General features: G+C 39.6%; 2 protein-coding genes across 6 annotated transcripts in view; both read left to right on the top strand.

Moving 5' to 3' along the window:
• The window catches only part of rasgrp4 (RAS guanyl releasing protein 4), a 176,637-nt gene extending 169,388 nt beyond the window's left edge, over nucleotides 1-7,249 (top strand). For 2 of the 3 annotated variants that reach the window (XM_039770781.1, XM_039770782.1), the window contains exons 15-17: nucleotides 4,798-4,944; nucleotides 5,346-5,578; nucleotides 6,803-7,249. In XM_039770781.1, coding sequence (XP_039626715.1) covers nucleotides 4,798-4,944; nucleotides 5,346-5,578; nucleotides 6,803-6,973 — 551 coding nt within the window. In that variant the 3' untranslated portion in view covers nucleotides 6,974-7,249. The remainder of the gene's footprint in view (nucleotides 1-4,797; nucleotides 4,945-5,345; nucleotides 5,579-6,802) is intronic. The other variant, XM_039770783.1, reaches the window with a different exon arrangement.
• Nucleotides 7,250-24,778: 17,529 nt separating this feature from the next.
• On the top strand, nucleotides 24,779-114,584 carry LOC120541369. Of its 3 annotated transcripts, none has more exons than XM_039772922.1 (13): nucleotides 24,779-25,008; nucleotides 25,532-25,614; nucleotides 25,690-25,786; nucleotides 46,815-47,080; nucleotides 50,131-50,294; nucleotides 50,452-50,577; nucleotides 51,061-51,141; nucleotides 67,164-67,278; nucleotides 67,364-67,422; nucleotides 69,071-69,185; nucleotides 88,695-88,803; nucleotides 96,794-96,908; nucleotides 113,505-114,584. In XM_039772922.1, exons 1-13 carry the CDS (start codon nucleotides 24,877-24,879, stop codon nucleotides 114,551-114,553), a joined length of 2,511 nt encoding a protein of 836 aa, XP_039628856.1. In that variant the 5' UTR covers nucleotides 24,779-24,876; the 3' UTR covers nucleotides 114,554-114,584. The 3 variants fall into 3 exon arrangements, with proteins under 3 accessions (XP_039628856.1, XP_039628857.1, XP_039628858.1); XM_039772923.1 differs by having other exon boundaries at nucleotides 46,941-47,080; XM_039772924.1 differs by lacking the exon at nucleotides 24,779-25,008 and adding an exon at nucleotides 25,372-25,399.
• Nucleotides 114,585-144,179: the final 29,595 nt, after the last annotated feature.

Below are 144,179 nucleotides of genomic sequence, written 5' to 3' on the forward strand. Positions count from 1 at the left end.
ACACGCCCCGTCCATTTTGCATGCACGATGGGATTTGTAGTTTCGTTTTTCCAGGTAAAAGATGATTTTGTACTCCAGACTGCGATATCTTCTTCTTCTTTCTTACTATATAAAAGCGGTCGGGATTGTCCTTCCGTCCCGTGAGTGGAAAGGGTAGCGGTATTCCGCTTATCACAGACTTACTACTTGCAGCTTGCGGTACGAAGCGACATGATGTGAGCAGAGTTCTGGTGCTCCCATCGGTCCCTTGCTTTTGTGCGCGATGCACTGGAAAAATAGACAAAATTATGTCTCTGGAAATAATTAATGTTGATGGAGTACAAAGGCCTCACCTCGTAGTAAATATCAGGGGGGTTCAAAAGGGCGACCTCAATATAGAAAAAAAGTTTACATTTCATCACAAAAAGTAACAGAAACTACGAGTGTTAAAGTAATACCGCTCAAATGCAATATAACCAAATTAATGAGTTTGTATAAAATATCAAATTGATCTACATATTGAATTGCCTTAAGAAGTGGTCAACGTAAAAGTCAGTCGCCTTAAAAGGTGGGTGAGCCTAGTTGTGTCTTATGTATTGAATGACTGGGACAGGTTCAAGGTGTGGACTGATGACGGTACAGGAGATAATTATACTACACAGGAGCACTATAAGAGTGAAATGCTTAAGCCCTTCACCTATGCATCTGCATGTGAGTTGATGGCTGCCTCTGAATTGTTCGGTTGTCGCTTTCAAGTGTACCGAAATGGCCAAATATTTTACACCTTTCGACAACCGCCAATGCCTCTTAAACATCTTAGATTGACAGGTGACGATTTCAGTAGTGGACACTTTGATGTTTATGAATCTTTAAACTCTCAAAAGCTGGATGTGAAGTTATCAATGAAACCGGTTGTATACTTACAATGCTTGACAGATGCCGAATGTCTCTTCAACACAAGTTCTACAAATACTGTCGTAATTGAAACAAACCATGAAACTCAAACCAATTATGACAGCAGCAATCCAACCTGTGAGATTTGAAACAAGATTACTGTTCACATGGCCAACACAGCTTGGTCATATTACAACTGGAGGGCCGAACTCACAATGTGGTATACAAAGAGATCCTTAACAAATAATTATTGGTATATTTTCCCTCAGTTTAAAAAGGTTTAATTTTCTTCTTAATAAAAATTTTAAGGCAGTACTTCGGCGCTGCGAAGCGCGGGTATTTTGCTAGCTTTAAAATAAAAACATAATCATTATAATTCAACATTTTTATGTTAATGCCAAGGATTTTACTCTGGCTCAATTTTTTTTCTTTTTATCCAATCATGTTTTATTTTTCTTATTATTCAGTAAATAATAGTTTTTTTTTCTTTTTATGCTTTCATTTCTGTTATTTTGTTAACTGATTTTATTATATTTCTGAGTTATGTTTATCCTGTTGTCTTATGTGTGGAACCTCAGATGCCACAGCTTAGGGACCACACTCACCTGTATATTCAGGGATAAGGGCTTAGGGTCTCTTGTAAAATCATTGATGAGTTGTGAAATCTCCTACTTTTGTTTAATTTAGACATGGTGTGTTTTTGTAATTGCTGTCTTTTCAGGCTTGTTTGTGAGGATTGAAATTTCTGGATTATGGACTGGTATAGTTTTCTTGGTTTGCCTTTTAGCAATATCTTTTTGCTTTTGATTATTGTTATTGAAGATTTGTTTAATAAACTTTCAAAATATAAAGGAGCTGTATTTCTGTTATTTTTCCCCAAGAGTTTGATAGTTATCCACCTGCCTTTGATTATTTTTGATATTTTGAATATTCATTAGGCTTTTCTAGTTTGTGCATGGTGAAGCCTGCTTTTGTATAGAGAGATGTTTATTTTTAGACCTCTAAGGAGCCTGAAGCTTTTTGTGTAAAGTCTTGGAGCCTACAGAAATCACAAATAACATTAATTAGGCTGATATATATTAAATCCTCATTCTTCAGTCAGTCAGTCTATTATTCATTTATTTTCCGTACCCACTTAATGCCAGCAGCATTGGATACAAGGCTGGACCTCTCCCTGGATGGGATAAAAGTCTATCTCAGATCACCATTAGTTATGTACTCATGTTCACACAGGGCACAAATATGTCAGTGTCCAACACAATATGAAGAAGATTGTTAGACTAATGTTATAGCATACTTCAGTGTCATAAATAGAGTACCTGAATACTAGAGAAACATTTGGTCCAAGTGTCACTACTAAGTAGTAATCAAAAGTTGAAATCAAAATAGTTAAGGCAAACCAAGCAATAATCATTGTAGCCAAAAGGGAAAATTAAGTTATAAAACTACATCTTTAGAGGTTTTAAAAATTTTCTGCCAGATAATTGATAGAACTTTACCTTCCTAAGCTAGTGTGTACAATTTGCATATAGTTTTACACACGTATAATTGGTATTCAAGTGAGAATGCCCATTATTATATTAATAATGTATTATTGGTTTGTGTATGGAAATAATTCCCATAAAATTGTACATTAATTAATATTTTTTTTCATCAGCTGCCTTGAAATCTTTGTTCAGATTGACAATTACAGCATCTTCTGTAAGAAAAACCTTTCCATTTTGAAAATAGAAATATGATCTCATCAGTCTCAAAGTTCTGTCCTTTGGAAAATGATTGGCCAAATGGACACCCACCATGTTTATAATAGTTTATTGTTTTGTAGTTTTAACTAGTGTCAATGGTATTATTTTTAATAGTTATAATCCAGAAGAAAAGGTATATTTTGACTCCATAAAACATATTGTCCTAGGTACTACTGCATGATATTCTGCGCTTTCTCTTATACAAGATGAATTGCTTCAAGAACAGTTCAATCCTGTTTCTGAAACAATGTGAATAATGAAGACAGCTCTGATAACAAAACTTCTGTCATTGCTTGATATTCAAAGTTGGCAGTTGTTCAAAAATGGCAGACATTACATTCGAAGATTGACAAACAAATACAGACCACTCAGTATATCAATGTTGTTTGTCTTAAAAAATATTCTATACAGATTCATTTTAAATATTGTTAATGTTTCTGCTTCAACTATGTGACTCAGTAGCTTATTCCAGATTCAGATACAACTCTTCATTTGAAGAAGTACTTCCTGGCTTTAGTCTTAAATGCAGTCCCCCTTATTTTTGACTGGTGTACTCAATTATGTGATGACCCATTTAAATGAAATTATTCTGCTGCATCAACTTTACATATGCTTTTGATAATTTTGAAGACATAGTTTAGGTCGCCATGCTATCTTCTCAGATCAAGACTAAACAGATGTAATACCCTGAACCTGACAGAGGAGGACATCTCCATTAACCTTGGGATGGACTTGGCTGCTCTGTTCTGCACAGCTTCAAGTGATGCTATGTCTTTTTTGTAGCAGCACACAGTACTCTAGATGCAGTCTCTTTGGTGCTGTCCTATTACTATATTGTGAGTGACAGTGTAATTGACAGGTATATGAGAAGCAAATGTAGTTAAATAACAGACTGTGATCCCACCCAAACTTAAAGCTGAAGAAACACATACAAATCCTGACTCTTTGAATTTATTTCTCATTGGCAACAGCTCTGACATTTTGTTTTAAATATCCAGAAACTAGGACGTCACAGATAGCACACCACCAACTTATATAGCAGTGCATCATGTATCGCCACAGCTGGCTGCCACATGGAAGCACTAGTGAATGATTGCTAACAAAAAACTTCACAAAATGGCAGTGACTGTGAATTTAAACTAAAACACAAAATGGCAGCACAAAAAAAATGAAGAAAAAATTATTAGAAAGTTGAAAAATACACAAAATAAAAAAGTAAACATGCAGTAAGCATGCAATAAAACATACAACATAACACCCTCCTTAGAATTTTGGAACAATTAAGGAGAATGAATTTCATATTTAAGTAGACTCTGTTTTCAGTTCAGGGTACCATTACTGAATCTTTTAAACCCTACTCCTCAGTCCTCTCTACTCTCCTAGCCTTAGGATTCTCATTGTTATTTTATTTTATCATTTTAAATTTTCACTACACCTTTGCTTATTCCGTTACCATGTCATATGTCCTACAGTAGATTTTTCTATATTAGTAAAACCATTTTTATGTAATGATGTTGCAGCATATTTTTTTCTTGTTTTTAAAATTCATCATGCCATCCAGTTGGTTGTAGAACATGTATATTCAATAGAAGATGAAGATCTAATATGGAATGGGCCAGATTTACTGGACATGTTTACTGTAAGGCAGAAAATATTGCTATTATACCACATCAACAGCTTTGTGTATAAGATATTAAATTATTTTGTTGCTGTATTAAAACAAAAGTTGAACAGTGCACTATAGATTAACATTTTAAATTATAAATATTTTAATAAAACATATCAAAAGAGCAATTTATCAAAGAGATTTTATGAATAAAATGCTTTTGTTAGAATATTGTATGTTCCACTGTGTTGGTTTTTCTATTAATTCAGTATTAATTGCACAGTATGTGAGGGTCAATCATAAATATATAATAATTTAATTAAAATTTTTTAATCACATATTCCAAAATTATTGTGAACAATGCAGGTTGCAGCTAATAGTTCTAGATAGTGCTTTTTCCTTTTGGGTTGATTTTGATGGCTGCTGATGGAAGAGATGACATCTGGTGTCATCAACATTAAGCTTTAGTTGTTCCTTTTATATTGCCTACCCTGCTTTTCATGGCCTCATTTATTTCCTGCTGATTGTGACTGGGTCATGCTGCTACTCATGACAGATATTCTTTGTTAACAGAGTGTGGTGTGAACTGTCACAGGCAGTGCAAGGATCAGGTTTCCCTTGAATGTAAGAAGAAATTCAAAGTGTCCACCAGTGACAGCTCCTTCCATTCCTGTCCATCCACTCCTGCACCCGAATCTAGCCACAAGAGTCATGGCTGGAGTAAGTCTGGTATTTTACCTGCTACTAGCTATGTTCACTTTAGGTTTATTATGCATATTGTGTTATTATAAATATTTTGGATAGTGAAACAAAAAAATTGGCTAGATTGAAAGCAAGTATTTTTTTTATTGAATACCAGTGGTTCAGGACAACAACGCCTTTGTAGGAAAGGGAAACAGCAAAGATGTAGGCTTCTTATTTGACCCCTATGAAAGCAAATAGCATTTGTCCAAAATAGCCAAACAGCAGATGGAGTGTTTAAAGTACTTGTAGTACGTGGTTTCCTGTCTAATTAACTTTTTAAAAAGTTTAAAATCAAAGTCACAGCACTTACTCAAAGTAGACACCTTCTGACAAGCACCACCTTTCTTTTCTTCTTCTGTAATGTTTTCCAAATGTAGGTTCCGAAGAAGAAAATATCTTTTTCCCTCATGGGGATGGAGTGGAACAGACAGAGGAGCCTCGATGCCACCAACCTATTTTACTAGCAAGCTCCACACACAAAATCTCAATCCCCGTGCTTGTCCAGACTTTGGAACACAGCACCCAAACAGAACCTGGCAGATGGACCCCAACAGACCAGCAATCCCTGGACCAGGACAAAATTTTGAAGGAGCTACAAGTAGCACAACAGGTGAGGTTCTGTTGGCATGACAACCGAAGTGAAGTTTTCTAGTCTGTAAAACTAAAAAATAGTTACCGTTCTCAGTTTAGTCTAGTACTTTTTAGATTGATAGATAGATAGATAGATAGATAGATAGATAGATAGATAGATAGATAGATAGATAGATAGATAGATAGATAGATAGATACTTTATTAATCCCAAGGAGAAATTCACATAATCCAGCTGCAGTATACTGATACAAAGAAACAATATTAAATTAAATAGTAATAAAAATGAAAAAAAATTAAAATTAAATTAATGTTAGCATTTACTCCCCCGGGTGGAATTGAAGAGTCGCATAGTGTGGGGGAGGAACGATCTCTTTAGTCTGTCAGTGGAGCAGGACAGTGACAAAAGTCTGTCACTGAAGCTACTCCTCTGTCTGGAGATGACACTGTTAAGTGGATGCAGTGGATTATTCATGATTGACAGGAGTTTGCTTAATGCCCGTTGCTCTGCCACAGATGCTAAACTGTCCAACTTTACTCCTACAATAGAGCCTGCCTTCTTAACAAGTTTGTCCAGGTGTGAGGCGTCTTTCATCTTTATGCTGCCACCCCAGCACACCACTGCGTAGAAGAGGGCACTCGCCACAACCGTCTGGTAGAACATCTGCAGCATCTTACTGCAGATGTTGAAGGATGCCAACCTTCTCAGAAAGTATAGTCTGCTCTGACCTTTCTTACATAGAGCATCAGTATTGGCAGTCCAGTCCAATTTGTCATCCAGCTGCACTCCCAGATATTTAAAGGTCTGCACCCTCTGCACACAGTCACGTCTGATGATCACAGGGTCCATGAGGGGCCTAGGCCTCCTAAAATCCACCACCAGCTCCTTGGTCTTGTTGGTGTTAAGGTGTAAGTGGTTTGAGTCGCACCATTTAACAAAGTCTTTGATTAACTTTCTGTACTCCTCCTCCTGCCCACACCTGATGCAGCCCACAATAGCAGTGTCATCAGCGAACTTTTGCACGTGGCAGGAATCCGAGTTATATTGGAAGTAAATAGATTGCTATATTTTATCATGCTAAACGGCACTTTGGTTATTTAAGGTGTTATAGAAATAAATTTACATTGACACTGATGGAAATTATGACTAGGGTAAGCCTGGTCTACAGGTCTACTTTTATGCTAGCTGCTTAGACTAAAACAATTGTGTGTGAAACTAAAAAGTATCTGTTGTACTGCTTGCAGGTCATAAACCAACTCACCCAGGAGAGGGACACATTACACAGAACCCTTTCCTGTCTACAGAAGGAAGTGGAGGAGCTGAGGTCAAGCAGGCCACCGTTAATCCCTGAGACACCTGTTTCACTTGTACTGAAGATGGATGCATTGCATTTGCGCAGAAGTTCTCAAAGCTGAGAAGAAAAAGATTTTCCCCAAAAGTAACAGTACAGAGCCTTTTGAGCAAAGTGAAACATTCAGTTATCCTAAATCCAAGCCTCATTCCTCTATAGACAAGGACCACAATTTTCTGTTTTGTCATAACTCCATTTGATTGTCACATTTTCAGATCTTCGCATATGCAGATGTCAGTTTGGCTGGTGACTTTCTGAACTATCTTTTGCTATGCAGTGGTACTCCTGTTCAACTACAATGAAGGTGATGATTCTGCAAAATAAAACATCTGGAATAAGACTAAGCACCTTTGTCATATTTATTGCTCTTTTCATAATACCCAGCAATATTTCATTTGAAGCATGCTAGAGTGGACCTCTCCAGTTAAGGAGTCAACACCAAACAGCATTACCACATCTCCCTATTCAGTGAAGAAGTTTGAAAAATGTCACACTTTCAGACCTTTTCTATGACTTCAAAGGGTTTGGCATTGAAGGGGTGGGGTATGGGAGGGAAGGGCCAGCAGTTGCTTGTAAATAATAATTGTGTGGTGTTTGTGGAAACAATAAAGTCTCATTCTGAGCTACATGTCCCTGTTTCAATACAACACTTTCATGCAAAAATTGGATACAGTGTTTAAGAATCAACACAGCCTCCTGGAATTTGTCTAGTTTGATACTATCAATCAGATTAGCAAGATGCTACACAGAGCCATTTGCTACATGTCAGTCTCCCACTTCTTCCACCTGCAGAAAAATGTGCAGCCATTATTTTTTTCTATGAAATCTGTCTGTCTGAACCGAGGATACTTTTATGTTACAGCCTGTGTTTAATACCTGGATCAATGCTCTTTTCTTTTTATTTATTATTTTTATTGCTTTTTGGTTATTTTGTTATATTTAATGTTACTGAATAGCAGATACAAGTCATATTTTGCAGGATATTTTGCACTTTCATCACAAACGAGAAGATTGTTCACTTTGGTGAATTTGCTTTGCAAAACATATAACAAACAATACTGAAATAAACTTCAGTGTTCAGCTAGCTAGTTGGGCAAATAGGAAAACTTTTCCAATGATACGTACTCACTTAAGGTTTTTCCTTTATGACTTGTCTTTGTTTGATGACAGGATAATGAAAAGTTATATTCAAATCCTGTCCCTTCATGTGAAAACATGATAAAGCACCTTCACCTTGCCTGAAGAAGAAATACAAGTTATTTAACTGAAATAGTTTCAAATAATACTTAGCTGTACAAAAGCAAACAAACAAAAAAAATCCACAATTTATTGAGCAACCGTCAAATCGATATATCATAGCCATCTTTAATCTTGGAAAATAATAGAAGATTGAAAGTGACAAAAAATATTATGAAAAGAACAATGAAAACAGCAGTGGAACCTGATACATTTATTTTCTAATCACACATTGTTTTTGGATTTGTTATTAAATGTAATAAAGGATTGATTTTAAATGTTTATACAACTGTTGCCTAATTTCGTGGGTAAGCATTTCACATTGTTACATTTAATGGCATTTATGCCAAACATGACAGAAGGCTACTCTATTTTAAACAACAAAGATGACAGTTCAGTCCCTGTCTTCAATTTACTATGTGTTGGTAAGGTAATACACTACACCAGAGCAAAGTTAATCTCATATTTACAAAGGCTATGAATACTTTTCAACTCTGATAATTTAGATTTTTCCTTTTTAGTAAATTTTTGAAAGGTGTTTGGTTTTGTTAATTTGACATGATGTACACAGTTTGTAGATCAACTGGAAAAATTTCTACTTTAATATATTATTAGTTTATAATCTGAAACAATACAATGTGAAAATAGATCTATGTTTTGAATACATTTTCAAGAAGCTGTAATTTCATTAGAATTAAAGAGGGATAAGTGGAAAATGGCTTTCAACACTGGCCTAGGGCAGTGTTTCCCAAACTCGGTCCTGGATTCCCCCTGTGGCTGCAGGTTTTTGTTCCAACCAGCTTATGTTTTTAATTGAACTCCTGGGCTAATTAAGTGAAATAATATTTCCCAAGTTCTGTGTTTAGGGAACAATATAGAAATTAGAAAACTAAGTCTGCTAAAAAAAAAATATTAAAATGTACCAAGCAGTTATATAGGAATAATGTATTTTTTCTTTTTAACAGTATTTTCATCTTGATTTTCATTGTACTTTTCTAGGTGTTCTAATTGTTTAATTAAACCATTATTTACTAATTAGTGGGTCTGACTCTAAAGTAGCTGCAGCCTTTGATTGTTCAGTGTTGTTTGCCTGGGTGTCTGATCTGCTTTTTTTAAATTGTCATTATTAAGATACAATGAAGGGGGAAACTGTAGTGAAAGGGCAAAGTATAAAAAGTATGAAAGCAAAAAAAGAGAGTTAAGCATTTAAATCTATAGCAACAGCAGAAATATTTATAAATGTCTTATAAATGTAAAAATCATGCTGCTGTGCTTTTCTGAATGTCGAATAAAAGAAAAAAATAGCTCAATGTTATCAGGTGTTGTCACTGATTAGGAATCTGGTTGGAACAAAAACCTGCAGCCACAGGGGGTCCCCAGGACCGAGTTTGGGAAACACTGGCCTAGGGGATTATAAGGAAATGGTAATGGCCTATTGTTTGGTAGATAACCCCGAGTATTTCATTCTTTTGTAAAATGACATTTTTTAAGATGTTTTAGGAATTTGTGTACTCTTTAACATCGATCATATATTAATTTATTTGCCCAATTATGAATAGCATGTATCCCATGTTAGGCAAGCTTTTGTTCTCCTCTGAAAGAATAAACTTTATTTTAAATTTGAGAAGTGTGTATTTCATCAAACCTTATTATTTATAGCCTACAAAATCTCTCATGATACCATTCATTCAAAGCAGGTGCAATGTTTATTTGGACTTACTCATTTTTATTGATGGTTTATTAAAAGGTTTAGGTCTATAATACCCTTGTAGTGACCAAAACCTTTAAGAAATCATTTTCATACGTCACAATTTTAATGTATCCAGGTAGCTGAAACTAACTGAACTAGAAGTCAATGTGAAGAATATTGGGGTAGGGCCAGTCCTGTCACACAGTTGTGGCAACACTGGCAAGTTGGGATAAAAAGTTAACAATAGTCAATTTGGAGAGTTCCCCCTCCCTGAGAGAATCCCAGAGTAGGTGCCCTGAGGGAATCCCCAGGGAGTTCAGTGATTGTCCAGAGAATATTCCAGAGAGAGAGAGAAAGAAAGAGAGAGAGATTCTTTAGGATGGTGCAGAGTTTTAAAGGATGGCTGAACCTTCTCCTGATTAAAGTCATTTCCAGTTACAAAATCAGTTTCATTAAATATGCAAGTTCTTCTGTTCATCATAGTTGTAATCCCTTGAATTATATAGGTCTTTGTCGTTGCTTAAGTCCATTTTGTGCTTTCTGACTCAAGAGGTCTGCAAAGGGGCCTCTGGAAAGAGGTTGGTCACTTTTGAAATATATCTTTGTTATCAGATGAAGTCCAGGTAGATCCTGGTACAAGCTGGAGTTTCGTCACCTAGTTTGGAATGCAAGTGGGGGTTTTGTACAGCAAGATGCCAGCATCTGTGTTAAATTTGCTTTCAGAAGCTAGAGACAATAAAATTCTACCTCAAACTTTTCGCCAAGCATTAATCACCATCTTTCACTTCTGAATGATGATGTTAAGATACTCTCCAAAGACCTAGCTAGAAGGATTGAAAAAGTGCTGCCTTCGGTAATATCACAAGATCAAACTGGATTTATTAAAGGCCAACACTTAGCTGCCAATCGTTGACGCCTGTTTAATATAATATATTCACTTACAAAGTCAAATACCCCAGAGATATTATTATTATTGGATGCTGAAAAAGCATCTGATATGATTTAATGGACAACACTGGAGAAATTTGGGTTTGGCCTGAACATTTGTGCATGGATCAAACTACTGTATACCAATCCAGAAGCTTCAGTTTGTATTAACAACATTAATTCAGACTACTTTAAACTAGAACGTGGTACCAGACAAGGATGCCCCTTGTCACCACTGCTTTTTGCAATTGCCATTAAGCTACTGGCAGTTCACTGTCAAAATGCTTATGAGATAAAGGGGATTATCAGAGAAGGACTGGAACAGAAAATTTCTCTATATGCAGGTGATATGATACTGTATATATCAGATCCACAAAATTCTGTGCCTGCAGTCCTAATAGCACTTACAGAATTTCAAAAGATTTCTGGTCTCAGAATTAATTTGACTAAAAGTGAATTCTCAAGCACACAATATTAGATTGGACACCTTCCCTTTTATCATCGCAGATCAGTTTAAATACCTAGGGGTAAATATTGCATGTTGATATAAAGATCTATATCAACAAAATTTCGCTGTCTGTATGGAAAAAATTAAGCAAGACTTACATAGATGGTCAACACTTCATTTTAATTTAGCTGGAAGAATTAACATTGTTAAGATGAATATCTTAACTCTCTTTCTATTTCTAAACATTTCAATATACATCAATAAATTGTTTTTTTAAGAAATTAGATTTAACCATAACCTCATTTATTTGGAATTCAAAACATCCCTGTATCGAAAGAGCGACCATACAAAGACCTAAAGTAGAAGGCGGCATGGCCCTACCCAATTTTCAATTTTATTATTGAGCAGCTAATACACAAGCTATAACAACCTGGACATGGACACAAATAGATGAACATACACAGGCTTGGTCCGCAATAGAAATAAAATCCTGCAGAACTTCTTTATATTCCATGCTTTGTGCTCCAATAAATACAAGTTATTGCCAATAAACTAACAACCCAATTGCGCTTCATTCATTAAGAATGTGGAAACAATGAAGGAAGCATTTTAAGATAAAGAAGCTTTTATCTGTGGCACCACTGCACGAGAACCACCATTTTCCACCCTCTCAAACATATGCAGTTTTTAATGTCTGGAAATCATTTGGGATTAAATCACTTGGAGATCTATATGTAGACAATGTCTTTGCATCCGACGAACGATTACTTCCAAATTTAACTTTCCAGCACCACATTTCTTTCACTATCTTCAAATCAGAAACTTTGTTAAACAGAACTTGCCTAATTTTCCTCACCTCCCACCTACCTCTATGCCAGAAAAAATATTGATCAGTATTGAGGACTCAGACAGCATTTCTGCAATATATAAAACCATTCTAGAGTCCCTCCCTTTCAGAGATCCAAGAGGACATTGGGAAAAGGATCTCTCACTCAACATTTCAGAAAAGGAATGGAAGGTAGCAATGCGGGGAATTTACTCGAGCTCCATACGTGCAAAGCATACAATTATTCAATTCAAAATTATATAATGAGTACATCTGATTCGCTTAAAATTGTCCAAAATGTTTCCAGGGCAAGATCCAACTAGCAAATGTTACAATCAAGTTCCAGCCTCCCTAGGCCACATGTTCTGGACCTGCACCAAATTAACATAATTCTGGACCAAAATCTTTAAATGCCTATCAGACAGCCTTGGTGTCACAATCCCTCCTAACCCATTAATAGTTGTGTTTGGTATACTCCCAGATGGGCTTAAAGTGGAGAAGGACAAACAAATTGTAATTGCTTTTACTACACTATTGGCACTTAGACTTGTCTCACATAACTGGAAGAATCCCAACTGTCCTATGCTAAGTCAGTGGGTAACTGATGTTGTATACTATTTGAAACTGGGAAAAATCTAATTCATACTTAGAGGATCTGTGCAGAAATTTTTCAAAACTTGGCAAGATCTTATCAGTAACATTTTAGAATAAGCTTTTAAAGCACAGATAAAGCAGATTCTCTCTACTGTTTCTTTTTTTAAATTTCTTCTCCATTTATTTTTATTAACTTAATAATTAATCTATTTACTTACTTTTACTAGCTTTAAGTTTTACTCTGCTGGCATAGCTCTCTTTCTCAGGGGTGGGGGTTGATTTGTTTTTGATCTTATTTTTGCAAAAATTCATTTATTTGTATGGAATGTTGTGTGATTTTAATAAAATCAATAAAACAAAATAAAAAAAATTGCTTTCTCAACAAGCCTGGCGTGCCACTAAAACATAGTAGAATGGACAATAACCACTTTGTCCTGAACCATGCTATACACAACTGTCCATGAGGAAAAAAATCCTGCATTATATCAGTTCCTGCTTTTAGTGTCCTTTCAAGTGGCTTGACTTTTGTTGATTTTTATTGCAAAACACAACTTTACATGAGTGTATTCCTTCCAATAGAAATGAGTAATTAACAACAATTTATTTCTTGTATTGCCCAAAATCACACAAGAAGACCCTAAGAAGACAAACAAATACTCCCAAAATAAATACCCTTGTAGGAAAAAAAAAATCTGAGAAATCTTGAAAAAGGCAATTCAGAGAAAGACCCCTTTCCAGGTTGGTTGTGTGTTGAATGTGTGTCAATAATGGGTTAAATACAATGCATAAAACAGAACGCAAGTAATCCTCTTCACAGAGCTACATGGCCAATCTATCATTGCCACATCAGGAAATCAGTAGAAATAATATGAAATTTGAGCATATATCATCATTATTAGATGATTACTATTTTGATTTGTTTACCTTATTCACTCTTGTTTTTATGTTTTTCAACAATTGCATACAGCCCCCCTTAAAGCATGCAGATAACAAGGCATATGGAAAGCAGTCATAGTGGATATATATACAGTCCCTGACAAAAGTCTTGTCGCTTGTGTACAAATTGACCTGAAATGCCGCTAAAATATATTTCTAATTAAGATTTTGTTACAAGAAATGGGTCATTTTAATCCCATCAGCTTTTGTAATAAGGTTTCAGTGCAAAACGAAACTGACAAAAAGTATTCTAATATTCACAGCTTGGTAAAGCCCATTGAGTCAATTTTTGGCAAGACATAAGTGTCGTTGCCTTGTGATATAAGCTTCACCTGTGACTAATAATGGTTCAATTAGGTCTCAGGTGTGTATAAAAAGAACCCCAGTACACTAGACCTTCACATCAACTGCAACTAGACCTCTGCAAACATGCCTAAGATTCACTATGAGACTAAAGTGTTGATTATCAAGAGGCTGAAGACCAAATCCACTGCTGATGTGGCAAACACCTTCAATGTGTCTCAGCGTCAAGTTCAGAGGATAAAAAAAAGACTAGAAGAGACTGGAGACGTTTTTGACAAGCCCAGGTCAGGAAGACCCCGCAAGACAACTGCTCGAGAGGACCGTTTGTTGGCTCGAAAATCCAAGGCCAGCCACTGCAGCAGAGCTCCACGAGACCTGGTCACCTGAAGTCCCTGTGTCAACCAGAACAGTTTGTCGGATTCTGTCTCGAAATGGCCTCCATGGTCGAATCAGTGCCCATAAACCAGCACTAAACAAAAGACAATTGAAAAACCGTGTGGCATTTGCCAAGGCCCACAGCCTGCTAAAAGGATGGACGCTGGAAAAGTGGCAGAAGGTGGATTTTTCAGATGAATCTTCTGTTGAATTACACCACAGTCACCGCAAATATTGCAGGAGACCTACTGGAACCTGAATGGAGCTGAGATTTACCCAGAAAACAGTGAAGTTTGGTGGAGGCAAAATCATGGTCTGGGGTTACATCCAGTATGGGGGTATGCGAGGGATCTGCAGGGTGGAAGGCAACATCAATAGTCTAAAATACTTTTTAGCTACCTCTTATATTCCCAACCATAAAAAAGGCCAAATTCTGCAGCAGGATGGTGCTCCATCGCATACTTCCATCTCCACATCAAAGTTCCTTAAAGCGAAGAAGATCAAGATGTTCCAGGATTGGCCAGCCCAGTCACCAGACATGAACATCATTGAGCATATGTGGGGTAGGATGAAAGAGGAAGCATGGAAGTCGAAACCAAAGAATATTGATGAACTCTGGGAGGCATGCAAGACTGTTTTCTTTGCTATTCCTGATGACTTCATCAATAAATTGTATGAGTCCTTGCCAAACCGCATGGATGCTGTCCTTCAAGCTCATGGAAGTCATACAAAATATTAAATTTGGATCTCACAGCACCAATACTTAATTTGCTGACATATTTTTTGATTTGCAGTAAAGTTGTTCATTTTCTGTATAGGCGACAAAACTTTTGTCTTGCCCAAATTTGACCTTATGTCTTGATTAAATGATAAATCTTTTTTCAGTGAAACTAATTTATTTCAATGCATTAAACATCATTTGGGAGGGCTTTAGCTTTTCATATGAGCTATTTCTAACACCAGTTGATTAATTAAAAGTCAGGTTAATAGCAGGAGTTTATACAAAATAGAGAAGCGACAAGACTTTTGTCAGGGACTGTACATGAGTGCCAGTACACTACGTGTTACATTGATGTATTAACATGAAGAGTGAAGAACGCAGAACAGTAGCTTGAAGAATCTCAACACAATTTATGTGGCTTCCTCATCAGAAATTCACAAACCACAATCTAAAACCGACGCTAGTGTGTTGTGGGATTTAAGCACTGCAATCAAAATCGACAAGTGGGGTAAATTTGATGGCTGCCGAGCACAGACAGCCTGCTTCAAACCATCTCATAGATTTTTGATGATATTCCAGTCAGGGGACTGTGATGGCAATTCTAGAACATTGCACTTCCCCCTCTGCATGAATGCCTTTGTAGATTTCGAACTGTGTTTTGGGTCATTGTCTTGCTGGAATATCCAACCCCTGCGTAACTTCAACTTTGTGACTGATGCTTGAACATTATCCTGAAGAATCTGTTGATATTGGGTTGAAATCATCTGACCCTCGACTTTAAAAAGGGTCCCAGTCCCTGAACTAGCCACACAGCCCCACAGCATGATGGAACCTCCACCAAATTTGAGAGTAGGAAGCAGGTGTTTTTCTTGGAATGCAGTGTTCTTCTTCCGCCATGCAAAGCGCTTTTTGTTATGACCAAATAACTCAATTTTTGTCTCATCAGTCCAAAGCACTTTGTTCTAAAATGAATATGGCTTGTCTAAATGAGCATTTGCATACAACAAGCGACTCTGTTTGTGGCGCGAGTGCAGAAAAGTCTTCTTTCTCATCACCCTTCTATACAGATGTTCTTTGTGCAAATTGCGCTGAATTGTAGAATGATGTACCGTTACACCATCTGCAGCAAGATCTTCGTGCAGGTCTCTCGAGGTGATCTGTGGGTTGTCTGTAACCATTCTCACATTCCTGCACATATGCCGCTCCTATATTTTCTTGGCCTGCAAGACCTAGGTTTAACAGCAACTGTGCCTGTGGTCTTCCATTTCCGGATTACATTCCTTACAGTTGAAACTGACAGTTTAAACATCTGAGATAGCTTTTTGTAGCCTTCCTCTAAACCATGATACTGAACAATCTTTGTTTTCAGATCTTTTGAGAGTTGCTTTGAGGATCCCATGCTGTCACTCTTCAGATGAGAGTCAAAGGGAAGTACAACTTGCAATTGACCATCTTAAATACCTTTCCTCATGACTGGACACACCTGTCTATGAAGTTTAAGGCTTAATGAGCTAATTTCTTGACATATACATTTTTTATTTATCATGTGGCCATTTTATTTTCTGAGATGCCAACCATTTGGACGATTTGTTGTTTGTAATGGTGCTGCGATGACAATGAATTACCTGGTAATTTCCATATGTGTAGTCATTAGGTCTATCACTATTTAACATGCCAATGTGCCATCAATTTAATGTAAGCTTCTAGATATATACAAACAGTTATGCTAATTAATGCTAATAGTTAATGTTTGTTAATTTCTGTTAGATAGGACTTTTTAGCTAGATTAACAACCTTAATTTTTGTTTAAGACATTTTGGTTTAGCTGCTAGATTCTTCTTGATAGGTCTGATTTTGACCTCTTGTAATTTTGACTTCAACTTTTCTTTCATCTCCCTGTCCTTGTACCATTTTCTTTTGCTTGTGTCACCTTTGTAATATGAGAATGTTAAGGGTCTAAATACAGTGAGATCGAAAGTGAGAACTCAGAGAATACTGTTAACATTAGGAAGAATGATACCTTTAAATTGACTGTCTTTTAGTATTAGCATTTAGACAACATAGCAAGAAATGGATTTCTTTGTTTTAAACAAAAGGCCCATTGTAAAATGCAAAATAATGGCAAAACTCAAAACAACTAAATAGTGCAGGATGACATTACCAAAATAACAATACAATATTATATCTAAAAGAAATATGAATAAAAATTTAATAAAATTACTCAAAATATAGACTATATGCTTTAAGACTAAAAATCAACTATGACTTTTTTGTACTTTTTTATTTTTAAAACTAGGTTGTCTTGTGAATATTTTTTGGTTAACTGACTTATGACTTGCTTTAGGTTTACAAATTTGATTTTCTTTAAGCTTTTCTTTTTCTGTTCTTCCAGTAATATAACCAGTACTTGCCTTATGACAACCTGTTACACACAGCGTAATGCCTTCAGAGTACAGGAGGTACTGAAAATGATTTTTAAGTATAATGTAAACCACTTAAAAATAATGCTTTACAGTCCAATTAACATTTCAAAACTTTGTATTAGAATTCTGCAGTCAAAATTGGAATGTAAAAAGTCAGCACTTAAATCTAAAATGAAGTATTTACTACATCATCATGTATTAGAATACCATTTACAGCAGCTGTTTCATTTCTATGACCAGGTTCCAAGACAAAATTACATTTCTAATGTTTTTACACTAATCTGTTATATTACATATATATTATGTAATATAACAGCTTTCTATTTAAGACGAATTTAGGAAGAAATGGTAAACATGTAATTAAGCTACAGGATAGTTTAAAGAACATTAAGATTTAGATGTGATGACTTGAGGGTTACCCATGCACAATTGTAAGTGAATCTGCATATCTCAAAACCCCTCATAGGAAATAAAATAGACCAGAAAGAGTGCACACATAATGCAATGAAAAAATATTCAGAAAAACTGAACACGTACGAGTTCACAAATTATAATTGTCTTTCTCGTCAGTCCTTTATAATGAGTATTGCAATTCATAACGAAATTATACATGGAAATATTTCAAAGTAAACTCTAACATCACTATGGAGAACATCTCTTTCAAACTGCAGTTAGACAGACTATGCAAAAAAAACTAGTTTATTAAATCTTTAAATTTCTTTTATGAATTATTTGAGAAGTGACTTTAGGTAGCTTTAATGCAGGCAACAGAGAAATTGTCCCAGACATAAAGTGCAAAGACAAGTAATGTGGTCTGTTTGCAAGAGTAATGTTGAGTAGAGAAGATCTAGTTAGAGGTTTAAGTTGGGGTGAAGAAACAGGTAGGAGAAAAGTCCTAAACATTGTTGCCTTTCCCAAAATATGAGTGTGACATACACAAGTCATCGCTGTTGCAAAGCTGTGTTTACCCACTGCAAAACCTTTAACAGCACTTTCATTTTGGCTAACAGTGCAAGGCTTCTCTGTGTAAATGGATTGATCATGTAACAAACAAGTTATTGCTGTCCCACATTTTCAAAACAATTAGCGTTTCGCAGGATGTGCTTGCTGATATCTGTCTGAACGTCATCTTCTTGCAGCTCCTAGTGAGTTAGGACAGCTCATGAGCAATCCTAAATTCTACTGAAGTTAGGAGTAGTCTTCTAAATTAGGAAAACTGACAAAATACTTTTACTCCCACTCCTAAGAGGAGGACCAAATATGAGTCACAGAATTCTGAGCCAGTAAGAACTGTTTTCCTACTGAGAGACACTTGATAAATATGGGCAAAGAATAAGGTTACCAACATCCACCCATTTTACTAAATCCTCCTACCCAGAGCAGAATCGCAGGAGAGCTGGAACCTATCCCAGTAAGCATCGGGTACAAGGCAGTAATAATTTTTGGGCAGGGTACCAGTTCATTGCATGGTGAACACACTCACACGGGCCAATTTAGCAATACCAATTCACCTAAGCTATATTTCTTTGGAGTGTGGAAGAAAACCAGAGCATCCTGTGGAAACTCAAGCAGACATGGGGAGAACAGTTCACACAGGGTGCACCCAGTATGAAAACCCCAATCTCCTTGTTGTGAGGCAGCAGCACTACCACTGTGGCACTTTTCTGCCCATATATACCTACAATGTTACCCACAGTTAAACTTCTCTGTGGGAAGGACATGTGGGAAAGTGAGGAGAAAACTATTTGAAGAAATAGAAATATTAGTAGCCAGAAAAGATTAATGTGATTTGTCAATATAGGTCTAGTGTCAAAAAACAGAGGTACAGTCCCAGAACATATGGAGAAAAAACCTTAGGCATTGGAGGAGCAAAGTACTTAGAAAGGGCTTGTAGATACAGATCTAAAATGTCTATGAGTTGAAATGTAAAGTCTGTTCAATTTGGAATTGTGCATGTTGGTGTTTTAAATTTTTTGAACTGGGGGAGAAGTTTCTTAAACTGGCATTACATACAAAAGGGAGGGGAATGTGTGAAATTTACTTTTGCCAAATAGAACATAAAGGAATTGGTTTGTATGAAGATTTAAATAAAGCAGCATATAAAGTGGAAACTGGCCTTCTAAGAAAGGAAAAGGAGAGAGAAGAAGAGGGAAAGAAAAGGAAGTCCTTCGTGCTCTACAACTGAAAGCAAAAAGAAAAAGAAGGACTATATAATTTAGATTTCAGAGACAGCAATATCTGGAGCCCTTAGTAATTTAACAAGTCATCCAGGAAGGCATTACCCAGGTTTGCACAAATTTGGAAAAGAGACGAAATGGCCACCAATAGAAAAAAAAAAAAAAACTTTTCACTGCCTTTAAAGGTATGTAATCATTTATAAAACAGGATCCCAGTTTGTTCTTATATGTTGCCACGAACTTCTAAAACTTGCTTTTAACCTTGACCCATATTACATTCTTCTTCTGATGTAAATGTTATTTTAATTCAGAAGTTATCAAAGTTTTATTGTTTGGCTAAACTTTGATCCTCAGTTTTCAAAATAACATCACAGTATTTTATCTATGTCTGACAGTTATTGCTCTCACTTGTGTATTTTGCCAAACATTACAACGGCATCATAACTCAGACTTCCACTTGCAGTGATCTGATAAAATCATCCTGATTATCTGACTGCTGTTCAGTATCATAGCCACTGTTATACACCTGCTTATTATTTTTTCCTACTGTTTGCAACAATTGTTAGTCATTTTCAGCTGTTTCTTGTTCTTTTTCTTTTGCCATTTATACTTTTGTACCACGTGGTGTTACTTCTCCTTTGGTTAAGATTATTTTACTGAACAAAGAGAAAAAAGTAAACAATACTATGTCTGACTCAAAATCAGATTTTCATTGTATACAATAAAATTCATAAAAGCTCATTATTTTCTTATACAATTACAGTCACAACCATCTCAATAGATAAATATTGTATAAATTTGTATATCTATAAACTGTACATTGTAAACTGGACCTCTGAACAAGTGTGTATGATCAGACAATGCAGACTTTTCCTTAATTCAAATTTTGTTTGTATGCATGAGGTGCTTTAGGTTTAATAGAAATAGTCAGTCATTCTCCAACCCGCTATATTCTAACACAGGGTCACGGGGGTCTGGTAGAGTCAATCCCAGCCAACACAGGGCACAAGGCAGGAACAAACCCCGGGCAGCTTGCCAGCCCACTGCAAGGCACACACACACACCCCAAGCACACACCAGGGACAATTTAGGATCGCCAATGCACCTAACCTGCATGTCTTTGGACTGTGGGAGGAAACCCAAGCAGACAAAGGGAGAACATAATAAAGTTAACAATAATAAGAACAATAATAAAGTTAAAAAAAAATGACACCATGTCAGGTCAGGTTGGGGAGCATGCACTGGTACTACACATTGCTGAACTGACTACACGACAAAATATCTTGGGATCCCAGTTGACAACCACCCAGGCAGACATGCAGCCCAGTCCCACTCCCCAGAAAAGACAATCTGTCTGCTGCAGCCATGTATTAAGTGGGTGTCCCCTTTGTCTGGTCCAGCTGCTTGGGTCCTCAACAATGAGGATCCTGATCACCCTCAGAGAATTGTGCCATATGGCCATAGTGCCATAACGGATGCTCCCTCACAATGCAGGTAATTTGCCTCATTCGGCACTTCATAAGCAACCGCTCACTCAACACAAAGTCAAACCACCAGTACCCAAGGATTCTCCAAAGAGACACAGTACCAAAGGAGTCCTTGTCTCAGGTCACTGGACAGAATCCATGTCTTACAACCATATAGCAAAACAGGAAGCACCAAGACTTTAAAGACTTGGACCTTCGTCATTTTGCAAAAATATCAGGAATGCCACACACCCATTTCCAGCAACCTCATGACTTCCCAACCTCTCCCAATCCATCTACTGATTTCAAAGGAAGAGTCACAAGAGACATGAATGTTGCTGCCGAGTTAAGCAAACCTCTCAACAAGGTCGACATTCTCTCCGCAGACAGGTACACTGATGATGGCTGTGACCAAGAGGTCATTAATGGCCTGGATCTTGGGTTTTATCCAGGACACTCAAAAGCCCAGACACTCAGACTCCACATTAAGTCTCTCAAGAGCCCCGATCATTACCTCCATTGACTCCGCGAAGATGACAGCATCATTGGTAATGTCAAGATCAGTGAATATTTTTTCACCAACAGATGCCCCACAGCTGCTGGATCTCATGACCCTGCCTAACACCCAGTCCATGCAAGCACTGAACAAAGTGGGAGCAACAACATACCCCTGACAAACCCCAGGGAAACTCGGAAAAATGCAAAGGTTTTGTCTCCATTCAGCACAGCACTCACAGTACCAGTGTACAAGCCGGCCATGATATCCAGTAAATTGGGGGTTCCTTCTAAGTCTTAGGATGTCCCATTTACGGAAAATCGACAAAGGCTGCAAAGAAACTCTGCCGATATTCACATTTGCACTCCATGAGATCCCTCAGTGCCAGGATGCAGTCAATGGTACACTTCTTAGGTGTTAAAACCAGACTCCTCCAGTCGCTGTTAGGTGAGCAAGTGATCACGGATCTTACCGAGGATGGTATAGTAAGGACCTTACTGGGCACCAAGAGCACTGTTATCCCCCTGCAGTGGCCGCAATCCATTAAAATATAGGTATAGTATGGTCCATATAGCACTACCATGCAAATTTCGCTTTAGTATTACTTTAGGAAATCGCTCAGTGGAAGATTTGGGGTACTTGTTATGAATTTGTTAAAACACTTCCGTTTTCCTTTGTCATGCAGTCCGTTTAGTACACAAGTACCAAATTTGGTTACAATGAATATCTTTACAACAAAATTTTCATTACAAGGAACTATTGTTATGGTCCAGACAGTTTCCGTCCAGAAGACCTTGAAATGCCTGAATGAATCATCCACAGAGCATTTAGTTCTGCGGTCACAGCTGAGTTATGCACAATGATTCCCAAACAAAAACATAGTTTTTTTTTTCTTTCTTCGAACTTTCCTCATACTTTTTTTTGCTGTGTTTCTTTTCTGTGGTTTTCAGTGATACCTTTTGCTTAATGTTTGTCAACATTTCAAAAACAGCCATTGGAATTTTACTCATTGTCACCCTCTTATAGAAATGGCAGACACAAAAAAAACGACAACAGTTCACATTAGAAAAAAAAAACTGAAATTTTGTATTTCTCAGTTCCAGAAAAAAGAAAAAAAAAAGACGTTGCCAGTGAATTTGGAATTTCGCCATCGACACTGTCAACTTTCTTGAAAGACCGAGCTAAAAAAGAAGAAAAATTTTGGGCCTCAGCACTGCATTTGAAGATGTCGAAAAGGCAGTTTTTATATGGTTCGGTGACGCTCATTCAGGAAACATTCATATTAGTGGACCACTCATTCAAGAAAAAGCAAAGTCACTGTTGTGAGGTTTCTAAACTCTTTTGGATCTCCTCCAATGGGATGACACACCGAAGAGTGTCCCAAAGTGTGATCACTGCATCTGTGGAAGACTATTTGTTGAGAGGGCAACAGCAGGCTTTCAGCGCAGCTATGGCTCACCACCAAAGCAACTCCAAAAATATCTTAATGGGTGATGCAAAGAACATTGTAAATGCAGGGAACAGCATTACTTGGCCACTAACCTAACCACAACCCTGCCTGACTGCTGTGCCTGTGTATAGGAGAGTGGATTTGCTTCCATGGTGCTCCACTGCAGCACTGTGAGCCTGCGGTTGCCCTGTTCCGGCAATGGACAAACAATCTTCCACAGACACAGCAGTTGCACTTCACACTTTGGCCTGTCATCCTGTTTTACGGGGTCCCAAGAGAGTTGAAAACACTATGAGGAAGAAAAAAAAGAAAGATTCTGCCTCTGACTGATAACTGTGCTGCCCACAGCATGCTTCCACATTTAGATAATATTCGCATTGAATTCCTCCCACCCAATTGCACAGCAGTGCTTCAGCCATTGGATTGCAAATGCATTATCGCAAGGAAATACTTAGACAAATTCTTTTCAGCATAACTTGTTGACAAAAGAAGCTACTGAAATGATTGCAAATGTCCGAACGCAAGTTAAAGAAAGCACTGTGGCAACAAATACAGAATCTCATTACTACGAAATATTTTTTAGGTCACTGGCACTTTGTTGTAACAGAATTTTACCTGTAGTTGTACCGTACAATAATATAGAATCAAGTATGTTAACTTATATAATATTTACTATGTACACACATATATTTTGAGTAAAACAAACAGAAAATTAAACTAAGCAAAGTACTTAAATTATTTTTAACTAAAAACGTTGAGTCAAATAAAAAAAACAGTCTATATAGATTGGCTGGTACAGGCATGGTTTAATGCCTCTGTTTCCACATCGACCTTTAAAATCTCTGGTGATGTGTGCGTATTTATGTGTGCTCATTTTTCTTCATCATCATTTAGAATGTGCTCTGGTAGGGTAAACAAGATATCAGCTATCTTCACTTATACCAGTGGTTCTCAACCTGTGGGGCGGGCACCCCAGGGGGGCGCGAAGTAACAAAAAGGGGGGGTGCGAAGATGTGAAAAAAAAAACAAGAATCAAAAATATGAAAAAACATCTGTTGAAACCAAAACAAATGAACTTAAACTACATTCTGATACTGGAACAATAAATATAGAGTTAGATAAATGTCGATAAAAGTTAAGTAGGTATAATAAAATATGCATCTACATTTCAAAAAAATGTTAGGGGGGCGCGATTAAAACTGTTATGAAAACTCGGGTCGCAAATACTTAAAGGTTGAGAAACGCTTATACATTTCTTTCAGTGTGTGAACTTGCGTGTGCATGTGTGTACTTTATTATGGACTATGTGTGTATATGTATCTGAGTGAGCATCTGTGGAAAACAGAAATTTATTTACCCTTCTTAAATTTACCATTTTCATTGGAAATATGTTATTTTTTTGCGGTGTGTAGACCTCTCGTGCAGACATCCAAGCAAAGATGCAAACATTTAGAACTAGCAGATTCCTAGACATCCCTGCTAAAACAGAGCCATATGTACAACGATAACTTCACAAAATATTGTCAAATCCTTCTCAAACAAGTTGCATCATGTGTATCATGTTACAGGCTCTAGTGAGAAAAACAAATAAAGGTATAAGTTTTCAGCTGTTTTGATACCAAACTATTTGTTTAATGCTAACACGAGAAAGTGGATGTATGGATGGTAATACACCTAGCCTTAATAATAAGTATGTAGTATATTAGCTAAGAAAAATTAATGAATAAACAAAGGACAAAATAATGACATATTCATGTTGTCCCTTTGAGGCTTACCTCTTGCTTCCTAAACAGGCTGCCCTTTGACCCGCCAGAAACGTACCAACGGCGCAAGCGCAGTGTGCAGCGCGTGTTCCACCTGGGTGCTTGCTGTGGACGTGACTGCTTCTTGTTGTTTGTCATGGCATCAATCGGAGCGTTTGTAACCTGCAACTTCCAGAGTGTTAAGGTTACCGCAGCCCTTCAACAGTTAAAGGCTGCGGGCATCAAAGTTAAAGGTTTTAAAAAGGTCACGCAAGTAGAACAGGCGCAGGTAATCGTGGTTGGGAGTGAGCGTTTTTTAACTGGACTTTAGATTCTATTTGGTGGTAGGATAAACATAACGCTACAGTGCCATATGGGAACATCGTCTGTTTTAGCTTGGTACAGGATTCATCCACCTACTGTCAATGTGGTAAACGGGTCCAGATCCCAATGTACCAAACAGCAGTAGAGTATAACATTTTGAGCCACTTTACAGTGGTACCGCTAGCAGGAGATGGAGTCGGGTGTGCAACACCGCTGCAGTAAATGATTAACACGGCTTGTATACCTTACGGCTGGATGCCTGTAGGTGAACAACTAATAAACTCAATTGAATTACTAACAAACTGAAGGAGCTGAAACTATGAAATTAGGTTTTGGAGCCAGAAATAACAGCTTTGGTAGGATGTCACTTTGTGAGGTTTTTTTTTGGTATTATTTTGCATTTACCTTTCATCTGCAGGTTTATGTGACTCCTGCTCAAGTGGCAATTGTCGGTGATGTGCTCAGTCCTTGTCTCTTTCCCTTTGCAGACTGGTAGTTCCTTTTCTTTTGGCTGTGAGCTCAACCTTTTGCCGCACTGTGTTGCCCCAGGGTTCCAAGCAACAGTTCCAAAGTGAGTAAAGATATTTTTTTATTATTGACTATTGTTAAATTAATCTGTAGAACTAAAAATATTTTCTGCTGGCAGGTTTCTGGTGGACACGTGTGAATTTCTGTCTATGCATCTGCAAACTGAAGGCTTGTTCAGAAAATCTGGATCCATCTCTAGAATTCGAGAATTGAGGGTAATGGGTGGGGATTTAATGAGAGTTACAAATTAAATGATTCATTTGAAAACCGTCAGGTTGTTTGCTAGAATTAAGTTACATCGTTTAGAACTTTTGTGTGGCACAATTTAGTGAAAGCAAAAAGTTGTAAGTTAAAAAAGAATTGCACTGTATAAATATTGCGTAACTGAACTTTTTTTTTTAATCTGTATGGTTTCAAATTAGTTTTAATATATGAAGTAGCAGCAGCACCATCTATGTGCAGTAAGCATGTTCTTACAAAGTTTACCTTATTTTAATAGGGGGCACAATGACTATACAGTCCAAGTACAGATGAACTGCTTTTACGAAATGGGAATGATTTTATGCAATGCAGTTTTTTTGCTTTTAGTTTTGGTGGTGGCTCCAGGATGTCATTTTGTTTTTGTGCATTGTGCACATTAATATCAAGATAATCTTTGGTTTGTGGTGACCTGTAATTCAACAATTACTTTAGAAAGTCATCTAGGTTACTTAGAATTGTAGTCTTTTTCCAAATTTCAGACTTAACTGTTCTTAGCTAAAAATTATTTTCTGGTATTTCTTCAAAGTATTCATCATAGTTGTAAATTCTGGCATGAAAAGAATAAGGCACAAAATTGTTGCGTGCCAGAGTGTTCATAAGTTATGTATATTATCAGTTTCAATTTAGTATATTGTCACTGTGGCAGAAATAACCGTTTGGTACGGTAGCAGTGAAAAGTAAGTGCCACTTTTTCCTGCTGCAGGCAGAACAGCAATGCAGTGTCAGTGCAGTACACAGCAGATACAAATGTCTTAGTAAATCAGTGGTATCAAACAGACTAAAATAAATAACCCAGTAAAGATGCTTGCTTATATCTGATATTTATTTATCACATAACAACCTGACAATGCAAGTAACTGAGCTAAGGCGTGATCAGCAACACAGTTTAGTACAATTTTCACAAGAGCAGGGTGTTCAGCCCAACAGGATCTCCAATTTGAGTGCTACCGACTAATTGAAATTATCTTGTAGTGCAGTGACTATCTAATTAATGTTTAGTCACAGGTTAAGCAGAAGACTTTATAGGAGGTAACAGTTGGGTAGGTGACCCTGGGTGTGTTATCAGTAATGTGGAGTGAAGTTTAACCTTCTGCTTATTGGCTGTCTGGTATTTTTTTTAAATTAGACCCACATACATTTCATTATAAATAAACCTGACAGTAAAGTTAAATTCATACTTGGCAATAAAGTCATGTTAAAAAAAAAGTAAGATATGTATGCCTTAAGCCAACAATCTAATGTGTAGAAGTCTGGAAGTTCTAGATCCATCTTTGAATTGAGTGATCCTTTTGTGAAGGTGAATTAGCATTGCATGGAGTTTCTGTATCAACTGATCGTTTTACACAAAAGGCAAATTGATTCTAGTTCATTGTATTTGATATGCAGCTTTGCAAATTCAGTCTGACAAATTAATCATTTTTGGCTCTTAAACACATTTTATGATGTCTTTTAGGCAGTTACCTAGAAGAAAGTGATAATTATAAACTCCTCATATAAATATCTATAGTGACTTGTGATGAATGAACTACGCTGCATTTGTTTTCCCCTCAAGTTTGCCCAAATTCTTGAACATTTTTGGCGAACTGGAGGTGAAGCAAATTCAACAGAGATGGATAAACTGAACTGGTTTTGGGGAGAATATAATGGTTCAATGGTTTTTTTTAAGTGACCCTGTGGGAGAGGGAAGTGTTTGTCAATTATGCTGGACCTATTATTGTGTCCAAAAATGTGATTCTGAGGCAGCAGTGGTAACCTCTGTGCCATCGTGCCTCCCTGAGATAAAAATTATTCTGAGTACACAGTACTCTTAGTCCTTCATCTCCCTCTGCATCTCCTGAGCTCCTGTCACTATAACTAACGCTGATAGATCTTGTCATGCAAGAGATTAGCGATAAATACATCGAGAGGCAATCACTACCCGACCTGCTCTACATAGTCAAGAGAATATAATGAAATATTTTCATAATATTCATTTTATGGTCAGCTAATATACCCCCTCAAATTAATACAGTGGTGTTTTTTGTTTTTTTTTCTTTTCTTTCTAACTTATGAGGGGAGCAAAATACAACTGGAGTGCTGAATGGATAAGGACATAAGTGTGTATACACTTTTGATTATTCATGCATGTGTGAAACAGATTGTACAGAACCGTAAAGTTTGAGGTGGAGTATGTTGCAGTACAGATGTGAAAGTTTTGCTCATGCACAATACTCCATCCGACATGCCTTCTAGTGACTGTGACATCAACCTGGCCTTGTCAAAGCTGGCTGCACTCTCACCTGCAACAGTAAATTCACTTCAAAAAATGCTTTAGCAAATAAGATAAATGTTAATCATTCAGCACCATCCAAGATAATGTTGGAGTGGCTCAGACTTAAACCACTTAAAACCTGTGTAGAGAGAACTGAAAATGGCAGTTTACAGATGCTTTCCATCCAGTTTAAAAGAGCTTGAGAAGATCTGCCAGGATGAATGGGATAAACTACCCAAATTTAGGTGTGCAAAGCTCAAGCCCAAGAAGACTTGCAGCTGTAATTGCTGCCAAATTGGCTTCTGCATGGTGCTGAATTAAGGGTCTGAATACTTGTATGAATGGGAGATTTCAGTTTTTGATTTTTTGATAAATTTGCAAACCTTTCTGAAAACAATATTTCACATTGTCATTATGGGTTATTGAGAGTAGAGTGATGGGTGAAAATGGCAAATTTATCCATTTAAAATGAAACCTACAACACAATAATGTGTGCAAAAAGAAAAGGGATCTTAATGTCTGAATCTACTGTTCATACCCATGGTTCAATTTAGTTTAAATTAAAAGACAGTAATGATGCCTCATTGTTATTTTGTTACGTTTGATATATATATACAGTAATCCCTCGCTATATCGAGCTTCGACTTTCGCGGCTTCACTCTATCGCGGATTTTATATGTAAGCATAACTAAATATATAACGGAGATTTTTCTCTGCTTCGTGGGTTCTGCGGACAATGGGTCATTTTACTTGCCGTACATGCTTCCTCAGTTGATTTCATACAAGGGACGCTATTGGCGGATGGCTGAGAAGCTAACCAATCAGAGCACGCAGTTAAGTTCCTGTGTGCGGAATGCGGTGTTAACCAGGAAGTCTAGCCTTGCTTATTCAGCATCAATGTGTTTCGCAGTGTAAAGAGTTAACTTTTGTGCTCTTTTGTGTTTATCTTTGTGCATAGTCAAGCCCTTCATTATGGCTCCAAAACAATCTGCTCCTGCTACTGCTGCAGGGTCTGTGCCCAAACGCCAACGGAAGATGTTAACGATTGCCGAAAAGGTAAACGTTTTGGATTTGTTGAAGGAAGGGAAAAGAAACACCGCTGTAGGATGCCATTACAGCATCAATGAGGCTACGATTCTTTTTATTTAAAAAGTAGGAAAGGAATATAAGATCTACGGCCGCAGTGTCCTTTTAACCAGGGTGCAAAACGAGTTGTAAGTGGATGTAATAAGGCAGTAGTCTGGATGGAATCTGCTTTAGGGATTTGTATTGAAGAAGAATAACGGCGGTTCTACACAGTTGCCTGAAGTGGCTCCTTGAGAAGGGCTGTAATGCTGTCCTTTGTTGTGCAGTAAAATTTTCAGGAGCTCAGTTGCACAAGGTAACTGAAGTTTGTATTGAGCACTGCAAAAGTGGAGATACATATTCAGACCACTGCAGCTACTGGGCTTGCTTGAGAAGTGCCTCTGTTACAATAGTTAAAAAGACAGAAAGGTATCGTATCACTATATGACATAAGGACAGCAAACAGAGTTTAAATGAGCATTGTGTTCTATGAATATACAATGCATTAAACCACAGTGGCTATTATGTCATGGCATGTTTGCAGTTCCAAATAGACAGTAATATTAAATTACTTTAGTTATTTGTTTAGATATGTAGTCAGAAGCTGGATGCTGTGCAGTATTCTCCCTAATTTTACTGGTGGTGTTAGGCAGATTTGTTGATGCAGGTGTTTTAAATACAAAATCTTCATCTTCTGGGGCTGTTCATTATCAGCTCTTCTAACAGCATGCCCTTTGACAGAGTGTTGACACACAGTTTACTTCAAATTCATATTGTGCAGTTCATATTTCCACAAGCATAGCTGCACTTTCTTTCAAGCATACATTGACTCCAACACTATCCTCGTAATCCTGAACAATACAACAAATTTATGATTCATTTGTTGATACCGTTGAGTTGCTGTCTAGATCATGTTTATTTTTAAAAAGGGTCATGTTTGTTTTTAATATGTCTAATATGCTTTCTGCACATGCAACACACATTTATATGTCTAAAAGGGCTTTTTTAGGAGACTTCCATTGTAGACAACTCATCACAAACTGTTTCTGTCTTTCTCACTAGGTTAACAAGCGCACTTGTGATCTTTGCAATTCAGAATCATTGCCAACATACTTTTGAGCACCACTTTCATTGGATTGCTCTAGAAATATGACACTCAGTGAGTTGTCTTAATTGTTTTAAGCAAAATTCACTAATGGTTGTCTCCAGATGTATATATATTTCAGCGAGACTATATGATTCTGTTGATTTTGATAAGGTCTTCTACATTATTTTGCTGAAATGTAGACCCAGATAATCTTCATCAAACCAACTCGTAAACTGACATGTGGCCCTCTTTTATGAACCAAAATTTCAATTTTGGACTCTTTACTCTAATAAACGTTTTGCCACTTGCTTATTGCCTCTCTACAAGAATGTTTTTAGCTGCAGCAAGCCCTATAAGACCATTTATTTTAAGATTTCTTCTCAGGATCAAAGCATGTACTTTGGTGCTAGATGACTGTACTAGATGTTGGGTAAGCATTTCACTGTATTTCATACTTATTCTGTAAAGCAGGGGTCCCCAACCCCCGGTCCGCAGGCCGCAGCCGTCTGACAGCCAGGCCGTGAAAGAACTGCCGGCAACGTCGACTCATTCAGACTTTTCAGAACACTTGGCGGACGGGGCTTTGCTGCGACACAGAGAGAGAAGTGAGAGTGTATTACAGCAAAGTATTTTTATGGTCCTGACAGTTTCCCCATATGACACAAATCTATAGAAATCTCATTACTACGAAGTACATTCAGCAGATACTTTCATTACAACGAAGTGACCTTGAAATGCCTGAGTGAATCATCCGCAGAGCAGTTAGATCTGTGGTTGCAGGTCTGTTGTTCACATTTGCACAACAATCCCCAAACAGAGACATTGTAAATTGCTATTCTTTGAATAGCTATTGCTATTCTTGTTTTCTGTGGTTTTCAGTGATACCTTTTGCTTATTGCTCGTCAACATTTGAAAAACATCCATTGGAATTGAACTCCTTGTCACCCTCCTACAGAAATGGCAGACACAAACAATAACAGTGTTAATGTTTGTGATGTGCAATCTGTTGGAATGACAAATGCAATGCATATGTCTTTTTTATATGCAAAAAAGAAGAAAAATCTCAGGTTGCAAACGTATGCAAACTGCTTAATAATAATAGAAATATAATGAAAATTGGGTATAAAACTGCCCTACGAACCCGCTCCAAATCCTCCTCCCCCAACCCCCAGGTCCCTGGAAAGATTTGCTTCTAGTAAAGTGGTCCTTGCTGTCAAAAAGGTTGGGGACCACTGCTGTAAAAGATAAATTCAGTATTTTTCAAGTCAATTATTTCTTCGCAATCATGGTATATGTTAGTTTGCCCCATAAAATTACATTTAAAAATTAAACATATTTTATAAACCCTAACATACCCAGAAAAACGTTGCTCAGTTGCTTAAATCTTTCACAATATATCTTGCGCAAAGGTCCTTACTATTGCTGCTGGATCGATAATGTGTGCGTTTGCTTTAGTAAAAGAGAATATACATTACATGTAGCATGCAATTAAGTTACAATAACTCAAAAGATGTTGTAGGCATCCATCTATCTTCCTTCACATATCCAGGTCAGTGTTGTGGGGCAGCAGGCGCTACTCCCAACAAGCATTGAATGCAAGGCAGAAACAGTCCATGGACAGGTTGCCAGTTCATCACAAGGCAAATACACTTGCATGCCATTTTAGTGATTCACCTTAATCTGTTGTGTTTTTACTAGGGATGTCACAAGAGCTGATACTTTGGTACCTAGTCAGTACCAAAATTCCTGACATATAATGGTACTTGCCTTTTTTTTTTTTTCTCCACTATATCAGTATTACAGAGTGAAAGTTGGTACTACACTCAGGCATGGCTGAAAGTACCAGTAGATTGTCTTCTAAAACAATGTGTGAGGAAAACTTGAGTATAAACTGCATATGAAAATGGCTAACATTGGTGATGATACATCCATCCACCCATCCATTTTATAAACATGCTTACCCAGGATATTATTGTGGAGCGTATCCTAGCAAGCAACAGGCGCAGGCAAGAACAACCCCTGGACAGGGCACTAGCCTATCACTGGGTGATTGCAAACACACACACACACACACTAGGGTCAATTTAGCATCATCAATTCACCAGCACAATATTAGCACATATCAAAAAGAAAACTGTCAGCAGTCATATCTAGAAATACCTTTTCAAGGCAGGTGAATTTGAGTCTTTAATTGTGGGACTGGTACTTTTTATGCCATGATGGAGTTAGTTCAGAAATAGATTCATACATGTTTTGACAGTTGTAACAAGGCAAGTTTCAAATGGAGTGGCTATTTGGCTTTTCTACACCTACAATGAAATGAGCTGCACCATTTGCTAATACCAAAAATAAAATGTATTTAGTGTTTCAATGATACAAAGCTTGTCTCCTTATTAATATGAAATATACTATGTTAAAAGAAAGGCATGATAACAATACATGTGATATATTTAATGTCACTTGCAATTAATTGAACACATGTAATAGCAGACCATTTTTTTTATTCTGTATTTGTACACAGGATAAGCAGTAAATAGGTCTGATCTCCCAGGTAAGAAACCTTAAACACAGAGCAACAAGGGCCGTGTTTCAGTGAGAGACAGCAGCGCTACCACTGCACCCAGGTGCTTTAAGGAAAAATAATAATAACAGTAATTGCTGCCCTCAAGATTTTCTTTGCATTAATCAGTTCATATATTTTTCTCTACATTAAGCACAATAATTATAATCCTTTTATTTAACCTACTAGCAAAATACCCGCGCTTCGCAGCGGAGAAGTAGTGTGTTAAAGAAGCAATGAAAAAGAAAAGGAAACATTTTGAAAATAACGTAACATGATTGTCAATGTTATTGTTTTGTCACTGTTGTGAGTGATGCTGTCATATATATATATATATAAATATATTTACACACACACATATATATATACATATCTATAAATATACACATACATATACATACACACATACATACACACACATATATACACACAAATACATATATATATATATATATACATACACACATACATACATACACACAAATACATATATATATATATATATATATACATACATATCTACATATATACACACACAGCTATTTCGTATCAGTACAATACGCTGTTTGTTAAAACGGATGACACCCGCTCTTACGTGCAAGTCTGCGTGGATATTATGAACTATCGTATTTGTTCAAGTTCTATTTAAATTTTAAATAGAAGGAATTTTTATTTACTCGACAGAAATATCTTTGGTAGGAATGGTAAAACAGGCAGGAATATTATTCCTGAATAAATCAACTCAAACCTTAAACAACTTATAATATTTTGCTCTCCATAAAAATATATCCTGTCTAAATTATACAAGTTAGAAATAAAGTAAACATTAAAAGAACAAACATTCAAATTTCTTTACTCTTATGTAATTTTATTTTATAAAAATAAACTTAGATTTTAAATATCCCAAAAGATTTTGCTCTCCATAAAAATATATCCTGTCAAAATTATACAAATTCAAATATGAACATGCTGCATAACAAAACCTGGAAATATAAATAAAATGTGTTCCTTTCAGCAATAACAAATCAAATCATTCAGTTGTCTTTGCTCATATGTCATTTTAGAGCTGGACGCCTGGCATCTTTTTTTGGCAACAGGTTCGTTTCTGTTTGGTGTGAGGTTCTGTGTTGTGGAGATTCTCAGGATGGATTGCAGGTGCTCATCAGTGAGGCGACTCCTGTGTGCTGTTTTGTTAGTCTTTATCACTGAGAAGAGCTTCTCACACAGATATGTGCTACCAAACATGCACAAGGTTCGAGCCGCATGTAGACGGACTTTTTGTTCTTCAAAGTCACCAAAGCGCCGTGCAAACTCAGTGCGCTCAGTTTATCAGCAAAGTGCGTGTTGGGAACACCGTAGTGACGACTTGGTTTAACATTACTTGGTAACAGGGAAAGTGGGGCAAGTGGTTGTGTCTCCCATAAAAGCAGCTCAATTGAAATCACTTTGTGATTGTGCACGGGTAAAACGTCCGCTGAAGTGTCAGATTCTTATTTAATTCTTCTGCTTTCTGTATCTTCTGCATTGCATTCAGGTCTTTCAGGTTACCCTGATGTTTTGTTTTATAGTGCCGTCTTAGATTAAATTCTGTAATTACAGCCACATTAGCTCCACAAATGAGACACACGGGTTCAGTAAACATATACTCAGCCTCCCATCGGTTTTAAAGGCTCTATTTTCAGAATCAACTTTTCTCTTCAGCATCGTGTGAGCTAGCTTCGCAATAACTTGCAGCATCTTAAGGTAGACTTGATTAACGCGGTAAGTGTTGGCAAGGCAGCTGAAGCGCTGCATTATGGGATCTGTAGTTTATTGTGTTACCAGCGCTTCATATACCGGGCTTTAATAACAATAATACAGTATATAAAATGATCTCGGGCGGATATAATTACGCGGGCGGATGTGGCCCGCCCCTTGAGTTTGACACATATGGACTAAATAGAACTTGAAAAGATATATTTTTCAAATGTGATCGCAATTCAGATAGAGTTGGCGCAAGACTACAGCCTGCATGCCTCAATAAGTCATCCTCCCTCGCCTTACTTTTTACCGTTCATCTAATGAATCACTGAGTATGGCTTTACCAAAACAATCATTGATGGCGAATAAAGTATCCATTATTCGAGTATGTAGATCGGGTTATATATATATATATATATATATATACCCGCGTATCAGAGAAGTAGTGTGTTAAAAAGCTAGAAAAGAAAAGGGAACATTTTAAAAATAGCGTAACATGACTGTCAATATACAGTATTTGTTTTGTGAGTGTTACTGAGTGTTGCTGTCATCAAGGATTTGATTATCATTATTTCTTTCAATCAGGTTCGTATTTGTAGGATGTGTTGTGTTCAAGTTACATTCCGTGTTTGTCAATCGTTGTAAAGATGACAGGTTTCATTCATCGATTCGTTTCTTACTGCATCAATAAACAGCTCGTCTTCTTCTTTATCTGAGACCTGACACACTGCATGCACGGGTTTTTTTTACACTGTCTTCCTTTAGCGGGACATTGACTTTTTCCAACGTGTGCTTTGTTTCCGCAGTAGTTGGATTTATGAATATGCTTGTATGTATGAGGCGCTTCATATTTTTGCTGCCTTTTCAATTGTGTAATTCGGTTTTGTTCAGCGCTCTTTGGAACTGTTGCCTTTTATCTGTGCACTCGTCAGTTCACGTGAGCCACTCGGTGTACATGCATCGAAGGTTCCCAGCTGTGCTGGTGCCATCTCGTGCTATGTCCATGGCTGTATTTAATGTTACCTTAGTCCTGGCACTTAAAACTTTCTCTCGCAGTTTAGCTGAGTTTGTGTCAAACACCACCCTGACCATCTCATCTTCCTCTCCATAAGCACAGTCCTTCACCCGTGAATATTTACCCGTGGCAGTTTGCTATTGGATTGCGCTGACGGACGGCCTTATATGGGCAGGCACTAAATTACAAGCGCCAGCGCAGCCTGTCTATGAACTTAATTTAAAGTGTAGGTTTACATCGTGCTTTGTTTCAAGTAGCAGAACTCATGAATATGGTTGTATATGTCACTTTCGCTTCTTATTGTTTAGCTGCCTTCTCAATTATATAATGCATGTTTTCTTCAGCGCTTTTGAGGTCTTCCTGGTTTTCTATGTACTGCGTGATTACGTGGGAGGCGTGATGATGTCACACGAAACTCCGCCCCACGGCGTTGAAGCTCATCTCCATTACAGTAAATGGAGAAAACTGCTTCCAGTTATGACCATTCGCGTAGAATTTCGATATAAAACCTGCCCAACTTTTGTAAGGAAGCTGTAAGGAATGAACCTGCCAAATTTCAGCCTTCCACCCACACGGGAAGTTGGAGAATTAGTGATGAGTCAGTGAGTGAGTGAGTGAGTGAGGGCTTTGCCTTTTATTAGTATATATATATATATATATATATATATATATATATATATATATATATATATATATATGTATATATATATATATATATATGTGTATATATATATATATATATATATATATATATATATATATATATATATATATATATATATATATATATATATATATATATATATATATATATATATATATATATATATATATATATATATATATATATATATATGTGTATATATATATATATATATGTGTGTATATACTGCTCAAAAGAATTAAAGGAACACTTTTTAATCGGAGTATAGCATAAAGTCAATGAAACTTATGGGATATTATTTTTGGTCAGTTAAGTAGCAGAGGGGGTTGTTAATCAGTTTCAGCTGCTGTGGTGTTAATGAAATTAACAACAGATGCACTAGAGGGGCAACAATGAGATGACCCCCAAAACAGGAATGGTTTAACAGGTGGAGGCCACTGACATTTTCCCTCCTCATCTTTTCTGACTGTTTCTTCACTAGTTTTGCCTTTGGCTACAGTCACTGTCACTACTGGTAGCATGAGGCTTATACCTGGACCCTACAGAGGTTGCACAGGTAGTCCAACTTCTCCAGGATGGCACATCAATACGTGCCATTGCCAGAAGGTTTGCTGTGTCTCCCTGCACAGTCTCAAGGGCATGGAGGAGATTCTAGGAGACAAGCAGTTACTCTAGGAGAGCTGGAGAGGGCCATAGAAGGTCCATAACCCATCAGCAGGACCAGTATCTGCTCCTTTGGGCAAGGAGGAACAGGATGAGCACTGCCAGAGCCCTACAAAATGACCACCAGCAGGCCACTGGTGTGAATGTCTCTGACCAAACAACCAGAAAGACTTCATGAGGGTGACCCAAGGGCCCCATGTCCTCTAATGGGCCCTGAGCTCACTGCCCAGCAGCATGCAGCTCGATTGGCATTCGCCATAGAATACCAGAATTGGCAGATGCACCACTGGTGCCCTGTGCTTTTTACAGATGAGAGCAGGTTCACCCTGAGCACGTGACAGAAGTGAAAGGGTCTGGAGAAGCCATGAAGAACATTATGCTGCCTGTAACATCATTCAGCATGAGAAGTTTGATGGTGGGTTAATGATTGTCTGGGGAGGCATATCCATGGAGGGTCACACAGACCGCTACAGGCTTGACAAAGGCACCTTGGCTGCCATTAGGTATCAGGATGAAATCCTTGGACCCATTGTCGGACCCTATGCTGGTACAGTGGCTCCTGGTGCACGACAATTCCTGGCCTCATGTGGTGAGAGTATGCAGGCAGTTCCTGGAGGATGAAGGAATTGATACCATTGACTGGCCACCACACTTTCCTGACCTAAATCCAATAGAACACCTCTGGGACATTATGTTTTGGTCCATCCAATGCCACCAGGTTGCACCTCAGACTGTCCAGGAGCTCAGTGATGCCCTGGTCCAGATCTGGGAGGAGATCCCCCACAACACCATCTGTCATCTCATTAGAAGCATGCACCGATGTCAGGCATGTATACAAGAACACAGGGGCCATACAAAGTGCTGCGTACAATTTTGAGTTCCTGCAATTAAATTTTGGCAAAATGGACTAGCCTGCCACATAATTTTTTTCACTCTGATTTTTGGGGCGTCTTTGAATTCAGGGCTCTGTAGGTTGATCATTTTCATTTCCATCAAACGATGTGGCATCCTTTCGTTCCTAACACATTACCCAGTCTATATCAGTATAGATATCCAGGAGGATTTCTTTTTCCCATTGAGATCTGATGTGTTTTCAAAGTGTTCCTTTAATTCTTTTGAGCAGTATATATCTATCTATATATATATATATATATATATATATATATATATATATATATATATATATATATATATATATATATATATATATATATATATATATATATATATATATATATATATATATATATATATATATATATATATATATATATATATACACACACACACACACATTATATATATATATTTATATACACACACATTATATATATATATTTATATGCTAGTTAAAATACCAAGCTTCAAGAGAGAGAAGTAGTGTGTTAAAGAAGTTATGAAAAGAAAAGCAAACATTTTAAAAATAACGTAAGATGATTGTTAATGTAATTGTTTTGTTATTGATATGAGTGTTGTCATATCTATTTATATATATATATATATATATATATATATATATATATATATATATATACAGTTATATATATATATATATATACATATACACACATACATATATATATACATATATACACATACTGTATATACACACACACATATATACATACTGTATATACACATATACATATCTACATATATACTGTATATACACATATATATATACAAATCTACATATATATATATCTCCACATATATATATATTAGGGGTGAGACTCGATTAAAAAAATTAATCCAATTAATTAGAGGCTGTGTAAGAATTAATCTTGATTAATCGTATGTAATCGCACGTAAATTTGCCCCAAATCGCAAATGTTTTTTTTTTAATTTAAAAGTGTTTTAGTTGGACAGAATCAAATAATAGACATGTACATGAATATTGTAAACTGAAGCTGTTTTAATTTCTGAAAAAAAGCCTTTAAACTGCATTTGAATTCAAAACAGAAACAAAAATATCATCCCTGGTTAAAATTGGGCAGACTTAAAAATAAAGTGGTAGTTTAAGTACTTTAAGTAGATTTTCAGAATAGTATTGTCTTTAAATAATAATAACCAAAATTTCAACATAAAGTGCAGTTTTTCTTCTTAAAAAATAAGTCAGAAACATAAAAGGTAATTTGACCAACTTAATCTTTAAACTCTGAGTAACCTTAGCCAAAATTATTTTGTACATTAGGCTAAAACAGTGTGATCATTGAACATTTTGTAATTAGATGTATTTAGAATTACTAACGGTCACGGAAGTCCAATGATCCCCAGTAAGAGCCACAAAGTCCGCTTTCTGTAATGCATCTAATTTTGCTTGCTTTTCAGTGTGCACAAAACCACGCTTTTATCAAGGCTTCGCTCGGGAATTTGAAATGATCAGTCGTAGGAACGCGCTTTATTCCGACTCTAACATTTTTGTAGCTGTGATGTGTGCATCAGTGTAATGGATGTACCAGGAAATCATGCATTGACAAAAGTTCCCGTTTGCTTGGAATTGAAAGTGTGATTAAATGCGCTATTTTTAACGCTTATGGAGTACATGCATCGAAGCTTCTCAGCTGTGCTTGTGCTAATAAAGGGAAAATTTTAAAAATAACGTAACATGATTCTCGTTAACCTAATATTTTTCATACGTCCCAAACCAAGGAGATGCGAAGGTAAAATGAATCGGTAGCGCGTACATACTCAGTGCATCCCTCTCGGGAATCGAACCTCGAATGTCGGCATTAGAGGCTTAAGACTACAATTAGCCACAGCGTGTGGCTTGTTTATGCGAGAGTATGTACTGTAGATCGGGTGATATATATACATTTATATATATACCCGTGTACCGAGTGGAGAAGTTGAAGTTATGAAAAAGGGAACATTTTAAAAATAACGTAACATGATTGTCAATATACAGTAATTGTTTTGTGAGTGTTATTGAATGTTGCTGTCATCAAGGATTTGATTATCATTATTTGTTTCAATCAGGGTCGTATTTGTACGATGTGTTGTGTTCAAGTTACATTCCGTGTTTGTCAATCGTTGTAAAGATAAGAGGTTTCATTCATCGATTAGTTTCTTACTGCATCAATAAACAGCTCGTCTTCCTCTTTATCTGAGATGTGACAAACTGCATGCACGGGTTTTTTTACACTGTCTTCCTTTAGCGGGACATTCACTTTTTCCACCGTGTGCTTTGTTTCGCAGTAGCTGCACTTATGAATATGATTCTATGTATCAGACGCTTCATATTTTTTGCTGCCTTCTCAATTGTGTAATTCGGTTTTGTTCAGCACTCTTTGGAACTGTTGCTTTTGTCTGTGCACTGCGCCAGTTCACGTGAGCCGCTTGGTGTTCTTGCATCGAAGGTTCCCAGCTGTGCTGGTGCCATCTCGTGTAATGTCAGCTAAGACCCGCACTTAAAAGTTTCTCTCGCAGTTTCAATGAGTTTGTGCCAAACACCACCCTGACCATCTCATCTTCCTCTGCATAAGCACAGTCCTTCACACGTGAATATTTACCGGCAGTGTTTGTATTGGATTGCCGCTGATGGACGGCCTTATATGGGCAGGCACTAAATTACAAACGCTAGTGGCAGCCTGTCTATGAACTTAATTTAATATAAACTTACGGTTCACGCCGTGCTTTGTTTCCGCAGTAGCTGTACTTATGAATATGCTTGTATGCATCATTTGCTTCATAATGTTTTTCTGCCTTCTCAATTGTGAAATGGCGTTTTGTGCTCATCGCTGTTTGGAGTTCTTCCTTGTTCTCTACGCACTTACGTAGGAGGCGTGATGATGTCACACGAAACTCCGCCCCCCACGGCCATCTCTAACTCAACTCCATTACATTATATGTAGAAAATAGGTTCCAGTTATGACCCTTACGCGTAGAATTTCGAAATGAAACCTGCCCAACTTTTGTAAGTAAGCTGTAAGGAATAAGCCTGCCAAATTTCAGCCTTCTACCTACACGGGAAGTTGGAGAATTAGTGATGAGTCAGTGAGTCAGTGAGTGAGTGAGTGAGTGAGGGCTTTGCCTTTTATTAGTATAGATATATATACATATATATATATATATATATATATATATATATATATATATATATATATATATATATATATATATATATATATATATATATATATATATATATATATATATATATATATATATATATATATATATGTAATATCCAATCAGAGCACGTATTATGTATTAAATTAAACTCCTCAATGATATATGATATGCTTCCCGTGTGGTGCTTCGCATACTTAAAAGCTCTAACAGCACCTATTGATTTTTGATTGTTTGCTTTTCTCTCTCTCTCTCTCTCTGACATTCTCTGCTTCTGACGGAGGGGGTATGAGCAGAGGGGCTGTTCGCACACTGGCCTAGAGGATACAGATGGTCCTCTAAAAAATGCTGAAAGACTACCTTCACATTGCTCCCTTACTTGCGGCTGCTTTGTCGGGCGGTGCTTCGCATACTTAAAAGCACCTATTGATTTTTGATTGTTTTCTTTTCTCTCTCTGACATTCTCTGCTCCTGACGCGCACTCCTTTGAAGAGGAAGATATGTTTGCATTCTTTTAATTGTGAGACGGAACTGTCATCTGTCTTGTCATGGAGCACAGTTTAAAGAGACAAATGTTTGTTTGCAGTGTTTTAAAGTTCCTGTCTCTACAACCTCCTGTGTTTCTGTGCAAATCTGTGACCCGAGCGTGACAATATAAAAATAACAATATAAACGTATGGTTTTTACTTTGTGGATTTTCACATTTGATGAAGGGTTCTGGAACGCAACCCCCGCGATTGAGGAGGGAGCACTTTGTACTTTATGTGTGTATATACTGACTCGCTCATCACTAATTCTCCAACTTCCCGTGTAGGTAGAAGGCTGAAATTTAGCAGGCTCATTCCTTACAGCTTACTTGCAAAAGTTAATCAGGTGTCATTTCGAAATTCTACGTGTGACGGTCATAACTGAATCCTACTTACATACATATATACGGCCATAGCCTGCAGCTCGGTCGCCGTGTGAGGCGGAGTTGCGTCACTCATCACCACGCCTCCCACGTAGTTGGCTCCCAGCCTATATTGTGTCCCCTATACGCACGCCTCCCACGTAATTGAGTGCCTACCCATATAAGGCTGTCCGTCAGCACTAATCCAATAGACACGCTGCCGCTACGAGGCGTTTGTCATGCCTAAGATGAATACGATATTCACGAGATACAAGTTTAGTGAGAAGATGAAAGGTATAAACAAGACTTTTCATCACTTTGTAACAGAGTTAAAATTGCTGGTGAAGGACTGTGCTTATAGATAGATAGATAGATACTTTATTAATCCCAAGGGGAAATTCACATAATCCAGCAGCAGTATACTGATACAAAGAAACAATATTAAATTAAATAGTAATAAAAATGAAAAGAATTAAAATAAAATTAATGTTCGCATTTACTCCCCCAGGTGGAATTGAAGAGTCGCATAGTGAAACGATATGCAAACGAAGATGAAATGGTCAGGGATAGAATAGTGTTTGGCACAAACTTAGCAAAAGTTTGAGAGAAACTTTGAAGTGCCGGGTCTGAGCCAACATTAAATAAAGCCGTGGACATCGCAAGATCGCACGAGATAGCACAACCACAGCTGAGAACCTTTGATGCATGTACTCCGAGAGGCTCACGTGAACTGACTGTGAACGCAGTACGCACACAAAAAGCAAGAGCTCCAAAGAGCGCTGAACAGAAAACGCATTACACAATTGAGAAAGCAGCCAAAGAATATGAAGCATGTGACGCATACAAGCATATTTATAAGTGCAGGTACTGCAGAAACAAAGCACACGGTGGAAAAAGTCAATGTCTAGCTAAAGACAGTGTAAAAAATGTGGTAAATTGAACCACTTCACTAAAGTTTGCAGGACTGGGAAAGGTAAACCCGTGCATGCAGTGTGTGATGTCTCAGATAAAGAGGAAGATGAGCTGTTTATTGATGCAGTAAGAAAGGAACAACCCTCTAAATCTGAACAAGCCTTTGTAGACATATCGGTAGGAAAGCAAGGTGTAAAGCTTAAGTTTAAATTAAGTTCATAGAAACGCTGCCGCTAAATATTTGCAAGCAAATCCACAACTTAATACCGGGAATGCCTGTTAAACATCTTAGATTCACGAGTACCGATTTGGGTAGTGAACACTTCGATGAATGAAACCTGTTATCTTTACAACAGTTGACATACATGGAATGTAACTTGAACACAACACATCATCCAAATACGAACCTGATTGAAAGAAATAATGATAATCAAATCCTTGATGACAGTAACACTCATAACAGTCACAAAACAATTACATTGACAATCATGTTACATTATTTTTAAAATGTTTCCTTTTCTCTTTCATAACTTCTTTAACACACTACTTCTCCGCTGCGAAGCGCGGGTATTTTGCTAGAATATATATATATAAAAATATTTAGTATGGTCAAGTAAAGTGTATTCACTGCACGTTATTGTGCTGTGTTCCGTTACTGTCTAGTGTATGTATGTGTATATATTTACTAGCAAAATACCCGCGCTTCGCAGCGGAGAAGTAGTGTGTTAAAGAAGTTATGAAAAAGAAAAGGAAACATTTAAAAAAAAAAGTAACATGATTGTCAATGTAATTGTTTTGTCACTGTTATGAGTGTTGCTGTCATATATATATATATATATATATATATATTGCAAAATACCCGCGCTTCGCAGCGATGTCTTGTGTTAAAGAAGTTATGAAAAAGAAAAGGAAACATTTTACAAATAACGTAACATGATTGTCAGAGTAATTGTTTTGTGTATTTGGCGGCAGCGTCACGAAGTTGTTTTCGTCTAGCTGCATCAGAAAATGTACCACGGCGTCTGACACGCCTCCTTTTACTGTTTTCTCACGGCTTGGATTGCTGCTGTCATAATGGGTTTGAGTCTACATATATATTGTGGAAATTGACCCGGACACAGACAGGCGGACATGTTGTTCTCAACCACCACACGTTTATTTACAATATTTACAGTATTTATATTGGTCACACAGACCCAGTAATGGTCACTAAGACCCCAAATTAGTGCACAAAAACCCCAAAGTCACAGTCCTGGCCACAATGCCTTTCTTCGGGCCGCCTCCACAGCTCTCCTGAGCTTCGTCCTTCCTCCTCCCGACTCCAGCCTTGAATGAAGGGAGACGGCCCCTTTTATATATGACCCGGATGAGCCCCAGGTGTTCCCGGGATTCCTCCTCTAGCCACGCCCCAGCATGGCGGAAGTGCCGGCTGTCCTCCCGGCAGCTCTCCGGGCACCGTCCTAATTCTTCCCCCCAGCACTTCCTGGTGTGGCGGAAGTGCTGGGGTAACAGGTCCCCAAGGCATTGGGGCGCCTCCTGGCGGTGACCACGGGCCCCTACAGGGTGGAGCTTCCATTCCCCTTACCCGTGGCCCCCAAAGCAACCAGGAAGGCGACCCCCACGTGATCCAGAGTGGGTCCGGTCCCTCATGGCGTCCCGGCTGGGTCATGGCCCCTGGCATCCCTGACAATAAATATATATATACATACATACATACATACATACATAGGTATATATATATATATATATATATATATATATATATATATATATATATATCTATATATATATATATATCTATATATATATATATCATAGTGTAAATTATATAGTGTAAAAGTGTAAATTATATGTGAAAGGCGCTACATGACAGATGTGGTATAGAAATTACATTTTCTATGTGAACGTCCAAATTTCTGCCTCTGGTAATGTGCCTTACCGGCATTACCAGCAATTAAAGAAAATTAGTTTTGTGTCCTCTGCAGTGTTAAGAGAGAAAGGCTTTGGTTTGGGATAAAAGGAAAAAAGGTGTTAAGAAAGGAAAGTTTCCTTTTTCTTTTATATAGTATAGAGAGAGATGTGTTCGCTGACGATATGAGCTCCTTTTGGGGACATTCGCGGTGGGTCTTGTGTAGACTGGTGAGACGTCCCTGCCATTAATCGGCTGTGATGGCACTGTCGGTCCTCCACTCCTGTGCGTGTCTTCATAATCCGAGCTGACGACCTCATAATCGTATACGTGGAAAAGAAAGTGCGAAGCGCCTTAATATTAGTTTGCCACGGTGTAGTAAAGGGGTCCTGTGTTTGCATTTGTCTGGGCTATAGCTCAGGGGGAGGATGAAAAAAATTAAAAGTGCTCACTTTGACTTAAGGCAGAAGCGCAGTCAGCGTCTCAAAGGCTGGCACAGCTATGCGTGTGCGCAGGCTGCTTGACTTTTGATGGGCAGGAGACCCCACTTTTTGCTGACACGTTCACGTTATCAATAGTTTCCGCGCTCTTTGGTGGTCATTCATATATATATATATAGCAAAATACCCGTGCCTCGCAGCGGAGAAGTAGTGTGTTAAAGAAGTAATGAAAAAGAAAAGGAACATTTTAATAATAACGTAACATGATTGACATTGTCATGAGTGTTGCTGTCATATATATGCCTGCCTGAATAAGTCGCCCTCGCTTCGCTCTTACTTTTTTACGGTTCATTTAATCATGGCTAGTGGCGGAAAAATTATAAAATGGAAGGAGGATTACACTGAGTATGGCTTTACCAAAACAATTATTGATGGCGAATCAATTATTCATAAAGCTTGAATTGGTGATCTGTTTTTCTGTGTTAACCTCATATTTTTTCATACTTCTTCTCAAACCAAGGGGGTGCGAGGGTAAAATGAATTGGGAAGCGCTGATCAATGTAATCGGTGTACCAGGAAATCATGCATTGACAAAAGTTCCCCTTTGCTTGTAATGCAAAGTGTCATTAAATGCATTATTTTTTAACGCGTTATGGAGCACATGCATTAAAGCTTCTCAGCTGTGCTTGTGCTAAGACAAGGAAACATTTTAAAAATAACGTAACACTATTGTCAGTGTAACCTTTTGTAAGTAGTGCCTGGAGGATTCAGTGTGGAGAAATTCTAGAGACAGCGTGTGTATTAACTTGTGGATTTTTCTGTGAGTATTTGGTGGCAGTGTGACGAAGTTGCTTCGGAAGATGGCATTAGCCGCGGAGCTCAGCTCAGAGCGAAATGAGGTGAATGGGAGGGGAGATGATGACGTCACTCCCCCACCTGCCTTAACTGTCAATCCCCCACAAACACAGTCTCGGAATTTGCATAAGCACAGCCTTTGACCAGCAATTTGAACTTAGTTAGAAAGTGATCAAAACTGTCGTTTATACCCTGCGTCCTCTCATTAAACTTGTATCCCTCATTAGCCGTGGGCATGACAAACACCAGCGGCAGCCTGTCTATGAACTTAATTTTAACTTTAGGTTTACACCGTGCTTTGTTTCCGAAAATGCTGCAGGCATGAATATGCTTGTACAGTATGTGTCAGTCGCTCGCTTCTTATTGTCTCGCTGCCTTCTCAATTGTATAGTATAATGCATGTTTTCTTCAGCGCTTTTTGGAGCTCTTCCTGGTTTTCTACGTAATGCGTTGACAGTCAGTTCACGTAATTACATGGAGGCGTGATGATGTCACACGAAACTCCGCCCCCCACGGCCATCAAGCTCAACTCCATTACATTATATGGAGATAAATAGCTTCCAATTATGACCATTACGCGTAGAATTTAGAAATGAAACCTGCCCAACTTTTGTAAGTAAGCTGTAAGGAATGAGCCTGCCAAATTTCAACCTTCTACCCACACGGGAAGTTGGAGAATTAGTGATGAGTCAGTCAGTCAGTGAGGGCTTTGCCTTTTATTAGTATAGATTTCTGAAACCTCACAAAAATTTTTAAAGCTCCTTGTGTCCAAATTGAAGCTGTTGGTTTCAGCTCTGGAATTCTTTGTTGTTCATTGTGGTCTGTTGTGTTTTTTTTTTTTTCTTTTTGCCCCGTTTATAGACACGTCTGGAACAGGGAGAGGCTGCCTTGGATGTTTTTTTGCCCATGCAGGCTTGTGATGTAGCTGTTTTACTGAAACAGTTTATTAGAGAGCTCCCTTCTCCTCTGCTACCATTTTACCTTCAGGGTCCTTTGTGTCAAGCCCAGGATCTACAAGAGCCGAGTCAGCGAGAAAATGCCACTTTGTTATTGACAACCTTGCTTCCACAGTCAAGCACTTGTACTCTGCGTTATCTTTGCAGATTTCTGCAATGTGTTGCTGAGAGGTAAGAACTTTTTCTGTAACACCTGGACTTGAAATGCTTGTTAAGCTAATATATGTATGCTTCGTGTATACCTTGTGAGTGTCTCTGCATATGATACTGTATAAAATTATACGGTGGTTCACTTAAGCTTTGGTGCTTTTGGCACTTTCCGTAAAACTCACTGTAGCAAAAAAGAAAAAGCTCCCCCAAAGTAAGAAAAGAAGTGTTTTGTTTTGAAAGACTACTCCCCACTTTGTACTCTTTATTATATACACCTTAACACTCCCCTGTAAGTCCAGTTTTGCTCTTTTATTGTTAGCATTTTCAAATAATCAAAAAAGAATGCATAATGCAGTTGTAAGCTGTCTTCACAAACCTGCTTCTCTCCTAGAACCATAAATCTACTTGTTGCTTCTTTGGTAATGGCCCAGAGAATGTAGTGTCCCTTCTGCTTCAGACTAACCTTGTTGCAGACCTATTCATGCTTTTCATCTCAGGCTGTCTGAATTCCCTTAGGCTCACTAGCCTGGTAGTAAATTCCTTCTTTTTAATTTCAGCTAGGGCCACCTGCATTTAGAAATCACATTTAATAAATACATTGGATTAAAAATAAAAGTACAAATACATTGTTACAAATAAAGACATTCAAATTTTCAACCTATATGCTAGGTCTTTTTTTTTTTTACACTCCACCACAAAAAGAATGAGAGAGAATAAATTACAGGCAGAGATAAACTACAGCATGATAATACACTGTTGTGAATGAAGTGGGGTCTCTGTTGGTCTAATACTTATTTGGCCTCTACACTGTACCCTTTTTAAACTGCATAGTACGCTTTTTTACTACAGTATATATCTAATAAAACAAGCAAAAGAAAACCTGACTCTATACACACCATTTACAAAAACCCAATATGAAAATGATTGATAGAAAGTAATAATTATGAACCCAGTAGATAAAACGAATGAAACCTCTCTGATAGGTAAATCAGATAATGATGTCATTTTTAAAACAAAATTGTAAAAGATAGTCAGTCAGTGATACTTGTCTTATCATCCCAGGTAAAACTCCTTTCATTGAGAGAAACAATGTTTTCACTCAGCTGTGAAAACTTGTTGTTCGAAAAGGCCATATTGAGCAATAATTTGTTTTGGCTTGATAAAAAGGCACAGATCAAAAAAGGCTTGTGTTTAATGCCACCTGATCTGATTTTTCAAAGTAAAGCACTTCACAGAAAAAATAATCCTTCTGGTCTGTGGTGGAAAGTAACAAATTACATTTACTTTAATATCATTATTTGAGTAGAATATGTGGGGACTGGTACTTTTTAAAGTATTTTTAAATGAAAATGTTTTATGCATTTAAAAGTGTATTTATTAACAATCCTACTTTATTGCGTTTTCAAGATGGGTCTTTTCAAAGTACTATTAATTGCCTTTGTTCAAAATCCAGAATAATCAATGTGACTTGCTGTGTACATGATAGCATCTAGATGAACAGCACAAGTAATCAATCTAAGGAGGAAATAGTGTCTTGCAGTCCTGGAGCAATTAATTCCAGGACCTGATACTGTAATATCCTATGATGCAATCTCCATTGTTATAGTTTTGATGAATGGATCTGGTAGAATGTTGTCTATATTTCCAGCACTCTTAGTACCTTAAAATCCTCCAAATGAATATTAGTCTTTTGCATTGATCTTAGTGCTCTAATACTGTACATGCTAAATAATCTAACTTTTCTGAAGTTTACAAATGGGATGAACAGTAGACCCTCATCATACTCTTGAAGTCTATATAGGTTAGATTACCTTACACCCTGTCACTACCAAAGCACTGTTGATAGCAATTTTGCCTTCATCTTTTGCCATCGGAGAGTAGGCTTTGGTAAAAGTGATAAAATGTACATGAGCATCATTATGCAGTTTTTAAAATAAGAAAAATTTCATCACAAATACTAAGACATGAAGAAATACTTAGGCAGAGCCAACAAAGCAGTGTAGATGACTGTTTAAAAAAAAAAAAAATCTTTGTCCAGGCCTTTATAGAAATAAATCTGGCCATTAGTTAAACATTTTATTAGAAAATTTACTTAGTTGATTTTTTTTTTCTTTCAATAAATTTTTTTAATCTCAACACTCATAATGTTGCTTGCTTAAAGACCAAAATGGCTTTTATTTGAAATGAATTTTTGCATAGTTCAGCGTTTCTCAATCTTTTAGTATTTTTGACCCGAGTTTTCATAACAGTTTTAATCGCGCCCTCCCGACCATTTTTTTGAAATGTAGATGCATATTTTATTATACCTACTTAACTTTTATCGACATTTATCTAACTCTATATTTATTGTTCTAGTATCATAATGTAGTTTAAGTTAATTTGTTTTGGTTTCAACAGATGTTTTTTTCATATTTTTGATTCTTGTTTTCTTTTTTTCACATCTTTGCTCCCCCCTTTTTGTTACTTCGTGCCCCCCTAGGGGGGCCCGCCCCACAGGTTGAGAACCACTGGCCTAGTTTTAAGTTCTACCTGAGAGAATACCTCAGCGTTTGCTGTTCTTGTATATGTTTACTCATTTTTCAAAACGCTTTCAATTTGTGTTATCAGCAGTCCACCCTATTGTATTGGGCAGGAAGGAAAAGTAGGGAAATGCTTGACATAAAATGTGATTTACAGAAAGTCATAATTGCTTACAAAGCAGCACATCTCTCACAAGAGATTTCTACAGCACAAACCCTAATGCAACAGAAAATCAGGATGTCTGTTCTCAAGTCATATAATCTCCTGGAACACAAATGGCCAGTCTACATCTGCTTCAGAGAAACTAATAAAAAACTGAAAAAAACAATAAAGTACCATGGACCAACACAATGCATTTCCATCTGTGATGTCTGAACAGATTTATTTAAATAAATATTTTAAAGAAAACTGAACAGGGATAGTGAAGAAAATAACTGAAAAAATAAAAGCTGTGTTAAAATGAAGTTGTTTTTGAATAATATCTAGTACCGTGTTGTTGTCATTATGAGTAATAGGATAGATCAGTAATCACAATTTTTATTCATTTATAGGTGTGATGATAACAGGATGGGTGTTAGTAGCTTAGCAGTGGTCTTCTCTCCCACCCTTTTCCACTTTCCTAAGCCTGGAGCTCAACTCTCAGCTGAGACTGAACAACTTCTGGAACGACTTGCTAATGTGGTGCAAATACTTATTACAAATGCAGAGTACATTGGTGAGCACTGACGCTATTGAGTTGCACTTAGAATGTTACAAAATCTTCTCAGATATTTCCACCACATCAAGAGAGTGTTTTATCAGGCCAGTTCTGAAATAACTGAAAAAGTCAAATGTGTCAATCGTCATAACATACTTTTGTCTTATTTATTCAGGCAACATTCCTGCTACCATATTATCTACTCCTTTAGATATGGCACAGAGATGTACAGGTGCAGTGATGAATGAGATCTTGCCCGAATACAGTGTAACCAAGAGACGTAGAAGGCGAAGTGTTGGAGGTGAGTGGAATGCAACATTGTCTGCCCATTTTACCAATATACAGAAGGTACTTAACCAAAATAATAGGGTTTAGATAGGTCAAAATATTTAGTTTTAATTAAAAATTTTTTTTTTTACAAACTCAGTTGATAGACATAGGGAAACTTATGATTTTGGGTAGTTTACTCATAGCCTTGTAAGATTACTTGGTAATTTAATTAGACTTAATGCTGTTGCACTTTTGAATGTTAATAAGCTGGAAGTTGCTTAAACAAATGGAAATAAAATAAAGTCATTAAGGTGCCATACCTTTTCTGTACTGCAAGTAAAAATTAACCCTGCATACACTTAGAGGTAAATATCTTATTTAAGGCATGATTTCATTAGACTGTAGGTTCGACACAGGCATGTTTTGTTCATTTTACATATATTGTATATTTCAATGTCTCAGTAAGAGTTTATTTTTCTGTATTGAGATGACCTGCTTTTGACATGTATTCTAGAGATCTTTGTGGATGCTTTCAGCAAGCTGAGAACAAACCGCCCTCCCAATGGCACCCCACTGGAGCAGGATGAAAGGCCAGGTGAGCTTGATTATCATTTCAACTTGGTTTCAGAGTAAACATTATTATTTCTAAGCTTTATTTATTCATGCATTTATAAGTAGAGGCTACTTATAACTGCTATTAGAGTTCTAACTGAGCAAAGCCAGTCAGTGGTGGTGTAAAGAATCTCTTAATACATTTCTAGGCAAGATGTATTGTTGCAATGTTTATTGGACCTCTTTATGATATTTATTTCTCATTACTTCTATATAGTAGTGCTACACAATCTACAGCATAACCAGTGAACTCAATCTGGCATTTTGAAGTCCCACTTCTAGCATATGGTCAGCACAAAAGCCCTGTCACTTATACTGTGTATAATTATTACAAGATCTTGCTCACAACTCCTGTAAATTAATTTGTGTCTGGGATCACAGCAGCCACAGCCTTTCCCCTTTTTTTGAAATAAACAGTAATAAAACTGTTGAAAGTTAAATATTGCATTAATAATAATAAGCAATAAGCAACTGAGCATTATAATTTAAAGACCTGTCACAATTGACAGTGTACACAAATGCATTTATCAATTTGTGTAAGATATGTTATTACACATGTATACATTATATTTAATGTCAGACAAAGCAATGTTTCTAGGAAGACTATATTTTTTAATAGTCCATAATAAATTAGAAGTCTGATGTTAAAATGAAGAAATATTCAGGAAGATTAAACTTCATACAAACCCCTTTAGTTTTCCTAATAGTAGTTTGTTATATTGACAAATGTGTATATTCCACAACCTCAGAGAACTAATACTTTATTTTCAGTTGCACAGGGACTGGTTTTTAATTTGTAGACACAACCAAGTAATTCTCAATGACCATAAACTATCACATGGTATGCTAGCATATTAAGTAGCTTGATGGAGCCAAATCCATGAAGTAGTGCAAGCTGAAGAATTTTAACTACTAATTAGTGTGGTAAAATGAGTGACACTGACATACTGTATTTCCCGGGTTCAGCATGGTTTAAGACTGTTGCTGCTGAGTTTTGAACTTGCTATATCTTATTACTACAGCCGCATTCAAATGTATTCAGTCCCTTTGAAAGTCATCATAATTTTCTGCATGGCAAAAGATTTGTACACATTTATCCATTCAGTATGTTTAATGTGAACTGTTATGCTGTAACAATACATTTCTAAAGTCAAAATAAAACATTTTCTGTAGATATTTAACTGAAGAAGAAAAACTCAAGAGTTAGCGTTCTTATATGATGGGTATATACTTCACGCAACTTGTGCTCCTGCAGGCGCTTCTGCTACACCACCGTTGTACTGTTTATAATTGTGCGCTTACTTTACGTAAATCTGGAAGATTCCACCAGGTGGCAGTGTGAGATATCATCACGGTAAGAAAACGTTTGGCTTCAATGTGTTGTGAATTGCCTGAAACATCCATTAACACTAGAATCCCTGAAGCCTACGAAAAAACTCATAATCCCAGCCCACTTTAAATCTCTTCATACCTCTCCACCAGTTTTTTTTTTTTTTTTTGTTTTTTTTTTTTTGTTTTGTTTGTAAATGTGCCGATCAGCATAGGCAGTAAGCAGCTTGCTGTCTCATCCCCCACCTTGACGGAGCTCAACTCAGACAAAAAGTTCTTCCAGCTCAAGCCAAGGCTCCTTATCTGCGTATGAGTTTCCTGGAGTTGTATAGAGTAAATACTACAGTATATCGTTACTTGGAATACATGGATTTCATGTGTGTTCCGAGTCTACAAAGATCTGGGAAAGCGTCAGATGAAAGGAAATAAATGTGAGGCAAGAAATGCTGAACACATACTTAAAGCAGAAACGTTTTCCATGTTATATTCATAATGACATGAAGTGTATAATGTGTGAAGACTTTAGTCCATCTGTCCATCCATCCATCATCCAAGCCTCTATATCCTAACACAGGGTCACGAGCGTCTGCTGGAGCCAATCCCAGCCAACACAGGGCGCAAGGCAGGAACAAACTCCACACAAGGCACCATCCCACCGTAGGGCACACACCCTCACACACCAAGCACACACTAGGGACAATTTAGGATCACCAGTACATCTAACCTGCATATTTTTGGACTGTGGGAGAAATTACCAAAGCACCCGGAGGAAATACTCACAGACACGGGGAGAACATGCAAACTCCACGCAGAGAGGACCCGGGAAGCAAACCCAGGTCTCCTTAATGTGAGGCAGCAGTGCTACTTTAGTCCAAATATCAAATAAACACATGTACTTTTATTCAAGAATATAACCAAAAAAAAAAAAAAAGCATTTGCTTTACATGTTGCTGTCAATGAGTTAAAAGCCCAAGCTCAAATGTCAGTCGACTGGAAGTTTATATGTGTTCTTGAATGGTGCTGCCTTATAACCCAAAGGTTGGACACTGGGTGCTCCATGTTTTGAGTAGTGAGCTGCTATTATTATTATTATTATTATCACTATAATATAATAAAAACATACATTTGATTTGAGTCTGGGACACTCTGTGTCAATTTTGGCTACTTGTAAAAGTTAGCTTTTGTTTTTTTATTATTCAGTTTTATTCTCTCAGTGACGTTCACGTGGTACAACAAACTTGCTTCTCCCTCTCTGAGGTGATAGTGTTTATATCCATTCTTTTCGCAAGAGGAATGATGACCACAGTGGGTGCTGTGGCTGATACCTGCTCAGAACTATTTCTTGTATCGGCAATCAAAGATACAATGTCCCATGACCGCTAACTGACTGGGCAAAGGCAGGACCGTAACAGACAGCTTTTTTCACAGCGCTTTCGTTATTGCTATGCCATTTGAACATTTTTTTTTTCAATGTTGCCTGTTCGCCATGGCATAGCGTTTTTAAATAGTGACGTTTTCATGTATGAATGTTTGTGTGTGCATGCGCAAGAGAGGCAGAGACAGATTTGATCTCATTCAAGTGGTTACTGGAATCTATAATAATAAAGGGCAAAGCCCTCACTCACTCACTCACTCACTCACTCACTCACTCACTCACTCACTCACTCACTCACTGACTCATCACTAATTCTCCAACTTCCATGTAGGTAGAAAGCTTAAATTTGGCAGGCTTATTCCTTACAGCATACTTACAAAAGTTAAGCAGGGTTCATTTTGAAATTCTACACGTAACGGTCGATAACGGTCGACACTGTCCGCCATGTTGAACTTTCTTATTTATAGCTCCATCTTCACGAAATTTGGTAGGCGGCTTCCCTGCGCTAACCGAAACCGCTGTACGTACGTATTTTGATGGTATGACGCCACTGTCAGCCGCCATATTGAACTTTCCGACGTTCCCAATTTTCAAACTTCCCTTGTAGGTAGAAGGCTGACCCCATCTTCACGAAATTTGGTAGGTGGCTTCCCTGTGCTAACCAAAACTGATGTACGTACGTATTTCGGTGGTTTGACACCACTGTAGGCCGCCATATTGAATTTTCCAAACGTCACTAATTCTCCAACTTCCTGTGTAGGTAGAAGGCTGAAATTTGGCAGGCCCATTCCTTACAGCTTACTTACAAAAGTTAAGCAGAATTCATTTTGAAATTCTAACAGTCATAACGATCAACAGCGTCCGCCATATTGAACTTTTTTTTTCATGGCCCCATCTTCACGAAATTTGGTAGGCGGCTTCCCTGCGCTAACCGAAACCAATGTACATACTTATTTCGGTGCTATGACGCCACTGTCAGCCGCCATATTGAACTTTCCACCGTCACTAATTCTCAAACTTCCCGTGTAGGTAGAAGGCTGAAATTTGGTACTTATTTCGGTGGTATGATGCCACTGTCGGCCACCATATTGAACTTTTAATGGAAACCGATGTCCGTACTTATTTTGTTGGTATGACACCACTATCGCCGCCATATTGAACTTTCTAACGTACTAATTCTCCAACTTCCCGTAAGGCTGAAATTTGGCAGGCTCATTCCTTACAGCTTACTTACAACAGTTAAGCAGGTTTCATTTCGAAATTCTACGCGTAACGGTCAACAACGTCCGCCATGTTGAACTTTCTTATTTACGGCCCCATCTTCACGAAATTTGGTAGGTGGCTTGCCTGAGCTAACCGAAACCAATGTACGTACTTATTTCGTTGGTATGACACCACTGTCAGCCACCATAATGAACTTTCCAACATCACTAATTCTCCAACTTCCCGTGTAGGTAGAAGGCTGAAATTTGGCAGGCTCATTCCTTACAGCTTACTTACAAAAGTTTAGCAGGTTTCATTTCGAAATTCTACGTGTAATGGTCATAACGATCAACAACGTATGCCATGTTGAACTTTCTTATTTATGGCCCCATCTTCTAGAAATTTGGTACACGGATTCCCAATGCTAACTGAATCCTACTTACGTACATATATATGTACATAGCCTGCAGCTCGGTCGCCGTGTGAGGCAGCGTTGTTGGCTGCCTGCCTATATAAGACCTTCCGTCGCTCCGGTCTCTACAATCCCTTCCTTGCTTCGCCACGGGATTCACGTCTCCCTACTGATAACTACAGCCTTTTTGTTTAATCCATGGCTTCTCCGCTGTTTTATTGTTTGTTTATTACAATTATAGTTATTGTGTAGGTATTTTAGACTTACTTTACATTCTTCAGGTACCCATTTCCTTTTTAATTCCAACCCCCATTACCATGTCTATCGAGATGATCATATTGCACGGCCATATCAGGCTCACTCTTGATATCTGGAGGAACATTGTGTCTTATGTATTGAATGACTGGGACAGGTTCAAGGTGTGGACTGATGACAGTACAGGAGATAATTATACTACACAGGAGCACTAGAAGATTGAAATGCTTAAGCCCTTCACCTATGGTTCTGCATGTGAGTTGATGGCTGCCAGTGAATTGTTGGGTTGTTGCTTTCAAGTGTACCAAAATAGCCAAATATTTTACACCTTTCGACAACCGCCAATGCCTCTTAAACATCTTAGATTCACAGGTGACGATTTCAGTAGTGGACACTTTGATGTTTATGAATGTTTAAACTTTCAAAAGCTGGATGTGATTTTATCGATGAAACCGGTTGTGTGCTTACAACGCTTGACAGATGCCAAATGTCACTTCAACACAACAAATCCTGCAAATACTGTCGTAATTGAAACAAACCATGAAACTCAAACCAATTATGACAGCAGCAATCCAAGCTGTGAGATTTGAGACAAGATTACTGTTCACATGGCCAACTGTACGTTGCATCCTTAAGAGTAAGGTCAGCGCACAGCTTGGTCGTATTACAACCGGAGGGCCGAGCTCACAATGTGGTATACAAAGAGATCCTTAACAAATAATTATTGGCATATTTTCCCTTAGTTTAAAAAGGTTTACTTTTCTTCTTAATAAAAATATTAATGCAGTACTTTACCGCTGCGAAGCGCGGGTATTTTGCTAGTATAAAATAAACACATTTGCAAATGTATAACAAAACAAGTGTGCTTTTATTCAAGAATAAAACTGAATAACAAAAAATTCAAGTGACAACAAGATACCCAGAAGACATGATTCGTCAACGTTTGTGTTTGTCTGCTTATATTCCGTTGTCTTTTACAGGTAGCAAAACTTTATACCGGCTGTTACAGACTGAAATTAAAGGCTTCCTTTTGGCCGTATATACCATCAGCATCCCAGATCTAAACACTAGCGTGGCGAATTCCTCATGTACTAAGGTGATTATAGCTGCAGGTGGAAGTCCCATTTTGCTTTATGGTACCAAGCAGAGTTGCGTTGCGATGCAGCAGTCTATTAGCCAGTGAAAGCGCTGTGAAGAAACTGTCTGTTGTTATGGTCCTGACTTTATCCAGTCTGATAGCGGTCACAGGGCATCGTATCTTTGATTTCCGGTAAAACAAATAGTTCTGAGCAGGTATCAGCCACCGCACCCACTGTGGTCATCACTGCTCTTGTGAAAAGAATGGAGATAAATGCCATAAATTCAGAGTGGGAAAGACGATTTCGTTGTACCACGTAAACGTCACTTAGAGAATAAAATTGAATAATATAAACACAAGAGCTAACTTTTACGAGTAGCCAAAATTTACACTGGATGTTACAGACTCAAATCAAATGTATGTTTTTATTATAATAATAATAGCAGCTCACTACTCAAAACGCGGAGCATCCGGTGACCAAATCCGGGACCTTTGGGTTATAAGACAGCTGTTTTTACCTCTGCACCATTCAAGAACACATATAAACTCCCAGTTGATTAACATTTGAGTTTGGGTTTTTAATTTATTGACAGTAACATGTAAATCAGATGGTTTTTTTTCCCCTTTGGTTATATATTCTCGAATAAAAGTGCTTGTTTTTTTGATATTTGGACTAAAATCTTCACACATTATACACTTCATGTCATTATTAGTATAACATGGAAAAAGTTTCTACTTTAGGTATGTGTTTAGCATTTCTTGCATTTCCTTTCATCGTACACATACCCAGATCTTTGTAGACACGAAACACGCATGAAATGTATGTATTCCAAATAACGATATACTGTATTTACTGTACTCCAGGACACCTCATACACAGATAAGGAGCCTTAAGTTGAGCAGGGAGAACTTTTTGCTTGAGTTGAGCTGTCAAGTCGGGGGATGGGACAACAGGTTCCTTGTGCTGATCCACACATTTACAAAACAAATGATGCTGATTAGGAGGTGCGAAGGGATTTAAGGTGGGTTGGAATGAAGTGTTTTTTTTTGTAGGCTTCAGGGATTGTAGTGTTAAATTCCGAGGACACCTTGCCACAATATCTCTGAAAAGGATGGATGTTTAATGATTTCATCCATCAATGCCGCGATGAGCCCATTCCAGCAAGCATTGGGAGAGAGGCAGAAACAATTCCTGGACAGGGCATTAGCTCATCACAAGGTGTATACAAACACACACCTACACTAGCATCATTTTAGCATCACCAGATACCCAAACCTTCATGTCATTGGAAAGAAACCGGAACACAAGGGAAGTGACTCCATGCGAGGCAGTAGTGCTACCACTCTGCCACCTTGCTGACCCCACGTGTAATTATTAACAGTATTCATTATTTAAATGAAGTTGACGATTTCTCTGTAAAATGTAATTTACATACTTTAATTAATTTCATCATGAAAGTGATATCAAGTATAAAGCTTAGGGATTCTAAATGTGCTGACAGCTGGGATACCATAAAGTTAATGTGTTCTGTGTGACAGTTGCTACTTGTCTCTGCTGTCAATTAAGGAGGAAGCACGTAGCAATTAACTACTGGGTCAGATTCAAGATGATGTTTATGATGGACTACTTTAATGATAAAATAAACTATGAGGTTAAAGTAGACATTTCGAGATTAAAGCAGAAATTGTCACTTTAATCACAAAATAGACCTTTTCACCGTGTCCCTGATTTTTTTTTTTTTGTTTTGTCTGTGGCTCAAATACGCTGCCATACATTCTGATGCCATTGTGAATGTGCAAAAAAAAAAAAAGAGCTAAAAGACCTTTAAAATGTATTGTGTCATTATGTTTGGGAATATATGATGCTTGAATATAAAAGCACCATGAATACATTTGTATATTGGCATTTTGCTTCACCACATTGAGTGATTCACATCGAAGCACACACATCGATCCTATAGGATCTGCACAGCAGCTTGCCGTCACATGTAGACAGTAAACAGACTCTGAAGTCACTTTCCGACTTGATCACACTGTCCCCTCCAATTTTTATTTATTTATTTATTTTTTTTTTAAATGCGCTGGTACTGCAACTTGTGCAAGCGTCACATTAATTTTTGAGGATGTGCACAGAGGATGTATCAAATGAACGCTGTGGACGAGTGCCAGCCATGGTGCATGTGTGGACGTGTTCTGAGCATGAAGTATAAACTGGCCCTTGTTGTGTATAAAACCTTTATGCTCTGCAAGCTCCAGGTTTACAAAAATGACAAATTAATCACAAATGTCACAAAAGTGAGTCTTTTGACCATAATCAAGCATAATTAGGTACTTATTCTGGATATATAAAGCACCCTTTGTAAGGGCAATAGTCTTTGTTGGACAATTACTACAAAAATGAAGACAAAGTAACATTCTGCTATTGTGAGAAACAAAGCCATTGAAATGCACAAGGCAAGAAATGAATACAAAAATACTGAAGTGTTTTGAGGGTCCCATTAAGCACTGTTGAATCCATCAGCAGAAAGTGCAAGGTTCACCACAGCACCCAGATTCTTACTAAAAAAAGCCGTCCCTCAAAACTGAATATTATAGTATGTGACAAAGTGAGTTTGTTACATGCTCCCATCTTCTGTCTGGAAGCCGTTGAACCCATCACCATCGGTAGTGTCACTGATGAGCTTAGCAGTGAGGCAACAACATAGCAAGGGGATGGGATGGTGTAAAAAGTGTCAAGTGCTTTTTATTTAAAACAACAACAAAAACAAGGTGTTCAAAATAAGTGCAGTGCATTCAAAAGTCATTAAATAAATAATCCATAAAAATGAGTGCTGAACGTGGAGGTTAAAATCCATTAGAAAAAAACAATCCTTTAAAACAACTTTTAAAAACAAGCTCAGTGACTTCTGTACCTGCAGCTCCCCTGCTCCTTCCGTCTGGGCTTCTCAACAGGGAGTCACCCTCTCAGCAGCTGAACCTTTTCTCAGCCCGACTGGTCTGTTGCCTTACTGATCCCTGGCTCTGGTAGGCTCCATGAACAGCGACTTGGGATTCCCCAACGACCACGACTCTCACGCTGGGGACACCACCTCTCAAGTCCCGACTCCTGCTGCCTTCCACGGCCTTACGCGGACAGTCATCCGCCTTCCGGTCACTCCCATCCTTCATAAAAACACTGCGGGAGCAACCACAACTTCTACTCCCCGGGTGTCGGCCAAACACCCAGGCTTCCTGCACAGCTGCATGCGAGCCTTCACTCGCTCACTCTTCCGCACCGGCTTTCTCTCTCTCCCCACTGCTTCCTGCTTTCCTCCTGCAACATCCCGTTCGTTCTTTCTTTTTTCCATCCCCTCTATCCGACTTGCGCTTCTTTTTATCAAGAGGGCATAGCAGCTGTAACAAATCAGCGGCCCCAGGAACAATCACAGATGTGGACAAGGTGAGAAATGCCCACACAGCGAATTGCCCCAAGAACCGCTTCAGCCACACTACCATGCCCCCTCGCGGTGATTATTTATTTAAAAGTGGCCCTTTGACGGGAGCTGTGGACCCCCTATACCACATAGTAAGACATTGAGTGGTGAATGAGGCCACTAAAAATCCAGCCGTCACTCTTTGAAGCCTGCAGTGCTGTTTGGCTGAAACTGGAGTGAAGGTGAATGGGTCTACAATTTCAAGAGTTCTCAATAAAACAGTCCTCAACGGGAGAGTACCAAGAAAGAAGTCACTCCTTAAATCATAATAAAAGCAATATGAAATTTGTTACAAAAATGAGAGAGATCCGGTTAAGATATAGCAGGTTTTATGGTCAGATGTGACCAGTATAGAACATTTTGGCCAGAATTCAAAGAGATATGAGTGGTGTGAAATTTAATCTGCCCATGCTTCAAGAAACACTGTAAAAGTGGAGCACTTTTACCCACATACTCATTCCACCACATTGTGCCAAGAATCACCTCTGAGGGTGTTTTCTGCCCACTGCTATGTGGCAATTAAATGCTTCCACCTGACATACTCAAGTTTATTTTTTTATTTATGTATTTAATTAGTGTCAATTGATTGATTGCATGCATTATCAGTCGTGCGAGTCTGCATTCTTGTCTTTTATATATCTGCTGCTGTATGCATTTTCCCCATGGGATTAGTAAAGTTTATCTAATTTAATCCAATAAGATCCTGTTTCTTGCTTTCTTATAATCATTAAAAACAATGTTGCATTATTATGTGATTTAAGAAATTCAAGTCAGTTTTCATCTTGAAAAATGTGGAACTTTTGTGGACTAACACCAACTCAGTTTCAAAAGAAATATCTGTAGATAGCTATGTGGAAATTTTTTGATGAATTATGGTTAAGATAAGGCTTATTTTAATCCAAACCGACTTGTAAAGATTTCTTTTCTTTTTTTCTGAGGTATTTGGTCATTTCCTTTAAGAAAGGCCTATAAAATCCAGTCTTGATTTGCATTTCTTCTCTATCAGTACATGGTTTATTTAGTTACCTAAAAACGTGTTTTTTTAAGAATTTTTTTAAAGCGATCCACCGTGTTAGCATGGCATATACTGTATCTATTCATAAATTATTCCAGTTGTTTGGTGCATAACTGCAAAAGGCCTCCTTACCACTTCTTTTATTCTTAGTTCTAGGAATAATAAACAGACTGCTATTAGAAACTCTAAAGAGATAACTTGGAATGTAGTGGGACAGGCACTCTAAAAATATTCAAAAGAGCAAGATTTAGAAATGTATGCACCATTAGTAGTATTTTAAAGTCAGTTCTAAAGGACGTGGGTAACCAATGTAACAATGTTTTTACTGGATAGATGTGTCCAGATTTTCTTTATCTGGTTAAGATTCTTGCGGCTGCATTTTGATTCTGATTGATGACTTTCTCAGGTAATCTAGTTAGGAGTACATTACAGTGATCCTATCGACTGAAATCAAAAGGGAGAATTAAATTCTCAGCATCTTGTAGTGTTATAAGAGGTCTAACATTTACAATGCATCTTAAGTGGAACAAATGCAGTCCTAGTCATATGGTTAATGTGCGATTTTACGTTTATTCCATGAATACATCTAAATTCTTTACCTCTGCCTTGACTAATACAAAGGGATCATTATTTCCATTTTTGATGACCACTAAGATTTCTGGTTTTCCTTATTTAGTTTGAGAAAATTACTACTCATCCATTCAGAAATACAAGTAAGTCATTGGATCAGAGAGGCCAGAGCACCAGTATCATCAGGTCCTATAAATAAGTAAAGCTGTGTGTCATCTGCATAGCTCTGGTAGTTCACCTTGTGTTTCGATATAATGTGGTCTAATGGAAGCATCTGGATTAAAAAAGCTGTGGTCCCAATGTAGATCCTTGGGGTACACCGTTTACAATATTATAAACCTGTGAACTGCAGTAACCAGAACTAACAAAGAATTTTTATCCTGTTATTAAACACTGAAACCAGCTTAAGATACTACCATAGAGCTCCACCCATTGTCTATGGTGATTTATAAGAATCCTGTGGTTTGTGTTGTCAAATGCTATACTTGGGTCTAAGAAAACTGGAGTATTAACCCGCAAGTCATTTAATACTTTATCCAGAGCAGTTTCTGTACTATGATTTGTTCTAAAACCTGACTGAAACTTATCAGGGACGGAGTGTTTGTTGAAATAATTATTTAACTGCTGAAAAACTGCTTTTTCTATAATTGTACTTAAGAAAGACAGGTTAGAAATAGGTTTAAAGTTGTCAAAGACAGAAGAGTCTAGGTTATTTTTGTTTAGCAGGGTTTAACAGCTGCAACCTTTAGACAATCTGGAAAGTTAACTGTGTCAAGTACACTATCAATAAACAAATCATACTTCTTTGAAAAGAAAAGAAAAAACAATTGGGACACACAGAGGATTTAAGTTGAGAAATTGTTCTACGGAGCTCAGGTAGAGCTATTTGAGTGAAGGAATATAATTTCCTAAAAAGAACATGCTGGGGTTAAACAGAATTAACTTTGGCAGAATATATTATACAGTATTACATCAACTATCTTTTGTTTTTTTGTGTTTTTAAAAAATGTTCCAAAAACCCAAAGTTGTGCTAGAAGCTTTCAGGAGACATTCTGTTAATTAAGCTAGATTTAGAAGATAATCAATAGTTGATAATTAAAAACTCTTGAATTTCTATCATTACCATTTATAATTTTAGAGAAATAGGACTGCCTTTCAAGGCGGACTGCTTTGTTATATTCAGTTATATGTACCTTCAATAGTTCATAGTGGATGGTTCGTTTAGTTTTCCTCCATTTATGCTCAGCTCTACAGCATTTTTTCTTTAGTTCTAACACTAAATGAGTCTTCCAAGGTATTTTAGTGCTGGAGGATTTCTTAACAGTTTTTTCAGGGGCCATTATATCAGCTACAGCTCTGACCTTTGCATTCAAATGTTCCACCTTACTTGTTATGTTACTGGCTGTATTGGGCTAAGTACTACATTTGAACTGATTATTCAGAATATTAGTAATATTAGTATGCTGTGTCATTAAAAAGAAAACATTTAACAGCATGCCTCCATTTAGTTCTAGTTACCAGAATTTTTACATTAAACAGAATGTAGAAGTGGTCAGAAATACAGATATCAACAATTTCCCTTTTATTCTTTGGAAATAAGAAGGTCCACTGTGCATCCTCCTTAATGTGTTGTCTGGCTGACGTACTGGCTAAGTTCAAAAGACATAACTCATCACCGAGATTTTGTACAAAATCCTTAGAGGCACATTTAGAAAACAAATATTGTGAAATCCATTTTCCACAGTTTGGATTTGAAGTAAGACAGTTGTTACAGAGCAATTTCTTTAAGAATTTAGGTTGTGAGTATTTTTTAATAAAGCATTCACTTTTTATAAAAGTAAAACATATCAAATATATGCTGCCATTAGTAAATAAAGGCAACTTTAGTCTGTGTTTACCTTATTTTCAGTGTGATCAATGTCATGCTGTGCAGTTTGGGCATGACTACCAACTGTTAACAGTAAACCACAGTGTAATCAAATCAGAATTAAGTATTTGGAGAAATAAATGACTAAATAAAAATGTATCTGATTTTTGCTTTTCTATGTAAATCACTAAAGGCTAATATAGCATTAATATGAGTTGTATGGCATCATGTACATTAGCTTTTGTGGACGTCTTTGAGTATAATGTCTTAAAGGCATATCAGCATTTGTGTTTTGAGAATAATTGTTACAGCTTTTGCTCACTTTAAATTAAAAACAGGTTTGTATTAATGTGATGTTTAGGTTGATTACAATCTTTAGTTTGTGCATTAGCATGTTCTTAATCCATTTGAATTATTATACATGATATCTTAACTCATAAATCCGTTCTCTTTACTACAGAAATAGGAAAAACACAAAAGGTCAAATGTAATATATTCATTACATCAACTTGTTCAATAAATTCATTTACAATAACTCAGTTACAGAAACCTGATTTGTAAAATGCCATGTAAACTCTTATTTTAGTTATCAAAATTGAGTTATTGGCCTCTAAGGAACCTGGTTAACAGGTAGATTTCTTTGCAAATAACCTGATTATGTGGCCATGTAAACCCTTAACAGTGTTACTGTTTTGTAGGATTTTGTAGTCTGCGCATGTCATTGCACTCTGTCAGACTGTGCATGTATTTGCTTCATACATGCTTTTAGCAGCTGTAAACAGAATCGTCATCAAAATAAATTTCCGGATGCAAATGCACAAGCAATCACATTATTTCTTTTCCTGGCTAAAATGATCTGTTTCAGTATTTCAGTAATAGCTAAATTCATGTTGATAAGCTAAACGTACAGCACTAAACTCAGCAACACAATTTGGAGAACAGTAGGGTAACACATTAAAAGTAATGTGCATTACGTAGTCTGATTACTGTTTAAAGTAACTAGTAATCAAACTTTTATTAAAGTAAAAATACTTGAATTGTTGTTATTATAGCAGCACTTGGTGTAAGGCGAGAAGCTTACATTCCAGGCCCTTTGCAGGGCTCATTTGCACAGCCAAGCAGGAAAGAGTAATCTACATGCAGTTCAATAACTGAAAAATATACTTAAAGAGTTAGTTTGCCTAAACATATTTTTAAAACAAAAGAAAATGATCGTATGTATATTTGTATTTACAGTGGCTGATGATGATGTTTAGCTGTATTTTGCACTGTTTAATAATGTTTGAGCATTTTTGACAATTTACAGTGGCTGATGATGATGTTTAGCTGTATTTTGCACTGTTTAATAATGTTTGAGCATTTTTGACAAAGGAGAACATAAAGTAAAGATCTGAACGACTCTGACAAGGGCCAAATTGTGATGGAGATACGACTGGGTCAGAGCATTTCCAAAATGGGCGGATCTTGAGGGGTGTTCCCGTTATGCAGTGGTTTGCAAATTCCTATCTAGTTCAAGGACAGACAGACCGTGAGCTGGTAACACAGTCATAGGCACCCATCTGATTGCTGAAAAATGTAATGCTGGCCATGAGCTTACTGCACATGGGGCTGTGTAGTTGCAGACCAGACAGAATGCCCATGGTGACTCCTGTCTACCACCAAAAGTGCTTACAGTGGGCATGTAAGTGTTAGAATTGAAGCAGTGGGAGAAGGATGGCCTGGTCTGATGAATCACATTTTCTTTTAGATCATGTGGATAGCCAGGCGCATATGTGTCATTTACCTGGGGAAGAGGTAGCAGCAGGAAAAACTATGGAAAGAAGGCAAGCCAGCATAGATAGTGCTTTGCTCTGGGCAATATTTTTCTGGTAGATTTTACTTTGACAGATACCACCAACCTAAAGGTTGTTGCAGACCATGTATACCCCTTCATGGCAATGGTATTTCCTGATGGTAGTGGCCTCTTCACACTGCAACAATGTTAAGGATGGTTTGAGGAGCATGACAAAGAGTTCAAGGTGTTGACTTGGCTTCCAAATTCTCTAGATCTCAATCCAATAGAGCATCTACAGTATGTGATGTGCTCGATAAGCAAGTCTGTTCCATGGATACCCCACTTAACGACTTACAGTGCTTTAAGAGTCTGCTGCTAGTGTCTTGGTGCCAGATACCACAGGACATCTTCAGAGGTTTTGTGGACAACATGCCTTATGGGTCAGAGCTGTTTCAGTAGCATCTTAGGGGATCTACACAATATTAAGCAGGTGGTTTTAATGCTGTGGTTGATAAATGTATACAAGGTGATTTTAGGCCCAAATTCCAACTGACCTAGGTGTAATAATTAAATGGCAACACTTTTTCACCACAATATACAGTAGCCCTTGCTGAGAATACTGTCTACTTAAGACAACAAGCATTAAGTGCCAAAGAAATCTATAGTCATATGCCTGAATGACTGCCAAGTTGTGGCACTTGCCTTTATCAACATTAATTGCTTCAAGTAGTTGGTCAACTCAAATGTCAATAGCATACCAGGTACATTAAACCCATGCCAGCCTAACTGTCTTCCCTTGGTGGGGTGCTAATTTGATTTTTATTTTCCCGGTTTACACATGTGCATGACAGAAAATCCATCCGTGAGTTTTCAGACAACACAATAGTGGAGGGTTTGATAATGAACAATGACAAAACAGTCTCCAAGGAGGGATTTAAACATTTCACCTAAAGATATTTTGCTGTTTTTGACACCCACAGATGCACTAACAGAGAACATAATGAATGACAAGCTGTACCAAAGTCTGGAATGGTAGCTGGTGACAAGAGTGAAATTATCCACCTTTACTGAACATTTATATTAAACGATGACTGAAGAAATCACTTTCATTATCCAGGTGTCCACACTTATCTACAAATTGATCCCATTCAACCCTGCATGCTTTTTTTATTTAGCCTTGATACAGTTTTTGCCTTCTGACCATTAAACTGTTATTTCACATCCAACCATTTTCTTCATCTGTGGCCATATTCATTAAGTATATATATGCAGTACAATTCAGTGTTACTAATCAGAATCTGTTTGAGTTACTTGTGTTATCTGCTTGTTTTATGTGTTCTGTCTGGTACATAATGTATTGTATGTTTATATTTGGTATTTATGTTTGTTTTTCAAGCTGTAGCATATTTATTGGTATTTATAGCAATTATTAATTTTCATTGTTCATTATAGTAGTCTTTTTCTGCTGCACTATGGTTTTTGTACCATGCAGTGTGTTATTTTTGCATTTTTGATGTAGGAGAAGCAACATTTTCAGTGTACTTTCAGTTTTCAATATCAAATATAATGACAATCTTATTTGAATACATAAGAAGATTTCTTGTTTATACTGTTTGTTAGATTTTGGATTTTTTTTTTCTGCTCATTGTAATAGAATTCTTCCTAAGTCAGAAGGAGACATCAGATCTGCAAGCTGATTTGCCTTTAACAAATAAGAGAAAAGCCTCTGAGGAGACACTACCTGGAATTCAGTTCTCAGCCAAGAAGAGGTAAAGTAAATGTTCAGTTACAGAGATGAACTTTTGTCTTGCATTGATTTCAAAGACGTTCTAATGTATGTGGCTCTGGTTGCAGAAGATCAGGCCTCAATACTAATGATGATGTACAGAGTGATGCTGAGTCATCCCCTACAGGTAAATAAATGTCCTTGTATATTTCTAATATAAAATGTAAAATACAGCATTTTTTTTAAATATAGATACTGATTCATTGCAACCAAACAAGCAAGTTCAATAATATCTCTACTGTCTATTTCTATAGTTCTTTAACTTAATTAAAACTTCTTCTTCACTGCTATTATAAACCTGGACAGTCGAGTAAAGAAATATTTGAAAGTTCCAAAACCCACTCAGTCCGATTCAGATTTCATGGCAGAATCTAGTTTCAAGTGTATATTTTTATTTATTTTTTTCCAACTTTACTATTTGTTGTCTTGCATGAACTTTTAAACAACCTTCAAAAAATTTCCATTTACAGCTTAAAAATATATCATTGCCACTCCTTTTCAAATGTACATGGCATTCCCAGTTTAAAAGGCACTCTTGTCATATAAATTTGTATCCTAAAACATCCATCCATTATCCAACCCACTATATCTTAACTACAGGGTCCCGGGGAGGTCTGCTGGAGCCAATCCCAGCCAACACAGGGCACAAGGCAGAAAACAAACCCTGGGCAGGGTGCCAGCCCACCGCAGGGCATCCTAAAACATTAGAAATTTTATTTCTGTATTACTTAATGTTAAATTAATAATGTTTACTTTTCAAAAGCATTCTTGTCAGCTTTCCATTCTCAGTCTCTGCTATGCCATGCAATGTCACACCATTACCATACCATTCTATCTTCTAGGCCTGCTCAGTCTTAAATATCATAAAATATTACTTGTATTTTTGTCAAAATAAAGCACAACTGAAACATTATAGTAATGTTTTTTAATTTTATATTTCATCAATAGTCCTACTTTAACCACCATATATACTTCAATGTATTAGCTTTACTCAGTATTCACTGATAGAATGTAAAATAAGTTTTAAAACACTAACCAAGTCTTTTTCAGTAATATTTATTATGAAATTACTTTGTCTTGAGTTCTTGCTCATTATGTCTTAATAACATTTACATTCTCTTGCAATAGGTCTACAGTATGTGACTTGATTTTTATTACTTGTTAAGCTGCACAGTCAGTTCTTAAAGTCTTACGTTTTCTGTATTCTTTTATTCAATTTCAGTAGATCATTTTTATTATCATATTAGCTAGAATTTACTAATGTTTGTATGTACAAAAGTGATAGATTTTGAAATTAGCCAATCAGCATTTTGTTTTATTCAGACATTTACTTGCAGTCATCCGTTTCTTCAGTTATATGTTGCTGAGGTTACCTGTGGTCTAATTAATGGTAAATTCTTTGCAGGAATTAGGAATATAGTTTTTGCCATTTGTGTATTTATCATTTGTCACTAAGGTTTTATAATCTGTTAAACATTCTACTTTTTCTTTTTGCTAAAGCAACTTTGCATTAATGAAAATTTCAATGTGTTATAAAAACAGATTTTAACAATACAGCATTTATACTGTAGAATGAAGAAAACTCACTTTTGTTGACCTTTATGTTAATATTAGTAAATTTCTTACACACAGTAAGGCAAAAATACCATGCATTCACAGTGAGGTTATGTTTTCTATCTTTCTAAAAGTGAAAATAACAAAAATAAACTTAATTTTGCTGGATATTATAGTAGTTTATATATTAGTACTCATCAGTATAATTCGCCTTTTTCCAGAGTTCCATACACCTAGTCTTTTATCTCCTGAAAGTCCTGAAATACGTTTTGAGACCTCCTTAAACACAGCTGCCTTCTCTGCCACAAAGAAAACAGGAAGCAAGAGAATGCAGAGGTAAAAATGACTTTGGTTTTCATTATTGCCGCTTTCAGATGTTTCAAGTTTGTACATTTCAGAGATGCAGTACCGGGAGCTTGATAACTTCTGGATGAAAATTGTGGCTGTCATGTATGTTATCTTGATAGGTTTATAATGTTATTGTTGTTGTGTTTGCAGGGTATACTGAGAATCATACTTGCATTTACCAGTCAACATGTAAAACATCATTTACCATTGCATCCTGCTTTGTAGCAGTGAAGTTTGTTCATAAATTATAGCAAACAGAACATATGCTTCATTAGTATTATAAAAACAATATTTTGTGTGTATGGAGGTGTGGGGGTGATGTCATTTTAATTTAATCTTTGTGTCTTGGATTAATGTTCACCACTGATCAAGATCAGGAGCAATGTTAATAATGAAAGTGGTAAAATATAGGCATCATGTAAGGTTTAGCCTATTTAAGGATGTGTATGTTGTGCCAGTCTCGCAAGATTAAATCTTTCGCTCTCTCTCTCTTGCGCTGTCTCTCTCTCTTAATCTAATGAATGACAGTGTCCACAGCCATAATTAATCCCTTACTCTAACACTTAAAATAGGGAAATAGTGAGCAAACAGAACTTAGTTTTTTTATTCAGTTTTATTATTTTTGCGATTTTTTTCTTTTTTTTTTTTGTAATTGTATTTGATTTTTGTTTTTATAACACAAGAAATGTTCAATTTTCTTTATGGTTATCAAATTGTATATCATTCATGTTGTACCTATCAATTTAATTCATGCATTGTTACAACCTGTGACAGAACTCCATTTTCTCCTGATAATAACAAGTGTGCTGTGATGCCATTTGTTACTTTAACCTACAACAAGTTTAAGGAAATATGTATATAATTTCAAAAATGCCTTATTTTTTATTTTTGAAATTTTGCAATTCCTTTTGTGAGCAATAATATCACCACACACATTCTTTCATTTTATATTTATTCGTTGATATCTCCTGATGCTGACTACAGTATATGTCATGTTTTCAGAATATTGAAAAATTACTTTTTCAGGGAATTCTTACTTTGCTTATTCTTTTAAAATACTATTGAAGTCATTACTTAAACTATGTTAATAAGAATATTAGCAGACATAGAAATGATTGGTGCATTACTCTTCTTAAAATAAATTCTGAGTGGTATGTTGCACTTCAGAAGTAACCGTACTGATGTGCTCCCAAGCACGCACATCAAGATCTCATTAAAAACATGCTGCGACATTCGGAATATATTAAGATTATTGTAGTCTATCCATTTGCTATCAATGAATTTCAGCAACACCAACAATGTCGAATCACCAGTACTGATAAGATAAATTAAAATAAACATCTATACATTTAAAGTTGATTTGTTTGATATCATTGACTAAATACTACACATCAGCTTAATCTGTCACTGCAAAGGTACCAGAGTAATAATTGTCGAATGTAAAGTTAAGTTGCTGAAATTCCTACTTTCTTTGGTGTATAAAGTTAACATTTTTTTCCAGTCTAAATACTGACTGAATCTTAAACGATCTTGAAAATCCTCCATGTTGTTAATTTTCAAACTATTTAGCTGCATCTTTCAAGGTATATGTGTGGCAGGTTCGAATTTAAGTGCCTTTCTATTGAAGTTTAATGAAATTTGTCTCCCATTCAATAACAAAGTGCTGTCTGTGACTGACAGTCAATTGTGGCCAATGGAATACATAGAATAAGTCATTGACAAGTGATAAGGCTTTGGTATTCACTCTCAGTTCTAGAATGGAATGCTGACTGATGAATGAAGTGACCAATGAAATCTACAGATTCAGATGCCAGCAGCAAGCGATACTTGCACATGTGCACAAAACAATGCTCATTTTGTAACAAATTTAATACTGTGTGGTTTTAACACTAGAATTACCAGTGCCTACGAAAAAACTCGTAGATCCGTCCCACCTTAAATCGCTTCACACCTCTCCATCAGCGTCTTTTGTCCTTTAAATGTGTTGATGAGCAATAAGCAGCCTGCTATCACATTCCCCACAGGCACACAGTTTTCTCAGTTCAAGTCTGTTTACCTGTGTGTCAGTTGCTTGGAGTTGTATAGAGTGAGAAGTCAAGCAAAATCATACCTTTTATAAATACTATATCGTTATTTGGAACACATGCATTTCATGTGTGTTCCCTGTCTAACAACAATCTATGTGCAGTAAACAACACATCGTTAAAACAGAGACGCTTTTCATGTTTTAATAATAATTGACAAAATGTAGACATGAAGTGTATAATGTGTTAAGCCTGATTTCCAAATATCAAATAAACACTTTCACAAAAGGTACAAATATAACAGAAAAAGTGCTCTTCTATTGAAGAATATAACTGCAGAAAAAGAGCCCGCGTTAGGGTGCGACATTGACACGCATTTACTACGAGTTTATTAGGCGGATATAGAGAAATGGGGAGAGAATCTACTTCCTCAGTGCTTTAAGAGCTTATTCTAAAATATTGACTAGCCGACCCGCGGCATAGCTTACGCCGCATAATTATTCATTGATGGGTGAACACTTCCTGAAAGACACAGTTGTCCAAATGGGGTGGTTTGAGGATACAACTGCGAGCGAATGAAAAGCTGGAACTCTGGAGAGAGCAACATACAATTGTCCTTGACTAAAAACTGGTTTTGGCAGATACAGGCATATCTTTCTGAATGTTTGGCCCTGTGCCTTATTAATTGTCATTGCAAAGGCTAATCTAACAGGAAATTGTCTGCATGTAAAAGTAAAAGGCAACTTTGAATCTGATGGGGTCAGTGAAATCCGGGGAATAAGAACAGTTTGTGAGGTAGGAGCTGCAATAGTTTGACACTCCAGTACATTGCGGTGAATGCTGGTAACAGTCAGTCTAGTGCCATTACAGAGACCTCTTGCTGGCATGAGGTTTCTGAGAAACATGACGACTGAACCAATTTTAATTTTGAGTTTATGCGGAGGCATGCCAGTGGACTGTAAGACTGTTAAGAAATTCTTTGGGGAATGAAAGTTGATCTGCGGGATCGTCTGTGACGATGGAGTCAACTCTGGTGAAAGTTATTTCGTCGGTAGGGATAAGTTTCAGTACTTGCTCATTAAAGTGTAGTGAGTCTTCGTTGGTGACGCTTAATATAGCTCGCTTACTGAGTTGTTCAGGAGTGACAGTTGAGAAGCTCCTCCTTGAACCGTCACCTTATCGTGGTGGAGGGGTTTGCGTGTCCCAATGATCCTAGGAGCTATGTTGTCCGGGGCTTTATGCCCCTGGTAGGGCCACCCAAGGCAAACTGGTCCTAGGTGAGGGATGAGACAAAGAGCGGTTCAATAAACCTCTAATGAAGAATAAAAACCTTGGACGACGTTTTCCCTTGCCGGACGCGGGTCACTGGGGCCCCCCTCTGGAGCCAGGCCTGGAGGTGGGGCTCGATGGCGAGCGCCTGGTGGCCGGGCCTGCACCCATGGGGCTCGGCCGGGCACAGCCCGAAGAGGTAACGTGAGTCCTCCTCCCCATGGGCTCACCACCTATGGGAGGGGCCAAGGAGGTTGGGTGCAGTGTGAGTTGGGTGGTGGCCGAAGGCGGGACCTTGGCGGTCTGATCCTCGGCTACAGAAACTGGCTCTTGGGACGTGGAATGTCACCTCTTTGAAGGGGAAGGAGCCTGAGCTAGTGCGCGAGGTCGAGAGGTTCCGGCTAGATATAGTCGGACTCGCCTCGACGCACAGCTTGGACTCTGGAACAAATCTTCTTGAGAGCGGCTGGACTCTCTACCACTCTGGAGTTGCTCCCGGTGAGAGGCGCCGAGCAGGTGTGGGCATACTTATTGCCCCCCGACTCGGAGCCTGTGCATTGGGGTTTACCCGTGGACGAGAGGGTGACCTCCCTCCGCCGGGTGGGGAAGGGTCCTGACTGTTGTTTGTGCGTATGCCAACAGCAGTTTGGAGTATCCACCCTTTTTTGGAGTCTCTGGAGGGGTTGCTAGAGGGCGTACCTTCTGGGGATTCCCTCGTTTTGCTGGGAGACTTCAATGCTCACGTGGGCAATGACAGTGAGACCTGGAAGGGTGTGATTGGGAGGAATGGCCCCCCCGATCTGAACCCGAGCGGTGTTCAAGCATAAGGGTGTTCATATGTGCACTTGGCACCAGGACACCCTAGGCCTCAGGTCGATGATCAACTTTGTGGTCGTGTCGTCGGACTTGCGGCCACATGTCTTGGACACTCGGGTGAAGAGAGGGGCGGAGCTGTCAACTGATCACCACCTGGTGGTGAGTTGGCTTCGATGGTGGGGGAAGATGCCGGTCAGACCTGGTAGGCCCAAACGTGTTGTGAGGGTCTGCTGGGAACGGCTGGCAGAGTCCCCTGTCAGAAGTAGCTTCAACTCCCACCTCCGCAGAACTTCAACCACGCCCCGAGGGAGGTGGGGACATTGAGTCCAATGGGCCATGTTCCGTGCCTCTATTGTTGAGGCGGCTGACCGGAGCTGTGGCCGCAAGGTGGTCGGTGCCTGTCGTGGCGGCAATCCCCAACCCGTTGGTGGACACCGCGTGAGGGATGCCGTCAAGCTGAAGAAGGAGTCCTATAGGACTTTTTGTCCTGTGGGTCTCTGGAGGCAGCTGATAGGTACCGCAGGCCAAGCGAACGCTGCTTCGTTGTTGCTGAGGCAAAACTCGGGCATGGGAGGAGTTTGGAGAGGCCATGGAGAACACTTTGGACGGCTTGAGGAGATTCTGGTCCACCGTCCGGCGTCTCAGGAGGGGGAAGCAGTGCAGTGTCAACACCGTATATGGTGGGGATGGTGCGCTGCTGACCTCACTGGGCGTAGGGTCGGTGGGAGGAGTACTTCAAGACCTCCTCAATCCCACTAACATGCCTTCCAATGAGGAAGCAGAGCCTGGGGACTCTGAGGTGGGCTCTCCCATCTCTGGGACTGAAGTCACCGAGGTGGTCAAAAAACTCCTTGGTGGCAGGGCCCCGGGGTGGATGAGATACCCCGAGTTCCTTAAGGCTCTGGATGTTGTAGGACTGTCTTGGTTGACACGCCTCTGCAACATCGCATGGACATCGGGACAGTGCCTCTGGATTGGCAGACCGGGGTGGTGGTCCCCTCTTTAAAAGGGGACCGGAGGGTGTGTTCCAACTATAGAGGGATCACACTCCTCAGCCTCCCTGGAAAAGTCTATTGGGGTTCTGGAGAGGAGGGTCCGCCGGATAGTCAACCTCGGATTCAGGAGGAACAGTGTGGTTTTCGTCCTGGTCGCGAACAGTGGACCAGCTCTTCACCCTTAGCAGAGTCCTGGAGGGTGCATGGGAGTTTGCCCGACCGGTCTACATGTGTTTTGTGGACTTGGAAAAGGCATTCGACCGTGTCCCTCGGGAATCCTGTGGGGGTGCTCGGGAGTATGGGGTACCGGACCCCTGATAAGAGCTGTTCGGTCTCTGTACAACCGTGTCAGAGCTTGGTCCGCATTGCCGCAGTAAGTCGAGCCCGCTTCCAGTGAGAGTTGGACTCCGCCAGGGCTGCCCTTTGTCACCATTCTGTTCATAACTTTATGGACAGAATTTCTAAGCGCAGCCAGGGTGTTGAAGGGGTCCGGTTTGGTGGACTCAGGATTGGGTCACTGCTTTTGCAGATGATGTTGTCCTGTTTGCTTCATCAGGCCGTGATCTTCAGCTCTCTGGATCGGTTCGCAGCTGAGTGTGAAGCGGCTGGGATGAGAATCAGCACCTCCAAATCCGAGAGCATGGTCCTCAGCCGGAAAAGGGTGGAGTGCCCTCTCAGGGTTGGGGGAGAGATCCTGCCCCAAGTGGAGGAGTTCAAGTATCTCGGGGTCTTGTTCACGAGTGAGGGAAGAATGGAGCGTGAGATCGACAGGCGGATCGGTGCGGCATCCGCAGTGATGCGGGCTCTGCATCGGTCTGTTGTGGTGAAAAAGGAGCTGAGCCGTAAGGCAAAGCTCTCAATTTACCAGTCGATCTACGCTCCTACCCTCACCTATGGTCATGAGCTATGGGTAGTGACCGAAAGACCGAGATCGCGAATACAAGCGGCTGAAATGAGTTTCCTCCGCAGGGTGTCTGGGCTTTCCCTTAAAGATAGGGTGAGAAGCTCAGTCATCCGGGAGGGGCTCAGAGTAGAGCCGCTGCTCCTCCGCATCGAGAGGAGTCAGATGAGGTGGCTCGGGCATCTGATCAGGATGCCTCCCTGGTGAGGTGTTCGGGCACGTCCAACTGGGAGGAGAACCCGGGGAAGACCCAGGAGACGCTGGAGGGACTATGTCTCCCGGCTGGCCTGGGAACGCCTTTGGGATTCTCCCAGAAGAGCTGGAAGAAGTGGCCGGGGAAAGGGAAGTCTGGGCCTCTCTGCTTAAGCTGCTGCCCCCACGACCCGACCTCGGATAAGCAGAAGAAGATGGATGGATGGATGGATGGACAGTTGAGAAGTCGATGTCGTCATATAGTTGTTGAACGGAACCAGAATTAAAAGGAAAACAACGTGAAGGTAATGTTACAGCTGTTCCGTTTTTCCCGTGTCCAACATCGAGGAGCCATTTTGCGAAATGTTGTTCATGAGGAAAAGCTCTCATATTTGTCGTCAGTGTAAGTACATGCATGTGACCCCACGAAGGTTGCTTGTTAATGCAACTGGCGACAGTAAGTGCTCTGGAGCCACGTATAATGACGGGGAGTATTTGTCGGAAATCTCCACCCAATAGTATTGTTTTCCCTCCAAATGGCTGCGTGTCACCCGTGATGTCAACTGCCTGGAATGTGTATGCATGCGTCATTGGCGCCTTGTTCCATATTATCAATTTGGATTGCAGAAGATGTTGAGCATGTGGCGAGGTGGGTTTGATGTTGCATGTGGAAGTAGTAGTCAGCTTCAACGGTATTTTAAAAACAGAATGTGCAGTATGTCCACCCGGTAACAATGTTGCAGCTATTCCTGTAGATGCTGCAGTTTTAGGAATGTCTCCCCTAACTCTGATGGTATGAATCAGGGTTTTGTAGACAAAGGTTTTCTCTGTTCCTGCAGGACCATCTAAGAAGAAGCAGGTTTGTCGCGGATGGGAGTTGCTATATGCAGCGTGTAAACATGTGTTTGGTGAGGTATTGGGGGCGGGCACATGAGCAGGCAGTGCGCATGCCTCAAGAGCAAGGGTGGGCGCAGGAGGAGGGTTAGACTTGGAGGACAGTGCTCCATCGTGCGTACCCCATGGTCGTGCTTTCCATGGTTGGTCAACTTGGTCGATTATATATATATATATATATATATATATATATATATATATATATATATATACAGTAATCCTCCTCGATCAAGGGGTTGCGTTCCAGACCCCCTCCCCTTATAGGTGAAAATCTGCGAAGTAGAAACCATATGTTTGTATGGATATTTTTATATAATTTAAGCCCTTAGAAACTCTCCCACACTGTTTATAAATATTCCCCGCAGAGTTATAGGGCATAATCCCTTTGTATTCTCTTAGATATTAGGTAAGATTCATTGAAATTATGTATATAAACACACTGTTTATATACAGTAAAATCTAAATATTATTTTAAAGATATCGAGTGTCTCCAATATCACATATGTTACAGCCATTACGATAGACAGGCCACCAGCAATAAACACGTACAATGCAAGAAAAATAGTATACAGTAAATGTGTGTACAGTAACACTAAACGTAGTACATGTACTAAGTACTGTAAGTAGAAAATTAATTATGGTTACTTATCAACAATGACATGATGACTTGTCCGATAACAATGAGTTTAATTTTACTGCATAACAAAGGAGAGCATTACAGCCCTTAAAGGAGCCACTTCAGGCGATTGTGTAGCACTGCCGTTGTTCTTCTTTTGGCAGTCTTCAATCCAAATCCCTAAAGCAGATTCCATCCAGACTACTGCCTTATTACATCCATTTACAACTCGTTTTGCACCCTGGTTAAAAGGACACTGCGGCCGTAGATCTTATATTCCTTTCCTACTTTTTAAATAAAAAGAATCGTAGCTTCATTGATGCTGTAATGGCGTCCTATAGCGGTGTAGATTTTCCCTTCCTTCAACATATGCAAAACATTTACCTTTTCAAGCAGATCGTTTTGGAGCCATAATGAAGAGCACAAAAGTTAACTCTTTACACAGCGAAACACGTGGATGCTGAATGAGCGAGACGAGACTTCCTGGTTAACACTGCATTCAGCACACAGGAACTTAACTGCGTGCTCTGATTGGTTAGCTTCTCAGTCATCCGCCAATAGCGTCCCTTGTATGACATCAACTGGGCAAACCAACTGAGGAAGCATGTACAGGAAGTAAAAAGACACATTGTCCGCAGAACCCGCGAAGCAGCAAAAAATCCGCGTTATATATTTAGTTATGCTTACATATAAAATCCGCAATGAAGTGAAGCCGCAAAAGTCGAAGCGCGATATAGCGAGGGATCACTGTATTGCAGAAATGCTGTCTGAGTCCTCGAGACTGACCAATATTTTTTCCAGCATAGAGGAGGGTGTGAAATGGGGAAAATCGGGCAGGTTCTGTTTTGACAAAGTTTCTGATTTGAAGATAGTGAAAAAATGTGTTGCTGGAAAATTAAATTTGGAATGTAATTGTTCACAGGATGCAAAGATGTTGTCTATATAAAGATCTCTAAGCAATTTAATCCCAAATGTTTTCCAGATATTAAAAACTGCATATGTTTGCGAAGGATGAAAAAGGTGGTTCTCATGCAGAGGTGCCACAGATAAGATTCTCCATTTTAAAATGTTTTCTACATTGGTTCCATATTCTGGGTGAGTGAAGCACAATTGGGTTATTAGTATATTGGCGACAACTTGCATTTATTTGGGCACAAAGCAGGGAATATAGAGAAGTACTGCAGGAAACCTGTGTATATTCATCTATTTGTGTCCAGGTTTTTATAGCTTGTATGTTTGGTGCCCAGTAATAAAACTGAAAGTTAGGTAGAGCTATGCCTCCTTCTGTCTTCGGTCTGTAGAGTCACTCTTTAAATACGTGGATGTTTTCGGTTCCAAATAAATGAGGCTACGGTTGAATCTAATTGCTTAAAGAATTATTTATTGATGTATATTGGAATGTTTTTAAATAATAAAGCTTAGGAAGGATATTCATCTTAACAACATTAATTCTTCCAGCTAGAGTGAGATGGAGGGTTGACCATTTATGTATTGTATTATATGTAATATTGTATGCTTGGGAATTCACTGGAATTAATTATGAGACCAGAGATCATTTGAAATTCTGTAAGTGCTGTTAAGACTGCAGGCACAGTATTTTGTGGGTCTGATATATACAAAACCATATTATCTGCATATAGAGAAATTTTCTGTTCCAGTCCTCCTCTGATAATCCCCTTTATCTGATAAGCATTTCGACAGTGAACTGCCAGTAGTTGAATGGCGATTGCAAATAGCAGTGGGTACAAGGGTACCACGTTCTAGTTTAAAGTAGTCTGAGCAAATGTTTTTAATACAAACTGAAGCTTCTTGATTGGTATACAGTAGTTTGGTCCATGCACAAATATTACAGCCAAACCCAAATTTCTCTAATGTAGTGAAAAGGTAGTTCCATTCAATCATATCAAATGTTTTTTCTGCATCCAACGATAGTAATAACATGGGGTGTTTGACTTTACAGGTGAATATATTACATTAAACTGGTGTTGGAGATTGGAAGCTAAGTGTCAGCCTTTAATAAATCCAGTTTGATCTTGTGATATTACCGAAGGCAGCAGTTTCTCCATCCTTCTATCTAGGACTTTGGAGAGTATCTTAACATCATTATTCAGAAGTGAAATTGGTCTGTATGATGCACATTGTAATAAGTCCTTGTTTTGCTTAGGAAAGACAGTGACTAATGATTGGCGAAAAGTTTGAAGTAGAATTTGATTGTCTCTAGCTTCTGTAAATGTTGCTAATAAGAGGGGAGCTAGCTGAGTGGATAATTTCTTATAAAATTTAACAGGGTAGCCATCTGGGCCTGCTGCTTTCCCGCTCTGAAGTGACATTATAGCATCTATTGATTCTGAGAGCACCAGAGGTTTACCCAATTCCTCTGCACTAAAAATATCTATTTGTGGTATCTGTAATGTATCCAGAAATGCATTAGGTTGTGTTTTGTCTTCTTTGAACTCAGTGGAATATAAGGATTTATAGTAGTCTCTAAATGTGTGCATTATATTTTTATGGTGAATGATTTTATCTCCGTTCGTTTTGGTGATTGCTGGGATTTTATTGCAAACTTCTTGCTTCTGGATTTGTTGAGCTAAGAGCTTATTAGCTTTGTCTCCGTGTTCATAGTAATGATATCTTAATTTAAAAATGAGTTGTTCAGTTTCTTTGGTTGTTAAGAGTTTGAGCTCTGAATGCAAAGCCTGTCTCTTCTTATGAAGAGCTTCACTTTGACACCTGGCATGTTCTTGATCTATTCTAGTAATTTCACTGGTTAGCTCTGATACCTTCTTGGTTTCTAATTTATTTCTGTGGGAAAGATATGAAATAATCAGTCCTCTTAAGAAGGCCTTTAGAGTTTCCCAGAGTATTCCTGCAGAGACCTCTGAGGATGTATTTGTCTCTAGGAAGAAACTGATTTGTTTTGATATAAATTCTGTACAGTTCTCATCTGTTAATAGAAGTGGGTTAAGACGCCATCTGCAAGATGAGTATGTGGGGCATAATGATTTCAGCTCCAAGATCAGAGGGGCATGGTCAGAAATAACAGTAGCAAGAGAAAGCTAATAAGGTTTTAGCTCTACAAATCCACAAGCAGGAAGCTTGCAATGCAATTCCAGCAATTACCAACACAAACTGACACAAAATCATTCAAGTCAAGTTCAAGTTGGGGAGCATGCACTGGTACAGTGCATTACCGCACCCACTAAATGACAAAACAACTTGGGATCCCAGTTTGCAACTCCCCAGGCAGACACGAGGTCCAGTCTCACCCTCCAGAAATGACCCTCTGTCTGCCGCAGCCAGGTGTTAGGTGGGTGACCCCTTGGCCTGGTCCGGCTACTCTGGTCCCCAACAATGAGGATCTTACAAGCCGGATCACCCTCGGGGAAACATGCCACCTGGCCGTAGTGCCGTAACTGACACTCCCTCACAATACAGATAATGTGCCTCATTTGGGACTCCATGAGCAACCATTTATTTGACACCAACTCAAACCAACAGTACCCATGGATTTTCCAGAGAGACACTGTACCAAAGGAGAACAGTCTTCGCCTCAGGTCACTGGATAGCGTCCATGTTTCACTACCATATAGCAAGACAGGAAGCACCAGGGCTCTAAAGACGACTTGGACCTTCGTCCTTTTACATAGATATCAGGAGCGCCACACACCCCTTTTCCAGCGAATATCCTTCCTAAGCTACTCTTTCTATTTCAACAACAACAACATTTATTTATGTAGCACATTTTCATACAAACAATGTAGCTCAAAGTGCTTTACATGATGAAGAAAGAGAAAAAAGACAAAATAAATAAGAATTAAAATTAGGGAACACTAATTACCATTGAATAAAAGTAAGGTACGATGGCCAGGGAGGACCGAAGGGGGAAAAAAAAAAAAAAACTCAAGAGAGCTGGAGAAAAAAATAAAATCTGCAGGGGTTCCAGGCCACGAGACCGCCCAGCCCCCCTAGGCATTCTACCTAACATAAATGACCTCAATCAGTCCTCATTGTATTAAGGGTTCTCTTGAAAGAATTTGATGATGATGGTAATGTGGACTTTTGGCCTTTAATCCATCAATGTAGGTGCTTTGATTAGGTGGTGGTGATGATCGCCACCACAGAAAACCGGAAAAATTAAATTAAAAAAAAAAATGAGATTCAACCATAATCTCATTTATTTGGAATTCAAATCATCCATGTATCCAAAAGGCGACTCTACAAAGACCTAAAGGAGAAGGTGGCATGGCTTTACCTAACTTTGTTTTATTACTGGGCGGCGAATATACAAGCTATAAAAACCTGGACATTGACACAAATAGATGAACAGACACAAGCTTGGTCCACAATAGAAATAATATTTTGCAGTGCTTCTTTATATCCCTTGCTTTGTACCCCAAGTACAAGTCATCACCAATATACCAACAACCCAGTAGTGCTTCACTCAACTTGGAATATCGTACCAATGTAGGAAGTATTTTAAGACAGAGAAGCTTTTCTCTGCACAAGAACCACCTTTTTCCACCCTCTCAAACGTATTCAGTTTTTAATATCTGGAAAAGTCTTCCTACAAACACTCTAAATTTAACTCTCCAGCAACACATTTCTTTCAATACCTTCAAATTAGAAACTTTGTTAAACAAAACCTACCCAGTTTCCCCCAACTCCCACCTACCCCTATTACAGAAGAAATATTGATCAGTCTTGAGGACTCAGACAGCATTTCCATAATAAACTACTGAAATAAATTAAAGGAACACTTTGAAAACACATCAGATCTCAATGGGGGAAAAAAATCATGCCGGATATCTATACCGACATGGACTGGGTAATGTGTTAGGAACGAAAGGATGCCACATTGTTTGATGAAAATGAATATTATGAACGTACAGAGAGCTGAATTCAAAGACGCCCCGAAAATCAAAGTGAAAAAATGATGCGACTGGCTAGTCCATTTTGCCGAAATTTCATTGCAGCAACTCCGAATTGTACTGTGAAGTTTGTATTGCCCCCACATGCTTGTGCAAGCCTGAAAATGTTGGGTAATACCCCTAATGACACAATGGATGGTGTCCTGGGGGATCTCCTTCTAGATCTGGATCAGGGCATCACTGAGCTTCTGGACAGTCTGAGGTGCAACCTGATGGCATTGGATGGACTGAAACATAATATAATGTCCCAAAGGTGTTCTATTGCATTTAGGTCAGGCAAGTATGGGGGCCAGTCAATGGTATCAATTCATTCAACCTCCAGAAACGGCCTACATAATCGCGCCACATGAGGCTGTGCATTGTTGTGCATCAGGAGGAACCCAGGACCCACTGCACCAGTCCAAGGAATTCATCCCGATACCTAGTGTCAGTCAAGGTGCTGTTTTCTAGCCTGTAGAGGTCTGCGTCCCTCCATGGATATGCCTCCCCAGACCATCATTGACCCACCACCAGAACTGGTCATGCTGAACGATGTTACAGGCAGCATAACATTCTCCACAGCTTCTCCAGACTCTTTCACGTCTGTCACATGTGCTCAGGGTGAACCTGCTCTCATCTGTGAAAAGCTCAGGGTTCCACTGGTGGACCTGCCAATACTGGTAGTCCATGGCAAATGCCAGTCAAGTTCCATGGTGCCGGGCAGTGAGCACAGGGCCCACTAGAGGATGTTGGGCCTTCAGGCCACCCTCATGAAGTCTATTTTTGATTGTTTGGTCAGAGACATTCACAACAGTGGCCCGCTGGAGGACATTCTGTACGGCTAAGGCAGTGCTCATCCTATTCCTCCTTGCTCAAAGGAGCAGATACCGGTCCTGCTGATAGGTTAAGGACCTTCTACAGCCCTGTCCAGCTCTCCTAGAGTAACTTCCTGTCTCCTGGAATCTCCTCCATGCCCTTATGACTGTGCTGGAAGACACTGCAAACTTTTTGGCAATGGCACATATTGTTGTGTCATCCTGGAGAAGTTGGACTACATGTGCAACCTCTGTTGGGTCCAGGTATCACCTTATGCTACCAAGTAGTGAAACTGACCAAAGCCAAATGTAAAACTAGTGAAAAAAACAGAAAAGATGAGGAGGGAAAAATGTCAGTGGCTTCCACTTGTTAAACCATTCCTGTTTTGGGGGTCTTCTCATTGTTACCCCCCTAGTGCACTTATTGTTCATTTCATTAACACCAAAGCGACTGAAACTGTTTAACAACCCCCTCTGTTACTTAATTGACCAGAGCAATATCCCCAAAAGTTTAATTGACTTGATGCTATACTCTGATTAAAAAGTGTCCCTTTAATTTTTTTAACACTAGAATTACCAGAGCCAACGAAAAAACTTGTAAATCCGGCCCACCTTAAATCCCTTCACACCTCTCTGTCAGTGTCTTTTGTCTTGTAAATGTGTCGATAAGCCCAAACAACAAGCAGCCTGCTATACCATTCCCCCACCACCGCTGCTGAAGGGGCAAAAAGGTTTCCCAGTTCCTGCCTCGACTATCTGGGAGTGAGCTACCTAGAGTTGTATGAGGAAATGATTTGATGTGTGTTCTGTGTCTACAACAATCTATGTAAACAGATTGTTAAAACAAGCATTTTTCATGTTTTAGTAATAAATTACAAAATGTAGACATGAACTGTATAATGTGTGAAGGTTAATGGCCAAATATTAACCACTTTCACAAAAGGTACAAGTTTATTTCAACAGCTTCTGTGGTGCAGCCATAAGAACTGCTGATTTATAATCCAGAGATTGTGGGTTCGAAACCAGCTCCCCCACAAATTTACTATTTTCAGTAGTGAGCTGCACTTATTGTTAATTTTATACAATAAAAACATATATTTGATTTGTGTCTGGAACAGCTGGTGTACATTTATACTACTTGTAAAAGTCAGCGTTTTTTTTGTTTGTTTTTTTTTTTTTTATGGTTTTTTAACTTTTATTCTCTCAGTTACAATCACAATACAACACCCACCCCCCACATGCCTCCTTGCGGTTGTAATCAGTGACAGCGTTTTTTTTTTTCTGATCTCGCCCAATCTCCACATTTTGGTGCATGGTAGTGTTTCTTTTGTATTCCAGGACATGCATGGGAAGATTAGTACAGAGAGGTCAGTTCCACGCTATATGCAATCATCACATTCAAATGTTAACAGTTCCCATGCACCCAAGGACCGTCCTTCCTGCATATATGACATTTGTACCTGTTGCAATGTACATACTTCTTTCTGTGCTGTGGTTCCTATTACACTGAATGGGCTGGGGAAAGCGGCAGTCTTGGAACAAAAGCTTTTCGATGTTGCGTCCTCTTTTGCTTTATCAATTGCCTTTTCATGTAAGAAGCGACAACAAAGTTCCTCTGCAAGGTGAGCCATGAACACTTTTCTTTTCTCAGTGACCCTTGTGCATGCCTTGTACAGTACATGTGCGTTCACCACCACCAGGTCAAGCTGCTTGTAGCACAAGCAACCAGCCACCCGCATGCTCCTGCTTGCATTGAATAAGCTCACACTTTCTGGTGCATGATGTCAACACAGCACCGGGGAAAAAAAGAAAGAGACAAATATATGTGACATTTTGAAGAAATCATTGTATGACTTGAATAGCACCAATCAGAAAACATCATCGGACTAATGCAATATTATTTGAAAATCAACAGCGTCAGAACGGGTGTGAATTTATACCAGTGCTGTTAGAGTCAGAACGGTTGGGGGGATCTATTGCCACATCATCCAACCTCTTCTCTTGTCTCTCTCATTCTGTTAATTCATCAGCCTCTCAAAATACTCTTTCCATCTGCTCAACACACTCTCCTTGCTAGTGAGTATGTTTCCATCTTATTCCTTTATTTCCCTAACGTGCTGTACATCTTTCCCAGCTCGGTCCCTCTGTCTAGCCAATTGGTACAGGTCCTTTTCTCCCTCCTTAGTGTCCAGCTTCTCATACAACTCATCATACGCCTTTTCTTTAGCCTTCGCCACCTCTCTCTTCACCTTGCACCTTATCTTCTTGTACTCTTGTCTACTTTCTGCATCTCTCTGACTATCCCATTTCTTCTTTGCCATCCTCTTCCTCTGTATACTCTCCTGTACTTCCCCATTCCACCACCAGGTTTGCTTTTCCTCCTTCCTCTATCCAGATGTCACACCAAGCACCCTTCTTGCTGTCACCCTTACTACATATGCTGTAGTTTCCCAACTGTCTGGTAATTCCTCACTACCCCTTCCATTTAGTCTCTTGCTTGCACAATATATCAAACTTCCTTCTCTCCATCATATCTGCTAACTTTCTCCCCTTACCAGTCATACTGCCAACATTTAAAGTTCCTACCCTCAGTTCCACTCTCTTTGCCAGCCTCCAGACATGTCTCCCCTCTCTTCCTCTCCTTCTTCAGCCTACAGTAGCCCAATTTTCACCATCACCCTGTTGGCTAACAGTACTGGTAGCGGTCGTCATTAACCCGAGGCTCAACAGATCCAGTATGGAAATTTGTATTCTTGTCTGCATATTGATTTGGCTAAATTTTACACCAGATGCCCATCCTGACGTAACCCTCCCCATTTATCTGGGCTTGGGACCCTGTAGCTGGGTTTGCATCCCCTGTGGTTGGGTTATTTTAATGAAATGAATAAAATGTTAAATAAGGTAACCTTTAAGTCACACATTGGATCTTGAACGAAATATTCAAGTAGAAAATCTTTACTTACTAGTACTGTGTAATTTGTTGAGAACATAATGATGTAACGACTGTCAATGGAAACAAATATCACCAATCCATTCAACATCACACTGAAAATCAAAAATTGAAATCACAGGCTGACTTGCGTGAATTTCATCACGGCAGTTCATAATATGACTCAGTAGTGTGTATGGCCAACACACTTCCTTTATGCACTCCCAACATCTGTGCATGCTCCTCATCAAACAGCCAAAGGTGTCCTGGGAGATTTCCTCCCAGACCTGGATCAGAGAATCGGTGAACTCCTGGACAGACTATGGCACTACTTGGCAGCGTCAGATACACCAACACAAAGTCCCAGAGGTTCTCATTTGGAATTAGATCTTTGGAAAGTGTGGGCCTGTCAATGACATCAAAGCCTTCGTCAACCAGGAACTGCCTCCACACTCTGCCACATTAGGCTGGGCATTGTCCTGCACCAGGAGGAGCCCAGGGACCACTGCACCAGTGTAAGGTCTGACAGTGACTCTTGAGGATTTAATCCTGGTACCTAACAGCAGTCAGGGTACCGTTGCCTAGCATATGGAGGTCTATGGAACCCTCCAAGGTATGCCTCCCCAGAACATCACTGACCCATTGTCAAACCGGGCATGCTGGATGATGCTGCAGGCTGCATAACATTCACCATCACATTTCCAGACTCTTTAACATCTGTCACATGTGCTTAGTGTGAATCTGCTCTCATCTATGAAGAGAATGCGGTGCCAGTGGCGAAGCTGCCAATTGTGTATTCTCTGGTGAATGCCAATCGATCTGCATGGTGATGGGCTGTGAGCACAGGATGTGAAGCCCTCATGCCATCCTCATGGGGTATGTTTGTGACAGTTTTTTTTTTTAGAAACATGCACACCAATATCCAGCTAGACGTCATTTTGTAGGGCTCTGGCAGTGCTCCTCCTGTTCCTTCTTGCACCAAAGAGCAGATACCAGTCCTGCTGCTGGGTTGATGCACTTCTAAGGCCCTCTCCAGCTCTTCTTGTGCAACAGCCCGTCTCTTGGTATCTCAGCCATGCTCTTGAGACTGTGCTGGGACACACAGCAACCCATCTTGTGATGGCATGTATGGATGTGCCATCCTAGAGGAGCTGAACTTCCTGTGCTTCCTGAATCTGGTACATTTACCACAGCATGCTACAACAAGGACACTAGATAAGAATCACTGAGGACGAATAAGGAGAGAGCAGTTGACTCTGGCTACCACCTGCAAAACCTTTCCCTTTTCCAGGGTTGTCTTGTTCTTGCCTCCCCAGTGCACCTGTTGTCACTTTCATTTGCACCAAAAGCAGGTAAAGTTGATTCACAATCACTTTTACTTCTTAACTGAACAGATTAATATCCCTAAAGCTTTAAATGACTTGGTGTTAGACTGTGATGATTGTTTTTCCTTAATTTTTGAGCAGTATATATTAATTAATTAAAGATACAGTGAATAATAAGGTACAGTGGCATTTTTGGACTGAAAAATCCAGTGGGACCATACCAGAAATTTCTTGTCAGTTTGGAGACTTCTTTTATGTAGGCATTAGCTTATCTAACAAATAAGATCTGTCCTTCATTTCTGAATGACTAGTGCAACATGCGAGTTCATACATCTTTTATGTTACAAAAAAAATTGTGTTGGGTGATGGTTTGACATTGTTCCCACCAATACTGGTTCCTTACATGTGCCAAGATCAACAAATTAGGCCTAAACCCACAAACAGTAGCTTTGTTCTGGACTACGTTAGTTTTGATAATGGATGAAAGAATAAATCCAACATTTTCTACTAAAATAATTTTTAAATCTGATTGTCTTTTATCTAGTCATTTACATTATATTAATATTTATTTGCTTAGAAGATCCTTTTAACCAAAGCGACTTACAAAGGGAGGGCAACACAAGTAACATCAGTCTAGGGACTGTTTTGAACACTTGTAGCAGTATAGGCTACAAAAGTTGATCATCACATTTGAAGAGCTATAAAGCTAGCAGAAAAGAATATCAAATAACAATATGACAGATATCCACAGAGCAAATAGTATTCTTTAACAATTTGGCAAGAATTTACAAAACAGTAGGGTTTTCAGTCGCTTCTTAAACAAAACCTTCTGCCAAAACTCAAGATAGAACCAGGAACCTTCAGTCTAATGTTCTCCCAGCCAGGGCCAGCACCACCATCAAGGCAAATTAGGCAATCCCCAAGGTTGCAGATCATAATTTTACCCAGACATGGGTTTGCTACCAATCAGTCGGTTGGTGCACTAATATTAATATGCTTGGCCAAAATAACCTAACACCGGCACTGCTCCCAACAGTTATTTCCACGGTCACTTATCTTAAATTGTTTTAAATTAGTTGTGATAAGTCCCACATAAACTTAATGCTAAACTCATCATGTATATTGATAGCTTACATTAGTCTCTACACACCTGCAGTGTACCATATATATACCATGCAACATGTGTCAGACATTCCAACTAATCATAAATGTATTTTAAAGGCATTTTAATATATGTGCTGTTATATTACTACTTAATGAACAAACCTTACATTAAAATGGGTTCTGATAAATTCTAAAAAAATGGAGTGAAAGTGATGCACAGTATATAATTTTATGCACTTTTCCTAAAACACATTATTTTCCTGAGGCATGTTCATGTAATTTATGCTCCAAAAGTGCTGCTGGTGAAAGTAATTAAAGTACCTAACAACAACAGGAAAGAGTTTGATTCTTCTAGATAGATAGATAGATAGATAGATACTTTATTAATCCCAAGGGGAAATTCACATAGAAGTTTTCTACAGCTTTTCTGTTAGAAGTTATCTGCTACCAGTTACTGTAATATTATAATTGGTTTTAACCCATTACTAGCTAGTCTTAACTTAAGGAAATTCCTTTTTTTCCACTATACATTTCTTTTTGCATAATGCATGAAGTTCCCCTGATTAGCACATTGTCTGTGTTTTGCTCCATGTTAAAACATATCTTGGTTTATTTATTGTATATTTGTAAATATATTACGTACCTGGGCTTGGAAATGTAAGTGTGTTATATTAAAATACATTAATATTATGTGCTTTTTTTGTCTACAGAAATTTCTCTAGCCGGCCAAACAATTCAGCAGCCAAAGGTGAACTCAGCATTCAGCTTCGCAAGTCCCTGCGCATCTTCAGCTTGGGTATCCGTGCCAGAAAACAACTGGTGAGCTCATATATGAATTCTGAAGTGTCATTATTGTTCAGTTCAACTTGATTTATTTTCATGTAATAGTTTTCATAGGCACTGTTGAAAATGTAGAATTCAATGGCAAGCCTCCTAGGCATTTAAGTGACTTAAAGATATGTTAAAAATACAAATATATGATTATTTTCAAATACATCAGTTTTTTAAAACCGCAGTTTCTTATTGCATTCTTTTTTGTAAGATATTTAAATAAACTACTGGATTTATTTTTTTTTTTTTTTTGCATTTTTCTATATGACACTAGTTTTCACATTGTTTGCTTCAGCCCCAGCAAGATTAATAATAATAAAAACAAATTATAATTTTAAAGATTGCTTTTAAATAAACATAAATTTAATTGAAAATGTTTATCCTGTTGTGCATTAAAAGTAGTGGTATACCAATGTAGTTATACATGAGAGCAGCCTGGTACACAAACAGCTGTTGGGTAGTACACAAGAGAAAAAAGGTGATACTTAAAAGGCCATTAAGCAGCTGAATATGAATCTTCAAACTCAACTGTGGTTTAAGTCCACCGTTCCATCTCAAGGTGCTCCTGCTCAACACATTCCCCTCTTTCCAGATTAAATTCTTTCAGAGCTCACATTGGCTGTAAGAGGGCAGTTCCTTGTCATTTCTACAACTAAGACCGATGAATTTCTGTAAATGTGAGTGTCTCAGGTGAGTGCTGTCTTTCTCACAACTCCAGTCCTTCCTTTCCAGATCCACACATGAGTATATTGTACAGCATGTTTGTGTGTGTGTATCTCTCTCTCTCCCTTCTCTCTCTCTCCCTCTCTCTCTCTCTCGGTCAACAAACGTTACATGATTTTAAGTTTTAGTGTAATCGTTTTTTGTACCATCATGTACCAACAGTTTTGCAAATCATCAGACTAAGGCAGAATCATATTCAGTGAAGTTGAATTTTAAAAATTAATAATAATAAAATACACCTCACATGTCATTTGAATATTATTACTATTATTCAACAACGTAAAACTTTTGCTTCAGACAGAGTTGCCAATATTTGGTAACCATCTTTCCATCTTATAGAAATATTGCCTCAAAAACCTCTAAATATAGTTGAAGATGCAGAGATGAGAGACCTCATTCAGCAAGGTCTGACATAATTGTGTCCTGTATCAAGGATTTATATAAAAAGTGCAGGTCTTTGCAATTTCAGCAGTTAAGAAGTTGTAAAGTATTCACATTCACAGGGGATGACTGGGCATCACTAAACCCACTAAACAGCTTACTTACAAAAGTTGAGCAGGTTTCATTTTGAAATTCTACGCGTAACGGTTATAACGGTTGACAACGTTCGCCATGTTGAACATTCTTATTTATGGCCCCATCTTCACGAAATTTGGTAGGTGGCTTCCCTGTGCTAACCAAAACCGATGTACGTACTTATTTCAGTGGTATGATGCCACTGTCGGCTGGCATATTGAAGTTTCCAATGTCACTAATTCTCCAACTTCCCGTGTAGGTAGAAGGCTGGAATTTGGAATGCTCATTCCTTACAGCTTTCTTACAAAAGTTAAGCAGGTTTCATTTCGAAATTCTGTGCGTAACGGTCATAACGGTCAACAACGTCCGCCATGTTGAACTTTCTTATTCATGGCCCCATCTTCACGAAATTTGGTAGGCAGCTTCCCTGCGCTAACCGAAACCAATGTACGTACTTATTTCGGTGGTATGATGCCACTGTCAGCCACCATATTGAACTTTCCAACGTCACTAATTCTTCAACTTCCCGTGTAGTAGAAGGCTGAAATTTGGTACTTATTTTGGTGGTATGATGCCACTGTCGACCGCCATATTGAACTTTTCAGCGGTCTTTGTTACTTATGGGCCCATCTTCAAGAAATTTGGTACGCGGGTTCCCAACGCTAACTGAATCCTACTTACGTACATATATACGTCCATAGCCTGCAGCTCGGTCACCATGTGAGGCGGCGTTGGGTCCCCCATCCCAATGCCTCCCACGTTGTTGGCTGCCTGCCTATATAAGGCTGTACGTCGCTCCAGTCTCTACATTCCCTTCCTTGCTTCGCCACGGGATTCACGTCTCCCTGCTGATAACTACAGCCTTTTTATTTAATCCACAGCTTCTCCGCTGTTTTATTGTTCACTAGCAGAATACCCGCGCTTCGCAGCGGAGAAGTAGTGTATTAAAGAAGTTATGAAAAAGAAAAGGAAAAATTTAAAAAATAACGTAACTTGATTGTTAATGTAATTGTTTTGTCATTGATATGAGTGTTGTTGTCATATCTATCTATCTATATATATATATACACACACACAGACACACACATATATAAGCATATATATACACATCATATATATATACAAAAATAGACATATATATATATATAAATACATATATACACATATATATACACATTATATATATATATATAAATATAGGAAAATACCCGCGCTTTGCAGTGGAGAAGTAGTGTGTTAACGAAGCAATGAAAATCTACATATACACACATACATATACATACACACACATATATACACACAAATACATATATATATACATACACACACATATATATAAACATATTTATACATACATATCTACATATATACATACACACACACACACAACTATCGTATATGTTCAAGTTCTATTTAAATTTTAAATAGAAGGAATTTTTATTTAGTAGACAGAATATTATTCCGGAATAAATCAACTCAAATCTTAAATAACTTATTATGTTTTGCTCTCCATAAAAATATTTCCTATCAAAATTATACAAATTCAAATATGAACATGGTGCATAACAAAACCTGGAAATATACAGTGGTGTGAAAAACTATTTGCCCCCTTCCTGATTTCTTATTCTTTTGCATGTTTGTCACACAAAATGTTTCTGATCATCAAACACATTTAACCATTAGTCAGATATAACACAAGTAAACACAAAATGCAGTTTTTAAATGATGGTTTTTATTATTTAGGGAGAAAAAAAAATCTAAACCTGCATGGCCCTGTGTGAAAAAGTAATTGCCCCCTTGTTCAAAAATAACCTAACTGTGGTGTATCACACCTGAGTTCAATTTCCGTAGCCACCCCCGGGCCTGATTACTGCCACACCTGTTTCAATCAAGAAATCACTTAAATAGGAGCTGCCTGACACAGAGAAGTAGACCAAAAGCACCTCAAAAGCTAGACATCATGCCAAGATCCAAAGAAATTCAGGAACAAATGAGAACAGAAATAATTGAGATCTATCAGTCTGGTAAAGGTTATAAAGCCATTTCTAAAGCTTTGGGACTCCAGCGAACCACAGTGGGAGCCATTATCCACAAATGGCAAAAACATGGAACAGTGGTGAACCTTCCCAGGAGTGGCCGGCCGACCAAAATTACCCCAAGAGCGCAGAGACGACTCATCCGAGAGGTCACAAAAGACCCCAGGACAACATTTAAAGAACTGCAGGCCTCACTTGCCTCAATTAAGGTCAGTGTTCACAACTCCACCATATGAAAGAGACTGGGCAAAAACGGCCTGCATGACAGATTTCCAAACGCAAACCACTGTTAAGCAAAAAGAACATTAGGGCTCGTCTCAATTTTGCTAAGAAACATCTCAATGATTGCCAAGACTTTTGGGAAAATACCTTGTGGACCGATGAGACAAAAGTTGAACTTTTTGGAAGGCAAATGTCCCGTTACATCTGGCGTAAAAGGAACACAGCATTTCAGAAAAAGAACATCATACCAACAGTAAAATATGGTGGTGGTAGTGTGATGGTCTGGGGTTGTTTTGCTGCTTCAGGACCTGGAAGGCTTGCTGTGATAGATGGAACCATGAATTCTACCGTCTACCAAACAATCCTGAAGGAGAATGTCCGGCCATCTGTTCGTCAACTCAAGCTGAAGCGATCTTGGGTGCTGCACTAGAACAATGACCCAAAACACACCAGCAAATCCACCTCTGAATGGCTGAAGAAAAACAAAATGAAGACTTTGGGGTGGCCTAGTCAAAGTCCTGACCTGAATCCAATTGAGATGCTATGGCATGACCTTAAAAAGGCGGTTCATGCTAGAAAACCCTCAAATAAAGCTGAATTACAACAATTCTGCAAAGATGAGTGGGCCAAAATTCCTCCAGAGCGCTGTAAAAGACTCATTGCAAGTTATCGCAAACGCTTGATTGCAGTTATTGCTGCTAAGGTTGGCCCAACCAGTTATTAGGTTCAGGGGGAAATTCCTTTTTCACACAGGGCCATGTAGGTTTGGATTTTTTTTCTCCCTAAATAATAAAAACCATCATTTAAAAACTGCATTTTGTGTTTACTTGTGTTATATTTGACTAATGGTTAAATGTGTTTGATGATCAGAAACATTTTGTGTGACAAACATGCAAAAGAATAAGAAATCAGGAAGGGGACAAATAGTTTTTCACACCACTGTAAATAAAATTTGTTCTTTTCAGCAATAACAAATCAAATCATTCAGTTGTCTTTGGTTATATGTCATTTTATCAGAGCTGGAAGCCTGGCATCTTTTTTTGGCAACAAGTTCGTTTATGTTTGGTGTGAGGTTCTGTGTTGTGGAGATTCTCAGGATGGACTGCAGGTGTTCATCAGTGAGGCGACTCCTTTGTGCTGTTTTGTTAGTCTTCATGACTGAGAAGAGCTTCCCACACAGATATGTGCTACCAAATATGCACAAGGTTCGAGCTGCATGTAGACGGAGCTGGAGCATTTTTGCGGGAATGGAGTGAATAAACTGTGCGGGCCGTGCAGTATCATACTTTGCCATCAGTGTGCCATTACACTGCAGCTCAATCACCTCCATCTGAATCTGCACAGGTGCAGTTTCCACATCGACAGCAAATGGGTTACGAAACAACTCAAAATTCTTTTTTTGTTCTTCAAAGTCACCAAAGCGCCGTGCGAACTCAGTGCGCAGTGCGCTCAGTTTATCAGCAAAGTGCGTATTTGGGAACACCATTGTGCTGACTTGGTTCAACATTACTTGGCAACAGGGAAAGTGGGGCAAGTTGCACTGGTGCATTTGTGTCTCCCATAAAAGTAGCTTCACTTGAAATCACTTTGTGATTTTGCACAGCTAACAACGTCTGCTGAAGTGTCAGATTCTTCTTTAACTCTTCTGCTTTCTGTATCTTGTGCATTGCATTCAGGTCTTTCAGGTTATCTTGATGTTTTGTCTCATAGTGCTGTCTTAGATTAAATTCTGTAATTACAGCCACATTAGCTCCACAAATGAGACACACGGGTTTACCGGCAATGTCAGTAAACATATACTCAGCCTCCCATCAGTTTTTAAAGGCTCTATGTTCAGAATCACCTTTTCTCTTTGGTATCGTGTGGGCTAGCTTCTCAATAACTTGCAGCATCATAAGCTAGACTTGATTAACGCGGTAAGTGTTCGGCAAGGCAGCTGAAGCGCTGCATTATGGGATCTGTAGTTTATTGTGTTACCAGCGCTTCATATCCCGGGCCATTAATAACAATAATATATAAAATGATCTCGAGCGGATATAATTACACGCCGGGCCGGATGTGGCCTGTGGGCCTTGAGTTTGACACATATGGACTAAATAGAACTTGAAAAGATATATTTTTTCAAATGTGATCGCGCAATTCAGATCGAGTTGACGCAGACTACAGTACATCGAGCCCGCGTGCTATTGTGGTTTTGCCTGCGTGCCTCAATAAGTCATCCTCTCCTCGCTCTTACTTTTTTACCGTTCATCTAATGAATACACTGAGTATGGCTTTACCAAAACAATCATTGATCGCGAATAAAGTATCCATTATTCATAAAGCTTCAATTGGTGATCTGTTTTTCTGCGTTAACTGCATATTTATTCATACGTCTCAAACCAAGGGGATGCGAGGCTAAAATGTATCGGGAAGCGTGCGTACATACTCAGTGCATCCCCTCTCGGGAATCGAACCTCGGAAGCCGGCGCTAGAGGTGAAGCCATTACTATTGCGCCACGGCGTGTGGTTTGTCTATTTGAGCGTAGCAGTGTAATTCAGTTTTTGTTCAGCACTCTTTGGAACTGTTGCTTTTTGTCTGCGCACTGCGTCAGTTCACGTGAGCCGCTGAATATGGTTTTATATGTCACTCGCTCGCTTCTAATTGTTTCGCTGCCTTCTTAATTATATAATGTATGTTTTCTTCAGCGGTTTTTGAAGCTCTTCCTGGTTTTCTACGTACTGCATGATTACGTGGGAGGCGTGATGATGTCACATGAAACTCCGCCCCCCACGACTTTCGAGCTCAACTCCATTACAGTAAATGGAGAAAAATAGCTTCTAGTTATGACCATTACGCGTAGAATTTCGAAATGAAACCTGCCCAACTTTTGTAAATAAGCTGTAAGGAATGAGCCTGCCAAATTTTAGCCTTCTACCTACACGGGAAGTTGGAGAATTAGTGATGAGTCAGTCAGTCAGTGAGTGAGTGAGTGAGTCAGTGAGGGCTTTGCCTTTTATTAGTATAGATTTATTACGATTATAGTTATTGTGTAGGTATTTTAGACTTACTTTACATTGTTCAGGTACCCATGTCCTTTATCATTCCAACCATACCCCCATTAGCATGTCTATCGATCAAAGAACTGTCACTTACCGAGTGGTTTCTATGCCTGGAGATTGCACCTACCTTTTCCATTCTCTTTGTTACATATTGCACGGCCATATCAGGCTCACTCTTGATATCCGGAGGAACATTGTGTCTTATGTATTGAATGACTGGGACAGGTTCAAGGTGTGGACTGATGACGGTACAGGAGATAATTATTCTTCACAGGAGCACTATAAGAGTGAAATGCTTAAGCCCTTCACCTATGCATCTGCATGTGATTTGATGGCTGCTGGTGAATTGTTCGGTTGTCGCTTTCAAGTGTACCGAAATGGCCAAATATTTTACACCTTTCGACAACCGCCAATGCCTCTTAAACATCTTAGATTGACAGGTGATGATTTCCGTAGTGGACACTTTGATGTTTATGAATGTTTTAAACTCTCAAAAGCTGGATATGAAGTTATCGATGAAACCAGTTGTATACTTACAACGCTTGACAGATGCCGAATGTCTCTTCAACACAAGTCCTACAAATACCGCAGTAATTGAAACAAACCTTGAAACTCAAACCGATTATGACAGCAGCAATCCAAGCTGTGAGATTTGAAACAAGATTACTGTTCACATGGCCAACTGTACGTTGCATGCTCAAGAGTAAGCTCAGCGCTCAGCTTGGTTATATTACAACCGGAGGGCCGAACTCGCAATGTGGTTTACAAAGAGATCCTTAACAAATAATTATTGGTATATTTTCCATCAGTTTAAAAAGGTTTAATTTTCTTCTTAATAAAAATTTTAAGGCAGTACTTTGCCGCTGCGAAGCGCGGTATTTTGCTAGTATAATATAAAGAGTGCCCTTGATAATGTTTGGGACAAAGACACATTTCTCCTTGATTTACCCCTCTGCTCCACAGTTTAAAATGACAAATCAAACAATTCAGACATGATTAAAATGCACATTACAGACTTTAATATAAGGTTATTTGCATAGATTTTACTCAAACCATATAGATATTACACCATTTTTTGACATGCCCCAGTTACAATTTTCCTTTAGTTTTTAATTTAAAAGCACATTTATGAGGTTTTTACTCCAGACTTTACACAGGACATTTAACCATTCTGACTGATTTGTGTTCTTCTGAATCCTGTACTGTTATCCAGGAGGGTAAGAAGAGTAAACAGATTATTACAGGAAAAAAAGTAAACAATAATGGACAGGAATACAACAGTGCACCTCACAGTTTTACAACTTTTTATAGCTAGCCTGTCTTATGCAGCGTATAGCAGTTTACTACTTACTTTGTGACTGTATGAGACATATTCACTGACTTTTTATATAATGTGCCTGCTATTTCTCTGAAAATGCATTTCCCATTTTTGCTAACAGACAGCTGCAGTGCCTGTTACTTTGGAAGGTCAATTTAAAGGAACAAAAGCAACACTAACATTTGGTAGTCCTGTTAAAAATCAAACTATGGAGACCCAAACAACTAGTGAATCAGGTGAGTCACTGCTACCATAATATCTCAAAATAGTTTTTCAGTAGGATTTTTGCCTAAAGAGTATTGATTGTGGACTTAAATTTACATCCGTTTTAAATATAACACATTCTCTTTCTCTAGTCTGTCTCATTCCCTAGGGTGACCCAGCTACGCCATAATTCTCGATGTGCAGTCGTCATCTACGTATTTTTCCTTGATGTTCCCAACAACTTGAAATTACTGTTTATTGCTTCCAATTTTTTCTCAGTCTTCCCCTCTTTCTGAAAAGCTCATCACTTGCTTGCCTATTTTTTGTTCATCTATCTGGAACAAGTGTCCAAGCCATCTCAACCATTTTTGTTGGATCTTGTCCTCTAACATTGTTGCTCCTGTTATCTTGTAAATTTGTTCAATGGTTACCCTATCCTTCCAGCTTTTACCAATGTTTCTTCGTAGTCCTCTGTAATGTGCCACCTCAAGGCACTTCTGATTCACGATTTTCGTGTTCCAGTCTTTCATAAAGTTTAATTTTTGTTCTCACATGTATCTCTTTGTTTTTTTCATATAATGCTCAACTTGCCAAAGTTTCCGTTTGCTTTGCCAATGCTTATTAGATTAGATTAGATTAGATTAGATTCACTTTATTGTCATTACACATGTATAAATACAGGGCAACGAGATTCAGTTTAGCATCTAATCAGAAGTGCAAAGAGCAGAAGTACAATAAATATAATATGTGCATATTATGTACAGTTAAATACGCTATTTATAGTTAAATGCAATATATACAGTTAAATACGATATGTACAGTTAAGAGCACAGTGAAGATGGGAATAGATATATAGATATATATATAAATAGATATACAAATGTTCTAAATGCGGATGGCAAATATTCATATTTTACATATACATTTATGTACCTATTCATGTGTTTGTATGTACTATAATACTATAAGTACTATATATATACACATACAGATGTACAATATACAGATGTGATATGTATGTGCTGTAATACTATGAGTATTGTAATATATACAGATGTACAATATATGATGTACAATGTACAGGTGTGCTGTGTGTGCACAGGTATATACAGATATGTACAAGGAAGGGAGGAGGAGTAGTGTAGAGGATTAAGTGTGTGGATGTGAAGGTTCAATGGGGGACTGAGTTCAGAAGTGTGACCGCTGTGGGGAAGAAGCTGTTCCTAAACCTGCTGGTTTTAGTTGGAAGGCTCCTGTAGCGCCTTCTGGAGGGGAGGAGCTGGAAGAGTTTGTTGGCTGGATGAGAGGAGTCCTTAAGAATGCAACGAGCTCGGCGTAAACATCTCTTCTTGTGAACGTCCTCAATGACCGGAAGTGGAGTCCCTATGATGCGTTGTGCGGTTTTCACCACCCGCTGCAGTGCCTTGCGGTCAGCAACAGAGCAATTCCCATACCAGGCTGTAATACAGTTAGTCAGGATGCTCTCTATCGCACAGTGGTAGAAGTTGCCCAGTATGACAGCAGATAGTTGGCTCTTCTTCAGTATCCTCAAGAAGAAGAGGCGCTGATGGGCCTTCTTGACCAGGCTGGAGGTGTTGTTTGTCCATGACAGGTTCTCCGAGATATGTATCCCCAGGAATTTAAAGCTGGAAACCCGTTCGACAGCCAAGCCATTGATGTGAATGGGGTGGTGGGTGTCTCCCTTCTTCTTCCTGAAGTCCACAATGAGCTCCTTGGTTTTGGTGGTATTCAGGAGCAGGTTATTTTCAGTGCACCACGCAGCTAAGTGTTTTACCTCCTCCCTGTAATTAGACTCATCGTTATCACTGATGAGACCAATCACCGTGGTATCGTCTGCAAACTTGATGATGGAATTGGATCCATACATGGGCCTGCAGTCATGAGTGAAAAGGGAGTAGAGGAACGGGCTCAACACGCAGCCCTGTGGAATGCCAGTGTTGAGTGTAATGGTGGTAGAGCAGTTATGGCCAGACCTGACATGCTGGGGTCTGTTGGTCAGGAAGTCCATGATCCAATTACAGATAGAATTATTGATACCAAGATCCACAAGTTTAGTGATCAACTTGGAAGTGATGACTGTATTAAATGCTGAGCTGAAGTCAACAAACAGCAATCTTGCATAGGTGTTCTTCTTGTCCAGGTGTGAGAGTACTCCGTGAAGCGCTGTGGTTACCGCATCCTCTGTACTCCTATTGTTACGGTAGGCAAATTGGTGAGGATCCAGTGTGGGGGGAAGGCATGTCTTGAGGTGTGCCAGTACCAGTCGCTCAAAGCACTTCATAGCTATGGGCGTGAGTGCTACAGGGCGGTAGTCATTCAGGCACATTGGTGATGAGTGTTTCGGCACTGGCACTATGAAGGTGGTTTTGAAGCATGCTGGCACTGCTGCCTGGGCAAGGGACAGGTTGAAAATATCCGTAAAGACCCCTGCCAGCTGTTCAGCACATGCTCTAAGGACACGTCCAGGGATGCCATCAGGGCCAGCAGCCTTATGAGCATTGATGCGGCTTAGTGCGTTATGAACCTCCGTGTGGGTGAGTGTGATGGTATGGCAGTCATCAGAGGGTAGGGTTATGGTGGACTTTTCCTTGTTGTCTTTGTCAAAGCGAGCGTAGAAGTCGTTCAGCTCATTGAGGAAGGACATATCCATGGCTGTCTGTGTGGAAGTGCAGCACTTATACTCAGAAATGGCCTGGATGCCCAGCCACATACGTCGGGGGTCAGAGTTGACAAAGTGCCCCTCCACCTTCAATTTGTAGCTAAGCTTGGCCTTGTTGATGCCCCTCTTCAGTTCTGCCCTGGAAGTACTGTAGGCCTGTGTGTCACCTGATCTGAAGGCATTGTTACGTGCCTTTAGCAGAAGACGCACTTCCCTGTTCATCCATGGTTTCTGATTTGGGTACGTTGTGATCCGCTTCTCTGTGGTAACACTGTCAATTGTGGTGCTGATGTGTTCCAGTACTGAGTGTGTGTAGTAGTCAATGTTTATTTGTGAGTCGAAGGTGGCCTGAGAGGCAAACATGCTCCAGTCTGTGTCCTTAAACCTGTCCTGGAGTGTAGAGTCAACCCCCGCTGGCCACACTTTGATGGTCTTCACTGTTGGTCTCACACGGTTGATGAGTGGTGAGTATTTGGGGGTGAGAAACAAAGAAAGGTGATCAGACTGTCCCAGGTGGGGGAGGGGTGTAGCTGTGTAGGCTCCAACAATGTTAGTGTAAACATGATCCAAGGTTTTATCCCCTCTGGTATGGCAGGAGACATGTTGGTGAAATTTAGGTAGCACCGTCTTTAGGTTGGAGTGGTTGAAATCACCTGCTACAATAATGCAGCCTCAGGGTGAGCAGATTGTTGTTTGCTAATGGCTGCATAGAGTTCTTTCATAGCAAGCTTAGCATTAGCATCCGGTGGGATATATGCAGCTGGTATTATAGTGGAGGTGAACTCCCTCGGCAGATAGAATGGTCTACACTTAACCATGAGATACTCAAGGTCAGCTGAACAGTGTTTTCCAACAATGACAGAGTTTGTACACCAAGCCTTGTTAATATAAATGCACAATCCTCTGCCTCTTGTCTTACCGGAATCATCAGCTGTTCTGTCCGCCCGGAGAATGTGGCGCCCGACTAGCTCTATAGCATCGTTAGGTATACCGCTGTGTAGCCATGTTTCTGTGAATATCATGATGTTACAGTCCAGTATTCTCCTATTGTCGGTGATCCAAAGTCGCAACTCGTCCATTTTATTCACCAGGGACCGCACATTAGCAAGGAAAATACTGGGTAAGGATAGCCGATGTGGTGATAGCCTTAGCTTAGCTGTTAGTCCTCCGCGTTTCCCCCGCCTTTGTTTACGGTCTCTGCGCCGTCTTCGAGTACTTCCGGTCGGCTGGGTAGCCTGCGTAGCGTCGGGTGTTCTTCTTATCTCAGGGATGAGATGAAGGTTGCTAATAAAACAGTCCGAGTTGTGTAGATCAATATCCAAAAGCTCTTGTCGGGTATAGGATGTAAAAGCGAAGCTGTTCTGAACGAACAGACCCGAGATGAGCAGGAATAACACTGCTATTTTGCAAAATCTGAAGAGACGCTGAGCCTCGCGTGACGCACGCGCCGCCATAGTCGCAATATCCCCGCCATAGTCGCAATATCTATATCACAGCTACTATTGCTTTGTGTGCAACTGTCAAGATAACAAAAATTCTCAATAATATAACATATTATGCACATTATTTTTTATTGGATTACATTAGATCTTCTTCTTTCGGCTACTCCTGTTAGGGTTTGCCACAACGGTTCATCTTCTACCATATCTTTCTGTCCTCTGCATTACACCCATCACCTGCATGTCCTCCCTCACCACATCCATAAACCTCCACTTAGGCCTTCCTCTTTTCCTCTTTCCTGGCAGCTCTATCCTTAGCATCCTTCTTCTGATATACCCAGCATCTCTCCTCTGCACATGTCCAAACCAACACAGTCTCGCTTCTCTGACTTTGTCTCCCAACCGTCCAACTTGAGCTGACCCTCTAATGTGTTCATTTCTAATTCTATCCATCCTCGTCACACCAAGTGCAAATCTTAGCATCTTTAACTCTGCTACCTCCAGCTCTGTCTCCTGCTTTCTGGTCAGTGCCACTGTCTCCAACCCATATAACATAGCTGGTCTAACTACCGTCCTGTAGACCTTCCCTTTCACTCTTGCTGATACCTGTCTGTCACAAATTACTCCTGACACTCTTCTCCACCCATTCCACCCTGCCAGCACTCTCTTCATCACCTCTCTTCCACAATCCTCATTACTCTGTACTGTTGATCCCAAGTATTTAAACTCATCCACCTTCACCAACTCTACTCCCTGCATCCTCACCATTCCACTGACCTCCCTCTCATTTAGACACATGTATTCTGCCTTGTTCCTACTGACCTTCATTCCTCTCCTCTCTTGAGCATATCTCCACCTCTCCAGGGTCTCCTCAACCTGCTCCCTACTATTGCTACAAATCATAATGTCATCAGCAAACCTCATAGTCCACGGGGACTCCTGTCTAATTTCGTCTGTCAACCTGTCCCATCATCATTGCAAATAAAAAGGGGCCCAGAGATGATCCCAGATGTAATCCCACCTCCACGTTAAATGCATCCATCGCTCCTACCACAGACCTCAACATTCTCACACTTCCTCGTACATATCCTGTACAACTCTTATGTACTTCTCTGTCACTCCTGACTTCCTCATACAATACCACAGCTCCTCTCGAGGCACCCTGTCATATGCTTTCTCCAGGTTCACAAAGCCGCAATGCAACTCCTTCTGGCCTTCTCTGAACTTCTCCATCAACATCCTCAGAGCAAACATTGCATCTGTGCTGCTCTTTCTTGGCATGAAACCATACTGCTGGTCACTAATCATCACCTCACTTCTTAACCTAGCTTCCATTACTTTTCCCATTACTTCATGCTGTGGCTCATCAATTTTATTCCCTGTAGTTACTGCAGTCCTGCACATCCCCCTTATTCTTAAATATCGGCACCAGTACACTTCTCCACTCCTCAGGCATCCTCTCACTTTCCAAGATTCCATTAAACAATGTGGTTAAAACCTCCACTGCCATCTCTCCTAAACACCTCCATGCTTCCATAGGTATGTCATCTGAACCAATGGACTTTCCATTTTTCATGCTCTTCATAGCTGTCCTTACTTCCTCCTTGCTAATCTGTTGCACTTCCTGATTCACTATCTCCACATCATCCAACCTCTTCTCTCTCTCATTCTCTTCATTCATCAGCCTCTCAGAGTACTCTTTCCATCTGCTTAACACCCTCTCCTCGCTTGTGAGTATGTTTCCATCTTTATCCTTTATCACCCTAACCTGCTGCACATCTTTCCCAGCTCGGTTCCTCTGTCTAGCCAATCGGTACAGGTCCTTTTCTTCCTCCTTAGTGTCCAACCTCTCATACAACTCATCATACACCTTTTCTTTAGCCCTCGCCACCTCTCTCTTCACCTTGCGCCTTATCTCCTTGTACTCTTGTTTAAATTCTGCATCACTCTGACTATCCCACTTCTTCTTCTGCATACTATCCTGTATTTCCTTAATTCACCACCAGGTTTCCTTTTCCTCCTTCCTCTTTCAAGATGTCATGCCAAGCACCCTTCTTGCTGTCACCCTTACTACATCTGCTGTAGTTTCCCAGCTGTCTGGTAACTCTTCACTGCCACCCAGTGCCTGTCTCACCTCTTCCCTAAACTCAACCTTGCAGTCTTCCTTTTTCAACTTCCACCATTTGATCCTTGGCTCTGCCCTCACTCTCTTCCTCTTCTTGATCTCCAACATCATCCTACAGACCACCATCCTATTCTGCTTAACTACACTTTCCCCTGCCACCACTTTGCACTCTTCAATGTCCTTCAGATCAACTCTTCTGCATAGAATGTAATCTACCTGTGCACATCTTCCTCCACTCTTGTACGTAACCCTATATTCCTCCCTCTTCTTAAAATACGTATTCACCACAGACATGTCCATCTTTTTGGCAAAATCCAATATCCTCTGACCTTCTTCATTCCTCTCCTTGACACCATACTTACTCATCACCTCCTTGTCTTCACTGTTCCCTTCACCAACATGCCCATTGAAATCCGCTCCAATCACCACTTTCTGTCCCTTGGGTACACTGTTCATCACTTTATCCAACTCACTCCAAAAATCATCTTTCTCACCAATTGCACACTCAACTTGCGGTGCATATGCACTAAAAACATTCATCCTCACACCTCTAATTTCCAGCTTCATAATCATTACTCTGCTTGACACTCTTTTCACTTCCAAAACCCTCTTGACATATTGTTCCTTCAGAATAACTCCTACTCCATTTCTTCTTCCATCTACACCATGAGAGAACAATTTGAATCCACCTCCAATCCACCTGGCCTTACTCCCCTTCCATTTAGTCTCTTGCACACACAATATATCAACCTTCCTTCTCTCTATCATATCTGTTAACTCTCTCCCCTTAGTCATACTGCCAACATTCAAAGTTCCTACCCTCAGTTCCACTCTCTCTTTACTTTGCTGCTCTCCTCCTGCCTCCAGACACGTCTCCCCCCTCTTCTTCGGCCAACAGTAGCCCAATTTCTGCCAGCACCCTGTTGGCCAACAGTACTGGTGGCTGTCGTCGTTAACCCAGGGCTCGACTGATCCAGTATGGAAATTTGTATTGTTGTCCGCATATTTGATTTGGCAAAATTTTACACTGGATGCCCTTCCTGACGTAACCCTCCCCATTTATCGGCTTGGGACCGACATGAAGAAACACACTGGTTTGTGCTTCCCCTGTGGCTGGGTTATTGGATTACATTAGATAAACTTTATGATTTCCATGGTGAAATTCGGGGGCATACAACAGCAGAAATATATAAAAACAAGGATTTAGACTCACAGGACAGTTAAAACAGCCAAGCAATTGATCATTAAATAATAAATTTAATGAGTAGATCGGGTGGAATCATTGAATTGCCTGGACGTAAATGACCCCCAGAGATGCATTTTAGGACATTGTGATGAAATAAGCCTGTAGCTAAAAGTGCTTGAAGAAGGCACCTCCTGGAATGGATGGAGGAAATATTTCATGATGGCATCCAATTTTGCCAACATCCTCTTTTCCACAACAGCTTCCAGTGTGTACAAAGTTTGCCCTGTGGTGGAGCAGGCTTTCCTGATAAGTTTGTTCAGACGTTGTGCTTCTTTTGTGCTCAGGTTTCTTCCCCAGGAGACGGCTGCATATAATACCACACTGGTTACTGTAGCTTCATACACCAAAGACCCAAGGCTCTTTAGCAAGTACAGTCTGCTCTAACCTTTCTTGTACAGTGCCACTGTTTTGTCAGACCAGTCCAGTTTATGTGAAACTTTAGGTACTTGTAGCTCTGCACCACTTCATGTCCTCACCCTGAATGGTGGTGGTCTGAGAGGCTTCTTGGCATGTCGAAACTCCACCACCACCTCTTTTGTCTCGCTTATGTTCACATAGAGGTTGTTGTCCCTGAACCACAAACAAAGTCCTCCATGACTTTCTTGTACTCTGACTCATCTCTCTTATTAATGCAGCCTATGATGGATGAGTCATCAGAGAATTTGTGCTGGCAGTATGTTGTGTAAACAGGAAAGGAGACAGGACATTTCTCTGAGGTGCTCCAGTATTACACACCACCATTTCTGACACACATTCCCTCAGCCTCAGAAACTGCTGTCTGATTGTCAGGTCGTCTGTGATCCAGGAGATTGTGGGAGCATCAAGATTCAAAGCGTTGAGCATTTTCCACCAGTTGATGAGACAGAATGGTGTTAAAAGCACTTTAAAAGTAAAAGAACTTTATCCTGACTGTGGTACCAGCTATGTCCAAATTGTAGTAGGCTCTGTGAAGTATGTACATGAGAACATCCTCCACACCAGAATGTGTCTGATAGGTAAGCTGCGGAGGATCCAGATGTTCTGAGAACAGGGGTCATAGCTGTTTTAAGACAAGTCTCTCAAAGGTCTTCATGATTTATGAAGAAAGAGGACTTTGTATCACTGGAATGCCCTTTCTTTGGCACTGGGACCACACAGGATGTTTTTCACAGTTGGGGAAACTGTCTGCAAATTCATGGAAAGGGAGAACAGGTTTTTGAAGGACCCTGCAGATCTGGCTGGCACATGTTTTCAGCAGCTGGGGCTGATTCAATCTGGCCCAGAATCCTTGTTTATGCAGAGTTTTCCCATGTCTCTCCTCACTTGATCAGCAGTGACACACAGTCCTCTGGGATGATGGAGACCATAGGTGTGATGTCTTTGAAGGGGAACGTCATTGAGGGTGCAAATGTTAGTTGTGATTCTTTTGTAGTTAGTTTGTTTATTTTAATCCTTTTGTTTTCAGTATATTTAAATGTTATCTTAATTGTGGCATTTAATTAGAACAATTTGTAGTCTCAACAAAAATCATATGCATTATTTACCTCGGTGCTAGGAATCATTTGGTTAAATATCTTTTGGTATAGAATATTAGCTATATTTTTGTGTTGCTACTGTGGAATCAATGAAAAATTTTCCTTCTAAAAACTAGTCTGTGTAAAATGATGATTTATGTAAGTCACAAATAACGAGTTAAAACAGAGCCTTGCCAGCACTTAAATCAAATCATTTATACCTAATGTGAGGAAACAGGTAGCATATAAAAGATAGGGTCTCTGTATCATGACTTTTATTGAAAGACAAGATTCTCCCCCCAAAGATAGACATTTTCCGAAAGTGGGGAATAAAATGCCTGGTGTTTGATCGTTACACAATAACCCTTTATTTTTTTTTATACTAAGAAATATATACTGTTGAGACAGATAGTAAAGCATGTACAAGTTTTATAATGTTATAGTAGTATATTTTAGCTAAGTGTAGACTTTATTCAGACCATGTTTGCCTAGTTTGAATGTTAAGTAAATTATTTCTTGATCCAGCAGTTCTAATTAATCCCATCCCAGTTATTCACAATACCCATATAGTGTTTCATAGAAATATTTTTGTTGTTTTTCAAATTAAGTTTGATTTATGTAATGTAAAAATAGATCTATGAGACTTCAATTACATTTCTTTGTCAATCGGCACCAATAGAAAAGTTAATGGAAAGTCAGCAGTTTGAACAATGTATGTAAAGATAATACAGTACAAAATAAAAAGTAATAACTAAACTGGAATGAGAACTTTAGTTACAGCTTGGGTAATTTCATAAAAAGTTGCCCGTTAATGTCAAACCTCTAAACAGTAACAACAACAACATTTATTTATATAGCACATTTTCATACAAAAAAAATGTAGCTCAAAGTGCTTTACAAAATGAAGAATAGAAAAATAGAAGACACAATAAAAATTAAAAATAAGTCAACATTAATTAACATAGAATAAGTAAGGTCCGATGGCCAGGGTGTACAGAAAAAAAAAAAATCTTTAGGGATTCCAGACCAAGAGACCGCCCAGTCCCCTCTGGGGAAGTAATAAAGTTTGTGCACTGAGACATTGCAGCTTGCCAAACTTGAAAAAGCAGGTTAGGTGCATTTTACTCGGTAGGGTCCAGGTGGGACAATGCCTAATCAGGTTAACTTTATCAGACTAATTCAAAATTTGGGTCACAGCAAAACAAAAGGCGCATTTAGTCACTTTTCTGTTTGTTTCACAAAGCATCAAATGCTACCAGAAACCATAAAGGTGCCCATTAGCATGACATAGGTGGGCATGTCATGTGCCAGATACTCATTGATTAACATTAGAATCCCTGAAGCCTATGAAAATATTCATAATGCCAGGCCACCTTAAATTCCCACGCACTTCATCAGCAGCGTCTTTGTTTAGTAAATCAGTGTCAATCAGCACTAGCAGCATGCAGCCTGCTATCCCATCCCTCATCGAGGCAGCTGAAGTCAAGTCAGACACAAAATTCTCAGAGCAGGAAGTAAGGTGTCTGCAATTGTATAGGGTAAAGAATATATCATTACAGTAATCCCTCCTCGATCGTGGAGGTTGCGTTCCAGAACCCCCGGCAATAGGTGAAAATCAACGAAGTAGAAACCATATGTTTGTATGGTTATTTTTATATATTTTAAGCCTTTAGAAACTCTCCCACACTGTTTATAAATATTCCTCGCACAGTTATACAGTAAACCCTTGTTTATCGCGGTTAATCCGCTCCAGACAGATAAATGAATTTCCATGAAGTAGGATTCTTTATTTATAAATCTAATATTTTCACAGTTAGAGCATTGAAAACCTGTCTACGACCTTCTAAATACGTTTTTTAACATTATTAGAGCCCTCTAGACATTTCATTCACTTACTGTTGTATTCTCACACCAACCCGTTTTAGACATCCGTGTCTTTCCAGAAGTGTTTAGCATTCAATAAATAATTATGCATGAGATTGACCGTGTTTCTACCCAGTGCAGAGAGGCGTGGGTAAGCCGTTGAACCCCATTTGGGCTGCAAGCCGTGGAATTCCCACTAAGTGTGACTCATACGTTCCCACTCATTACGTCCCTACCCTTTGCGCACACCCCCCCTCCCACCTCGCTACTACCGTTGTCGGATGTCTTGGTGGATTATATATAGAAAAGCAGCCAAAACCGAGGGGTATCCCATGGGTTCCTTAAAACAATCCTTTACAACTGAGGTTAAAACACAATGAAGTAAGCAGTCTTTAAAAACTGAGTTTTCGGTTACGACGCACGACTGCATGCACCATAGCAAACTGTTTTACATGCTACATACAGCAATTCGCATCAGCGACAAACATGTGTCGTCTTAGATGCTCCTGCACTTTGTACACACCCCCCTCCCACCTCGCTACTACTGTGGTCGGGTGTCTTGGTGGATTATATATAGAAAGGCAGCCAAAACCGCACAGAGCAATGAAAAGTCAAAAATTCCATCTTTTCATTCACTTTCTGTTGTATCCTCAAACCCTCCCTTTTTAGACAACTGTGTCTTTCCAGAAGTGTTCAACCATCAATAAATAATTATGTGGCGTTTGTTATGCCGCGGGTTCACTATTGTGTTGTATTTTGCTCTCTCCAGAGTTCCATCTTTTCATTCGCTTACTGTTGTATTCTCACACCAACCCGTTTTAGAAAACCGCACAGAGCAATGAAAAGTCTACATCAGTCACAGGTACATCTGGACTGTGTAAAGACGACAACTCCAGTGACGAGTTGGAGGTGGGCACATGAGCGGGCAGTGTATACTGAACGAGAAATCAGCAGACTAGCATGACGGACGGAACTGAATGGACGTCCTTCTCCTCTCCTCCCGTTCCAAACTCCGCACCGTGCACCCCCCATCCCTCCGTCTGACAGGAGAAGACGCAAGGACGGTCCGCCAGTTTTCAGTCACAGACGATTGTGTGTTGGTTCGTTCCGTGCATTGTTACAATGTTGCTTTTCTTGCTGATTTATTACATTACCGATTTTTCAAATGTTAATTTTCTCCCTGTGCTTAAAAATCATTAAAAAACCGGCCTGATTATGCGGGGTATGGTACGCCGCAGGTTGGCTAGTACTAAATGTATTCCTAATCTGTACGCGGAAAATTGGCATTGAGTAAGCCTTCTTCGCTTGGTGGTTCTTTTATCGGGAACATGTTGTAAATCTTGAAATCTATGAAATTTTATTATGTTTTCATTTTGCGGCTAAGTCATGTTTGTTTTTATTGTAGGTTCTGCCAGTTTGTGGGATCGTTGCCACTACTCTTTCCACAGTTGACAGGGCTGGAGTTCCATAAGTTGTACTATGTGTTTGTCACTTGTGCAACGATTTAAAAGTTAGCTCTGCATACATACAAGAATCTGTGGTTGTTGGTTGTTAAATAAAAGTTCCTTTAAGTTTCTGATTAAATTAAAAATTCCAAAATTATAGCAAGCAGCAAAGTAATATGATTTTACTTACCATTTAGACAGTTTGCTTAAGTATTTTGGTGTCCGATTTCCTGATCTCCTGGTGTAGACTTTTTGCCAAGTGTTAAGCTCATGTTCCATCCTCTGACCCCTTTAGTAAAATGAATCTTCTTTGTCCCATTACAGGCAAAACACCGATCTTTTGTATGTATTAAAAAGAGCAGTGGCCCATCCGCTGACTCTCACAAATAGTCAAAGTTGCTCAGATGGATTGCGGCACAGACTTACTTTGCCTGCTTTTTTTTTTTATTATTATTTAGCAGACCTCTTCATTTTGTTTGCTGGTACAGTGAATCCTGAGCAACCCAAAACTAGTAAAAAAAAAGAGATGTACACATTTTCAAGAAACAAGAACAAAAACGGTTTTCAAAAGGAAAAATCCAGACCACTAAAAGATAAAAGTCGAAACTTGAATTTCCAGGAGTCATTGCCAAAACTACAAGAATGCCTCCAGCATTAATACTCTAAAATTATACACCAGATTCCAAGCCTGTATGCTATCCAAGTCCTTCTGTAATGATATAACGGATTCCAAATTATCTGCTAATCCACCTATCTTGGTATCATCTGCAAACTTAACCAGCTTGTTACTTATATTCCTATCTAAATCATTTATATATATATATATATATATTATATATATATATAAAATAACAGAGGCCCTAGCACTGACCTCTGTGGAACACCACTCTTAACATCGGCCAGTTTTAATGAGGTTCCTCACACCATCGTCCTCTGCTTCCTGTGTCTGAGCCAATTCTGCACCCATCTAAAACATCGCCCTGAACTCCCACTTCTTTTAATTTGATGCCCAACCTCTCATGTGGCACCTTATCAAATGCTTTCTGAAAGTCCAGATAAATAATATCATATGCTCCACTTTGATCTTATCCTTTTGTTGCTTCCTCGTAGAATTCCAATACTTTAGTAAAACACAACCTCCCTCTTCTGAATCCATGCTGACTGTTCAGAGTAACTCCTGTCCTTGCCATGTGTTGCTCAATCGTACCCTTAATAATTCCGTACATTAATTTTCCTGTGATGCATGTTAAGCTTACTGGCCTATAGTTGCTTGGATCTGCCCTATCACCCTTTTTATATAATGGGTTGATATTTGCCATTTTCCAGTCCTGCGAAATCTCACCAGTGCGCAGTGACTTCCTAAAACTACTACTGTACTTACTAGCCTCCTTAAGCACATGAGGATAAATATTATCTGGTCCTGGTGATTTGTTTAATTTCATTTTATTTAATCTGAGCAGCACTTCTCCATCTACAATATCCAAATCCCTCAGTACCTCATTAGTAGTTGTATTTACCTCTGGGAGGTTATCCACTTGCTCATTTGTAAATACCTTAGAAAAATGTAAGTTTAGGGCATCTGCTATTTCACTGTCTGTATCTTTTAATTCCCCTTTACTATTTCTGATGCACTTGACCTCCTCCTTCACTGTTCTTTTACTACTAAAATACTGAAAGAATCTCATAGGGTCTTCTTTCGCCTTATCTGCTATATTCCTCTCCAACTGTCTTTTAGCCTCCCTGGTATCCTTCTTAATGGTTGCCCTCATGTTCTCATACACTCTTTACGATTCACTTTGCAGTCATTAGTCTTATATTCCTTATAAAGCAGTTTTTTTCCTATTCAAATTATTTTTTAAATCTTTATTAATCCACCATGGAGTTTTTTTTTGTTATCTAAATTTGGAATTAATAGGAATGTATCTGTCCTGCATTACATGTAAAACATTTTTAAACCTGTTCCACTCCTCCTCGACTGTCTCCACACTTAAAAGCTTATCCCAGTGTATCCTACTTAAACATTGTTGCATCTGCTCAAAATTAGCCCTACTAAAGTTCAGCTTAACAATTTTAGTCTTTGTATCTGCACTTACAAAATACTGAGAATTTTATTACATTATGGTTACTTGACCCTAGTGGTTCAGTCACCTCTACATCCTCAGTTCTATCCTGATTATTATAAAATACTAAATCCAGACAGGCTTTACCCCGTGTTGGTGCTTTAGCATGCTGTGTTAAAAATCATAATTATGCTCTGCTACATACAACTTCAACTCACCTACCTTATTTTTGATACTTCTAGCATTAAGGCAAGCTATTTTTAATGTGTTACTCCTTCTATATTTAAATGTTTGCTTAGAATTTACATTACTATGCATTTTTATTTCTACAACATTGTATGTTCCTCCAAGTATAGATTTAAACCTGGCTTGTCTTAAACTCCCTGCCCTAGACCCCCCCCCACGCCCCCCAAGTTTAAAATATCCTCAACTAGCCTACACATACACTTCCCCAATACATTGGTGCCCCTCCAGTTCAGATGTAATCCGTCACGGCGGAATAGGTCCCATCTGTTCCAAAAGGAGTCCCAATGCCCCATAAACCTATACCCTTCTACCCTGCACCAAGATTTGAGCCATGCGTTAAGCCTTCTAATCTCCTCAATCTTACCTGGACAGGCGCGTGACACAGGCAGAACTTCGGAGAAGACTACCTTGTCAGTTCTGCTCCTCAGCTTGGCACCTAACTCTTTGAATTTGGATCGCAGAACTGACAGACTACCCTTATGTATGTCATTTGTTCCAACATGGACAATGACCCCTGGATCCACCCCCACTCTGGCCAAGAGCATATCCACCCTTCCAGGGAGGTCTCCCACCTGTGCTCCCGGAAGGCAACACACCGTGCGAGACTCTCTCTCTCTGGAGAACACCTGCGCTTCAATCCCCCTAATGATTGAGTCCCCAACTATCACTACCTCTCTCTTTTTGGGAACTAGTTTTTAGGTGGCCCGTTGGGGCTCCTCATCCCTGCCTACCACCTCTGAATTATCAGAGACACCGTCCAGCTCCGCAAGGACATGATAAAAGTCTGACACTTCTAATTTTGGGGTTGATGCCCCCGGACAGTGTGCACCCTTTACCTTACGCCTTGTGACCTTGACCCCCTATTTCTTCCTTTCTGGTCTGGAATCTACTCCTGTGCCCCCTTGGGGGTGCGCACTATCTCTCTAAAGGACACCTGGGCCAAGTCCGCCAATTCTCTATTACAACACAGGTCAGCCAACTCCTCCTCCATTTCAGGGACCCTGAGCTTGAGGTGCTGGATCAGCTGGCATCTCGTGCAGATGTAGCCCTCATAGACAACTGGCTCTTCCAAACCATCTTCTAAAAAGTCCAACATCCAACAGGACTTGCATTGCACTGGCCTCCTTATTAAAATTTGATTTGGGATTAATAAACTGCCTTCACTTTTTTTTTTTCTTAAAATGTAATTTCTTCTTCTTTCAGCTGCTCCTTAATTTAAATGGTAACAATAAGATCTGCTACAGATATTTTACACCTTTGGTACTCATTTGGTACTGTGTCTTTTCAGAGAATCATTGGGTACTGCTGGTTTGACATTGTGTCAAATGAGCAGTTGCCCATGGAGTCCTGTATGAGGCACATTAACCTGCATTGTGAGGAAGCGTCAGTTACGGCACTGCAGTCATGTGGCACAATTCCCCGGGTGTCATCCGGCTCATAGGATCCTCATTCTTGAGGACCCAAGTGGCTGGACCAGGCCAAGGGGGAAGCCCACGTAACACCTGGCTGCGGCAGATAGAGGGTCATTTCCGGAGGGTGGGCGCATTTATGAAATTCTCTACAAAACTGTTCACGCTGAACCCTAATCTAAACATATGCGATATCACTACCACTACCTTTGCTACTAGAAAGTTGGCCTTAGATTGCTGTTCAAAATAGTTCAACATTGATCCAATGACACACACACTGATATTAGTGGCACAGTGGTTGTATGGGGTCACAATGAAGATGAATGTATCTAAGGAGTTAAGAACCCTTTGAATAATTGATTTATAATTCCATTTCATTACATTTTAATTTTGCTTTGGAAAATAAACATTACAAATTTATGTTGGTCTTAAGGGATAGAGTACATTAAGAAATATGTTTTTAATTTTTAACACCTGTGGTTTTAGTCTTAATGTTTTTAGGAAACTCACTAACTTACTCATTTTTTACTGTGGAGTTCTGTCAATTTTTTTAATGACTGATGTTCATGTAAAAGTGTGAGGTCAAAAAAAATGTAAAACTAAATTTTATTTTTTATTACAGTTTCTGTCAGTTTGGACAGGGAAGATGAAAACACTTGTCCCATTATTCAGAATTGTATGTGCCATCTTGTAGATCTGACTGATCAAGAGGATAGTTTACCTAATCAGCTTGATCAGCACAAGAGCTCTACTTCAGTATCACACTTTGAAAATGAAGTCAATAAACGAGAAGACGACATGGATTGGCTGGCTATTGATAAAAAATATTGTTATCTGAACAAGAGGACACCACGAAGATCCCTGAGCCTCCCTGAAGGCATTAATGAGCATGTGGAAAATGGAGCTGTACTGCCTGTGTCGTACAAAAATAGCACAGATAATCTGGAGCTTGATGAGCCCTGTACCTCACAAAATGTTGTATGTCCCAGCAGGAAAACAAAGGATTGTATTCCAGAAGTTGTAATCACACAAGCTAAAGTTGAAGAGCAGAATGAAGAAATAGAAGAAGTGGTGAGTGATGATTTGGACTTGTGCAACTCTGTACCCTCAAGCACATCCACTTGGATGTCAGTTGCCGATCGGATTCGACGTTTTAATAAGCTGACATCCCGACTTTGGTCCCCCTCCCAGAGCCTTGCTTCAGAATCCAGAGGTTCTCTATTCTTTCAGCGTGCTCCAGTCTTGAAAGTTGCAGAAAAATTTGAAGGTGGTTCTAAGATTTTAAAGAGAAGAGGTGCACGGAGGTTTGGAAGGTCTTTAAGCCATGAGAGTGCAATTGGCATATTAAATGGGTTTCAGAGGGATGAGGCATATGTTGAAGAACATAAAGAGTACAATTTAAGTCCACTTATGTCCCCTCCATTGCATCTTGCAGCTCCCAAAATAATTTGTGAGCCCCATCTTTTCAATAACTCAAGCAATAACCTTAATGTAGGCTCTCCTATTTCAATAGAAAACATGGAGGTGGCTGAGGATTTAAAATCATCTCCAGAGTCCGATTCGGCCCTGCATTTTCTAGTTGCAGGGGAGCAGCAGCGTTACAAGGGTTCACCAAAATGTCCCTTGTCTGCATCCAGGATAACTCCTGTAAGTGAATCTGTTGAACTTTAATTTTTGATATTGAATCTTTGTGTCTGTTTGAAAGGGGTTTTTCTTTAACAATTTTTCTTATATTTCATTGTCTGAATGTTTTTTTATTTATTTTCTTTTTGGAAAATAAAGGTCATTACAATAAAATATTTTTAAGTATATTTAATCATTTATCATTTACTTTTAGTACAGTAATATAGATTAAATAAAATTAATATAAAGTAACAATACAATTTAAATTTGATTAAAGTAATTTAAAGATAACAATAAACAGTGTATCTGCACAGGAGAGTGTTTTTTATGGGTCATTTTAAAAGGTAATTAATGTATTCTCACATTTTATGGAGAGGTCTAGATTGGGTGATTCTCTATCCTGAAGTGAGAATTGCTATGGAAACATTTTAGGGAGAATCAACAGCTTTGAAAGGCTGTACTGGTAGTCACCTGATTGAAAGTATTGGAGAAATACAGGTAAAATTCCATTACAACGAATATCTTTACAGCGATATTTTCATCACAACGAAGTATTTTTAAGGTCCCGACAGCTTCCCCATATGACACACGTCTATATAAATCTCATTACTACGAAGTACATTTAGCAGATACTTTCATTACAATGAAGTACACAAAAGACCTTGAAATGCCTGAATGAATCATCTGCAGAGCAGTTAGTTCTGTGGCCGCAGCTCAGTTGTGCACAACGATCCCCAAAGAAACATTGTCATTTTTTTCTTTCTTCGAACTTTCCTCGTACTAGGTTTTTTTTTTTTTGCATTTTTTGTTTACTGCGGTTTTCAGTGATACCTTTTGCTTATCGCTCGTCAACATTTGAAAAACATCCATTGGAGTTTAACTCATTGTCACCCTCCTATAAAAACGGCAGACACGAAAAAACGATAACAGTTAATATTAGAAGAAAAAAAAACTTCAATTTTTTGCAGCTCTTGATTGCGACAAAAAAAATTAACACATTGCCAGTGAATTTGGAATTTAGCCATCGACACTGTCAACTTTCTTGAAAGACCAAGCAAAAAAAGAAGAAAAATCCTGGGTTGCAAATGTATGTGAATTGCCGTTTTTATGTGGTTCAGTGATGCTCGTTCAAGAAACATTCCTATTAATGCGGCAATCATTCAAGAAAAAGTGTGGTTTGTAAACTCTCTTGAGACCTCCACCAACTAGACAACACGCCGAAGAGTGTCCTGAAGTGCGATTGCCGCGTCTGTACGGGGCAAAAAGCAGGCTCACAACTGTGCAGCATCTCTCTGCTAAAGTAAACAGAAAAGATCTCAATGGGTGATGCAAGGTAAGGAGCACGTACATTGTAAATGCAGATAACAGGATTACTTAGTCACTGACCTGGCCACGACCCTGCCTGACTGCTGTGTCTGGGTATAGCAGAGTGGCAGATCCCACTACAATAAATTACTGTGCCATTCCTGTTTCAAGCTGAATAAAAGCTGGTTTTGCTAAAATACTGAGACTAAGCCTCGTGTTTTGGGGTGCAAGACAGATCTTTTCTGATTTGCTTCTGTAGCGCTTCACTGCACCTCTGTGAACCTGCTATTGCCCTGCCCCAGAAATGGACAAACAATCTTCCACAGATGCTGCAATCGCGCTTCGGGACGCAGTTCAGTGTGTTGTTCCTGTTGAGGGGTGGTGGGGGAGAGAGAATCCCAAAAGTGTTCAGAAACCTCATAATATGAAGAAGAAGAAAATTGTGAATCGGCTTCTGATTGATAACTGTGCTGCACACAACATGCTTCCACATTTAGATAATGTTCACGTTGAATTCCATTGGATTTCGGCTTCATTCGCACCCTGAAAGTGTATTATGGATAGAAATGCTGAGAAAAATTTTCATGAGCATAACTTGTAGGCGGGAGGAGATTAAAATTAGCGTGAAAGAAGCTATTGAAATGATTGCAAACGCCTGCAAGTTAGAGAGAGCACTATAGCAGCGGTTCTCAAACTTTCGGATTTTGCGCCCCCCCCTTTCTACTTGGAATAATTCTGTGCCCCCTACATAATATAAAATAGATGAGAATAATTCATGATATAACTAACAAAGGTATGACACTTGTGCGGTGCCGCGTATCCTATCATTTTTATTTCCATAAGATTTGCATGTGTTCAGCTAACTTCAATGAAATATTTGCATTTTTTTTTTCTTTAACTTTAATAACTGTTAAAATGCCTTGTGTGGTTTTTGGTAGTAATTCTAATCCCAAAAACAAAGAATAAATTGTTCTTATTTAATTATTTTTTTTATGTAAAGAAATGATTAAATGTTTTAATTTTTAAAAATCTCATCAACAAGTACAACGATGAAGTCAATCTGCACGAGACAAACGTATTTTCGTCCGACAAATATTATACCGCTGTTAGTTGTATCATGAAAATAACCAAATACGCAGTAAATTATTTAACTCAATTTGGCAATATTGGCTACGCTGCCAATGTGGTGCAGTCGCGCCACATTATCACCTGATCTATTGTTACCTGACTGTCCTTGACAGATACCAATACATCTCGAACTTTCTGAATTGAAAATACCATATGCTTGCAAATTTAAATTTGAAATATGTAAAAAATTAATTTTGATGTCCTGTTCATTTATTCAGCGCCCCACAATTTGAGAATCGCTGCACTATAGTAACAAATACAAAATCTCATTACAACAAAATTTTCGTTACAACAAATATTTTTTAGGTCCCTGGGAGTTTGTTGTAACGGAATTTTACCTGTAATACATTTCCTCTAAGTGAAAGGCTTCAGCGTTCAGTGCAATAAGCTGAGTATTATACTTTTGTAAAGTTTAACTGTCCATTTGGGTGGTCCATAAAAAAGAAAACTAACAGATTCAAGTTATCCACGAGGATAGTTTTATTCTTTATCATATTTTAAACAATACACAAAATTAAAATAACATTTAGAAGTAACTCTATTTGGTCGTTATTATGTCATATGAACTGAATAGCAGACAACTGTTTCATATTTGCAGGTCTACTCCATTAGCATTGTCTTTGACAAAGTTGTAAAATTAGTGAGATGGTTTGTGCCCATTCGAAGAATAAACTGTCTCTCTTGTTTTTTGTCCGTATGTCACTGTACTTTTCAATGAGACTTATTCTTCTTTCAGCTGTGTTGATTTACTACCATCATGTGTGTCAACAGTTCACAAAATTTGTTTTGAAGATTAAATCATCTGTCCACTGTTCTGGTGGATATTGGAGAATTGAAAAAACTTTCTTTGCCTTTTTCCATGTTGACATCAAAGAAGGATGTTGTTCTTTCTAGATTGATTTCTCAGCTACAGATGACAAGAAATGTCTGATAATGGTGGCCATTGCAGGCTATGTGCCATTTTTTCCTTTGTGCTGGAACTCTGTTATCAAAAAGGGCAAAAACAGAAACTCCAACTTACTACAACAATGGTTTTGAAACTCCTATTTAATACTCGAATGTTATGGAAAGTTCCACTTACTACTAGAATGTTCTCTGAACCCTGTCTTAGGGGTACAGTGCTTTTATAAGAGTTTCACAATTGGTCCTAAATGTCACAGGTATGCAAGCTATCCCTAATGGACAAAAGTAAGCTTTGTGAAGAAATGATTCTGCAAACATCAACTGTTTGCATTGGTTTATGGAACACCCTACTGTCCATCTATACTAATAAAAGGCAAAGGCCTCACTCACTCACTGACTCATCACTAATTCTCCAATTTTACCAACAAATGTAGGTAGAAGGCTGAAATTTGGCAGGCTCATTCCTTACAGCTTACTTACAAAAGTTAAGCAGGTTTCATTTAGAAATTCTACGCGTAATGGTTATAACGGTCGACAACGTTCGCCATGTTGAACTTTCTTATTTATTGCCCCATCTTCACAAAATTTGGTAGGCGGCTTCCTTGCGCTAACTGAAACCAATGTACGTACTTATTTCGGTGGTATAATGCCACTGTCAGCTGCCATATTGAACTTTTCAACGGTCTTTGTTACTTGTGGACCCATCTTCAAGAAATTTGGTATGCAGGTTCCCAACGCTAACTGAATCCTACTTACGTACATATATATATGTCCATAGCCTGCAGCTCGGTCACCGTGTGAGGTGGCGTTGGGTCCCCCATCCCAACGCCTCCCACGTTGTTGGCTGCCTGCCTATATAAGGCTGTCCGTCGCTCCGGTCTCTACATTCCCTACCTTGCTTCGCCATGGGATTCACTTCTCCCTGCTGATAACTACAGCCTTTTTATTTAATCCACGGCTTCTCCTCTGTTTTATTGTTCATTTATTACAATTATAGTTACTGTGTAGGTATTTTAGACTTATTTTACATTGTTTAGGTACCCATTTCCTTTATCGTTCCAACCGTACCCCCATTAACGTGTCTATCGAGGTAATCACCATCGATCAAAGAACTGTCACTTACCGAGTGGTTTCCATGCCCAGAGATGGCATGTTACATATTGCACGGCCATATCGGGCTCACTCTTGATATCCGGAGGAACATTGTGTCGTATGTATTGAATGACTGGGACAGGTTCAAGGTGTGGACTGATGACGGTACAGGAGATAATTATACTACACAGGAGCACTAGAAGAGTGAAATGCTTAAGCCCTTGAGTTGATGACTGCCGCTGAATTGTTCGGTTGTCGCTTTCAAGTGGGCAGAAATGGCCAAATATTTTACACCTTTTGACAACAGCCAATGCCTCTTAAACATCTTAGATTCACAGGTGACGATTTCAGTAGTGGACACTTTGATGTTTATGAATGTTTAAACTCTCAAAAGCTGGATGTGAAGTTATTGATGAAACCAGTTGTATGCTTACAACGCTTGACAGATGCCGAATGTCACTTCAACACAAGTCCTGCAAATACTGTCGTAATTGAAACAAACCATGAAACTCAAACCGATTATGACAGCAGCAATCCAAGCTGTGTGATTTGAGACAAGATTACTTTTCACATGGCCAACTGTATGTTGCATGCTCAAGAGTAAGTTCACTGCACAGCTTGGTCATATTACAACCAGAGGGCCGAACTCACAATGTGGTATACAAAGAGATCCTTAAAAAATAATTATTGGTATATTTTCCCTCAGTTTAAAAAGGTTTAATTTTCTTCTTAATAAAAATTTTAAGGCAGTACTGCGAAGTGCGGATATTTTGCTAGTATTTAGTAATAGTCAAAAATTGATAAACTATAATTAAATACAGAAAGATTTAAAGAGGAGTGTTTTATTGTGAAAAAGTGTTTATGAAAGACTCTTTAACCTATAAAGTTCATTTTATATCAGTGGACAAGTTAATACTGGAAATATCTGTTATTAACCTTGATTAACATGTATGTCCTGGCATTACCTAGGGCCTACTTACTAACATTCATTCAGCATAGATAACTTCAAATACAAAGCAAGGATATCTCAACACAGGCTGAATGCTAACTGCCTCAGCTTCTGTTCCTTACAGGGGGCTAGAAGCTACTTGCTCACAAGGTTTTTCTTCTGGAATTCACGGACGTGTTGATCCATCTATGGATTGCTTCCCCTGAATGGGCTACATTTCAGAATACCCTCGTGAAAGCCAACAGCCGCTCCATGGGCTACTTTTGCCAATTTTTTTTTTTGTTCCTACCAGATAGGTACCATTAAAGGTGCTATACAATCAAACAAAAGGCAAGGGCTTGCTTAAAAGACTTCTCTTGCCTGATCATGACAGGCTGTAGTTGAATTACTATTTCTGAAAGAACTTAACCTAGACAAACACAGTTTTATATTAACCCTCACCAGTCATTGCTGAATGTCAGTAAACAGCAAGACAAACCCTTATTGACTCTATATTTGTATAAAAAATTACATAAATGTTAGATATGATAACATAAATTTGAACGATTCAAATCATGCAGCAAGTTTTGTATCAGGTAGCAGCTTTAGCTTTTCTAGTCTTTGTATTCTTAAGCTGTAATGCCTGAAAGTATTAGGACAGTAAATGGCAAAACATTTGTCTTCTTTCTCCCTGACATTTATGATATCTCTTTAAAAATACTATAGTGTCTTGCTGGCTGCTTTATGTAAGATTTTGCATCAGTCAAAAACTTTAGGACAACCGCCAAATTCCCATGGTCTAGTTAATAGTTAATTAAGTTTAGCTAAACATGAAATTTCTTAATCTTAAAGTCACAGGCCTCTGTTTCACATACTCTTACCAGCATACGCACAATGGTAAGTTTAGATAAACTTAAACATACACATTTTAATAAACAATACACTCTAACATTTTTATCCTTAATTTACCAACATTCTTGTGTATTTTTTGTACACTCCAGAATTTTATCTAGTCCTAAATTCATGACTCTTGGAAATCTACATTATTAATATTAATGATATAAGGAGCCCATTTGTTCCTGCTTGATGTTTCAGTTACTGTACATTTTAGAACATTTTGATTACACAATGTAAACTTTCCATATGAGCTTTAGGCCCACAGGTTGAGAGCCATTATTTAAATATTTCGAAAATAAAAACTCTAAAATTCACAGTTAAATATTAGATAGATAGATGCTTTATTATTTCACATACTCCAGCAGCATATTACAAGTTTTTTTTAGCATACGGTATCTGCACACTTTATTTAACAGCATTACAAGGAGTCAGAATGATATGTGGAAAAAAATTTTAAGGTAGGAATCAATAAGTTAAACCATGGAACATGTAGTTTAAGATCACATAAATTATTTGTTTTAAATGTAACATAAATTAATTATGCAAAACAAATGATATATTAAAATATATTTTTGTGTTATAGTATTTGAAAGGTCTTCAACCTAGATGGAATTCAAAAAATTTGCTTAGTTAATTCTTGAAATATTCCAATATCGGGGCTAAATTTCCCACCTGCCCATTCTGGCCCCCTAATCATCAGCTGTTTTTAATTGCCTAACTATCTCTCACCCCTTCACCATCTAACAGCAACTGTGTAGTGAGCTTACTGGTGCAAAAATGGCTTCCATGGCATCATCCAGGTGGATGCTATACATTAGTGGTGGCTCCTCACTCAAATAGTTGACAATACCATATTTTTAAAAAAAGTGTTTGTTATAGTTATACATTCTACTATCAACTGCTGAACTTTCCTGAAATTTAATATCAAACAACTAAAGGGGAATAGTGCTTATGCACTTTTGATCTGGTAGCAAAATGTGGCAAAAAGCTTTTTACATTTTCTATTTTTTCAATTTAAGAGTAACAGATACAGTGCTAGTTTTGATTTCAGAAAAAATGTAACAAAATATAAGCAACACATAAAATTAGATGTTACCTTTTGTAGAAGCTAGTGACAGATTGTACGTACAGTTTTAGTAAATAATGGGTAATGAAGAGACACATCTACTGCTGAATTTGAGGATCTTTTTAAACCAAATAATTCCCTGGTAAACGAATTTGCTTGGAACATTTAAAAGATCTTTCTAACAAAGCTGTGAAATGAAAATTGTTGCATTACACACTTTTTGTTTTTTAAATTGATTAATTTTGGGACTCGTATTACAATAAATGAGACACACAACAGTCCAGGATTTAAGCCCACATTGCTTATTTTTCTACAACTTTATATAATATAATACAATTTATAAGTAAAATATAATGATCTTTAACTACTAAGTTAAGGAGAATGGAAAAGGAATTCTTCTATTTGAGTTCAATAAGATGAAAGTGTAAGATCACAATTGATTATTTTAGTGGCAGTATTAGCCCAGCTAGTGTTATTCCTTGCAGGGCTGGATGCAGATTAATGTCATACCCAGGATGAAGCAATTGTAGGTTAAGGGCCTTTGCTCAAGAGGCCAACGGAGTAGAGTCACTTCTACCATATGAATCAGCAACCTTCCGATTACAGGCGCAGATCCCTAGCCTCAGAGCCACCACCACAATTTTTTCTGTTTGCCTTATATTTCTTATCATCCTTTTAAGCAAACCATTCCAATTAATAAATTAGATTTGTCACTTAAAGATGTATAATCTTCATTTTTTTTTTAACATGAGCCACTTTTCCATCTTTCCACAATTTTCACTATCTTCTTCACTATAAATGAGAATTTTGTTTTTGGCTTTCATACTTTATTAGACTATCTGGTTTTGATTTTTGCATTCTTAATGTTGCTTTGTCTTCTGATCCCATACTTTACTTTTATGGTGTTTGGTTTTGTGAGGCCTATTTACAATGCAACAAATATTTTTTTTCAACCGGAGATTCAATGTCCTCAGCTCATTTTCTTTGTCCCTTGGTGGTGTTTGGGTCTGCTGGCCCCAAGGCTATTACAGTTGTGGAATCTATATAATAAAAGTAGCACCACTTTAGAGGCACTGTTTCCAAATACCCCAAACCTAATCCCATCAGACCAATCATTTCCATTACCATCAACCATGAAAATCCCCATCAAATCCTCCATATCCCTACAGTCTCCAATAATACAGTGTGAACGTTACCCGGGCACAGACAGGCAGACATACTGTTTTTCCACCACCACACGTTTATTTACAATGTCTATTTACAAGAATCAGTGCAAACACAAACCCTACAAAGTCCTGGCCAGACAATGCCTTCTTTTTCGGGCCGCCTCCACACTCTCTTCTTCTGCTTCGTCCTGCTTCCACCCGACTCCAGCCTCAAATGAAGGGAGGCGGCCCCTTTTATCCACACCCGGATGTGCTCCAGGTGCTCCCTGGCAATCAACCGCCAACACGCCCCAGTGTGGCGGAACTGCTGGCTGTACTCCCGGAAGCACTCCGGGTGTCCCTGCTTCTCTTCCCCCAGCACTTCCTGGTGTGACGGAAGTGCTGAGGTCCAGAGCTACAAAGGCATCGGGGCGCCGCCTGGCGGTGACCACGGGCCCCTACAGGGTTGGGCTTCCAAGCCCTCTACCCGTGGCCCCCAAAGCAACCAAGGTGGCAGCCCCCACGTGATCCCAGGTGGGCACACGTCCTCTTCTGGTCCCACAGCCAGCGAAGACCACTCGGGAGGAGCAGCACGTCCCGCAAGGGCAGCTTACCCCCGAAGCGGGTCCTACTCCTGAGCCACCGGGATCCAACTCGGCACCCCGGGGCCTGCTCCTTAGGCACCCTCTCCAAGGACGCCGTGCCCCTTTGGTTGGAGCCACTCGCACCCTGCTAGCCTCCACCAGCCGTGGCGGCACCCCCTCGCCAGGGGAGAGTTCTTCTAGTAGACGGCCCATCTCCCGAGGGCCGGTTTCCAACGAAGCGGGTCCTACTGCCTGTCCAGGGTCCGCTCCTGAAATGAATAGAAACAAGGGGGCAGAGCCGCTGCCTGGACACCCTTCCCTGGTGTCCTTTTGCGTTACGCCACGACAGCGCTCCCCCTGCCAATCGGTACCCCAGCAATTACCTGTTCGGCACCCCCTCCGTGGGTTCCGTTTCCCTCCTGTCAGCGTAACAGACGGGACCGCCTGCAGTCCTTTCCTCTCCGCTAACCTCATGGGTTCCCTCTGCCCCCGCAGAGGGCAGCCAGCACTCAGACGTGTGCACCCAGCACCACGTCCCATCCTATCGGAGGAACCGGCATTCACCCTTTGATTCCTCCTGTCACTTTGGGACGCCCTGACGGTTTGAGTCTCCTTACTGTGTAAAAGAGACTCCTTCTCGTCTGCGTCCCTGTAGAGCGGCGCGAGACTGCCGCCAACTTGGGGCGTAAGGCGCTAGGACCTGGGGCACTCAACAGCCTGTGTCCTGCCAGCCCTCTCGCTGTCTCTCCCCTCATCGCGCGCACAGCCCCCTGTGCCGCATCCACTGTCGGAGGTCTGCTTACTCGATGCTGATCGCTGGTATCACAGCCAATTTCAGCAGACCCTCCCTTATGCTGTACTGGGATGGCTGTACTCACCTTCCCCGCCGTACTCCTCTGGCTAAAGAATCCTGCGTCGCGCCGTCTATTCGCTATCAACAGCTCTTCGATTGACGCGACCGCCTTCATCTCCAGTACTCGCAATTCTGCCCGGAGGGCACGCAGCACCTGCGACAAATGCTGCTCAGCGGGCTGAAGGCACGCCTCCAGCTCTGACAGAGCAGCCAGCAAAGAAAGGAAGTTAACCAACGCAGAGCTTACCTGTCCGTCAGCCCCAGATGCCGGCAACTTCCTATGGGCCTCTTCCTCCGGCCCAATCGGGTCTCCCCCGGCATGTGATGGACATTCCTTCATCCCGCCTCTCTCCAGTCATTGGCGGGCACGCAAGACACACTATCCAATCACGAGCCTGTCATGGGGAGGGACTTCTGCTACGCGGCCATTTTGGCTCCCCTCCTGCGGCAGCGACGTTCTCGCCGGCAGCCTTGCTGTCTCTCGTGCTGCAGTGGCTCTGTTTCATCAGCTCCCGCAGGCGTCGCCACGCTGTCGAAGCTCTGCCGACCAACATGAGTCCGCCACTGACGCGGATCCGGGCTGTCCCTGCTTGCAACATAGAACACATGCCCGGCCCCCCAGGGCCAGCTGCCACTAGGCAGGGAACTCGCCTCCCGAGTCACGTCCGACCGAGGAAACGTCCTCGGCGTGGCCGCCCTAGACGCGATGCTGTCCTGGGCGCCTCCAGCAATGGCGCGCCCGCAGGAGCCTGCTGCAGGCCTGCTCCACACGCCGTCGATCCGCCACAGGGGAAAACGGCTCTCCTGCGGACCCATGGCGGTCCATGAGGTACTTTTACCCTGTGGGATTGTGTGCACGCCGCTCCCGCGGCACGTAGGTGGGGTCCCCTGCTGCGCCGGGCCGTCCACAACAAGATTTGTACATACAGGTCCCCGCCTTGGAACAGGCAGAGAATCCTGCCGGGTACGCCAGATGTGAACGTTACCCGGGGACAGACAGGCAGACATGCTGTTTTTCCATCACCACACATTTATTTACAATGTCTATTTACAAGAATCAGTGCACACACAAACCCCACAAAGTCCTGGCCAGACAATGCCTTCTTCTTCGGGCCGCCTCCACACTCTCTTCTTTTGCTTCGTCCTGCTTCCACCCGACTCCAGCCTCGAATGAAGGGAGGTGGCCCCTTTTATCCACACCCGGATTTGCTCCAGGTGCTCCCTGGCAATCACCCGCCAACATGCCCCAGTGTGGCGGAACTGCTGGCTTTACTCCCGGAAGCACTCCGGGTGTCCCTGCTTCTCTTCCCCCCAGCACTTCCTGGTGTGGTGGATGTGCTGAGGTCCAGAGCTACAAAGGCATCGGGGCGCCGCCTGGCGGTGACCATGGGCCCCTACAGGGTTGGGCTTCCAAGTCCTGGCCACACAATGCCTTCTTCTTCGGTCCGCCTCCAGACTCTCTTCTTCTGCCGTGTCCTGTTTCCACCCGACTTCAGCCTCAAATGAAGGGAGGCGGCCCCTTTTATCCACACCCTGCAATCACCCGCCGACATGCCCCAGTGTGGTGGAAGTGCCGGCTGTACTCCCGGAAGCACTCCGGGTGTCCCTGCTTCTCTTCCAGGGCTACAAAGGCATCGGGGCGCCGCCTGGCGGTGACCACGGGCCCCTACAGGGTTGGGCTTCTACCCGTGGCCCCCACGTGATCCCAGGTGGGCACACGTCCTCTTCCGGGCCTTCATGGCATCCCGGCCGGGTCGTCGCCCCTGGCATCCCTGACAACAGTCATATGAAAAAGTTTCGGAACCCCTCTTTATTGTTTGGATTTTTGTTTATCATTGGCTGAGCTTTCAAACTAGCAACTTCCTTTTAATATATGACATGCCTTATGGAAACAGTAGTATTTCAGCAGTGACATTAAATTTATTGGATTAACAGAAAATATACACCATAACAAAATTAGACAGGTGCACAAATTTGGGCACCCCGACAGAGATATTACATCAATACTTAGTTGAGCCTCCTTTTGCTAATATAAGAGTCTCTAGACGCCTTCTATAGCCTTTGATGAGTGTCTGGATTCTTGATGGAGGTATTTTTGACCATTCTTCATAAAACAATCTCTCCAGTTCAGTTAAATTTGATGGCTGCCAAGCATGGACAGCCTGCTTCAAATCATCCCATAGACTTTCGATGATATTCAAGTCACGGGACTGTGACGGCCATTCCAGAACATTGTACTTCTCCCTCTGCATGAATGCCTTTGTAGATTTCAAACTACATTCCTTACAGTTGAAACTGACAGTTTAAACCTCTGTTTTGGGTCATTGTCTTGTTGGAATATCCAATCCCTGCGTAACTTCAACTTTGTGACTGATGCTTGAACATTATCCTGAAGAATTTGTTGATATTGGGTTGAATTCATCCAACCCTCGACTTTAACAAGGGCCCCAGTCCCTGAACTAGCCACACAGCCCAACAGCATGATGGGACCTCCACCAAATTTGACAGTAGGTAGCAGGTGTTTTTCTTGGAATGCGGTGTTCTTCCGCCGTGCAAAGCGCTTTTTGTTATGACCATATAACTCAATTTTTGTCTCATCAGTCCAAAGCACTTTGTTCCAAAATGAATCTGTCTTGTTCTAAATGAGCATTTGCATACAACAAATGACTCTGTTTGTGGTGTTAGTGCAGAAAGGGCTTCTTTCTCATCACCCTGCTATACAGATGTTCTTTGTGAAAATTGCAATGAATCGTAGAATAATGTACAGATACACCATCTGCAGCAAGATGTTCTTGCAGGTCTTTGAAGGTGATCTGTGGGTTGTCTGTAACCATTCTCACAATCATGCATATGCGCTCCTGTATTTTTCTTGCCCTGCCAGACCTGCTGGGTTTAACAGCAACTGTGCTTGTGGCCTTCCATTTCCTAATTACATTCCTTACAGTTGAAACTGACAGTTTAAACCTCTGATTTAGCTTTTTGTAGCCTTCCCTTAAATCATGATACTGAACAATCTTTGTTTTCAGTTTTTTTGAGAGTTGCTTTGAGGATCCCATGCTGTCACTCTTCAGAGGAGAGTCAAAGGAAAGCACAACTTCCAATTGACCACCTTAAATACCTTTTCTTATGATTGGACACACCTGTCTATGAAGTTCAAGGCTTAATGAGCTAATCCAACCAATTTGATGTTGCAAGTAATCAGTATTGAGCAGTTACATGCATTCAAATCAGCAAAATTACAAGGGTACCCAAATTTTTGCACAGCCAGTTTTCACGTTTAATTTAATTTCATACAGCTAAATATTGCTTCACTAAAAAACTTTGTTCAGAAAACACCCCAGTACTCAGATGTTCCTAGGAAATGAAAGACATTTGTGATACCACTGTTATCTTTTTGTTGAAAGTAGAGTAAATTTTTTTGATTTCATTTTTTTTAAATTAATTTTATTGTAATCATTCCATACAAATAATCAATTTTTACAAAAAGTAGGATTGAGAACAAGTCGACCCCTACCCCTGAGAGAGAGAGAGAGCATGGCCAACAGGGTAAAACTTAAGGCTTGTAAAACGTGCCTAAATTGATGAGTTTGATAAGCCAATAGAGATGAATGGAGAAGAAAAAAGGAATGCAGAAATAATTGCTTCCTCTGTGCTTTAAGAGCTTATTCTAAAATATTACTGATTAAATCTTGCCATGTTTTGATGAATTATTCCTAAAACATGGGGCTTCAAACAGAGAAACTTCTATAAACATTTTCCATTTGATATCACAACAGGCCAGACATGTTCAATTCAAATTTCAAAGCCTCCAATATATGCATGTGATACAATCTGAGTAGGCACGTGTGACCTCATCTTACCCCCACCTACAACTCTGGTTTTTAAAACAGCTGCTCTCTATTATACAAACCAGAAATTCTAATGTGTGTCAGGGTGTTTTGTTATAATAATTACATTTTTTAGCTTCTATATAGTGTTTAATTTCCCCTTGGGGGCAAATAAAGTATCTTCCATCCATCCATAAACTGGACATCTTTTAAGAATTACAATGCTATAAAAAGAGGAGTAGATAAGTTGGCTACAGCTGTAAAAGAAGAACCTTATGCTGGGCACATGCACTGCAATATTTTTCAACATCTTGGACATCTCCACTTGCAATGCATTTGTCATTTGGATGGCACTGAACCCTATTTAGGCCACAGGAAAGCTGCAGAGGAGACAACTCTTTCTTTAAGAGCTAGGCAAGGAATTGGTAGGACCTCAAATCCAGAGGAGACAACACATCCCAAGTACCCCTACATCTGTAGCCATTGTGAGGAGGTTCCAGAAGGATTCTGGAGTCACAGGGCCACAGACTTCTGAACCTGAAGTATGAGTAATGCTGCCTGAATATATACACACACACACACACACACACACACAGAAGTATATGTTTGTTCTAACACAACCATTTAAACACAAAAAGTATAATACAAAAGTATAAGTGTAAAAATAATGTAAATTTAACTTTTATACACTGTACATGTAAATTTTATAATCATAAACAATACTTCCTTAGTGAAAACTATTTACAGACTTTCCCTAATAAAAAACCTTGAAAAAAAATCAACATCTGTTAAGTATTTTAACATAAATTATGTTTTTATTGTTTTAAAAACCTATGGGTCTACCAGATCTGTGAATACCAACTGAGTATCAAAAATAGGAACATCACAGAAGGGTTAAAATCTTTGCCACTTCATCCATTGCAGGCAAAACATCTACGAGCTGAAAAAAATATAACTGTTAAAGTGATAGGATGGTATCGAAGTACTGCATACTGTTATACCAGATTAGCTGTAAAAGCAATTACATACACTTTTACAGAAGACTCAAACAACTTCTGATGGCTAATCCCTCACATCTCCTCTTTGAGAACCTCTATGGTTGATTACAAGGTCCAGAGACTTTTACTTTTTTATATGCTCCTACATACTTCAAAAGTGTACCCAGAAATACATTACAAAATCTAAAAGAGGTCAGTATTTTTCATGTTACAGCCAGCTTTCTTAGGCTCTTGGGTTTTTGACCCAGGTAAGTCTGTGTATTAATCCGGACCTCCACGGAATCAAATGACAGTAGCATCTTGGTTTTAAAATGTTTCCAACAATGGTATCACACTTTGAGTGAATGTCGAAACACTGGATTATTAGCGATGATTAGCTCAGAGCAAGGTATATAGTGAAATGTTTGAATGTGATGCTCTTTCCATGGCTGCTCCAACCAGGTACAGTTTAATTACTTTCTGCTTTTTTCCATTGTCTAACAAGAACATATATTTGCAATGCAGTAGTAACAGTAGAAATAAGTTAGTGCAGTGCCACCTTTGGCATTTTATGTGTTTGCAGAATTACAGTGAAACCTCGGTTCACGACCATAATTCGTTCCAAAACTCGTAAACTGATTTGGTCGTTAACCGAAGTAATTTTCCCAATAGGATTATACGTAAATACAATTAATCGGTTCCAGACCATACAAACTATGTAAATATATTTTTTTAAAGATGTTTAAGCACAAATATAGTTAATCATACCATAGAATGCACAGCGTAATCGTAAACTAAATATAAAAACAGTTAAATAACGCTGAGAAAACCTTGAACAACATAGAAAACTAACACTGCAAGAGTTTGCGCTATAGCGCTATGAACCACTTGCTAAAAACACCTTTTTTAATGAGTTTTAATCACAGGGAAAAAAATTAACATTTGAAAAATCCGTAATTTAATAAACCACCAAGAAAAGTAAAATTGCAACAATGCACGCTACGAACCGATCGCTGTAAACAGAAGTGAAGTGGAGGTTAAAATCCAATAGAAAAAAGTCTTCATTAAATACAAGGTTAAAACAATGCTCGGATCTGTCTCTTTAAAACAAGCCTGGTGCAGTATTTAACTGCCTTCTTGGCCTTATGCATCCAGCCGTGTCTCTCTCTCTCTCATGCACGTGTGTGTGTGTCTGTGTGTGTCTCTCTCTCTCTCTCTCTCTCTCTCGTGCTCCTGTGTGTGTGTGTGTGTGTGTTTGTTTGTCTCATGCACTTGTGTCGCTCTCGTGCTCTTTCACTGCACAAGGAGAGACTGAACACGTGCGGAAATCATCGGTGTGCACAAATTGAAAGGGAAACAGGCTTGTTCGTATACCAAGTCTGTGGTTGTGAACAGATGCAAAAGTTTGGTGAACTTTTTGGTTGTAAACCAAACACTATCTTTTATGATGAATTTCAAAAACATAATATTGAAATCTGCTGGCACAAGCAGAGCTTGAGCGACATGTTTTACTTTGCAAGTTAGAATAACCAGTGTGGCAGATGACCAGGGACTTTGCCCCACTGGGATGCCTGAAATAGGGAAGGACTGGGAGAGGGGCAATATGTCACCTGGGCACAAGAGGGAAGCCCCCCTGTATTCCATCAGGGGCCACAGATACAGAGCTGGGAAGCTCAACCCTGTGGGGGTCCGTGTCCACCACCAGGGGGCACCTGGATGGTTCCTGAGCCCTGGAAGACAGCACTTCCTCCACACTAGGAAGTGCTGTCGAACCAGGAACTGCGTACGCCCAGAGTGCATCCGGGTGCAAGGGCAGCACTTCCACACCGGGAAGTGCTGCCGGAAGACCATCGCGGAACAACTGGAGCACATCTGGGATGGGATAAAAGGGGCCGCAACACTCAATTCGGGGAGCAGGAGTCAGGAAGGAGAAGATGGAGCTTGCAAGGGAGGAGTGGAGGCAGCTGAAGAGAAGTGCAAAGGACTGAGCCTTGTGGTTATGCACAGTATTTTGGGACATTGTGAGCCTCAGTGTCTGTCTGTGTCCGGGCTATCTTTCACACCACACACACTTCTGATAACAAAACAGCTACAACGTAACATTTGTGTTCAAAGCTGGATATACAATATCTTTAGCTAAAAGCCTAGATTCCTGTAGGAAAGTGATAATCAGGGATTTTTCATTACTTTAACATTTAAGCTAAGAACACATGCTGTCCAGGAGGCACATGTTGGGTTAACAATAGGCAGAATGATGAGAAAAGAAGACAGAAGAAAAACTGCAGAGAAGAAATAAAAGAAACTCACCACACTGGCAACACGGATGCTGATAATGACTTACCAAGAAGTTTCTATTAACAAAACCCAAGCCAATAAATAAAACAGAAACTATATAACCTAACATACCTTGATATTCAAGTTTATCCAAGTAATCATAGCATGATGTACTATAATTCTTATCACCCATCTTGTGGAGGCATAGACGACACTCCCACTTCTGCCCCTTCCTGGCCATGTAGTTAGAAAACATATAGCAGAGAAATACTATGGGAAATGCTTTCTATGCCTTTACCAAGCTACGATTTGTATATTTTAAGTATATGAAGCAAAAGTTTGGATGTTAGCGTCAGTGGGCTTTGCACCCTAGGAGCCAAGTTACCCAAACTATTGTAGAACATTTAGGGAATTATTAACTGCTCTGATGCTGATCATTCTGATCATGAAATACAGTCATATGAAAAAGTTTGGGAACTCCTCTTAATTCTTTGAATTTTTGTTTATCATTGGCTGAGCTTTTAAAGTAGCAACTTCCTTTTAATATAAGACATGCCTGATGGAAACAGTAGTATTTCAGCAGTGACATTAAGTTTATTGGATTCACAGAAAATATGCAATATACATCATAACAAAATTAGACAAGTGAATAAATTTCGGCACCCCAACAGAGATATTACATCAATACTTAGTTGAGCTTCCTTTTGCAAATATAACAGCCTCTAGATGCCTCCCATAGCCTTTGTTGAGTGTCTGGATTCTGGATGGAGGTATTTGTGACCATTCTTCCATACTAAATCTCTCTAGTCAAATTTGATGGCTGCCGAGCATGGATAGCCTGATTTAAATCATCCGATAGACTTTCGATGATATTCAAGTCAAGGGACTGTGACGCCATTCCAGAACATTGTACTTCTTCTGCCTCTGCATGAATGCCTTTGTAGTTTTCGAACTGTGTTTTGAGTCATTGTCTTGTTGGAATATCCAACTCCTGTGTAACTTCAACTTTGTGACTGATGCTTGAACATTATCCTGAAGAATTTGTTGATATTGGGTTGAATTCATTCCGACCCTAGACTTCAACAAGGGCCCCAGTCCCTGAACTAGCCACACAACCCCACAGCATGATGACACCTCCACCAAATTTGACAATAGGTAGCAATTCCAATACAACTTGGAGTCCTGCCACATGCAAAAGTTTACTGACGACACTGCTATCGTCGGCTGCATCAGGAGTTGGCAGGAGGCGGAGTATAGGAAATTAATCAAGGACTTTGTGAAATGGTGCGACTCAAACCACCTACAACTGAACACTAGCAAAACCAAGGAGCTGGTGGTGGATTTTAGGAGGCCCGGGCCCCTCATGGACCCCATGATCATCAGAGGTGACTGTGTGCAGAGGGTGCAGACCTATAAATACCTGGGAGTGCAGGTGGATGATAAATTGGACTGGACTGCCAATACTGATGCTCTGTACAAGAGAGCACAGAGCCGACTATACTTCCTTGGAAGGCTGGCGTCCTTCATCAGCTGCAATAAGATGCTACAGATGTTTTATTAGATGGTTGTGGTGAGTGCCCTCTTTTACGCGATGGTTTGCTGGGAGACAGCATAATGAAGAGGGATGCCTCACGCCTGGACAAACTGGTGAGGAAGGCAGGCTCTATTGTAGGCATGGTGCTGGACAGTTTGACATCCGTGGCAGAGCAACAGGTGCTGATTAGGCTCCTGTCAATCATGGAGAATCCACTGCATCCACTGAACCGTATAATCTCCAGACAGAGGGGCAGCTTTAGCAACAGACTGCTGTCACTGTCCTGCTCCACTGACAGACTGAACTGAGGAGATCGTTCCTCCCCCACACGATGGGACTCTTCAATTCCACCCCGGGGTAAATGTTAACACTATACAAAATTATTGACTGTTATACCTGCCTTGCACTCTCCACCTTACATTTTTTTAAACTTGCACTGCTTTTTTTTTTTTTTAAATTGCTCTTTAATTAATATTGTTTTTATCAGTATGCTGCTGCTGGACTATGTGAATTTCACCTTAGGGATTAATAATTATCTCTGTATCTAGGTGTTTTTCTTGGATTGCCATGTGCTTATTCCGCCATGCAAAGCGTTTTTTGTTAATAACTCAATTTTTGTCTCATCAGTCCAAAGCACTTTGTTCCAGAATGAATCTGGCTTGTCTAAATGAGCATTGGCATACAACAAGCGACTCTGTTTGTGGCGTGAGTGCAGAAAGGGCTTCAGATGTTCTTTGTGCAAATTGCGCTGAATTGTAGAATGATGTAAAGATACACCATCTGCAGCAAGATGTTCTTGCAGGTCTTTGGAGGTGATCTGTGGGTTGTCTGTAACCATTCTCACAATCATGCGCATATGCCGCTCCTGTAATTTTCTTGGACTGCCAGACCTGGATTTAACAGCAACTGTGCTTGTGGCCTTCCATTTCCTAATAGCATTCCTTACAGTTGAAACTGACAGTTTAAACCTCTGAGAGAGCTTTTTGTAGTCTTCCCCTAAACCATGATACTGAACAATCTTTGTTTTCAGATCTTTTGAGAGTTGCTTTGAGGATCCTATGCTGTCACTCTTCAGAGGAGAGTCAAAGGGAAGCATAAGTAGTGATGAGCCGCTCGATACTCAGGTTTCGACACTGTGTCGAACTTTGAAGTACTGGAGATCGAAGCACCGCTTCGAGGCTGGCTTCAAATGTGCCCGTTACGTGATTTTGAGTCACGCTAGCGTAATGACGTCATTGATATCTGCTCAGTCAGCAGTCGATTTGGTCAGTAACTAGTTTGCTGAAGTGCTTCGGCTCAAAGCGTAAAAGCGGTTGTTCGTGCTATAGCGATAAAATACACTAACCCGAGTTCAAATCCTAGTTGGGGCTCGCATATGTTAAATAAGGATTTTGTATAAAACAGTTAAGTAGTACTTGTCTGAAAGTTAATAAATATATTTTGGAGACATTATGAACGATTTATATGGGACACCTTTTTCCTTAGTGTGGAATCGTGTCCACCAAGAATCTGTAACAAATTGATGATTACATTTTCCATAAGGTAGCACGTATTATAACAATCCAGAATCTATTCTACCCCATGTCGATCATATCAGAGAGGCTAAGAAATGCTTCACTAAAGCTGACGTGGTCATTACACCAGTATATGCGCAAGACATTCCTCATTAAATGTTTTTACTATTCAGTGATTCCCAGATCTGTTGCTGATTTGTATTACAGTGATCCCTCACTATATCGCGCTTCCACTTTCGCGGCTCCACTCCATCGCGGATTTTAAATGTAAGCATATCTAAATATATATCACGGATTTTCCGCTGGTTCGGATTTCTGCAGACAATGGGTCTTTTAATTTAAAGTACATGCTTCCTCAGTTTGTTTGCCCAGTTGATTTCATACAAGGGACGCTATTGGCGGATGGCTTAGAAGCTACCCAATCAGAGCATGTATTACATATTAACTAAAACTCCTCAATGATATATGATGTGTTTCCCGAGCGGATTGTTTGCTTTTCTCGATCTTTCTCTGACATTCTCTGCGTGTGATGGAGGGGGTGTGAGCAGAGGGGCTGTTTGCACAGAGGATGTTTGCCTAGAAGATACGGAGGCTACTCTAAAAAAATATTGAAAGATTACCTTCACAAGATTACCTGCGGATTTTCACCTATCGCGGGGGGTTCTGGAACATAACCCCCGTGATCGAGGAGGGATTACTGTATTGATTTCCAAAAAGCAATGTGAGTAAAAGCGTGTTCAGCATAACTAATCACAACTGTCTTTAAAACAGAATCAGCGCCATCAACAGTGTCTTCTGCAATTTTAGGAAAGCCTCGGGATTTCTGCGTTAATGAGACAAAAAAGTTGTAAAGAAACTTTGCGAATTCATCCAGAGGTGAACGTAAAGATCACTCAAGTGCTAACAAGAAGGAGCAGCTGATAAGCACATCTGGAGCCAAACTTTCAAAAAAGCATCTGACTTTGTCAGCAAATCCTTTACTTGTGAATTTATCTTATCAAAGGCTGCACTGGGGGGAGGGGGGTAAATAAGTAATCTTACGAACTGCAACACAACAGAGTAAATAATTGACGTAAATAGAATTAATGAAAGACTAAGCTTTTGTCGTTTCTGTATTCTTAAACCATCTTCCAGTTACACAATCCCCCGCAGTCATTGTCACATTCAATGTTCCCTGCTCCTTAACCTGTCTTGTTACCCAAAGTATCAACACTCAGTTTCATTCAAGGCTTTACCATCCTTCCTTTCATAGACATAAAATAAAACACATTTTCTCTACATACGTGTCCGATAATAATAGTAAACAGGAACGCGAAAAAGCACAAGATGCGAATATTCATGACAACAGCCTGGGCATCAGGATGAGAATGTTCCTTGTCACCCATTACGTGAGCTTGTCTGCCATCCCTCAGTTACACTGGCACACGTTACACTTCGGGGCAAATTCAATGGAGAATACCGACAATGTACACCTTCAGAAGTGGAATAAATCAACTGTATAAGTAGAACATTTTAGATAAACGAAGAATTTTGTTAATCATAAACAATGCAACATAACTATTATATGTGTTGTTACTTTTTATTTATAGTCACCAAACGTTACATATCTACATGGGAAATGAACATGGGTAATATGTTTATAATCATTCTCACTAAAATACAGTCAAAATATATTAATGAGCAAATTGAGACACATTAGGACAGTATGCATTGTTAACGTGACGCACTCTCTACTGACGCGATGTCACGAAAAAAAAGAAACAGAGCAGTCCATGCAAACTCAAATCCTCCTTGATGTTTGACCTTATGATTAATTGTCAATATCAAATCAATAAAGTCATTTTAAGAAGATGACAAGTCTACTATAGTCAGTTTAATCAACGCTCCTTTTAAAAAGTTTGCTTATACAGAATACAAAACAGAATCTCAATGATACGGGACTCGCGAGTTGTAACGAATAATATGTGACACTAAGAAATTAAAATTCCTAATAACGGGAACAAGTAAAAACTACGACTTCCTAAAACGGACACTGTAAATGTAGATATTTCAATAAATAATTTAGGAGACTTGTGTGTGCATTTCAATATCGATTTAAGAACTACGTAGGCCACCTGTTATACTATAAACGGTAGCTCAAGCAGCACTTAACAGTAAATAGTCTAACAGGACAATGACTGACTGAAACGAAGATGCTGCCCGCAACAATAAAAGTTCACACTGTCATTCTGCATGTTTAGAAGGCACTGGTTGGCTGAAACTGTTTATAGCGAATTGTCCCAAGTTGGAAGTGCCGTATAGCGATCAGACACAAAAGACACATTTAGGCATGCTGGACAGTAGTTTGTTTTTCTACAGTACAAATTCAGTATGACACCAGGGTCTCCAAACTCACAAATATGAAGCTTATTACATTTTACAGTGAAACTCTTTACATACACAATATAATGCCCAACTACGGTGGCCCAACCTTCCCTCGATAGCTCGTTTCGCTATCCGTCCAAGCTTGTTAAATGGAGGAATAGAAAAAAAACTTTCACAAGAGGAGGATCAGCGACGCGAACACCTGGTGTTTTTACTGAGCGACAGTGACAACACCACTGAGCCACCTAATTGGGATAATTAACGAGCGCTGCACAACTGAACTACTACTACTACTGTTCTTACTGCGGCGGATGAAATATGTTGTTTGACATATGCACGTTAAAATGGTTTAATTGATACGAGAGTATCATTGTTGTATTCTCCTAATGAAGACGAAAAAATTATATTTATAGATGTATACTATATGACGTACGGTTTTGAACAAAATTAAGTGTTCCATAAAAGGTTGCACGATTTAACTAATCTTTCATATATATAAAGTTGATATATGACAATATATCTTTGACACTATGTATCAGACAAAGGAAATCACAGCAATCCACAACAACAATAATTAATTCTTAGCAACTACCTAAATTGTAGTTTAACCATATCAACTGAAATGTGTAATGTCAATACGAATTACAAAATATAACTAGAGAGTTAAGTGTCAGATAGACTCTTAAAATATAGAGGTCAATGCCTTTCAGTGTGCTGAGGCTTCACAAAGATTCAGTAACCAGTGACCATGTCTGTTCGAAGCCCGTCATGAAGCAATCCCAGTACTACACATGTCTGAGGCTTCGGAGCCCCGTCATGATCTCAGTACTACGCATGTCTGTGCAAAGCTTCAGCTCATTATTTATTCATCGAGCTCCCGTTTGAAGTACATATGGCATCAACAGAGTTAAAAAACTCAACAGAATTCCCATTGAAATGAATGTTTGTAGATGATCAATACATGTTAAATGACTGTGCCCGATAATACTTTGTGGCAAAAAATAAAATTATACATTATACATCATACAAACGCCGACTTGTTGAATGCATAATGCTGCAAAGAAGAGCTTTAGCAATACAGGTGACGACACATCTCTCACTATAATACTCTCATAAATATCCATTCTTCGCCTCATGCAACGTTTTCATGCAACACTGAACGTATGTCATATAGTATACATCTACAGTATATATAATTGTTTTCGTCTTCAGTACATACATACTGTACATGCATACATTAAAAAACATACATTATATACCACCCTTCTGAAAATAGTAGTGGTGAAGCGGTAGCGTTACCACTTCATAATAAACCATACGTGGGTTCGAGTCCCATGTCCACCCACTGTGAATTATGACCCAAAAGAGTTTGATTTTCTTTTCTTTTTTAATTAAACAGCAAATTCCAACGTGGACCAGGAGCAAGCAAGATGAGAACACTAGTAAAGATATATCAAATGGAAATGTGCATCTTGTTTTATGTCTATAATAAAAAAAATTATTTGAGTAACGATTTCAGCTGTTTTTGTAGTTGTTGATGGCAGGTTTAGCGGTTTAAATTTTTAAATATTAAATTGATAAGGTGGAATGTGTTCTTATTTTGAGTGTTTTCTACACGGTAAATGTGTTAGTAACTGGGATTGCGCCTCTATTACAGGAAGATTGCTTAGGAATGATACAGACTGGACAACTATATGTTTTAGGAAATGTTTTATTATTGCACTGTGCTGTGACTAAAAAACTTTTTACTGATCACCTATTCGGACCTTGAAGATGTGTTCACGAGGGAGGGATTCTGCTGTTAAAAGCAAATGCTTTTCAACAGCAGGTCCAGATGTGTTTATCCCGCTGCTTTTTGTTGCCTCAGCACTCAAGATATCACCCCATTTCTCTTATTAATGTTGACCTCAAAATAATTTGTAAAGCCCTTGCAAAAAGATTAGAGAAGGTAACCCCTTTCATAATGCACCTAGACCAAACTGGTTTCATTAAGGGGAGACATTCATCCACAAATTCACGTAGATTACTTAACTTAATAGACTTTTCTTACAGCAGAAACATGGAAACCAGTATATTATCTCTCGATGCATGCAGAAAAGGCTTTTGACAGAGTTAACTGGAAGTTCTTATTTGCAACTTTACATAAATTTGGTTTTGGAAACTTCTTCATAAACTGGTTAAAAATATTATACAGTTCACCAACAGCATGCGTCAGGACAAATGACCAAACATCAGCTAGCTTCTGTCTTCAGAGGGGGACCAGGCAGGGATGCCCACTCTCCCCCTCGCTATTTGCTATCTTTATTGAACCACTAGCAGCAGCAATCAGGCAAACTACAGTTATTAAAGGCATAAAGTGTAAGAACATAGAACATAAAATCAGTCTTTATGCAGATGACGTGTTACTTTTTCTCCAGAATTCTCAATCCTCTCTCTCCCAAGCAATTGAACTAATAAACTCCTTTTCAAGAGTTTCAGATTATTCAATAAACTGGTTAAAATCCACAGTTCTTCCAATTAATTCTCTTTTGTCAATTCCCTTAATACACAATTGGAATCAGGGAATATTACATACCTGGGCATTCATGTCTCTCCCAGGCTGGCAGATCTAACTAAACTAAACTACATCCCACTATTAAAGAAAGTGGAAGATGATCTTGCTAGATGGAAATCCTTACCGATATCACTTATGGGGAGGGTTGCCACAATTAAAATGATGGTTTTACCAAGAATCAATTACTTATTTTCAATGATCCCAAACAAGCCATCATCTGATTGGTTTAGATCCCTGGACTCCTCCATCACTAAATTCCTTTGGAAGGATAAACCTCCACGAATTAGCTTAAAAACACTACAGAAGACCAAAGATAGAGGAGGGCTGGATCTACCCAACTTCTATCATTATTTCTTAACCAACAGGCTCCAATATATACCAAGATGGTTGCAACATAACCCGCTGGATGAGTCCTGGTTAGATGTAGAACAGACACTTTGCAATACTATAGAGCTTTCGGACCTACCATTTATTAGCTCAAAAATAAGAAAGCATGAAAGCTTTAAAAGTATTAATATCAGCACCTCACTGACAGCATGGTGGGAATATCTAAAAATGACGAGTCTTCACTAATTCCATGCAGACGCACACCCATCTGGAATAATCCTGACATATTGCAAAACAATAAAATGATGAACCTCCCATACTGGAAAAGTAAAGGAATTCTATACATGGAACACATATTTGAAGGATTGGATTTCACTCCATTTAACAGAATAGTCTCCCAATTTGGGATAGACAAGAATAGATTTTAGAATATCTCCAAATTAAATCAGTAGTTAAAGAAAATTTAAGCTTAATAAAGTAGAATTACAAACACCATCAAGGGTATTAGACTTCTGTAATCTCAAACACCCCAAATTACTGTCTAAAGTATATAAAACATTGACCAAAATAGATGATACAATAGCAATTCCTATAGGTAAATGGGAGGCAGATCTATTAGTTAGCTTTGACCAGACTTTCTGGTCCCAAACTTGTTTAAAAACTTTTAAAACGATCAGAAACCCCAATTTACAATTAATTCAATACAAAATTCTACACAGAGTACACTATACAGGTCATCGGATGTTCAGGATGGGATTTGTGCCATCTGACACCTGCACACACTGCACAGACAACATTCCTGACAGTTATATCCACGCACTGTGGTCATGTCCACCTGTTCAGGATTCTGGTATAGAGTATGTGAAGACCTGTCAAAGTGTCTGAAATGTGATATCCCAACTTCCCCCTCATTTTGCTTGCTGGGGAACCTAGAGGATGTCCCGATTGAAACAAATTTGGTTCACGTGGTTCTCACTGCCATATGCATCGCTAAGAAAACTATCCTCATAAACTGGAAAACAAAGATAATATTTGCATTAACCAGTATAGAAATCTTTTATTAGATCATATTACACTTGAGACAGCCTCTGCCTCCACTTCAAGTCAATCTCTTCTTTGATCGGTTCCATCACATAGCGATGATGGAGGGTCATTGATATTGTCCTGCGGGATGCTGTGGTTGATGTGGTGGAGAGTCTGAGCTTAGAGTATCTGGAGGATCCCTGGGGGTGGGTTCACTAGGGGGGTCTTGGGCTGGGGGGCTGCTGCCCCACTCTGGTGGTGCTTGGGTTGCCTCGGGGGGTGGACTTCTGGTAGTTGTGTGTGGGGCCTTGGGGGGGTCTTGACGGTGGCTGCGGGTCACTGCCTGGTGGCTGCATGCCCCTGGGTGGGTCTGGGTGGGGCCTGGTGGCTTGGGGTATGAGGGCAGCCGTCCCCGGATGGGGATCTGGGTGGGGTCTTGGGGATTGGGTCCTGGCATGTACGCTGCCGGGAAGAGGGCCGGAACATGGGCCAGTGCCGGGCTCTGGCTCCGGGAGCTCAGGATGAGAACACTTCTGTTCCACCATGGGGGAGGGGGATGTCCGGGAGAGGGAGGGTCCAACTTTACCTGGGTGTCTTGTGTCTTACTTAGTCTGAATGTTGAGTAAATGTGGGGATGGGAGTAAATATTCTGCTGGGGTGGTGTGGGTTGGTGGCCTCGGACTCTGTGGGGCTCTGTGATGCTGCTGCTTTGGGCTGTGGCTAGATGGGCTGGGGCCTCCATGCCCCGGGTGGATTTTGGGAGCGGAGGTGCCTATTGGGGCCAGTAGGGGAGCTGGCTCCTTGGAGGGCTCAGGCCCCTCAGCCGTTCCTCCCCATCCTCAGACATTTCCCTCCTCCTGCTCCTTCACATCATCACACAAATATGCACATAGGGCCTTGGGGTGTGGGTAAGTCTGATGGTGCGGGTATGGATCCCATTTCCGCGGTCCTGTGGCAGCCTACCCCCCAATTTTATTTGCACATTAAACACTTCCACAAACAACATTCCACACAAATGCACACTTAGCGCCTTGGGAGTGAGCACACTCAACGGCATCCGGTGGGGGGAAATTTCAGCCTCACTCCGAGTGCCGGTGCCCACTTCCAATTTTAAACTGCACCTAGTCACGGAGGGTTTTGGGGGGGAAGTGGGGCTGTGTGTTGGCATCAGCTGGTGTAGGCCACATGATGCCAGCACTGCCCGCTCCCCAACCACAAAATGCACTTTATCAACACACATCAATATTACATTGGAGCCGGTGGAGGGAGACTAGAGGTCTTATCACACCTCTGTTCTCAGTTAGCTGCCCGGGGCTGGAGGCTAGGAGTGGGAGCTGGCCGTCTGCCTGTGGTCTGGAGTGTTGGGGTGGCTTTGCTCTGCATTGGACGGAGGTGCCTGCTCATTATTCCCCCATCGGAACGGGGCTAACTCTGGCGTCCGGGAATGGTTGGGCCTTCGGTGCGGCAGCACCGGGACCAGAGTTAGTAGGGTGTGTATAGGGAGTGTAAATGGGTGTCTGGCGTACATCCTTGTAAGTCTTGGATTGTATGTGTATGTGAGAGCATGAGGGAGGGAGTGTATGACTGTGTTTGTGTGTGACTGTATATGTCAGGTGGGGTTTTGGACTCCTCCCCTCTCCTGGGACATCTGGCAATGCTACAACATCTTTGCCTACCCCTCCCCCTGCCGGTGGCTGCCTGGTGGGATCTGGGTCCCTGGGCTCTGTTGGGTCCTCGGGGGGGTGGGTCGCCTTGGGTCCCAGGCTGCTGGGTTCCGGGCCCGGCCGACTCGGGTGGCGGCTGCGGGCGGGCCTGGGGTTTGCCGTTGATATCTCCGGGACTCTGCCGGCTGCTGGTTGTGGCCCCGGGTGATCCTCTGCCTCTCGAGGGGGTTGGGGCTTCTCTGGTGACGGTCTCCCTGGGGTCTCCGTGCTCTGGGGTGACCTCTGGATCTCTGGGCTTGGAACTCCCTCCATCTTCCGCACGTTTTGGGGGCAGGTCTGTGACCCTTCACACTCACTATTGAACGCACCTATAGAGAAAACTTGGTGCTTTCATAAGTATGACTTGGACGTCTTCAGCACATGACCTAAGGCTGTGGTTGGCCCTAAATGCCTTAGTAATAATTACTGTGTGATTGTCACCAAACATTTTTACTTTTATATATCTTCATGTAGCTGATGCAGCAATGTTTTTGTCTTGTGGTTTTTTCCCCCTCTCTTTCTGCAGGTCTAGAAGCGGATTCTGGTTCATTTATTGTTTATTCTATACGAAAACCCCCCCTTCCCCCTTTACCTCCATCTCCTACTTTTCTCTCTTCTTTTTCTTTCACTTTTGTCTCCGTGTCCGGTTCGAATCTTAAAAACATCTGCAAATATTTCTAATAAAGTTTTTGTATCAGGCGTGACGTCAGCAGAAGCTGTAACGCTCCACCTGAGAGAAAAACTGTAAGGCTAGTCGCCAGCATTCAGACATCAATTCTGATTGCTTCACAGCCGAACAGGACCCGGTAGAGAAAAAAAAAGAATAAAGGCAAAAAAGGAAAAATGTATCTTCTATAAACTTAGTTTATCTTATGAAGCTTTGGTTATTTCTATACTTAAAAGTTATTTATTTCTTCTTCTGTATGCTTCAAACATACGGTTCAAAACTCTTCTTCGCTTCTATCTATGATTTTAATATGAACACAAAATTAAAATATCTATCTCATCTTTGCTTTATGACTTGCAGCTCCAGGCTTTTTTCCCATCTCACAGACAGAATCTGCAGTAAAAACAGCCTTAGCGGTTATTCAAGCTTTCCATATCACAGAAAGAAATCAAGCAGCCTAGCTTTTAGCCGACCCCCTGCGAACAGGCCCTGCTATCTCTCTATACACAGAAAGTAAAGTCAGGTATGGGAGGACTCTGTGAGTTCGCTTGCAAACAACTGAGCCCGCCCGCTTCGAGCACCCATCCCCATAGCTTCTCACGTCAGCTGTGCAATTCACAAGCTGACAAGTGATGTAATCTCCCACCCCCAATCTGCCCCCACACCGCTGAGGAACTCTTTGTGGTCCTTTGAAGCACCCGGAGGTTATTTTTCATCTCTTTTAAGGGAGTTTAGGATCACCCTTTTCAGAGAGCCATCTCCACTCCAATTATTTTAGACCAATTTCTCAACTATCAACTTTCTGTCTGCAAGTTCCCTTCCTCCGGCCCCAGCCTGTTCGTGAGCACCCAGAACATCTGTCAGTGGAATGTACTTCACTTTTCAAGGTGATGCATGAGATAACTAGTTTGATATGAGCCTTGTAAAAAGCACACAGACGTATGCCGCAGTTCCCTTTTAAATCATGTTTGAGACGTATAAAAAGTCTAGCCTGGGCTGATTGGTGGCT

The sequence above is a fragment of the Polypterus senegalus genome, chromosome 12 (genome assembly GCF_016835505.1).
Source record: "Polypterus senegalus isolate Bchr_013 chromosome 12, ASM1683550v1, whole genome shotgun sequence".
Classification (NCBI taxonomy): domain Eukaryota; kingdom Metazoa; phylum Chordata; class Cladistia; order Polypteriformes; family Polypteridae; genus Polypterus; species Polypterus senegalus.

Excerpts from the sequence above, each read along its gene's own strand:
- LOC120541369 (XM_039772922.1), top strand. The coding sequence starts at position 24,877 with ATGGCATCAATCGGAGCGTTTGTAACCTGCAACTTCCAGAGTGTTAAG. Across the intron at positions 25,787-46,814 it reads CTAGAATTCGAGAATTGAGG|ACACGTCTGGAACAGGGAGA; the intron begins GTAATGGGTGGG and ends CCCCGTTTATAG. Across the intron at positions 67,279-67,363 it reads CAGTTCTCAGCCAAGAAGAG|AAGATCAGGCCTCAATACTA; the intron begins GTAAAGTAAATG and ends CTCTGGTTGCAG.